Here is a 144,179-nt window from a genome sequence, read left to right as displayed (position 1 = left end):
TAATGTATTTTTTAATTAAACTTTTTATTTTGAGATAATTGTAGGTTCATACGCAGTAGTAAGAAATAATAGAGATCTCTTTATTCATTTCAACATCTTGCAAAACTGAAGTACAGTATCACAACCAGGATATTGACATTGATACAGTCAAAATACAGAACATTTCCATTATCACATGAATCCCTCCTGTTGCCCACTTAAAATCACACTCACTTCCCTCCTGCCCACACCTCCTCCTTAAACCCTGGTGACCACTAACTTGTTCTCCATATCCATACTTTTGTCATTTCAAGAATGTTATATAAATGGAATCATACAGTACGTAATCCTTTGGATCTTGGCTGTTTTCATTCAACATAACTCTGGAAATTCATCCAGATCGTTGCATGTATTGATAGCTTGTTTCTCTTCATTACTGAATAATATCCCATGGTATAAATGGACACAGTTTAACCACACACATGATGGAGGACATTTTTGTTATTTTAGTTTCTGGCTACTACAAACAAAGCTGGCATGGACATCCACAGAGAGGTTTTCATGTGAACATAGTCACATGTTCTAACTCAAAGCCAAGTAAGAAGTCTACCCTGTCTACCTTGAGCCTGGCAAGGAGGTGGATATATTACGTTGCTATAGAAGAATGAAGTTTAGGGACCAATAATTCAATCTACCACAGATGAAGTTTACCTCCAGCTCTCAGATACCAAAAATAATGGAACAAAAAAATTTCTTGAATATGCTCCTTTATAAATCTTTGTAGAGTTCCCAAGAGATATGCACCCAAGAGGAAAACAGTAGGTCATAGGGCATACACATGTTTCTCCCAACACTTGACTTCTGTCCACAATGACGGTGCCTATTAACACTACCCTAAACAATACAAGTGAGTTCCTGTTTCTTCACATTCTTGCCAACATTCAGTATTTACCCTCCTTTTTAACTTTTATTTTCTGATATGTGTAAAGTGATATTTCATTGTTTTTTTATTTGCATATCTTAGATTATAGATGAGTTCATAAAACTTCTACCACATAGACTATACCATTCTTATGTGTCATTCATATTTTTTCTCAGTTTTCTGTTTATTTTTATCACTTCTCAGTTCTTTCTATATTTGTATATTAAACCTTTGTCTGTTTAAAATGCTGGAAAGTTTTTTTTCCCTCATTATCCGTCTATTAATATTATCTGCAATGTCCTTTACTGAACAGAAATCCATAATTTTGATGTAGTTGATTTCATTACATTTTTACTTGAATTTATCTGGAATCTGCATTTATAACTGGTATATGATGAGGATCTAGCAATATTTTTCTCCATTTTAGTGAGATTTTTTACAGCATTTTGTACCAAATAGTCCATATTTTCCTCCATTAATTTGTGATGCTACATTTACTGTATGTTGAGTTCCCATACTTAAATAAATCTATTTCTGAGCTCTTTATACTCCATTGGCCAATTTGTTTATTCATGAGTCAGACAAACTATTTTATTTCTGATATCTATGTAGTATGACTTAATATCTTGTAGGATAAGAATCCTCATTTTGTTCTTTTTCAGATTGGATGTCACTGTTAACTGTATTATACATTTTAGAATGTACTTGGCAAGTTCCTGCAAAATCCAGTTGGAATTCAGCATTAAATGTATAGAGAACTATTTAGATAAGTCCTCTTGTCTATCAACATGGAATATTGCTTCATTTATTTTAATCTTTTATGTCCTTTAATAGGATTATAAAAATTTTTTATTCTAAGTTCTTATGCATTTGTTAATGGTTTGATTCATAGATATAACATAGTCTTACTTGTGGTGTCTATGTTATCTTATATTTTATTACATTTTTAGTTGATTATTGCTTATTTGAATATTACTAATTTTTGTTAGATATTTTACCTAGCAAATTTGCTAAACTCTTACCAGCATTATTTCTAATAGCTTTTTTAAAAATATATGGAATCTTTTTTTTTATTGTTATGTTAGTCACCATACAGTACTTCATTAGTTTTTGATGTAGTGTGCTATGATTCATTATTTGCGTATAACACCCAGTGCTCATTGCAATAAGGGCCCTCCTTAATAGTTTTTTTGTTGGTCCTGTTGGGTTTTCTATGAAGATCTCATATCATTTGCAAATAATAACAATTTCCTTTCAAATCTTATATCTTATACAATTTTCTTGTCTTATAGTGTTAAACATGACTTCCAAAATCATGTTACTCAGTTATGGTGATAGTAGTTATCTTGTCGTGTACTTTTTTTTTTTAAGATTTTATTTATTTATTTGACAGAGAGAGAGACAGTTGGCGAGAGAGGGAACACAAGCAGGGAGAGTGGGAGAGGAAGAAGCAGGCTCCCAGTGGAACAGGGAGCCCAATGTGGGGCTCGATCCCAGGACCCTGGGATCACGCCCTGAGCTGAAGGCAGACACTCCAATACTGAGCCACCCAGGCGCCTCTCTTGTCATGTTCTTAACCCTAATGGACATGTAGCTGAATTTTCTCTAAATGTATAAAATGTATAAAAGTTTTCAATATATATACTTTATCAAAGTAAACAAATCCCTTCCATTCCTGATTTTAAAAGATTTTTTAATTATGTGTCAATACTGAATTTAGTCAAATGCTTTTTCTGCATCTGTTGAGATAATAAAAAAATTTTCTTCTTTATTCCATATATATGTTAAATTATACTGATTGTTTCCCTAATATTAAATCATTCTGGCATTCCTGGGATAAAATAATATTAATACTGTTTCAATGCATTGTTGGATTCAACTAGCTAACATGTTACTTAGGATTTTTACATCTATCTTCATATACTAAATGGTGTGTGTGTGTGTGTGTGTGTATAGAGTATATAAATAAATATTACCACATTATGCAGTTTTGAAATTAAGGTTATTATAGTTGCATAAAATAAGTTAGGTAACTCTATTTTCTATCATGGAATAGTAAGACAGGGACTATCAGATCCTTTTTTTTTTTTTTTTTTTAATTTTACCTGTGGGATGTTTTATTTCTTTTTTTTTATTATGTTATGTTGGTCACCATATAGTACATCATTAGGTTTTGATGTAGTGTTCCATGATTCATTGTTTGCGTATAACACTCAGTGCTCCATGCAATATGTGCCCTCCTTAATACCCATCACGTGGCTAACCCATCCCCCCACCCCCTTCTCCTCTAAAACCCTAGTTTCTTTCCCAGAGTCCATAGTTTTTCGTGGTTCATCTCCCCCTCTGATTTCCCCCCCTTCATTTTTCCCTTAGGGACTATCAGATCCTTAACATTTTGGTAAAACTTATCTAAAAAATTGAGTGAGAAGATTTTGGGAGAGAAGTATGAGTTCTATTTCCATTTTCTATAATTATTAGCAACTTAATTTTCTTCTTTTTTCTTGCTCTATTTCTGTCATGTATTTTTTTTTACTTTAAATTATCAAACCTGTTATCATATAGTTCATATTTTGAAACCTTAGATCTAGAGTCATATCTTCATTTTTAATTTTTATTTTCTTTATTTGCACCTCTCTTTTACCTTAATTTTTCAGAGAAAGAGTTTTGGGTTTTGTTAATCTCTGTTTTTTGTCATCTATTTATTTCTGCCTTTATGCTTTTTATTTTCTTTCCTCTTAGAAAGGTCTCCTCTATCAGTATTTTTCAAACTTTTTGATTGAGTGTTTGGTTCATTTGGATGTTTTGTTTGTTGTTTGTTGTTTGTTGTTTTTTTATGTGGGGCTCGAACTCATGACCGTGAGATCAAGACCTGAGCTGAGATCAAAAGTCAACTACTTAATCGACTGAGCCACACAGGCACCCCAGCTCATTTGTTTTTAATAAAACTTCCCTTAAAGTACTATTTTAACTGCATTTTACATATTTCACTATGTAAATTTTCATTATTCATCACTTCTAATTATTTTTCTATTTTGTTAATATTTTGTACTTACTATAAGGATACATGCAGTTAATATTGGTTTCCAAATTTATGGACGTTTGAAAGTTACTCTTTTATTATTTTATTATTTACTTAACTCCAATATAGTCAACATAGCATTATCTTGGTTTCAAGTGTACAATATAGTGATTCAAAAATTCTGTACATTACTCAGTGTTCATCATGATGAGTGCTAAAGAAAATTTTATGCATTTATTTGTATTTCTGGTGGATATCCTTATCTTATTAAGATCCATATTCATGTTCATTCATCCACATCAATTTACTAAACTTTCAATACTTAAAAATAATTCCTTACAGAAAAGCTCCTTGACATTGGTCTTGGCAATAATTTTCTGGATATGACAGCAAAAGCACAAGTAACAAAAGCAAAAATAAACTAGTGGGGGACGCCTGGGTGGCTCAGCCATTAAGCGTCTGCCTTCGGCTCAGGTCATGATCCCAGGGTCCTGGGATTGAGTCCCGTATCAGGCTCCCTGCTCAGCGGGAAGCCAGCTTCTCCCTCTCACACTCCCCTTGCTTGTGCTCCCTCTCTCGCTGTCTCTCTCTGTCAAATAAATAAATAAAATCTTAAAAAAAAAAACCAAACTAGTGGGGCTAGGTCAAACTGGAAAGCTCTGAACAGCAAAAGAAACAAAATGAAAAGGGAACCCACAAAGTGGGAGAAAATAGCAAATTATATATCTGATAAGAGGTTAGTATCTAAAATATATAAGGAGCTCATACAACTCAACAGCAAAAACACAAATAATCTGATTGAAAGATAGGCAAAGACTGGAATAGACATTTTTCCAAAGAAGACAAACAAATGGCAACGAGTACATGAAAAGGTGCTCAACATGACTCATCATCAGGAAAATGCAAATCAGAACCACAATGAGATATCACCTCACACCTGTCAGATTGGCTGCTATCAAAAAGACAAGAAAGAACAAGTTTGGTGAGGATGCAGAGAAAAGGGAACCATTGTACCCTATTGGTGGGAATGTCAACTGCTGGAGCCACTACAGAAACAGTATGGAGTTTCCTCAAAAAGTTAAAAAGAGAACTACTATATGATTCAGCAATTTTGCTTCTGGGTATACATCTGAAGGGCACAAAATCATTATCTCAAAGAAATATCTGCACCCCCATGTTCACTGCAACATTATTTACAATAGCTAAGACATACAGGCAACCTAAGTGTCAGTCGATGGATAAACAGATAAAGAAGTTGTGGTATATATATGCAAAAGAATATTTTTCAGCCATAAAAACAAGGGAATCCTGCCATTTGCAACAACATAGATGAAAGGCATTATGCTGAGTAAAATAGATTAGAGAGAAAGATACCATATGATCTCATTTATATGTGGACTCTTGAGAAAAGAAAACCTCATAGAAACAGAAAGATTGGCAGTTGCCAGGAGGAAAGAGGTGGGGGAAATGGGTTAAGGTGATCAAAGGGTTCAAACTTCCAGTTATAAGATGAGTAAGTCCTGAGGACCTATTGTACAGCCCGGTGACCACAGTTATTTATACTGTATTGTATACTTGAAAGCTGCTAAGAGAATAAATCTTAGAAGTTCTCACCACACACACACACACACACACACACACACACACACACACAAAGACAGCAACGAATGAGGTGATAGATGTGTTAACTCACTGTACCATGATAACCATTTCACAATATATCAAATCATCACACTGTACATCATAAACTTACACAGCATTACATGTCAATTACATCTCAAAAAAGCTGAGTGGGGGAGAATATTTTCCCACAAAATGAAAAAGTATTTTATTATATTCTCCCTCTGGTTGCTGTACCCTACCTCCCATCCCTGACCAAGTTGATATAGCCTAGAATTTAATTCGGAATTACAATGATATACTTCTGTTTCTTTATGAGGAGACTTTTCTTGTTTGAGTCATAATAAACTTTCCTAAGTTATTATGACCCATACTTCATATATCACTCAAATCATCCTCCTGAATTTATTTCTCTCCTTCCTGGAGCATTTCTTCCAAGACAGTTTTAAAATATGGCTTTTATGTGTCAAAATTTTTAAGGCCATGTCATGACTAAAATGATCTTTGTCAAAAATAAAAACAAAAATAAATTAAAATTTAGAAGAAACTACCTTTGTGACGATCTTGCATTTATTTTTTTTTAAAGATTTTATTTATTTATTTGACAGAGATAGAGACAGCCAGAGAGAGAGGGAACACAAGCAGGGGGAGTGGGAGAGGAAGAAGCAGGCTCATAGCGGATAAGCCTGATGTGGGGCTCGATCCCACAACGCTGGGATCACACCCTGAGCCGAAGGCAGACGCTCAACTGCTGTGCCACCCAGGCGCCCCCGATCTTGCATTTAAAAGGTAGTTTAGCTGTATATAAAATTATAGTTTGAAAAACTTCATAATTAGATTTGAGCTTCAATCCTCATTCCCTTCCACTATCTGGATTACCTCAAGAAAATTGCTTAACTCCTATGAGCCTTGCTTTCCTCATTTGTAATGAAAGAATGTTAACATCTAATATGAAGCAGTGTCAGGGCAATTGATGATACATGCAAGTTATTGAAATGTTGTATTAACCAAGGACTTAATAAATGGTAGTTGCTCTATATTTTTTTTGAAGTGAGGAATCACCTCTTTTTTTTATTACATTCAGTTAGCCAGCATATAGTAATACATCATTAGTTTTTGATGTAGTGTTCAGTGATTCATTAGTTGCATATAACACCCAGTGCTCATCCCAACACATGCCCTCCTTAATACCCATCACTTGGCTATCTCACCCCCCTCACCCCCTCCTTTCTGTAACCCTCAGTTCGTTTCCCAAAGTCCAGAGTCTCTCATGGTTTGTCTCCCTCTCTGATTTCTTCCCATTCAGTTTTCCCTCCCTTCCCCTGTGGTCCTCCGAGCTTTTCCTTATGTTCCACATATGAGTGAAACCATGATAATTGTCTTTCTCTGCTTGACTTATTTCACTTAGCATAATCCCCTCCAGTTCCAACCTTGTCAATGCAAATGGTAGGTATTCATCCTTTCTGATGGCTGAGTAATATTCCATTGTATATATGAACTACATCTTTATCCATTCATCTATTGAAGGGTATCTTGGCTCCTTCCACAGTTTGGCTATTATGGACATTGCTGCTATAAACATTGGGGTGCAGGTGCCCCTTCTTTTCACTACATTTGTATCTTTGGGGTAGTTGCTCTTTAAAAACACTATTGTTCGGGCATCTGGGTGGCTCAGTCAGTTAAGTGTCTGCCTTCAGCTCAGGTCATGATCCCAGGGTCCTTGGATCAAACACCGCATCAGACTCCCTGCTCAGCAGGGATCCTGCTTCTCCCTCTCCCTCTGTCGCTCCCCCTGCTTGTGCTCAAACTCTCTTTCTCTCTCTCTTTGTCAAATAAATAAATAAAATCTTTTTTAACAATAAAAAATAAAAACACTATAGTTTAGGTGTGGCTGGGTAGCTCAGTCAGTTAAGCGTCTGACTCTTGGTTTACACTCAGGTCATGACCTCAGGGTCATGGGATAGAGCCCCACAATGGCCTCCCCCACCTCCAGCCCGGAGTCTGCTTGAGATTCTCTCTATCCGTCTTCCTCTGCCCCTCCCCCTGCTTGTGCATGATCTTTCTCTCTCAAATAAATAAATCTTTAAAAACACTATAGTTTGAAGTCATTTTTCTTTACCATGTTAACTATTTACTTCATTGTCTTCTTGCCTCCAGTGTTGCTATCAAGAAGTCTACTTTCAGGGGCGCCTGAGTGGCCCAGTCATTAAGCGTCTGCCTTCAGCTCAGGGCCTATTCCCAGCATTCTGGGTTCAAGTCCCACATCGGGCTCCTCCACTGGGAGCCTGCTTCTTCCTCTCCCACTCCCCCTTCTGTGTTCCCTCTCTCGCTGGCTGTCTGTCACATAAATAAATAAAATCTTTAAAAAAAATAAAAAATAAAAAATAAAAAAAAAAGTCTACTTTCAGTGTGGTATTTTTAATTTTGTGGATCATTTTCATATTAAGAAACTTTTAGAATTTTACATTTTTCTCTTTAAATTTGACATTCTTAATTTTCACACCTCTAAGTATGAGGTTTTCCTGCTTTAACCTATTTGGTACTCCATAAGCTCTTTCATACAACTATCGTTCACCTTTTTAACTCTAATAAACGCTTTGTCATTATTTCTCAATTGTTTCCTCATCTCTGTTAAATTCCTCCCCTTTCCTGTCTTTCTGGGACTCTACCATAGGTATATTAGCACTTCTTATTCATCTCCCTTTTCATAACTTTTTCTCTTATATTTTTCATTGTTGTTTCTCATTCCTGCCTGTGTCTTCTGGGAGATACTCTTAGCCTGATCTTTTAGTTTATTAATTTATTCTTTGCCTATAACTCTTGTACTACTTATCCCTCATTGAAATTCTTTATTTCCATTGTTATAATTTTTATACTCACTGTTTCTACTTGGCTCTTTATTGTAATTGCTCCTTCGTGCTTCATGCAACCAATACTGTTTCCTCTCTTTGAGGACATTTATTACATTTATTTTAAATTCTTAATCTGTTTCATTAATTCTGATTTGCCTATTATAGATAATCCAGTGAGTTTTCTATGTTTAGGCATTCTTTTCAGCTGTCTATTTTGTGCTTTCAACTACCTGCCAATTGAGGCTTATTTTACCCTATAGGAATTATCTGACTTAGCTGAAATGTGAGAAGGCCAAAGATCAGAACTCAGCTTGTGTTCTCTTCATAGGTTTATGAAGAAGGGGTGATTGCACCCCAGGCCAGGGAGCTCAATGTCTTTACTGGTCCTATGTATTTCCCTCCTTCCTGTGACCCCAGCTCTCAGAGAATATTCTACTCCTCTCACCTTGAAACTGCTCTCTTCTGAGGGTTCTTCTTTCTTAATATATCAACCTAATTTGGAGTGCAAAGGGATGGAGAAATGAGCAGGAAGGAATGCTTGAGGGGCACCAAGTCATTCTTTGTTATTTATTCTTCATTCAAGCCAGTCTCTGACATTACCCTAATGTTGCCCCACAAGCCCTGGAGATATTGGACTGGCACTACCATTTTTTTTCTGTTCTACAGTTAAATGGAAGCAAACAATAATTATCCAGGGCAATGTACCCAGAGAGAAAAGTCCACAATTCAAAAGTTCCATCCCAACTTATTACCCAATACACAATCATACACACACACACACACACACATACCAGGTCACAGCTACCTTCTTGAGTATTTCTCACAGTCGTTACTTTAGTTATTCATACACTGATTCTTCTTTATTTGGATCTCCAGGGTTAGACTGGAGGGATACAGAGCCCATGCTCATTCATCACCTTGTCAGGAACTTCTTTATTTTTCTACTGCATTAAATAGATCTTTCCCAGTCTAATAAATAAATGGGAAAACCGAATTTACTTTCATAAGTGGCCCAAAAATACATTTCTACAAGTGTAAATATGTCACATTTAATAAATGGATACATGTCCCAGTCTATTAACCATAGGGGTGTAGAAGTTGTCCAAAAGAACACAGGGCTCAACCTTCAGACAAGGGAATCAACCCATCTTTAGTGTCCAAGCTATGTTCCATGACATAAGAGGTAACCACTATAGGGGTTTTGTCTGAAAGAACATGATGTTCAACCTCTGAGCCTATATGTTATGGATGCAGACTCAGAAGTCCATCCGAACAAGCCTTGAGCAATGCCCAGTAAGCAAGTTATAACCACGAGGCCACTATATTTAAAGTCAGCTGAGAACCAAGCAATGAGTAGGTCACACAAGATATTATAAGCTCCTTATCTCTAATGCTTGAGAAAATCGATTTATTTAATAGCAGGAACAAAATTCTACTTTGCCAGCTTCCAAAAAAAGAGAAAAAAAAATTATTAAGTCATATTAAATATCAATTGCTATGCAACAAACTACTTCCAAACTTAGAAGCTTAAGGCAACAAACACTATTTTATAGTTACTGTGGGTCAGGAATTCAGTAGCAGCTTAGCTGAGTGGTATGGTTCAAGATCTCTCATGAAGTTCCAAAAAATATGTCAGTAGGGGCTGCAGTTATCTGAAAGTTTGGCTAGAGCCAGAAGCTCTATTTTACTTATATGGATATTGGCCAGAGGCCTCAGCTTTCTGCCGGCTTTTGGCAAAAGGCTTCAGTTCCTCACTACTCAGGCTGTTTGAGTGTCCTCCCAACATGGCTGCTGGCTTCCCCCAGAACAAGGATTTGAGAGGAAGCCAAATAAATACCTTTTATGGTATAAGAAAGTCATTAAGTCCAGGCCATACCCAAGATGAGGGCAATTAACTTCCACCTCTTAAAGTAAAAGACAGATTAAAGAATTTGTGGACATCTTTAAAAATGACCACAGAAAGTTTAAATAGTACAAATAAATGAAGGACCTCCCTTGATCAACATAAGGTTTAGCAAATCAAATGCCATATCAAATTTTGGAACTTTCTGTGTAAATTAATTTTTTTATAATTGAAGTATAATTAACACACAATGTTATATTAGTTTCAGGTGTACAACACATTAATTCAGCAATTCTATACATTACTCAATGCTCACCACAATAAGTGTAGTCACCATCTGTCACTATACATTATTACCATATTATCCACTATACTTCCTGTGCTGTACTTTTCATTCGGTGACTTATTTATTTTATAACTGGAAGTTTGTACCTCTTAATCCCTTTCACCTATTTTGCCCATCCCTTCCCCCATCTCCCCTCTGACAACCACCAGTTTATTTTATGTATTTGAGAGCGTTTTTGTTTGTTTGTTGTCTTTGTAAATTAACAAAGAATTTCAAGGACATAAAAGCAATATGCCATGACATAGCAAACGGATGTTATTCAATCGTTTCTCTAAGCCTTTATAATATTGAAAAATGCTGACTCTATGATGTTAAACTATTCAGGAAAATTATCCAAAACTTGGAAATAAGGCAAAAGAAGCCTGAATTACTTTTCAATATCATATTGGAACATTGTCCAACACGTCTGCCCAAAATTTATTTAATTTTCTGGGGAAATAAAATCTTTGACTCGTTATTTTCTATTCATTATAGCCCATACTCTATGAAGATACCTTTAATTTGTGGATTTCTGTCTGATAAGAGGTGATTCTCTCCAATAGAAAAAAATAACCCTAATGCTTATAGCTGTATTTCTCCAAAAGACATAACTTGCTCTGTCTCTGATTTAATAGCAAGTTTATTTCATCATGCCATTCATGAAATGACTATATAAATCTTTGTTCCTTGAGTTCTTTTTTAAATTAACCAACTTTACCTTCCAGCTGGATCCCTCATTAATGAATTAAATAAATCTTTGACACATTTTTATTTTATGTTCGCATGAGAGTCATGTTTTTAACTTTTTGATAAGTATATTCAATAATTTGTGAGTTTTCTAAACTAAAAAAGACTCATCTGCTGGAGTCTATTCTACTGTATTATCCAAGAAGTACAACCTATGAGCTCTTCCTCCCACTTCCCCCACCCAGGAGCATCTCTTCTTGAGTCCTGGAGTAAATCCCAAGGGCAATAATATGAGTATTCCTTCATTGAGTCTCTGTTTTTTATTCTTCTGATTTTATGTCTTTATTTTTGTTTCTGGCTATTATTCCTTCTGCATTTTGTCCAATTTGTGGTTTGGGTCATGTCTTCTTCTACCATGCAACCCAAGGATTATCAAATAATAAACCATTAGATCAATCTCAACTAAGTAACTAGAGATCATTCCACATATCCAGGAGTCTGGTCTGCACATGGCTGATAAGTTATTCCACACTGGTACAGACAGCAATTAGAAATCTGATTTCATTGTATGACTATTTTGTGATCTCTGTCTATATAACGGGACATACCTTTTGTCAAGTGAATGATGACAGAAAATCTAGTATGTTGACTTTTTGGATTGTTGTTTTGTCTACTTTTGAGTTCAACCCAATTCAGAAAAAACAGAGAAGGAGAAAATATCTTTAAGATTGAGACTGGTGAGTTTTTTTTGTTTCTGTTTACTATAGACCTATGTCTCCAGTTACAGAGTTGAAGCTGCAAGCTTTCTGTCTCTGTATCAAAAACTGAGAAAAGCATTTTTCTCTCATGTTTGAGCATGAAATATTTTCCTACCTCTGGAGGGTATTAATACATTAAATACAAAACCTCTTAAAGACACTCTGTTCTGTTTGGTTACATAGACCAATAAGGATTAGCAATAAACTTAAAATTTAACATATTAAATTTAATATTTCTAAAATTCATATAAAATAAACTGAACTTCTAATGCTGAGTGTGCTAGCCTTTAAAACACAAAAAATTGGGGTGTCTGCATGGCTCAGTCAGTTAAGCATCTGACTCTCGATTTTGGCTTAGGTCATGATCTCAGGGTTGCAAGACCAAGCCCCACATCGGGTTCTGTGCTGGGCGTGGAGCCTGCTTGAGATTCTCTCTCCTTCTCCCTCTGCCCCTCCCCCCCCAAAAAAACAAAACAAAACTTCTCACAGATACTGTTAGCTCAGAAGCATTTTTATATAATAATTCAAGTTCATGTAATGAAAGTGAGTATTATTAGACAAATCACAACAGATTTTCATAATTTTGCTTAAAAAGAGCTTCATGTTTTTCCCTAATTTTATCAATTTGGAATATAATAAAAAGCATACTTTTTTAAGATTTGTATTTACTTCTCACAAAGAAACTAGGAATCTGAAGTTGCTAGACATTTTATACTGATTTATAAGTTCAGATAAGTCACTTTTACTTTACACTGTTTTTTTAAATCGAGGCAAATTATATGTTCAACTAGATATAATTATAAAGCTGATAAACATTTTGTATCAACAGTAATTATGTCCTATAATGTGTCTGCTGAAACTTGTTTTTCAAGATCTTTTAACTTTAAGACAAAAAAACAAATATGAAATTGAGTTAATTAGTGGATAATTTTTGGATACCTATATAATACCTAAGTAAGCATAGTTTTATTTCTTTTTAATTTCTTTTGAGTGTAGTTCGACACACAATGCCACATTAGTTCCAGGTGTTGCATAGTTTTAATATATGTGCTTTTCTTTCTTTTTCTTGCACATTGTAGACAGCTTATGCCTCTGTGCTCTGTTAACAAATGTGTATGTTTTTGCTACTTTCAAAAGCTATAAAAAGCTGTGTGTGACTGTAGAGGATGTGTGTGCTCATGAGTTTTGTGGTACTAAAATGCTTGTGTGTCATAGACAGTTCACGATGACCTACCTCCAGATTCTCTCTGATTAACAGAAGTTAGTTACTTTGGTTAAATGCTGAGTTGTTGAAGCTATACTAGAACAATTATAGCAGAGAAGTACAAATTGTATGCAAAAATTGGGATGCACATGTGTGTGTGTGTGTATATGTGTGTGTGTGTTAAAAGATTTATTTATTTATTTATTTATTTATTTATTTATTTATTTGACAGAGAGAGAGGGGCAGGGGAAGAGGGAAAGAATCTCAAGCACACTTTGCACTGAGTGGGGAGCCTGATGTGGGTTTGATCTCACAATCCTGAGATCACGACCCTGAGATCATGACCTGAGCCAAAAGCAAGAGTCAGACCCTTAACCAACTGTGCCAACCAGGCACCCCAGTGTGTTTTTCTTCCAAAAGAAAAAAAAAAAAGAGTGGTTTTGTTTCAAAGTAAAGTGTCTTGTTGTTCCTGAATATGGAAGGGAATAATGAAAGACAAATTAAATGGATATAGAAAGTTGCAGAAGGTTACAGAAAGTAAACTGTATGTACTTCGGTTTTGAATACTTGCAAGCAATGAACCTAAAAAGAAGAAATGAAATATGTAAAAAGAAGATCAACAAATGCTTAGTTTGATGCCTTAATTCAAAATATCATGTTTTTATGAAACACCAGAGTTAGGTTTTCCATACGAAGTAATTCTCTCTCAGAGTACTTAGTTTGCTTTTAATAATAGGTAATAAAAATGTGTTCTTTAAATTTTCTGTTATCTGCCCAGCTAACAGAAATTCTCTGTCTCACCAGAATAACTTTCTGTGCTTTGTGCTGAATTAGTATACACTTAATTATTTTTTAAAGCAAATAACAGAATCAGGAAACTTAGATGACTGACAATAGAAATTATACCATTTCTGAAGAAGAGAGAAAATAAAAGACTGATAAAAAAAGGAACAGAGTCTAAAGGACTAGTGGAATTAGAGATGCAGATGGTGACCAGGTAGAAGTTAATTCTCTGGTTTAACAGCTACTCAACACTGAATGGCTCTAGATTTGCTGACCATATTCCAAAGAGGCCTATATGGGCAAATTAACATTCTTTGCTGCATCAATGTAAATGAACAAGACAAGACACAATGTGACCAAACTTTAATGTGATCAAGAATAACCTTTGGAGATGGTTTACAATCATGAGGAGGAAGTGATTTGTTAAAAAAAAAAAAAATCTAAAACCTGAAAATAAAGCAAAGGGATAACAGCTTATCTTTTCAATGTCACACAGTAGGGTCCTCTAATAGGTCTGCCCAAAGTCTATTTAATTCTCTACAAGAATGTACTTTTGCTTGACTTACTATTTACCATTGATTATAACCAGACTCTGAAGTTACACTCTAATTTATAGATTTTTATCCAGCAGAGATACAAATGATTTCTTTGATACATGTTCACTTTATATTGGAAGAAATCGTATTTTCAATTTTTTGAAATATGTGACAGGATGAAATCAGTGAAATTCAACATTTTGAAACGTCAAATGACCACACACGAAACTTTGGTTGTAGGCAGAGACTGCCGTAGAATCTTCAAAGAGTTACTTTCTGTGTTTGTTTTTAGTGGATGATTGATGTAGCCTTAGACAATTTCATGTAGTAGCTGATTTCATGAGGCAGACAAAACCTGATGTATAGGATTAAATGCTGCTTTATAAATCATTAAAAACCATCCTAAAATCAATTCAAAAATTGACCAGAAGCCACTGCACTTTGCTCCAAAGAGAAATAACATGCTGAGTAAGCAACGCAAATGCTACTCACTCTTCTCCAAACCGAAGCAACCTGCTGGGTCAGCACTGTGGCAGCTAACACTCGCGGACAGCGGCAGTAAAAGTCACAAACGGCAAAACCTACCGAATAAAAGCCAAAATATTGGAAATTTCATTTACTCTGTTGTTAGTAACTATATTAGTATAGGTTTCTAGGAAAAGTGTAATGGCAGAATGTGACACAAAAATCATACACACAAAACTGTTTTTGAAATATGCTAGAAACTGTTGTGAAATATGCTAGAAAGCTATCTCAAAAATAAGAGAAATGCCATAACTTCCCATAAGGTAAAATGATCCATTTTTTCATATCATCTGTTATTGACCAAGAGAACTAAAAACTCAGATCAATTAGAGGTTCTGACTCCAAAGGATGGCAGCATCCCTGGCAGCAGAAGCAGCAGCTGTTTCCCACAGATGAGGCTTCTGTAACCCACTCTCCCCAGTCTTCTCCTGAAGTCACTGGAATCAGTCCTCCTATGCTCCCATGAACACACGAAGGGCCTCCTGTAATGGTATTCTTGGGGCCCTGCCCTGTGATGCTATTGTACGTAATCCTCTTTTAAAGTATCCTTCTAAAAATAAAAATAAAAAAAAAAATAAAGTATCCTTCTGGTATCTCCAAAACTTAAAAAGGCTTAGTTGAGCTCAATAAATATATACAATCATTTCCTTTCCTCTCCCCTGACCACCCTACACACACACACACACACACACACACACACACACCCTGAAACAAGTAAAATTCCAGAATATGCCACGTAATAATGAGAGAAACATTGCTAATTGAAGATGAGATGCATACATGGAAAATAGTCTGACAAAGTGGAACAACAAATACTCTCAAAATCTGATATTTTTTGAAAAATTTTATGTATTTGCTTTTCTATGTAGGCCTGAGATTACTACAACCAGAAGCTTATACTGGCAATGCAATAAGAGTTATGAAGTGGGAGAGAAATAGAGGCTAATATTTCAAGGTTGATTTTTTTCTCATAAAGTCCATTGATTATGGAAGAAAAGTAAAAGACATGAGGAGAAAAATATAGTATAATTAGAGGCCATAGCTTTGAACAAGCTTGGGAAAAAATTACGGTTTTTTGTTGTGTGTATTGTCTTGGTTTTATAACACTTCTATGCTGTGAGCTTTGTGGTGCAAGGACTATTATTCCTATATCCCCAACTCCTAGCACAGTAGTACCAAGAATATAGTAAGCACTAAGGGGTGCCTGGCTGGCTTAGTTGGTGGAGTGTGTGACTCTTGATCTCGGGATTGTGAGTTAAAGCCCCACATTGGGTGTAGAGATTACTTAAAAATAAAAAATCTCTTTAAAAAAAGAACATAGTAGGTGCTCAATAAATACTTGCTATGGATATGATAAAATTACTAATTACTGAGCTATTCAAAAAATGCAATAATGATCACCATATCTACAAATCAGATTTTAGTTAAGGTTAGTTATGAAGAAGTATTCCAGGCCAGAGCTTCTCAATCTTTAATGTTCATACAAGTTACCTAGACTACTGAGTCTAGGGTGGGGATGTATTTCTAACATGTCCCTAGGTGATGCTGATGCTGCTGGTTCATGGACCACACTTTGAGAGCCACCATCCTGGGCAATCTAATGCTTCATGTCAATAAGGAGGCTCCAGAGTGGGGTGTCAATGAGCAGCAGTGTTGGGGCAGATGACTAGCAAGGGAAGAGGAAGTCTTGGGCTAAACAGGCAATGCAATAGTGAGAAAGTAGATGACCACCCAAGGAGTACTCCACTGTCTCATTCCCTTTTTTCTCTGTAAAATGAAAGCTTTTATCTCCTGTCTTAAAAAAAAAAAGTTTCAAGAATCAGAAAGCAAGTGGAAGAAGGGAACAGAAACTGTCCCCGACCCTTGAAATTCTATTATGCCCATCCGTGTGGCTTTATGAGGTGAGGTAAGAAGGCCTGTGAAGTCTTCTCTCTTTATGGCTCCTTCTCAAGGGCCTTCATTTCCTGGAGGAGAGACCATTGGCTACAACCACAGGAAGCCTATTCCCCAAGAATTCTGAAGTATAAAGAACAGTGTTCGGGCATCACTGGCCTCTCAAGCAGATTTCACCAATTAGCTACGCTTTCCCCCTCTTTCCCTCTTTCTACCCACTCTAATCCCTCCCCCTCTGTTCCAAGACTCACAAACTCTGAAGATACTAAGATGATTCACACCGTGCCCACCCTCTCCCCAGTGCCTGGTCAGCCATCCTTCTCCATCATGGCTGTCGTGTTAATGGTGGCCACAGAGTGCTCAAGGAGATTGTCCCTTTTCTGAAAATATTATTTAAAGGTCTGAGTGGCTGAATCTATTCACCTAGGTTCCTGGTTCAGAAGCTATGTAAATCTCTCATTTTAAGCTCCTGAAGTTATCTTTTGAGCTCAATTTTATACAAGCACTTTTGTGCTTAAAGAGAACAGAACTCAAAGTATGGAGAAAAAAATCTATGGTTACTTCCTATTTCTCACTCTTCACCAGAGATGTGACGTGTAATAGTTTCCTGCCTCCCCTATTAATACAGTTGCGCTGGTGCCTCCCCTGCACCAATCGAGAGGCAGGTGGGAAGATGGAGAGGAGGAAGCTGGAAGCTACTGGGACATGACTCTCAGGGCAGACGCTTCACACACTTCCAGGTGTATAGTTAAGACAAAAGACAATGTGAAAGTCACCCCTTGGAGCTGCAGGTCCTGCAGCACTGGAAGGGACTCTTGAGAGATGACCCACAGGACAGAATGTGGAAAGGGAGGGCAGCAGGGCCAAAGAAGGGAAAGGAATTCCAGCACTCAGGAATTTTTCTCCAGAAAGTTTCTTTCTAACTCTGTATGGATATATATACTGTAATAATGATGATTAAAATATATACATTGCCTCAAGAAAACATCAGTGCCATTCATTATTTCCTAGAGAACTAAAGAGGTTATCTCCCTGGCTTTGTAAAAGAAACACAAATTATTATCTCTTGTGTAAACTATTGAGCATTTACCCTAATTATCATGCTTTACAAGAAGGAGTATGCATAATGGTTACTTTATATTTTTGGGAGTCTTATTTTATTATATTATAACAATAACCTATAAATTTTATAGATGGTATATTCCCAAACCTGAAATGCCCAAGTGCAAAGGAAAAAAATTAGTAAAACTATCAGCAAGAAAAGCATGACAAGATGGATGGGCCACCTGTAACATAAAGAGAAAAACTAAGCAATGGTTGAATTTCAGCAGAAACAAGAGACCAATTGTGACTGATACATGAAATCTTACCAAAAATAAGCAATATTAAATGCATACTCAGTGTCATTTTGCTTCATCTAATTTCATCCTAGCAAAAATCCTATTAAATTGGTACAGTTATAGTCCCCATTTAATCACTAAGCCAAGTAAAGCACAGAGTATCAGGCCATACAACTGGTAAGGGCAGAAGCGGAGTTCAAGTCCAGGCAGGCTGGCCACAGAGCCCAAGCTTGTGCCACCAAGATGTGTATACGTACTCCCTATTACAAGCAACTAACATTTGTTCGTCTCTACCAATGTAATGTTTTACAATCATTATATGAAGTAGTAACACAAATCCATGGCCATGCTTGCTTCTACTTAGGCCAGTCTGAAAAAAAGACAGAACATCTAGAAGCCTAGAAAATGTGAGTCCAAAGAGAAAGAATTCCTTAAAGTTTATCCAGGATAATCCCAGGGAAGCAACACTGTGGCCAAATGGTGTGAGCAGTCAAAATAACCTGGCCATAAGAAGGAATGTTTCAGATCAAGGTCATCCGACCAACCGCTCTTCCTCTCATACCATAATTACCAACCTTCTGGTTATAATTTCATTTTTAATTTCTTTCTTCTCCTATGGCTGTGCACTCCGAAACTCTAGCTATCTTTTCCAGTTTTATTGAGATATAGTTGACATACAACACTGTATTAGTTTAAGGTATACAACATAATGATCTGAGATATGTATATATTGCAAAATGATTACCACAGTAAGTTTAGTTAATATCCATCACCTCACACAGTTGCAATAATTTCATCTGTTAGGTTTTCCTTCCCCCTATAAAGAGGGAATGGAGAAACCCTTGAAATCACTTCACAGCTTTCTCAGAGTAAATTAATAAATTAGCATTCTGATTTATACATCAGTGTTTTGTGAGTCGGGATAAATCAAGTGTGTTTGTTTGCTTTTGTGTCATTTACATGGTGACCACGCCAAAGTGCTGAGACTTTATTGGTAAAGCCACTGATCTCCTGGCCTTTCAAGATGAAATACCTATTTTGTGTCTAACTAAATGTATGTGTGCTTATTTTTTTCATGCATGTTTTTTCAGGCCCATGCAATTTTTTAAGACCAGGGGGATCTTATTTCTGGACTATGAATTGTTGCCATAAATTCTAAAGCACACAATTAAACAAAAAAAAAAAAGGAAGAAATAAAAGAGGAGGAGAAATAACCACTGGTAGTGGTATGGAATCTAAAAAAAAAAGAAAAGAAAAGAAAAGAAAAAAGAATAATGAGCTCATAGATACAGAGAATAGATTGGCAGTTGCCAGAGGCAGGGGTGGGGAGTGGGTGAAATGAAAGTGGTCGAAAGGTGAAGAACTTTCAATTATAAAATAAATAAATCATGGGATGTAATGTACAGCATAGTTAATAATACTATATTGTATATCTGAAAGTCATGAAGAGAGAAGATTTTAAAAGTTCTCATCACAAATAAAAAAGAATTTGTAATATGTGTAGTGATATATATTAACTAGACTTATCCTCGTGATCAGTTTACAATATACACAAATATCAAATCATGTTGTATACCTGAAACTAACATAATGTTATATGTCAATTATACCTCAATTAAAAAAATATGTCAGAATGAGGATGGGGGAGTGAGGGAAGATTCAGAGATTTACCTTCCTGGAAGAGTAATTTTTGTTAATGATTTCTCATTTTACTAAACAAGGCTTCTGTACAAGACATTTGTCTACTTTCACTCAACAAACTATACTTCAGTTAAGAATAAAGGAAAGAGTTGGTTTTCCTAATATACCATGCTTAAATAAGGTGATTAGTGTGATTGAGTGAGGAAATGAAATAATAAAATAAATAAATATATAAAAGCAGCCGTAGTACTATTTGGGAAGAAAGATTTTGAACAAAAATTAATCACGTTCCCAATAAAAGTTGAAGAGAAAGATAATCCAAAGTCACACAAAATCAAGGCTAAATAAAAGCCTTAGAGAAAGTCAGAGTTCTTTGGTCTCTTCCTAATTTCCAGAAAATGCTTTTACAAATGGTCAGGCAACTGAGCATCTGAGATCTAATTGTGTCACGTCTAACAAACTGGTTTGATGTTCTCCTTTTAGAAGAGCAGATGGAGTCGTCTAAAGACTAAGAGAAACCCCTGAAGAAAGATGTGACAGCCTGAGGGACAGACTTAAACTAATGTTTAAAAAATAAATGCTTTGATGAATTAGCAAGGATGCTGCAACCCAGATCTAAATGAGATTTTCACCATTCTTTAAACAAGGCCAAAGTAATTTTCTGATCTTAAAGAAGAAAAGAAGACACAAATTTAAGAAGTTAAATAAAAAACAATTGATGAGAAAGAGTTCAACCATGAATGCAACATCAAGGGAAGTCACTTTCGATGGCTTCTCTTCATTAAAAATTTCTTTAAAATTCAGGGCACTACAAATAAAAATATAGTAAAAACTATGAATCTGCTACCCAGTTTTATTATTTTGTCATACTTGCCTCAAATCACTTTTGAAATAGAGAAAACCTTACATATATGGTTGAATGTTCCTTTATTTCCCTTCCCAGCCTATTTGCCTCCCTCTCCCTCCAGAAGCAAACATTATCATGAGTTTTGATGGTTATTACATCAACTATATATGTATGTATAAAAACAGCACTGTATATATATATGGTACACATATGAAGCATATGCATTAAAATATGAATTGGAAAAACAACAAACATATATCTCATGTAACTCACTTATCTCATACATCTTTTAAAATATATTCTTAAAACTGCTTTTAATCTGAGAAATTTTAAAGAATACATTTCAGAGTTACGTGGCATGGCTAAAAACCAGTGGTCATTTCTTCTTGGAGAAAAAATAAGAATAGAAACAAAATTTAGAGCAAGGACTTTGCGATACTGAATTCTGAAAGCTATTTTATAAGTTCTGAGAAGATACTGAGAATGGAAAAGGATCAAAGGTGGAAATGTGATCAAAATGCTACCAAGAAGCTCACATTTAATAAATTTGAAATTAGAAATGAGACCAGTCCAAAATAGATTTCAAAGGTGAACCCAGGTACTAAAAAAAGATTATGGTTATTCACTGAACTCTCTGCCATGCATGATAAACTACTCTCCAGGAGTAACTTACACAGGTTTGGATAGTACATTACACTCTTCAAACCTCCAGGGTACAGGTTAGTAGGTTATTATCTGATGTACTAAATTTTTTTAGCACTTAAATTATTCTCACAACATCAGCTGTTCCCTGGGATTAAGTTATGGCCTCCATAAACCATACAGCTTTCTGATTACTTAAGAGTTCATGTGACTCCCAAAAGTGCTCAACTTATTCACAGAAGTAATTTAGGCCACCTAGGAAATCCAACTAAACAAGTGAAATTCACTCCAATGCCACTGTGTCCATATGCTTAAAGACAACAGAGTGGAAAAGGTCAATCTGATATATGCAAACCTATTAAAGATAGAATCTATTGACTGTATAGCCAATCCAAATGGCCATTATGATTGGCAAGCAAAGCCAATTAAATAAAGAATGGTTCACTTATTGGTTTTATGTGGTCAGAGCTTTAGTAAGTTATAAATGCTCCATAAGGCTGGCTCTCAGTCATACTTCCTGGGATCATTAACAGTCCCTTGGTAATTTTATCAAAGAGAGATGTATTGATCTCGGTATTCCAGCCAAATTCTAATTTACCAAATTATAGTCTACCCTCCCCAAATTCCCTCAGATTAAATGATATGTTCTGAGAGGACAGCGACCCCCTCCCTGCCACCCCCCCTCCAGCTTCTAAGATGCTTCTCCCAACCTCAACCTTCTCACAGGAAGACAAAAAAAACTCTCTCTGGCCCAACTCAATAGCACAGATGCCTTGATGGCTTCACAGAAGCCTCTTCTCCCACCATCCACAGCACAAAAAGTGTACATATTCTAATCCTTTTTTGGCAAGAGATGTGTTTTCTGTCATTCCACAGGCAGATCAACTGAACAGGACACGGACGGGCATTGATTTGCTACTGTAATTGTTCTAGAGACCATCCCAGGAGTGATAGAGAAGATGAAAGTGTGAGGAGCAAAGCTGTGAGCTTCAACTCTTGCTGGAAGAAGAGAAAATAAAAAATTAGCTTTGTTATTCCTTTTGGACATAAACGTTAACCATACTGGTTCAGAAACAGAGGTTGGAGAATACCAAACAATTCCATTATATGAGCCAACTCAGAAATATGATAATTACTTTTTCCATAAAAACATGTACGGGAGATCATCTGTAAGGGCGTGTGAATGAACATGGAGGAAAGTGGCGGGGCTGGTAGGGTAAGCGCGCGTGGTGACCAACCAGTCTGCAGGGTAACTTGGGATGAGAAAACACATGATTTTTTAAATCATCACCAATCTTACAATTCTGTCAACAGAAAACTAAATAGTGGGGTATTTGTTTGGCTTCATTTGAAAAATCCGTTAATTCAGTGAGGAAAAAAATGAATTACTATGGCTTGACATCACGCAGGCATTAATAGGCATCATGCAGGCATTAACAGGTTGACAGGGTTTTAGTTTCCATATGCATGCTTTGTATCACGTTTACATAGCTCACGCTGCCTACAAGCAAGACATTTCTTTGGTAATAAAGATTAGAGGCATTGTTATCATGGAAAATAATAAAAATGACCATAGCTCAGAAAGCATTAATGCCATCTCTATGCATTTAAACTACAGCATAGTTGGCTGTGAAACATAAATACATCTAGTTAACACATAAGCACATATTGAGCATCTAAAAAATCATCTTTTCTCTTTTTAAGCAATACTGACACTCATCAGCACCTTTGAATATAATTTCATGCAATTTAATTTTTTTATTTATAAAACTGTTTCCAGGTGTGATTATTATTCACCCATCACAAGATATATTTTTAAAAATAAAAACTGACAGCATTCACTTCCAAAATTTATGTATGCTGGTAGAATGCTCTAATTATACAACAAGGTAATTTTGTTAATGTAATTTTTGGGTATCAGTTTATACTCTCTAAAGATGTTTACAAAGTTATTAAAAAAAATTTAACTCCAAAGTGCAGGTATCTCCCATTAACACTATTCACTATTTCCTTATGGATTATAGCTATGTAACCCAGGGAAATGTCTGGTAATTCTTTCTCAAATTCCTTCTCTTAATCTGTATAACCAGAAATCCCAAGGTTAGGGAGAAATAGCATCTTCGATATAATTGTGGGCTTATTTTTACAAGAGCAAACTGTGACAGCAGAGAATGAAAGAATTACTTCAGAAAGAGGTCCTAAAAGTGAGAAAATGCAGGGAAATTCTAGACAGAATTCATCTATTTGCGATCCCAGACAACAAAAGTCCGACAAAATACCCCGGTACTAAAGAACTCCGGAAAGCGTTCCACTTGAGACAGAAACAGAGTTGCAATTATTCATCCATTCAGTATTTATTGAGTACCTACTAGATGATAGGAAAGGTGCTGGGTGATAAGCATCCAGGAATAGAAAGGATGGGTCTCTGCTTCACGCTGGTGGGGGAGATGGATGCCACAAGGGATTTGCCTGTAGTGATTAAGTCTGAATGTTCGAAAGATGAGCCTCTCCGGGGAATGATGATTATTCAGGAGAAATAGCAGTCAGGTCTCCTCTGCAGGAAGATCATCTTGTGAAAGAACAACAAAGAACAAAAGGTACTGGCCTTGGGGCTCCTCTGAGCAACAGAGTCTGCCAGCAGAGACCCTGTGGTCTCCAGCTGAAACGGTCCCCTTTACATTCTGAGCACCCACAGACAACGTGTCCTATAGGGCTTTCCCCGACAGCAGGACCTGTTGGGACCTTCTGCTTACCGCATTGTTTATTTTTCCTTTCTCCTAATTAAACCTTTTTCTAATCCTACAAGGTAATAATATTTGCAAATGAAGAACACCTGGTTATCTAACATGACGAATTTTCCAGGCTTCTGGGGAAAAAGTTGTTCAAGCCAAAGAAATCTAATACACCCCCAGAAAGTAACCCAAACCCTTCATGATATGAATACATGGGTGCAGGAGTTAAACGTATATTCAGCGCAGAGAAACCATGAAAATTGTGCCTCTGTGTGTGCGTGTGTAACCATAGAATTCTAAGCTTGGAGGGTGTGCTTTATATCTATATCATATGTTATCCAGATACCAGTTGTATATTATAAGCTGCATATGCAATACCATATGGACACCATAAAATATCACATGTGTTGTCAGGATAATTTTACATTTAGTGCACGATTAAAATGTCTTATATACCTATCTTTTCTGTGTGTACATGGATTTATCTAACAAACTGCTTTCATTATCAAATTCGGATATAAATCGAAGTTTAAAGCCTCTTCACTTAAATTTAATAAAAAGCAATATGGAAACGTGAATACAGTTTGTTTTTCTTCACTAGATTTTTCTGCCACGCAGCATTTAACACTGGTGCAGCTGTCAATACCCATTCATCTGCTATCGGGCAGCTTTTTCCTTTCACTCACTGTGACATTTTTAAAGTGGCAAAAAAAAAAGCTTAAAACAGCATATTTGTCACTTTTTTTTTCTAGTGACCTTTTAAGCACTAGGGAAAATTACTCTATATGTACTAAACCTTTTAATCATTACACACACATTTCACAATAGTGCTTTATATAGGGCTATCATTTAATTAAATTTAAGAAATTTACAGGATACGTGCTGCTGTTCATTTAATTATTCAAAAATTTAAACATAAGAAAACCTCACAGCTCTTAGCTATGGCAACCATGTAATGCAACTATAATTTATATTAGGAATCATTTTTTATAAGTGGAATTTCAGAAATAACTTGTACACCCTCAGTTTCCAGCTTTTAAGTTCAATAGCTTTTAAGACAAATAGCTATATGAAATACTTCTCTTCCGTAAATAAAAAAGATACGTGGATGGTTAGGCACCACAAGAAGTTTTTGAAAAAGAAGATGCAAGACTGAGTCTCGACCCTTTTTCAGATCAGCTACATGACCTAGAGGGAGTCACTGTGTACCTCTGACTTGCACCTACTGTCTCATCACGTGCAAAATAAGATACTCATAGCCACTTCTCTCTCTCACGGTGTGAGTACGAGAACCAAATTAGCAAATGTTTGTGAAAATGCTCTGAAATCTATACAAAATGGAAAGTAATATGACTTTTAGTTCAAAAACAAAAATTCTGTTTCCCACAAATAGTGGAGAAATTTAAAATTCTTATAACACATTAGAAAGAAATAAACTGTTTAAAACAGCCTAAAATATCAACATTAGCAATACATTACTTAAAGTTAGTGTCCTTTCTAAAAACGGAGACAAATACTACTGTACTTTCTATGGAATGATATTTAAAATTCTAGGGGTGCCTGGGTGGCTCAGTGGGTTAAGTGTCTGCCTTCAGCTCAGGTCCTGATCCCAGGGTCCCGGGATTGAGCCCTTGGTCAGGCTCCCTGCTCCGTAGGGAGTCTGCGTCTCCCTCTGCAACCCTACCTACCTCATGCACTCTTTCTCTCGCTTTCTCTCTTAAATAAATAAAATCCTTCTTAAAAATTGTAAAAGTTAATAATTCTGGATTTCCCATTTAGTCTCATTTTTGTTCTTATCACTTTCACTATAATTGACATATCATTAGAAGTGACCAGATCTTTTTCCTCCTATCCTCTCTACCCTGCAGCCTCGAATATGGAAAGTGAATGGGCCTTACACCCTAAGACAGAATAGCTACTTTACCACTTATGGGTTGGCCATCAAGAGTACTTAGCTTCTCTCTTTTTCTTTTTAAGATTTATTTATTTTTATTTTAGAGAGAGAGTGCAAGCCAGGGGAGGGGCAGGGGGAGAAGGAGGGAATCCTCAAGCAGACTCCCCACTGAGCATGGAGCCCAACATGGGGCTCAATCCCATGACCCTGATATCATGAGCTGAGCTGAAATCAAGAGTTAGATGCTTAACCCAGGAGCCCCAAGAGTACTTAGCTACTCAAAGCATCAGATTCCTCATCTCTACAAAACAGAACATTTTAAAAAAGAGAGAGAGAACATAATACCTATCATGTAAGGTTCTTTTGTGGGTCATAAATAGTGTATATTTAGGACCTGATACATAATAACCTCTCGGTCAATGGTATTCATCATTGTTGTTTGGGCAAGAAAATCTCTTACCACACATTGCTCTAACAGCAATAGAGAAGACTTACTGATTCTGCAGTTGAGCAAGAATCCTACCAGGAATCAAGACACCAAGACACAGGACTTCCCATCCTTCAGGTAGTCCTCTTGGAGCCCTCCTCATTTGGCCTTGGCATCATGGTGAAGTGGCAGCTGGGAAGGACAGCCCTCCCCTCGAAGCCAAGAGTCATTGTTGGTTTGCAAACTCACCTCGGGTGAAATTTGAAATTTGTCCCCATGCAGAGAGGACAAAGACGAAAGAAAGAGGCAGGCCACTCCAGATTGGTAGATGGCCGTTTTAATAAGCAAGGGAATCTGCATATGAGGCTTATCTTGAGCAATCACAAACTGAGAAAATCTCCACGCCTACCCTTGAGAAATCTTAGAAGTTTACATAGAGGCCTTAACTGGGTTCAGTCACACATGCCATCCAGATGGCCTTAACAACACCTTACTCTCTCAAGGCTGTGTCCAGGAAATAGCTCCTTCTGTGGGAATAGTGAGTCACACACAAATTCCAAGTACAGGAGAGGGGGTGAGAAGCCTCCAACTGTTTGTGTCTAGCTAACAGATCAACCAGTAGTCACATCCTCGCAATGAGCTCCTCCAGCAATCATGCTGTCTTTCTCCCCTCCCCACCACTCCTCCTATAGACAGATAGTGAGGGAACAGCCTCAAGTCATGCCTGGTAGTAATAGGACTGTTCTAGTAGAGATCACTAAACATTATAATAAAGATGAGTATTAGGAGCACCTGAAACCATCGTGTCAGGGAGCTTTGGAACAAGACCTTGGAATGGGTCTTAAAGGATGAAAAAAATTTGCCAGGCTGGGAGGACCGAGGAGAAAGATTCCCTGAGAAAGACAATAATAGCATGTTCAAATCTCAGAGAAATGAAACAGCACTGATGGTTTGGCTCACATCCGTGAAGCATGGAGATCAACAGGGATTGCCTGATGGTACCATTCTGGGAATTCTAAGTTTTATCCTCTCTTCAGCTAAGACCCAATGAAGTTTTTAGCAAGGAAATAACACTCCCAGATTTGTGTTGTAGAAAGATCACTTTACTGTTTGTATGGAGAATAGGTTGGAAAAGATTGCATGATGAGAGATTAATTAGTGGACTTTGGAACAGTCTCGACAAGAAATAGTGTGAGCCTGAACTAAGGCAGTACTGGTGTAAGTGGGAGAAGGGGGCAACGAAGAGATGGAATCAACAGAAATGAAAGTAAGGAGTGTAAATGAAAATAAGGAGTGAGAAGGGGAGAGGAGTTAAGGATTATTCCTAGTTTCCTGGCTAGTGCGACTAAGTGGATAGTGGACAGATTAAACATAATATCATGACCTATATTTCATAATACAGCGAAACTGTGCTAAAACACAATTACAGCAGACATAATGAAGCAATCACATGTTTGCACTTATTTATGATAAACGTTTAGATTTAAGAGACACTTTTTTCTAATATCTGACACTTTGTAATAAAGGCTGAATAACTGTATTCCTATGTACTTAAAATCACCTGAATGTGTAACAGCTACAAATGCTAGGCCGTCTTATGGGCAAAGGTATGCTTTTCAAAACTGGGAGATAACTCTTAGTAATGTTCTATCATGCTTGATAATGTTCTCAACAGAACATGGTATAATTTCCCTTACCTTTACATTGTAGTTGCATTCTTAGAAAACTCTGCATATGTTTAAATGGTACAGACTTATTTTATGTTCACAGGTAAAATGGAATTACATTCTATGGTTAGAAAATTGTAAACAGCTTTTTTCACCTACATGAATGTCTGCTGGAAACATCTGGAGTTGTACAGAATGCAGGATAATTCTTTGTGTGGACTGTTCCATGTGATACAAAATCTTGAGCATCCCTGCCTCCCCCTATGCCATAGTAACAACTAAGTCATTGGGGCACCTGTATCATTGGGACAATCAAAAATCTTCCCAAGAAATTTCCAAAACATTCTCCAGAGAATGATATCACTCTGAACCCATTAAGAACTAGTGTGCTTGGGAAATGTTCCAGAAAAACATCACAGCATCCTCTTTCTCAGCATCTGTGAGGACCATTTCAGCACAGAAATGAAAAATCAACTTCTTTAAAAGGACTTTTGATCCTGCTAATTGAGAAATCTTAGTTTTGATGCAAACCCTAACAGGCAACTGGAAAGTATGAGAAGGAAAAAGTATCATATCTATTCTTCAGTTTTTAGAAGTCTCCTTTCTGTCTCCGAGTGTTTGTGTGACTTTGGGCGATTCAGGAACCATAACAGGCCCCACTAGTGCAAAGGGAGAGTGGGCGAGACATGGAAAATGACCATATCTTTACTTTATGGTTGCCCTGCCCACTGGGTTGTTGAATCCAGGAGTGTGCTGAAGGAAGCTCACACTGGCTTTTGAGAGCCAACCTAAGTTTTCTAGAATTCTTTCAGCCAGTTGACAATATATTGAAAGCTTGAAATTGGCTATGATAGCAGCACTTAAACCACAGACACTGGCAAACACTACAAATCAGGCTTCTCCCTAATACCCAGAGCTGGTTGTTAAACACTAGCAGTACCCCACTGGTTGAAGTTTTCCTTTATCCTATTGGAAAGGGAAAGGTTGTCACAGAGGAGGCATTTTACAAAAGCCCATCATCCTCTACGTCCGGTCTGGCCTCACAGGCTGTTCATTATTACCTTAATGCTTGGTGATTAATGCTCTTGTTACTTGTGGATGCCTCAGTGCTGTTTCTCCGAAGTACCCATGCAAGGGTTTCACAGACCAGCAGCCTCTGTGCCAGCCACGGATATAGGCAACTAAAATGGCTAACCCTATAGAGACGCTTCTGGGAAATCCTAGCACTTCTACCTTTCAGTCCTCCCCTAATCCTCTTACAGCAGCTAAGTTTTACTCCAACCTTCCTCCTGGGTAAAGAAACAGACCCACTCACTTGTCACTCACTCTGAGGCCCCTGCAACACCAAGCTGGGGGAAAAGCCACAATAGCCTTGAAACTGACAAATCCCTGAGCTTCAGTTTCTGGGCGGAAAGAGTTAAGAGTTTTGTCAGCTCCGAGTCACTAGAGGCTTCAGAAGTCAGTCAAATCTGCCGACTCAACACATTTTGCTTTAAATAGGAAAGATGCCAACTGAAGTTGAATGGCAAAAGAGATTTCTAGGCAGTGGCAAAACTAAGAAGACAGGAGAAGGGAATATGTAGTAATAGCAATAGCGATGATTCCTTCTTCAAACAATCTGACAGCACTTTCGCTCTTCTGTCTCCTTCCTCACTATGTCCTCTGAGTTAAGTATTATTTTGGCCATTTCACAAGTGGCGAATTAGAATGTTCAGCTAAATAAGCCAATTCCAGAACATCTGGAGAAAACAGAACCAAAATCCCGGGCTTCTGATATCTTTCTCTCAATCATTCTGACCCTAGGTACATGTTTCCCACTTAATAACAAGAAGGTAACATAACTAAATATCACTTGAACCACATTTATGCTTAGACTTTTATGCACATGAAACTTTTTTAAACAGCTGAAAATAGTCAAACATCCATTTAGTTCAATTGAATTCTAGCATGTTTTAAAAAAATCAATATAAACTACAAATAACTCCATATGCTATCTGCTCCTTATATCTTTTTTCTTCCTTTTTTTAAAACAGTTTTATTGAGCTATAATAAGTATACGATAAACACAGTAAGTGTACAATGTGATAAGCTTCGATATATATATATAAACCCATGAAACCATTACCACATTCAAGATAATGAATATTCATCACTCCCAAAATTTCCTTGTGCCTTTTGTAATCCCTCTCACCTACCCATCCCACCTACCCCACATACACACCAGGCAACCCCTTATCTGCTTTCTGTCAAGTTTTATAAAAATGGACTCATACAATATATAGTCCATATGTGTCCTCTTTCAGCATAATCATTTTGAGATATATTCATGTTGTTGCATATGTCATAGTTCCTTCCATTTTATTACTGAGTGCATTCCATTGTATGGATATGCTACAATGTGCTTATCCATTCACCTACTGAAGGACATGCAGCTGTTTTCCAGTTTGGAGATATTACAAATGAAGCTGCTATGAGCATTCATTCAAAAGTCTTTGTATAGGGATCCCTGGGTGGCTTAGCTGGGTAAGCATCTACCTTCAGCTCAGGTCATGATCCTAGGGTTCTGGGATCAAGTCTCACACTGGGCTCCTTGCTCAACAGGGAGCCTGCTTCTCTCTCAGCCTGCTGCTCCCCATTTGTGCGTGTGCTCATGCTCGTGCTCTCTCTCTCTCTGACAAATAAATAAAATCTTTTTAAAAAGTCTTTGCATAGACATATGACTCTGTAGCCCATTTTTAATTGGGTTGTTTTCATATTATTGAGTTTTTAGAGTTATTTATATATTGTAGATACAGTCTCTTAGCAGATATTTGCTTTGCGAATATTTTCTCCCTCTCTGTGGCTTGTCTTTTCAATCTCTTAACAGCACCCTTTGGAGAGGAGAAGTTTCTAACTTACATGAGCTCTAATTTACCAATATTTTATTTTATAGACTTTTGGTGTCATATCTAAGAAATCTTTGCCTAACCTACGATCATGAAGATTTTTCTCCTTTTTCTAGACATTTTAAAGTTGAAGGTTTCACATTTAGGTCTATGATCCATTTTGAGATTTTGAGTTAATTTTTGCATATAGTGGAAGGTTTGGATTGAAGTTTATTTTGTTTTGTATATAGGTATCCAATTATTCCAGCACCATTTTTGAAAAGACTATCCTTTTTCCATTGGATTATTTCTGCACGTTTCTCAAAAATCAACTGGCCGTGTATGTGTGGGTCTATTTCTATACTCCATTCTATTTCATTGATCTATTTGTCTATCCTTACGCCATTACCATACCTTATTGATAACTGTAGCCTTATAATAAGTCTTTATATCAGGTGGTATTAGCCTTCTAGTTTTGTTCTTAATTTTCAAAATCATGTAGGTACTCTAGATCCTTTGTATTTCCATATGAATTTTAGAATCGGCTTATCAATCTCTCTCTCTCTCTCTCACACACACACACAAAGACTACTAGGATTTTAATCAGATTTGTACTGAATCTATAAATCATTTTGGAGAGAACTGACAATTATATTTCTATGTATGTGCAACACACAAAAATTAAAAATGATGGCACTTAACATCAAAAACACGAAATACTTAAAAATAGGTCTGATAAAGATGTGAAAGACCTGTTCACAGAACACTACAAAACAATGCTGAGGTAATTACAGAAGACCTAAGTAACTGAACTGAAGTGCCTTGTTCATCAATCAAATACTCAATATTGGAAGGATTTCTTCTTCCTTTTAATAATAGAAAGTCATCACTTCTTAGCTTCTCTTGGAAGGTGTGACCATTTGACTATGTTCTGCCTAAAAGAATCTAAGCAGAAGAAATATGTGTAATCTCTGGGTCATGTCTTTTTCACTTTCTGTTTTTAAAAGCCCTTAAGATGGTTCCAATGTGTGCTAACATTTGAGAAGAGCCACCCTCGGACTGCAAAGCATTCATTAGAACCTGGTTGGCTGAATATCCCCACAGAGCAGAGTTGCCCAACCTCCTGGATTATCAGCTCACCTCCATCCTCTCAGATGACAGAGAAATAAACTTCTCTTGCTTGAGACTTTTGTAATTTTTGTCTCTCTGTTATCCCAGCTTACCCTGTCCCTAACTCTATCCCTAACTATATCTCCATCTTACCTCTGTGTGATAGTATCCTGCCCTCATGTCAGGGGGGATTCTCTTTTCAGATATACTGTTTATCTCAGTGATAGTATCAGAGCATCACTTCATGCCAAGGACTGTGTTGCCAAGGACTGTTCACTGATGGGTATATCATAGCAATAGCTAGTGCCTTTCCTATATAAATTCTGACATTTTTAAAAGTTGTCTAAATAATAAAGTTACATTAATATGCTATATTCAAATAGATAGAGTTTATAAATTGTCATATATAAGTCAGTCATAAAAATTAAAGAAGGAAATGAATTTTCTGTCATTTTCCCTCTTTGTGTAATTCCTTTTCTTTTTCTCTAACTTTGAAGAGAAACTATGAGGTTTCTCTTTTCCTTCCAAAGTGTTTACTTTTTCCAATTCACTCCCATCATGTAGGTACTTCAGTTGTCAATGGCAGCAAGAACTACCCAGAAGACTCTTTAAAGGAATTAAAAAGGTATGAATAGCCCTAGTCACTAAAAGTAATAGAAGTAATGCTTTAAATAATATTCACGCTTGCTTTAAATCAAATCTTCAAGTGGAAAAAAAGAGAAAGAATTACGGTCTGGAAAAAATGTATTGTTTTAATTAGATAGTTGGATATCTATATCTATCTATATCTGTATCTATATATTATACACATATATATAAAGATGCTTCAAATACAGTGAAAGTAAAGTCCAATAACTCGCGGTGGAAATTTTTCAGTGGTTCATCATGAAGCACTTATGATGCTTGAGTGAGCCTGTCAAACATCTTGAATACTTCCTGGTGACAGGAGACTCAAGTGTTCACAGCTCATTCAATATTCTACTTATTTGTTAAGCACCTACTCTATATCAGGCAGCCTCTTCAATTTTTGAACAACTATAATTGTTTAAAAGTTGTAACTCATACTGAACTGAAAACCTCCTTGTAAACAGCTTCAACACAGCTCCACTGCAGAAGCACAGTGTGCTAAGAGCCGGGGTTATAGATACAACTGCCTTCAGGGAGCTTCCAGTGTCAGGGGGGTAGGGACAAGTGATTCCAAGAAGACTTCCTCATTCATGTGCCTGGTACCTCTGTGCTCCTTGGACTCTCTCCTCAGGCCACCATCTTTTCCTCCTCCTCCTTCTCCTCCTCCTCCTCTTCCTCTTGACGATGGAATTAATCTGACAATGAAATTAATAAAAGCCAGTGTGCAGATGTACAAAGTGCTTGGAGAACATGGAGGAAGAAGCCACTAACTCTGCTAAAGGAGTGGTGTGGTCAGAGAAGACTTCAGAGAGAACATGGTATTAGAGAGAGTTCTAAAAAAATGAGTAGGAATCAAAAGAGAAGGAACATTCCAGGTATAAGGAAGAGTATGGTACAGACATGGAAGCATAAGAGAGCATGATATATTTAGGAAAGTTCAAACAGCTCAGTATGTCCAGAATAAAAGGTTATGGGATAAAAGATAAGACTGGCACAAATCTACAAGGGACAAATGAGGAAGAGACTTGTACATCATAAGGAGTTTGGTACTTCATTCTCCAGGCACCGGGGAATTGGGAAAGAATGTTCAGTTCTGATTAGAATAATTACTGACTGAAGTATAGAGAATGACTCAGAGAAAGGGGAAAACATAAGAAAGAATAGAGAGGAGAGCTGTAAAGGGTTTATAAGTTTCTTCCTGTTTATTTCTCCTACCTCTCTCTGTTTCTTCCTCCGGAAATAGGAAATATGTCTAAACCAAGTTAGCAGAAGTAAGGATACGGATGAACCAACAGATCTGAGAGATGAGGAAGTGAGATCATTATCAGGACTCAGCAACCAAATCAATATGGGGATTGAGGGAGAGGGCTCTCATTTTGCCCCGTGGAGCATCACAAAATTCTTTCCTAATATTCTTCTTCAGTCATTTGAGAATAATCATCACATTCTTTTCCTCACCACTGAAACAAACAAATCCTCATCTCTTCAACCTAAGAACAATAAAATGCCATTCCCCAGGCCTACTATCCTCCAGGGCTTAACTAGGTAAAGACAGTGCCTTATGTAAAATTTCTTCAATTCAATAATATACTCAAAACTCAGTAAGTTGATACATTTTCTTCTCTTCAGCCTATAGGTATTTACACCAGCCAAAACATCTCCCTCACTGTTCAGTTGTCAAGAAAATATATTAATGCTTCTAAATCAAGAACAAAAATAAAATCACTCAGAAATAAAGTTTAACATTTCATATTTTTGGCACTTAAAATATTCCTCTATTTGTGCTATCCTAACATGAGCATATGACTTGCAAAGTGAAGTAGCCATAAATCAGGCTACTATAACACTCCTCCTCGCAGACATTTGTCAGGAAAAATAATTAGTATACTGGCTAAAAGAACACTAATAAAGCAGTGCATTTCATTTCATTTGGTCCTTATTCAACAATGGCAAAGAGTTCCAAAGCAAAAGACAAAGAAAATTAGAATTATCATTACCCCATACCCAACCCTACTGATGAAGCACATTTCTTGCTGCTGGCAAAACTCCTGGACCCAATCTTTATTTTTTAACCTATTGATCCTTTTCCATCAGTGGCAGACTTGTTCTGCCACAAGAGTTAGGTTTCCAAATTGGCCTTAGGGAGGCATGTGGGTTAGAAACAATATTGTCATTGGCCTAGTTTTGGCAGGATTGGTGGAAAATCAGACAACTGTTATGTTTTGGAGTTGTGGGCTAATAGTGCCCTCTGTTTTCCATTTTTGCTCCCATCAACAGAATTACCAGATGGCCAAGAAGCCACTAGAATAGAAGTAATGTTCCAATATAGTGGAAAAAGACCAATCCCATAAACACTCTAACATCTATCCAGTGGCTTGAAATAGCAATCTAAATGTTGAGAGGTGAAGAGAAAAAAAAAGAAAAAGAGAAAGAAAGAAAGAAAACATAGCAGAAACTCTAAAAAAAACTCCCTCACCAGTGTATCTTGTCTTTTTAGAGCAATAAATTCATTGCACATTCCAGCACTCTCAAAATATCTCACCCATCCTTCCAAATGTCAAACCTTATAGCTCCGTGAACCACAATCACCTGAAAGGTTTGTAAAACTCTTCCTAAACCACCACACTGGGTCCACAGTGAAGCCCAGAAATCTGAAATTTCAAAATCTCTCCAGGTGATTCTCATAGTCACACTGGAGACCACTCAGAAGAGTTCTATCTATAGAAAGAATTTTCAAGTGAGGGTGCTGAACAGGGAAAGCATCAGGTAACTTTTCAGTTTATATGCGTCCTCTGCTCCCACCCCCAGATTTCTTCTGTGACAGTATAGAGAAGGTACTGTATCCCCAAGTTGAGAACCAGTACTCTTTGGAATGACGAGTCAAGGAACTGTTTGGAGAGAAAAAAAAAATGCATCTCTGACAGTGTGGACACGTAGAACTAGTAGAATTCAATCTTAAAACCTTACTACTTCTTCACTACTCTCCTCAATTTTGGTTCATTCTATGGAGCTGATTCTTCCTCTCCTCCTGTAAGAAATTCTGAGAAGATGGAACTGGTTTTTCCAGGCATTCTTAGATAAAAAGTCATTTTGTCTGAAAAAGTCTCATTTTACAATTAAAAATCAAGTCAAAACTATAGGGTTTAAAGTTAAAATTTCCCTCCTTCCCCATTTCAACCTTCACTCCTAGTTCGGGCCTGCACATTCAACTTTTTCTGTTTCCTCTCTTGCTTCTCCCCCTCCTATACCCCACTCTGTCAGCTTCCCCTCCCCCATGAAAGACTGAAAGTGGGACTGGGGTCAGAAGAGAGAAGGAACAAGTAAGGATGCAGAGAGAAATGCCTTGCCTGACCAAAATTGATGCAATCTGACACTGGCTCACTCTGGTTGGCTGACTTACAAAACTGACTCTCACTCGTGAAGTGCAAGGAAAGTTTCCTTGGAGACCCCTGCCCTCACTGAGACTGCTTACCTGCAGAAGTAGGAGAATTCATTTGCTCGGGTTCATGACTCACAGTTTCTCCATCCAGCTCCTGAATTCCCCCATACACCTGCAGCCTTTCTCAGATGAGCTCCCCTTGCCCTCTGTACCCCAAGGTACCTGGGCAGCATTCTAAGGCAGTTCGAAGCCAGCTTTCTTTCTCACATGTGACCCACATTCAATTCACAGAAAAGACTCATGTGTCATTCCCTGTCCCACCATCAAGGCAGGAAGCTCTAGCCAGAGCATCTTACTTCTAGGTGCTTCAAGCCTGTCTCAGACACCAGTCAACTGCATCCCCCAGACAGCAGAGAACAATATCAGGATCTCCAATTTATCCCTTCGAAGCCCATTTTGCTTGACTTGGGGTACATAAGAAGTCTTTCCTTTAGTCTATCTGAATAAGGGAGGAGTTTAAGCAGCATACTAAAAACTATCTCTAAAAGCTCCTCTCATATCTGCAACCACCTCCTCTTGATCTCTCCAACTTCCTCTGTAGATTGGACGTGGATGCTCTATAAAATCAGTTCATAACTACCATTTTCTCAAAATGCATTTAAGTGATCTTGCACCCCCCCCCTTGGCATGCAGTGCTTCTATTGTCTTTAGGCCTTAGATGAAACAGGGATTTAAAGAGTCCCATTTTGCAACTGGGTGGCTAAAATCCTAGTCTAAACTGCCAGACGGAGAAGGGCAATGGATTTCCATTAGAGGATCTGAACATGCCCTGCATTCAGCTGGCTCTTTGACATTTGAAGTCTGGGCAGACTGGCAGGTCCCATTTGCCAAGGAGTAATTACTTCTGTAGTAATTAGGTCTGAAATCATGTTGCCTCTTTGAATCAAAAGCAGTTATCTGCACAAGATAACATTCAACCAATGCAGACACAGAAAAGTAAATAAACAACCAATGTTTCTTCAACCAAGCACTGCACTGAATTTCACAGCAGATAAAGATTCTGAGAGTATTATAAGACTATAATCATAAGGATACCAAAGAGATTTATTAATTAAAGCCAAAATCTGGAAACATACACTGAAGTTATTATTTATACTGTAATAGAAAAGGAACAGAGGGACAAGGGGGGGGAGAAGAAATCTTAAATGGTAAACTGAAAAGCAAAATCATAAAAAATTTAGATATACCAAGGATTCTAAAGATCAACTAGTTTAATTCTCGTTTTACACAAAATCATAACAATAGTAATAGGAAACCCTAGTGAGCATTTACCATGTCTTAAGCACTTTATATATGTTATTTCATTTAATCATAAGAAAGGCTATGGTAGATTTGATTATTGTTTTTGGGTCTTCACTCCCTCCCTCTCTCTGCTGTGGAACCTTACAATGCACTGTAGTGGGGAAAGTACATTTCTTCCCCTCCTCCCCCATTGATAACGGGCTTGGCCATATGACTTGCTTTGACTAATGTGTTATTAGCACATGTAACACAAGTAGAGGAATTATGTGTGTTTGTATGATTTGACTTGTCATCTTGCATTCTTGATAGCGTTGCTGATCCAAGGAGAATTTAAAAAACATATGGAACAAACCTAAACTCAACCTGAAGCCTAGAGCCAAAGCCAATTAATGAGCATCCTGAAACAGATATGCCCCAACAAACTTGCAGACCCATGAGCTAGGAAAATTAATGCTGTGGTAAGCCACTGAGTTCAGGGCAGATTGGTATGTGGCATTATTTTGGCAACAGCTGACGAATTTGGAGGCCTAGACAAAGAGAAAAATTTGTGCTCATCACCAGGATTGAAATACAGTTCAAAAGAGTCATATTTCCAGTTTTCCCCATTCTACCTTTTTGTCTCAATTTAGATACCTTGATTCTAACCTGTGCTCATTGCTGGAAGTTAAGGATTTTCTTTGGGAAAGAGTTCTACAAGAACTCACAGAAATTCTGATTACTAAAAGAACTAAAAATTTTGTCTCCCTCCCTTTTGGGGGGGTGGTGGGGACAGTTGCTCTGTGTGAGATGTAAAAACAACCAAACAGACATCCACAGTTTGACTCAAGCAACACATCAGCTTTAAGATGAACAAGAATAAAGCCGATCAGTAAAAGTTTTTCATTCAAAATGGACCATCAGCTCTGAGGACAAGATACATATAAATTTTTGGTATTAATTGATGGGCATTTGTTGAGTGCTTATACAATAGTAAGCTGAGGGCAAAGGTGGCAGTCAAGAGTGGGTACTTGGGGGAGCAGCTAAAAATAAAAGTATGAGAAAGAGAGATCTTCCTTTTAGAAATTTTGTCATCATTAAAAAGAAACTTTCGAGGTCCAAATTCATTGTTTCAATCCCAAAACATTCAGAACTGCATGGAGAGTCATAATTTGCTTAAAAAATAAATTTCTAATTTGCTACAAAACTAAAACATCTGCCCCCACACACACACTAGATGAAACCTACAGCGAACATCAACATAATGGTGAAAATTCTAAAGCATTAAGTTTAAAATTAGAAATAGGACAGAGAAGGCTGATACCACCACTTCTGTTCATATTATACAAGTTCTCTAAACCAGTAAAGTAAGAAAAAAAAAGAAGTCAAAAGCATGAGAACTGAAAAGGAAAAATCAACAACCATCATTATTCACAGAATGTACGATTATGTATATATAGAAAACTCAAAAGATTATATAGATAAAGCATTAGAACTATTCAGAGATTTTAACAAGGTAGCTGATTAATTAATATTAATATTAAAAAGTCAATTGCACTTTTATATACTTGGAACATTTAGAATATATAACTTTTAAAAATATCTTTTAAAAGCCAACAATTTAAAACAGTGTGTGAATAAATTTAACAAAAGCTTTGTATGGTAAACAGAAGGGAGAATGAACCACGAGAGACTATGGACTCTGGGAAACAAACTGAGGGCTTTGGCGGGGGCAGAGGTGGAATGGGATAGGCTGGTGATAGGTATTAAGGAGGGCACGTATTGCATGGTGCACTGGGTGTTATAAGCAAGTAATGAATCATGGAACTTTACATCAAAAACTAGGGATGTACTGTATGGTGACTAACATAATATAATAAAAAATATTATTATTAAAAAAATAAAGTCCCACACTCACAATGGATTAGAAGTTGAAAAAAAAATTTAAAAAAATAAAAAATAAACAGCTTTGTAAGATCACTAAGAATAAAAACATAATACTTTAATGGAAGGCACAAAATATAAATAGATATATAGAGATATACCACATTCATGGGTTATGTATGTATTGCATACAAACACATATGTATTGCAACCATGTCAATTATCACTAACAAGTTCTATATATTCAAGTTAGTTCCATTAACAGTCCAATAAGGTTTTATGAGTCATTAAAAGCTATTTTAAAATCACATGTAGATTAATGGATGAATAGAGAGATGGATTGCTTTGAGACAAATCAATATAGTAAAATGTTCATTGCAGCATCTAAGTTAGTGGGTTCAGAAGTGTTAGCTTACTATACGATTCTTTCAACTTCTTTTCATTTTTGAAACTTTTCATAATGAAATGTTGAGGAGAAATCATATGAAAGGTCAAGGTCTAGAACAGGCCAGACACTCCTGAAAAGGAAAAACCAGATGATTTACCATATAGGAAAAGTTTGAATTAAAGTTATAATAATTAAGAGAGGGTGGCATTGGTTTGAAAACAGAAAAATGAAAAAATGGAATATAATAGAATGTAGGCATTTATGAAAATTGGATTTATGGCAGATCTGACATTATAGATCTTGGGGAAAGGACAGACCACTCAATAAATGGTGCTAGGAAAATTAGCTATGCATATTAAAAATAATAAAAATATTAGAGACAAAACTTTAAAACTTGGAAAAAAAAGTAAATACATCTTCTAACTATCTTTGTAAAGGGGAAAGTTTTTTTTTAATGACAAAAAAGCATTACCCATAAAGGAAAAGATAAATGTAATATACTGTAAGATAAATTTTATTACATTTAAATTTAAAACTACCGTTCAACAAAAGACGGCATTAAGAGAGTAAAAGATTGAGGTGCCTGGCTGGCTCAGTTGGAAAAGCATGCAACTGTTGATCTCGGGGTCATGAGTTCAAGCCCTCACATAGGGTATAGAGATTACTTAAATAAATAAAAATTTTTTTTAAAAAGAGTAAAAGCTTATTCTACAATCTGGAAACAGATTACTTTTCAACTTTTCAACTCATATACTTTTCACCTCATATAACTCAGTAAAGATCTGTATCCATATTTTATAAAGAAACTTTATAAATCTTTGAGGAAAATGACAAACAACCTTATAGAAAAAAATGTACAAAAGACACAGGCATCTCACAGAAGATAAAGTACAAATAGACCATACATACATTAAAACATGTCAAATCATTAGTTATAGAGAAAATACAAATTAATACCAAATGAAATGTTTTAATTGGGCAATATGTAGGTGACTGTTTATTTTAGTGATGTTTTTAAACTGTACACATATATGGTATTTTCTATATGATGTGATTTACCATACACGTCTCTTTAAAAATACATTAAACATGTATGTCTTAAACAAAAATTTTAAGTGCAAAAGGATGTTGAAAAGCCTATAGGGAAGTAAAAATCTGAAAATCTCAATAAGGTGGAAAGAGATAAGCAAACTCCCTTAGAAATCTTAACATTTTAGTGCCCTTCGACTTTAACAGAAATAAGCCAAAACAAAGGTGGCACAGGCTTATAATGTACTTTAGTAATTTCCTAAACTTTCCATAAAGTATAATCTAGTAGCTTAAAAACCACATAGGAGTTGATGAAGCCTTATTTATTACACTCGAGATTTATGAACTGTGGTTAAATATATCTTTCTGTCCTAGGAAAGAGAGCAAAGGATGGAAACCATGATAAATATCCTTTTCTCCTTCCTTTCCTCCTTCCTTCCTCCCTCCTTTGTCCCTCCCTCCTTCCTTCTCTTCCTTCCTTTCTTTTCCTTCTCTCCCTCCTTGCATCCTTTTCGCCTCCTTCTGCATTTGTCTTCTGTTACCGAAGAAAAAATTACCAAAAAAAATAGCAGCTTAAAATGAAACAAAACAGGGGTGCTGGGTGGCTCAGTCAGTTAAGCATCTGCCTTCAGCTCAGGTCATGATCCCAGGATCCTGGGATTCAGCCCCGTGTCGGGGTCCCTGCTCAGTGGGGAGCCTGCTTCTCTCTCTCCCTCTGCCCCTCCCCCCGCTCATGCTCGCTCGCTCTCTCTCTCTCTCTCTCTCTCTCTCTCCCCCTGATAAATAAATAAAATCTTTTAAAAAAATTATTTCATAGCACCTGTGGGTCAGGAGTTTGGTCACAGATTAACTACATACTCTGCTCAGGGTCTCACCAGGCTGAAAACAAGGTGTGGCCAAGGCTGTGATCTCATCTGTGACTTAGGATCCCCTTCCAAGCTCAATCAGTTTGTTGGTCAAATTCAGTTCCTTGTGGTTGCAGGACTGAGGTCCCAGTATTCTTGCTGAGCATTGGTTGGGGGTCACTCTCATTTCCTAGAGGCTGTCCTCAGGTTCTAACTACAAGGTCCTCCTACATCAAGCAGCTTACTACTTCAGAGTCAACAGGAGAATCTCTCTCATGCTTCAGATCTCTCTTAACTTCTTTTATGGGTTCACCTGATTAGGTCAGGCCCTCCTAGGGTAACCTCTGTTTTGACTCACAGAAATTCAACTGACTAGAGACTTTAATTACAGCTGGAAACCACAAATTATTTAAGACGTCTGAAACATAGAGTGACAGGTGGCAAGTGGGAGAAAGCTAAAGATATAGAGGCTAAGTCACACAGGACTTTGTATGCCATATATGGAATGTGGCCGTTGTCCTAGCAACAGTTAGAAACCACTGAAGGAGTGAAGGTTTTTAAGAACAACAATGTTAGAATGGAAGGGTCAGATCTGCATTTTAGAAGGATGGCTCTAGGGAAGAGTAAGAAAGATAAAGAGGGCAATTTATGGGGCTTCTGGGTGGCACAGTCAGTTGGATGTCTGACTCCCGGTTTCTGCTCAGGTCAAGATCTCTGGGTCTTGAGATCAAGCCCCACCTCAGGCTCCCAGCTCAGTGAGGAGTCTGCCAAAGTTCTCTCTCCCTCTCTCCCTCCCTGCACTTGTTCTCTCTCTCTCTCTCTCCCCCTAAAATAAATACATAAATCTTTTAAAAAAAAAAAAAAAAGAGGGTAATTTACTTGAACAAGTATTTGTGAGATGAAGCAGGGAATATGTAGCAAAAAATAACTCTAGAAAGTACTCCAAAATACTATGGCATGCTCTCAGAAATTCTTTAATCTGAAAAAAATTATGTAGCATCTATTCTTTGCCCAGGAACAAAGCTTATAACCAGGAAAAAAACAACAACAACAATAACACATGACCCTCCTCCTCTAGCCCACCACAGATAGACACACGTGGCTTTTGATTAAATGGCTGAGAGAGAGCAAAAGGCAAAAGGCAAAAAATAAAATTTAGGGGAGAAGATGAGCACATTCCAATTCATACCACATCTTCATCTATTGTTGCCAGATAGGGTAAAGTTTCATTCTGTCCCTGAAGTCAATGGGATACAGGAAACATGGTCAGTTACAACCGTCATTGTATCCACGGGATAAATTGTTCAGGAGAACAAACATGCCGGACGGCGAGATTGAGCAAAACTTTTCCCAAGGAACCTCTGTTATTTTAAGTAATACACCAAGCATTGAAAGAGGTAAAAATAGAAGAGTGACCAGCGCACAGCTGGGTTTGCCAAAAAAGGTCTCCTGATGAAGGAAAGACAGACTATGTCTCTACAGAGAGAAGGGGCAAATCCTAGTAATAAATTTATCTCCATATGCGGCATTCGATTACTTCCCCTTCGATTTGCCAAAGTGCTTATTTTGTGATTGAAGCATCCCATGTGTCTAATAAATTGCTAACTTCATCTCTTGACTGATTTGTAAATCTTAGTCCTTTTCAGGGATTAACTACTTGCTAAATTCATTTATCAAAATTAAAACTAGGTTTTCAGAATGCTGCCCTCCAAATCCCAAGAAACTGTGAAAGATTAACCTTTTGCAGATCCTTCCAGGCTGAACACCAGTGGGTGACATCAATGCCAGTGATTAATAGGAGCTAAGGGCTGGGGGAGATGCTGACACACATTTCTCCCAGGTGACAGCGTGAGTCATCTCCTGATCAACCTAAGAAAACACACACCCTGATACTCTCCATACTAACGGAACATCTCCAATTCATATTAGAATATCCAAGGAATTCTGTTTTGCTGTAGTACCAGAGGCTCTTACAAGTGTATCAGTGATGCTGTAAAGCAGATACTCATTAACTCACCCTTTTTTAATCATTCTAGAAGAATCAGTAGCAGCAGCAGAATGAAATATCAAATCCAGAATGAATTAGTCATAGCTTTTCTGGGATGCCATTCTGAAAAAAGGACACAGGCCGTTTTTTATCCCGCTGACCCCTGACCCATCTGAGTTGTATACAATCTATGTATTCATCACAGAGCAGCACACGCCCCCTCTGGCTTCTTTCTCCCTTGTCTATTTACAGCCTGTGGTGCTATCTTGGGGCCTTAGAGGCATTTCATCCAAATATCCACATTCACACAAAATGTTCCAACACCTTCCCAGTACAATCCTTGACATTTTCTCTCCCCTCCCTGACAGGCGTGTGCGGTGAACCTGTTTCTTCTCGCATGTGAAATGGCAGCTGGGCTCGTTAATGGTTCCCTCAGATCCTCTCCCTCCTTAATTCCTCAAAACAAAGTCTTTGCCTCAGTTTATAACAGGTCTGATGATGCCCTAAATAAAGTGCCACCGAGGCTTTGTTTCCCATTGAAGGGTACAGGTTAGACCCAGATGGAGACATAAACCGGATTGTACGCTATCAAAGTATTCCCAGATCCCCTTAATTACACTTGATGGAATTGTTCCCTTTGTCTCCTCTAAACCAGTGGTGAATGATCTTTTCTTTTTCTCCTGGGGGCTACTAACTTACAGGATAATCATTTGGGTGGAGATCATACGGGTTATGCTAATTCCATTTGTCTTACAAGCATCTGTTAAAGCTAGTATTACTGAGCAAGCATGGTTACCATGCACTGTGTGAAGCAATTTATATGCACTATTACCACCAATCTTTACAATTCTGTGAGATACATTCAATTACCAACATCCATTTAAACATGAGGAGACTGAGGCCCTGGAAGTGTATGTAACTTGCCCAAAGTCACCCAGCTAGTGAGTGGCCAGCCCAGGAGTCAGACCCTGGCCTTCCTGGCCCCAGAGCCTGGGCCTTCTTCTTCACCCCAGGGGAACTTCGGCAGTTGGTCCTAGAACACATGGACGGATGAGTCACATGGAAGCAGAAGACAATGTTTCTGCCCCATCTCTACCTGGGGTTTTAATTCCAAGGAAAACATGTTAAAAGCTATTACAGAACTAAGAACAGTGGGGTGGTCCAGCATGGAGGATGGAATAGCTAACTCAACCTGGAAGATGGAAGAAAGCTTCTCGAGACGGGTGAGATTCAAGCTGTAAATGTGATGAAGAATATTCAAGGCAGCAGAACACGCAATGGTTTAAGGTACAGGGTTAGAGGGGGCACCTGGGCGGCTCAGTCGGTGAAGTGGCTGCCTTCGGCTCAGGCCATGATCTCAGGGTCCTGGGATCAAGCCCCACATCAGGCTCCCTGTTTAGCAGCAAGTCTATTTTTCCCTCTTCCTCTCCCTCTTGAACTTTCTCACTCTCACTCTGTCTCAAATAAATAAATAAAATATTTTTTAAATGTTTTTAAATAAATAAATAAAGTACAGTGTTAGAAAAGGACACGTACCAGGAAAGTCAAGAAGCTTGACATGACACCAATAGAGTGGGCAGTAACAGGAGATTAAAAAGGTTAATTTGGGCCTTAATTGCCATGCCAAAAAGTTTGGATATTATTTTTCCAGTAAGGGAGCCCACTGCTTTTCAGGAAAAAAAAAAATGCTGACTTTTTATTTTAAGGAATATTAGCCAAGTGGAAGTATGGATAATAGAGTACAGTAGAGAGAAACTAGAAGCAAAGGTACCTATTTGGAGACCAGGACAACAGGGAAAAAGAGATGTAGAGAAAGCCTGAGCCAGACCAGTGGCAGTACCAGTGGAAAGGAAAGGCCAGCACAAGATACACTTAAAAATTTGTCCACATTACATAAAATCATCTTTTATGCTATGTATTTACTTAATGATTTGTGTATTCTCTACCTCCCGCTGAATTATAAGTCCCATGAGAGCCAAGATTTTTGCTGATCCCTAGTGCCTAGGACACTGTCCCATAGAACCTCCAAAAGTATATTTAGAATCAATGAAGTAAATTTAAAAGACTTTAGGAATTGATTGGATTTAATAGATGAGAGTGTTAGATGACCCAAATATCTAGCTTGGAAAACTGAATGGATGGTGACAGAGATCCAGAATTCACAAAACAGAACTGTTTCGAAGTGCCTGCAGAATTCCAGATTGATGTATGTTGCAGGCCATTTAAAGTTGGGGGACTGCAGTGCAAGAGAAAAGTTGAGACTAATTTTAGAAAGTCCGGAGGCATCAGCACAGAATTAGAGATGGTGCTGAAGCTATGGAAATGGATAAAAACAGGCAGAGCCTATGGTGGGGGGGGGGGGTCAAGGAAGCCATAAGCAACCACAGATTTTGATAGGAGAAGCCAGCCAAAGAAACAAAGAAGCAACAGTAAAAAAATCAAGAGGAGAACTGGAAGAAGTGGTGTTCCTGCAAACACCAAAAGACAGAGTCCAGAAAAATAGAGCCTGGCACATTTGGGGATGCTCAGTTGTGCCCTTAGCTATAAAAAGAACATGGAAGATGGGCCACTTGCTTTTGACCATTAGAACCTCTAGACAAAATAATTTGAGTCACAGAGGTGAGGACTGAAAGCAAATTGCTGACACTCATAGAGGAGGCAGGAGTGGGGCTACCAGGAGCTCATGGACCCCGTTGTGCACATTAGAAGAAGGCATCAATCCTGGACAGAGGCAACCTTGCACCAGGATACATGGACCAGCAGGCAGGGAACCCCTCCCACATGCCCCACACCATGAATTATTTTAGGACAGTGAGACCAGAACACAAGGACCAATGGAAAAGTCAATCTAAGATAAATGAGAAAAGATCACCAGTGCGGTCCATGCAGAAAGAATATGCCTTCCAGGTTAGGAAGAACTGCAGAGGTTTGAAACAGGACAATAGATCTGATCTGTATTGATACTGGTGCCACAAATTGTGCAGGTGTGTAATTTTTTTCCATCAGTGTTCAGAAGCTCAGCAACAGAAACAAAGAAAGCAACTGGTGAGCTTCATCTTAAAATGTTTTAGAAAATTACAAAATGCTTCACTACCCATTTTAAAAATTGACATCAATCACAAAAATCTAGACTCTAGGAAACTACAGGAAAAATAACTTAGTTCCCTCAACAAATAAACTGCAAGTTGAAAAAGAGAGAAAAGGCTGGGAATGTGTATAGTAAAAAATATGAGAAAAAAAAATCAACCAATCAGAGTGTATGTACTTTATCCGACTACGGATTCCAAAAGACAAACTGAAAATCATATTTAAAATTTACATGAGAGAGGCATTGGAAATTGGAACATTAACTGGATTTTGTAATATTAAGGAATTGTTAACATTTTTGGAGTAATATTGGCACTGTTTTGTATGAGAAATACATACAGACATATTTACAGATGAACTTGTTACAGAACTGGAGCTTGCTTCAAAATAATCTGAATAACAGGGAAATGGGTGGGGATATAAGTAAAATAAGATTGACCATGAACTGATAACTTTGCAGCTGGAAAATAGGCACATAGGGATTCATTATACTATTCTGTGCCCTTTCATACAGGTTTCCATTTTTCTACAATATGTTTTGTTTAATTCTGTGACAAAGTTCTATTCAGTGAATAATGGAAAAATTGCATTACTTCAAATGATGACAGTTAAGGAAGATACAGAAAAGGGAGGACATGTAAGGCAGAAAGGGGCAGAGAAATTAAAAGGACTGAAACACAGAGAAATAAAGGCATAAATAAAAACAGAAAAAGAGGAAGCAACCAGAATAAAGGACAGACTTGTGTAATGACATTACCACCTTGTGGTCTTTTAGGATATTGCCCCCAAATATGCAAACCATGATGTTTTTTCACACCTGTAGGCATTTGTGGGTTATCGAGTCTACCCCTGCACCAGGTATAACTGAATTAAAGGCCATTCCTAAGCTTCAGTCTGGAGGTTTCTCACTTGTGACTTAAACTTTCTTGACTCTTCTAGTATTTTTAGATCATACCTCCGCTCATTGTCACAAGGTCCCTACATTTACTAAGCAATAATGTCTGAAATTTCCCTTTTTATATATTCATGGTTAGCTCCTAATTTGGTATTTCAGGATTTTATGAACAGCTAGATCCTTGTCCACTTTATCCAAACCCCTAATGGTTTGCTTAATTTAAAAAAAAAAAAAACAGTTTTACTGAGGTATAACTGATATACAAAAAACTGGGCATATTTAATATATACCATTTGATGATCTTGGAGATATGCACACACCCATAAGACCATCACCGCAATAAAGGTAATAAACATTCATCACCTCCGTTTATATCATCTTTTCATCATTTTATCTCCAGCCTGGCTAATCTAAATTTCTTTTTTTTTTTTTTTTCAGATTTTATTTATTTGACAGAGAGAGAGAGCAGAAGCAGGGGGAGCAGCAGGCAGAGGGAGAAGGAGAAGCAGGCTCCCCACTGAGCAAGAGCCTGATGCAGGACTCCATCCCAGGACTCTGGAATTATGACCTCAGCAGAAGGCAGCCACTTAACCAACTGAGCCACCGAGGCACCCCCTAATCTTAATTTCTAACTCCTCTCCGAGCTTCCTTCTCACCTTTTCCTAACCTTTCCTAATTCCACAGAAGTCATTTTTCTTGCAGTATATGACAAAGCAGCATAATGTATTCATAGAGTATGGGGCAGGGGGACCATAAGACAAAGGAAACAGTTAGGAATGTAGAACCGAAGGGATTCTAAAGCTAAAATGGCCTCACTACTCAACCGGATGGCCCACAGCAGAACACTCCACCTCTCTCACACTCAACAGCCCAAATAGCCCAAATGCTCTATCAAATGTGTTACCCTTTTTTTCTTAATTGAATGATAGTAAAGTTTACTGAGCGATCTACAAAACTCCCAAAGAGAGAGGGGACCCGAGGGGGTTGCCCCACCTCTGTTAATCAACCCTCCTCTCCTTCCACATTCTTCATGCGTGAGCACTTGCTGTCTGGCTGCGTGGACCGTTGCACTAGACTCCTAGCTGGCCTCCCTGCTTCCAGTCAGCAGCCTCTGCAGCTGACCCTCCATGCTGCCTCCTGTTACTTCTCTGAAACGCAGAGCTAACCATGGGACTCTGTTTAATACCTTCCGGCACTCCTCAACACCCACAAGGAAAGAATCCTAAATACTGACAGCCAACCTCTGCCAACCGGCATAACCCAAATTCTGCTGCTTTCTACTCTCATAACCCAATTTCTACTGCCGTTCCCCCAACTTACACACTCTGCTGCAGCCATACCAGGCTCCTTGCTGTTCCCAACAAGCCCACTTCCTTGCCTTGGCACATACTGTTATCCCTTTCCAAAAACCCATTTTTATGCCTGGCTAATGCCTAATCTTGGTTTGTCTTACCTCTGACACTGAGTTAACAGACCTAACCCTCAGAGCTGACGTCACTTCCCAAAGGTGAGGGTTCCCAAATAGCTCATTCACACTATTAGTCTTTTTCAAGATTTTTTCAAATTTATTTGACAGAGAGAGAGAGAGAGAGAGAGAGCGCACATGCCCGCACAAGCAGGGGAAGCTGCAGCGGAAGAGTGAGAGGCAGACTCCCCGCTGAACAGGGAGCCGGACGCGGCGCTGGGTCGCAGGAGCCCGGATTATGACCTGAGCTGAAGGCAGACGCTCATCCTACTGAGCCACCAGGCGCCCCCCACCCCCCACTATTACTCTTGACTCACAGTATTGTAAGAATGTGTTTCTTAGTCCCTCTAAAGCCCTGCCTTCAGTCCCCTTGAACTCAAATGTAAGGTAACCTGAAAAGCGCTATGCTTGTCCCTCCTTACCCAGGCCGGCTACGTTCCAAGACCCCCGTGGATGCCAGAAACTAAGGCTAGTACTGAACCCTATACACACTATTTTTTCCCTATGCATACATACCTGTGATAAAGCTTAACTTATAAATTAGGTGCAGTAAGAAGTTAACAACAGCTAGTAATAAAAGAGCAATTATAACAACATATTGTCATGAAAGTTATGTGAATGTGGTCTGTCTCTCTTAAAATATCTTATTGTACGGTACTCACCCTCTTCGTGTGGTGATGTGAGACGATAAAATGCCTAGGTGAGGAGATGAAGTGAGTGACGCAGCTATTATGACGTAGTGTGACGTACTATTGACCTTCCGCTGATTGGCCAGGAGGATCATGTTTCCGGCGGCTGACCGGGGTAACTGAAACCAGGGAAAGCGAAACTGCGGAGAAGGGGTGATTACTGTATTTACTTAAGCATTCCCAGAACTTAGCCCAGTGCGGCGCAAGGCATGCCTGTGCAATAAAGATGGGCTGCCTTCTACCCTACAGCTCTTTGTGGGAATCTAATCTCCAGAATATAGGGGGTGGGAAATAGAGTGGGTGGCTAAAGCTTTAATGAAGGAAAGAGGATACCGTTTGGGACTTGTTGGATTGGCTGTTTTTTTAATAATTAGCCAGCGTTGCAAGGACCTTCAAATTTCAGGTAGGAGTAAAAATTTGTTCAAGTCTTCTGGAAGTAAATACAAAAAGAAAAATCAAAAATATGCACATCGAGGAGCCTGAGTGGCTCAGTCAGTTAAGCGTCCTTCTCGGTTTGGCTCAGGTCACGATCTCAGGGTCGTGAGACTGAGCCCCGCTTCCGGCTCCAGGCTCAGCGCAGACTGCTCGAGATTCTACCCCACCCCTGCGCCTCCCCCTGCTCGTGCTTGTGCTCTTTCTCTCAAATAAATAGATAAAATATTTTTTTTAATTATGCACATCATTAGACCCAGAATTCTACTTCTAAGGATTGAAACTGATAATGTACACAAAGCTTTAGACATAAGGATGTTTGTCACAGCAGTATTAATAAAGCCTTTTTTTTTTTTAATCTAGGAACCCAAAATATCCAGAATAGGAGCTTAGCAAAGCAAATTGTGGTCTAACTATAGAATGGAATTCTAGGCAGCTATTAAAAACGATATAGTATGAAACAAAATTATTCTCCTAAAAAGCAAAAACAGATGCTGGTTATAAAACAAACGTGGTCAATTGTAGTGTGTGTGTGTGTGTATGTGTGTGTGTGTGTGTCCTTGTGTCTGTTTGCCTGTGTGCTCATTTCTATGAACTAATGCAATAGATTTACACCTATAAACAAACACATGATAACCATGCATAATGGAAGTTTGGAAAATATATATACCAAAATGAAAATAGGTTCTTAAATAATTTGTTGGCTTCTCTATTTTCTGATTTTTCTCCAATGAACAGGTATTGTCTTTATAATAATAAGGGGAAAAAAATAAAGTGGTGCGTTTTTTTAAAACAAGAGGAAGAAGAAAGGAAGGGAGGCTGAATCCCTGAGGCCATCACAAAAGCAGAACCTAGGAAACTGGCCTGAATTTAAAAGAGCATCTGAATCTCAATAGCAGGAAGGCCTATGGAATTTTACAGAAGGTTAAGCCAAGTGGTCATATGTGCTGTAGTGTCAAATACTGGGATCAATATGTACTTGAGGTCGTGTCAGTGAATGGAAATGATCTGGAGAGGAGGGAGGTACGAGGACAAGGTGATGTGTGTCAATATTAGGGGGTCAGACTAGTCACTTAACCTTTCTTTCCTTGGTTGCACCAGCCCTACCGCCCAACCCCCAACTCTGACTCCAGCCTTACTACAGGGACTTGAAGAACTAGAAACTTAACCTTTGTCCATGGAGAACGGAAAGGGTCTCCGTGGAATTAGTGCAAGAAGAGTATCTAGGCCATGGACCTGCCCAGTGTATCCTGATCAGCTTCACTAGACTTGGGCTTCCCTTTCCTAACCAGAGGTGAGGGGACAGATTGATTCTTGCCAAGTGCTTAGGAAATTTATTTAAGTTTAGATTTCACCAAAAATTTTACACTGGTTGATTTATAAAGAAAACCAATAAAGAAACTCTCTGCTCTCATTAGAATGGATACCACATATTCATTTTTAAAACACCTTTGTTCTGACAAAACAAACAAACAAACAAACAAACTAAAACCATAATAGGTGAAAGAGGAAGTTGAAGGTTATAATGGTTCATTTTATGTGTTAACTTGACTGGGCCAAGAGTTGCCCAGATAGCTGGTTAAACATTATTTCTGGGTGCTCCTGTGAGGGTGTTTCCAGAAGAGATTAGTATCTGAATTGGTAGACAGAGTAAAGCAGATGGCCCTCCCCAGTGTGGATGGGCATCATTCAATCTGTTGAGGGCCTGAACAGAACAAAAAAGGCAGAAGAAGGGAAGATGTGCTCTCTTATCTCACTGTTTGAGCTGGGCCATCAATCTTCTGCTGCCCTGGATGCTCTTGGTTCTCAGGCCTTCAGATCCAGAGTGGAGAACCTACACCATTGGCTTTTGGGCTCTCAGGCTTTGAACTATACTACCAGCTCTCCTGGTCTCCAGCTTGCAGATGGCAGATCATGGAACTTCTCAGCCTCCATAATCATGTGAGCCAATACATTATTTTATACATATTTCTTACTGGTTCTGTTTCTCCAGAGAACTCTAATACAAAGGTGAAGAAGTGGAGATGGCAAGAGTAAACTAATCTTTCAAGAACTTTGGCTATGAAGTTAAATATAGAAGTGTGCAGGTAAAGGGAAGTAGTTACTTATTGTTATTTTGTTTCTCTGTTTTAAGGTAAGAAACTTCAGTATTCTCATGTCCTTTGAGGAAGGCTATTAAAGGGGAAATACTGAACATAAAGGAGAGGACACAGAGGGAGGCACTGGTATTGAACGAGATAAAGGGCATTAAAGCATCTCTACTTCTAAAGCTGCAGAAAAGCAGATGATGAGGATACATAATACTTGGAGTTTTGAAGATGTGATGTGGTGGGACTTTTTGATTCTTTGTTAAATTGGAGGCAAGATCAACTGCTAGAGAGAGAGGGAGGTACAGGGGTGAAATAGTGGTTTTTAGGAGCATGATATATTTTTGGAAGAACCACCACAAATAATGCCTTCTTGGAAAAGACATGTCCCAGGAGGTGTTCTCTGGGAAACAGACACAGAGACCGAGTTGGGAGTACAAAGGATCACTGGAAAGTAACACCTATGAAAGAGGACTTAGGCCATCCCAGAAGCTCAGGGTTGTTCTCTTTTGTTGGTTGGACATTCAAAGGCAGCAGATCCAACTTGGTAGGTAGGAATTTGTGTTATTAAGCCCACGCATAGCCTCGATCACTGCTAATATGGCCACTTCGTGTGCCTATCATGGTAGCCCCAGGGTGGCCACTGGTAAAGCCTGGCTAATGTCAATGGCCAAGCCATTTCATCTACCTGATTGGTTAGTGCCTCTTCGATGATGGATTCTATCTGGGGCATGTTAATGTGTGATAGAAAGATCTTTATACTTTTATCCACTCCCATAAATTCATCTATGTGTCTCTGTCTCAGATGTCACTGATCTCTCAATCTTTATTCATCTCTGACCAGCTTGTCACTGCTTACTAATCCTTATATAGTGTAACTTCCTTCCACCCAAAGTAGATAGCCTACTGTACCATACAGTACTCTGTTCACTGGGAATGTTTTCTTCCACCACTATTTTTCAAGACCACCCTCAGTGGTCACCCTGAGTAGAGCAGTAATTCAGCTGCTGTCCACATCCAGCGTACATCTACATACCAAGCCAACCAGTCTATAAACCAAGTTGAGGCTCTCTCTCCTTTCTTTTGTTGGTCAGATGGGACCTCCCATATGACCATAGGTGTGAATTGAAAGAGGGACAATGGTGCAAATATGATGACATAGGGGATAGGTTATCTGCTCAATCTGCTCATATCTTTTGGTACTGCTCATATTTTGTCCCAGATGAACTATTGTCGTCAAAAACCAACCTCCGTGCTTTGGAACCAAAATATAACATGAAGACAGAGTTTGGGATAAAGAGGAACAACAGCTTTATTACTTTGCTGGGCAAAGGAGGCTGCAACAGGCTGTGGCCTTCAAAAACTGCAAGCCCTGCAGAAAGTCGTCCACTTTCTGCAAGAGCCAAACTGCAAATTAGAGATATGACAGCATCTACCATTTCTGCATCCTTTAGATCTTTAAGAGTAGGACTAATCTCCACCATCTTCCTCAGGATGCAATAATATTTTTGATTATTGTATTGGCTTGGGTAGGGGAAGTGCCAAAGGCTTCCACATGGCCTTCCCCATTATGACTGACACCACTCATAGGCCAAGGATCCAATATGGAAGGTACTCCAACTTCCATATATCTCAATTCCAAGTTTTCAATGGGTACTGGGGAAATTACCACTAAGAAGTTTTATGAGCCCAATGGATCTAATACCACCAGACTTTGACAAGGACTCCATTTAAAGTGGATTTCTATATGTCCCCACTCTAATGGGGGAACCATCATGATACTTCTGTTTCCAGTTATTACTCTATGATCAACAGACCTCAGATTTTCCAGGCAAATCCTCTTCCTCCAGTGTACAATCTCAATGTAGGTCTCTTCAAATAAGGACTGGCAAGTCATTACAGTTTTATTTAACTATGGTGTTGTACTTACCATCCCCCTGAGGATCAGGCCAATTCTTTTGTAAATGGATTTCAAATTTGAAAATTGGTCCTAATGATTGGGCAGGAGATTTTTATTAGCGAAACTGTCCTCAGGCTTCTGCTCATCCAGTTTTGCTCTTATTTACATATAGTATGCTCATCTTTTTTACCCCAGGGGATACTATTTTCTATTAAACATCTTCACCAGAGCCAATCCTTAGGTGTGTAGGACTCGAGCAAATGTTTTGTAGAGCCCAGTCTGTATTTAAATTAGATTTAAAGTGTATTACAAAAATCATGGGTCCATGTGTAGTGACTTATCAATGAAGATTTAGCATAATGGCTAGAGAAGAGGTAATCACATACTGTTTTTCTGCCCAATCAGTGCACATAAGGATTCTTTGTAGTGTCCAGAAACCATCTCTTTGTGTTTGTGATTCTTTGTGTAAAGAATCTCTTCTTTATTCTCAAATGCACCATTTCTGGCTAATTTCAGATTTTCTACTGTTAAAAAAACAAAAAGGCAGCAACACTGTTATTAATCACAATGTGATGGCTCTTCGGAGTGCTTTGAAACAATAAAATCTTGTCTGCCTGCAGTTCCTTTATACCATTTATTTAATGCTCGTTACATCATTACTTATGATCTTGCATCATCCTTTGTAGTTTCCAAGAATACTGGCTTCCACTGACTCTCTACAAGTTATTCCTGTGCTTTATTGATGGTAACTGCAAAAATGAGTCTTACCCAGAGTATGAAAAAAAAATGTGAACAATAAAGTGTGAAAGTTAAGTTTACCATTTGCAGTTTTATAGCAGAAGTGTAGAATAAAGTATCTTCCAACCATGTCTTCTCTTGAACTCTTTAGGCCATACCATTGCATTTCAAGAATATAGGCCCTTTTTATTTGACATCACTGTCTTCCACATACTACCACCAGCAGGAAGAATAGATGAAGAACCCATGGGAGTGAGGGAATGGTCTTATTTGCAAAAGGATTGTCTGTCTTTCATCTGGCATGTCTCAATTGTGATCCATGTTCATCAGAGGCAAAAGAAGACATAAGTCAGAAGGACCCTTTGTTATCACAGGGAAATAGTCTTGAAAACCCTCAAAGGAGATAGGTGCAATCACCCCAAGAGAACTTCCTGAGCCAAAGGAGGGAGTGGAGTGAACACTCTGGGTACTAGTAGGAGGAAGGATAGCAGAGTAAAGGATGCCTAAAACCATGCCAAATGCCCTTGGGTGCTGTAGGACAGAGCTGGTACTGTCAAAACATATATAGGTGAGATCAATGCATGGGCCTACATGTGGTTCAATTGCAAGAATCAGGAGTAGACCACTGGTAGGCCAGCATCCTAAGTTCATTCTGATACTACAGGAGTCAGTCACTCCAAAAGCAGCATGTCAGAACTATTTAGGTAGTAGTCTTAAATGATCTGTTGATATGCTAGAGGTGGCTGGTACTAGCTCATGAGACCCAACTGTTAACATCTCTTCCCAGCTCTGCTTTCAATGACTTCATGGTAGTAGCCTGAAATTGGTTACCGTGAGAATATTTACACCTTCAGAATCGGCAAACTTTATAGAGTTTTTTTGTGAGAGAGCTAGTTGTTAAAACTTTTATCGGCACACTGCTGTCATGATCCCATGAGAGAAATACCATGATGAGCAGGAGTGATCCATTCATCCAACTGGCGTCTATAACTGAGGACTGGCCACAGGGCTCCAGGATCACCTCAGAAGCATGAGTCCACAGGCTTGCTGGGGCATCCGATTGTTGACCCCAGATGTAGGATAGAGGGCCAAAGAGCTCTGAAAGAGGAAAAATGGTAACTGGAGCCAGTGGGACCTGGTCTAGTCTTGCAGTATCCTGCCTGGATGGCAGTCCCATCCCCAGCTGGTACAGGGCACTAGAGGAAACTTAAGGTACTCCAAAGCACAGGGCCCATGGCAGGGGCTCTGCTTGCTCACATCTAATGGTGATGATAATCTCCGTAACTTTCAACTGGTTAGGTTCCCTTGGCAGCTACCTCAGGCTTGTTGTTTGCTTTGATAATCCTGACCACCTAGTTAACCACCATCATCTGTTCTAAACACTTAGGAGCACTATCATCCTTGCTATCACTGAGACAAGTTCTGTGATAGCTTCTCCTACCACCAGCCCTGGCTACCAGAGGAAGGCCATTAACTGAACCTCTTGGTGATGCTGGTGACCCTTTTACCTGCCCATTCCTGATGGCCTTGGTGAATGGTGTGTCCTCCAAGCCTCCCTGTGAAACACAGTCCTCTATTGAGTCTTCTGGCCTCATATATCCAATTTCAGCATGTACAACTTCCCAACCCTTTAGTACCTTTTTCTAATGTCTACTATGGCAATTCAGGCATTTTAATGTCACTCATTGGGCCACTGCTTTTGCAACTTCCTGGAACCATCCTAGCAGTAAGTTTGCATCACCCCCTGGAGCCCTTACTAGGAAATTAAATTGTATATCCCAAAGAATGCCCCCCAAGTCAGTCAATTCATTGTAAGCTATCGAAGAGACGTGCTCTATTACTTGGTTTGCAATCCTCTGTTAATTGATCTCAGTTTTTCATTATCCAACTGCAGGGTGTCAATGTAATTTACTGACAACAATCCAATTCTATTATCTTCAGATTTATCATTCTTCCTGTTATTTCAAACTCCTGAATGATCACACTGACCAGTACATTTCCATCCACCAGCACACCATCCTATTTCATCACCAGTGAAAGCATTATCAATTGGTTTGCCACTTAGTACCAGGGTCTATGTACCACCTTCTAGTGAGTGAACCAGCTCCAAACTCCTATCTTTTTGCTGCTTTCTTGGACAACTCATCATCAACTATTGCAGGTTGGGTTTTCTGGAAAATAAATGCCAAGACAAGAGTTTGAAATATAAAAGGCTTATTATTGGGGAATAGCACCTGTGAAAGAAAAGAGGAAAAAGCACAATTTGTCAGGGAAAATTCCAGACCATGAGGCAGGCCTGACAGTCTCTGCTAGATCAGTGGGGAGCTCCAGGGCAAAGACTCCCCACTGGAAAAGTCCCACAAAGGGCAGATATCCTTAACTCTTTGTACCATTGGCTGGAGGCTTCCCTAAAAGGAATGTGATGTCAGTTCAAATGAGGCAGAGCCTACAGGAGCTAACAGCTGGAGACTATCAGCTAATCACATTTCATACAAAGTTTTTTCTTGAAGGGAGATCTGAGCAGCCCATTTCCAAATCTGCCATAAATATACAAATATTGGTAAGTTCAAATACTTACCCTATTAGGATAAATATATATGAACATGTTTGTAATTAAGGTTAACCATCTTAAGAGTAAAAATAGAATATATAACTTTTAACCCAGCCATAGTAAATTTTATACATACAATAGAAAGTAAGGAGTAAAGACAGAAAGTACAATAAATACATAATATGAAATACTGAGATAGAACTAAGTTTTAATATTGCACTAGAAGTAAATTTTTTTTTAAAGATTTTATTTATTTATTCGACAGAGATAGAGACAGCCAGCGAGAGAGGGAACACAGCAGGGGGAGTGGGAGAGGAAGAAGCAGGCTCCCAGCAGAGGAGCCTGATGTGGGGCTCGATCCCATAATGCCGGGATCACGCCCTGAGCTGAAGGCAGACACTTAACTGCTGTGCCACCCAGGCGCCCCTAGAAGTAAATGTTTTATCTCACCAATTAAAGAGACTCTCAGAATGAATTTAATGATAATATGTTGCCTTTAAGAGCCATTCAGAGCAAAAAGACCCAGAAAGGTTAAACAGGAACAAGGGAAAAAGATATACCAGGCAAATACAAACCAAAATAAAGCGAGGCAATCTATAGTAGCAGGTTTAATATCTGACAATATATACATGTTCTTTTGAGATAGATGATGATATATAGATTCAATAGAAATGTTATTCACTGATAAAAGGAACATTAGAACAGTCCAGAAAGCTTTCTGGCTCTTCTTGATTAAAATAAATATATGCATACTCTGACCCAGGAATTCTTCTCCTTGGATGTATCCCAGTGAAATTATTACCTGTGTCCACTAGCGATATATAATGAGGAAATTCATTATCATATCACTGTTGGTGGTGGCAGAGCTGGAAGCCACCTGAGTATCTATCACGGGGAGAAAGGATAAGTGAGATGTGTTGGATGAGCACCGTGAGGGATTATGCAGCTGAAAGACACAGTACCCTAGAGGTACATATTCATATAGCTACATAATTATCTTCGAAGTATAGTACTTGGTGGTGCGCTTCCGTGGCTCAGTCGGTTGAGCATCCAACTCTTGATTTCCATTCAGGTCGCGCACGACCTTGGGGTCATGGGATCGAGCCCCGCGTTGTGCTCCACGCTCAGTGTGGAGTCTGCTTGGGATTCTCTCTCTCCATCCCATCCCTGCTTGTGCTCACCTCTCTCTCTCTAAATAAGTAAATAAATAAATAAAATATAGTACTTGGTGAAAAAGAACAAGAATGAAATCAATAACATCAGTTGTGTGAATGAAAAACAAATGGTCACAAACCTATACACATATTGTGAAACTACATTCAAATAAAAAGGTATACAATAAAAATGGTTGTTTATGAGGAGTAGGGAAATAGGAGTAGAGGATATGGATAAAAAAGGAATGAATTAAACAATTAAAGAGCGAGCTAACTAGAAGGATTTTGTTCGGACCAACAGTGATAACACAGATTCAACAGATGAATACAATTAACTCTGAGCCCTCTGCTCTGGAAGCCAAGTGCTCTTAATGGCCCAGGCTACATTAGAGATTTTGGAACCGTAGAGGCATCAGCTAGCAGAATTGTGTCACCATGAAGGGCCAGCCCCAAGTGTAGGAGTGGATAAGACACATGGTTGGACATAGCCAAGGCTAAAGATTGGTTAGATAGTGGTGGGAGAAAAACAGAGGGGGTCAATAGTTAAGGATGCCTGGCACAGGAGGGTCTGAGGTGACACATGAGTGTCTAGTCTAGGCCACAGAAGAGGGATGTTTGGACACAAAAGGAAGAGGTCCAAGTTCTGGAGGTTTTAATGAGTTAAAAGAAAAGGTAAGGTGGAACCGAAAAAAGAAAAAAGAGAAAAGAAAGAAAGAAAGAAAGAAAGAAAGAAAGAGAAGAAAGAAAGAAAGAAAGAAAGAAAGAAAGAAAGAAAGAAAGAAAGAAAGAAAGAAAGAAAGAAAGAAAGAAAGGAAGGGAAAGAAAAAGAAAGACCTAGATAAACAGGAAAATGTAACCAAAGATTGGCATAATAAAGTTTTACATTTTTGTGGCACATTTTCAGATGTTGAATTAGGCACAGACTATGACCATACAGATAGGCTATTGATACGAAATGAAAATGAAGGACACTAAAATTTGAAGAAGCCAAAGAGCTTTCAGCTTGAGTTACTGGAAGGGATATTCACAGTACAGCTAAGTTTTCTGTGGTGACGGCAGCAATGAGAAAAAGAGGACTGTGGCTCAGATACTGAAGCCTTCATGAGTAAGGAGGTATAACCAGAAGAATGAGAAATAATAGAAGGACAAGATAAGTATGATATAACCTTGTTTCATGAACTTCACATAGTGCAAGCATTTGTTGGAGAGAAACAGCAGTGAGAACTAAGAAAATACCCACAGTGCTCTGAGCCATAGATACATGGTTTAATGAAAGAATGCACAGCCTTTGCTTTGGGAACTGTGACTAAGTGGTATCCTCAAGAGAAAGGCTATTCTCAGTTAAGGCAAGAAAAAAAGTACCCTGTAAAACAGCTAATATTTACGTACTCCCATCCCTTAAACCCCACCTCCAACGCACACACACACACACACCCCTTCCCTTACATACTTAACAACAGAAAAGTTCTAAGATAATCCATGTTCCTGCCATCTACATTAGTTGGCTCAGGATGCCATAACAAAATACCATAGACTGGGTGCCCTAAATGATAGACACTTATTTTCTCAAGTCTGGAGGCTGGAAGTCCATAATCAAGGTGCCGTTTGGTTTCCAAGAACTCTCTTCCTGGATTGTAAAGGCTGTGTGCTCATGTAGCCTTTCCTCAATACGTGTGCACTTGGAGAGGAAGGGAGCAAGCTCTCTCGTGTCTCTTAAGGACACTAATCCTATCAAATCAGGGTTACACCCTTCTGAGCTCATAATTATTTCCTTAGAAGCTCATCTCCAAATATAGCCACAGTGGGGGTTAGAACTACAACACATCAATTTTGGGGCAACACATTCAGTGCATAACAATCCAAAAACTAGGTAAAAATGGCCCCTATTCAAAAAAGAACCTACATAATATTTCACAGATCAAAGACTTGACTGAGAGTTCCAAAGCTACCTTCCTGTGGTAGCCAGTGTTCTGCCTGATACAGTGGGATTGTCAGGTTGAGTACCCTCTGACAGGAATTTAAAAGGTAGGGAATGCAACAAAGGAAAAAAAGTGATATGGCAAAGTGACAAAATTATATGAAACAGTCCCAATTTTTATGACATCTTTTCAAAGGTGTTTTGGTTATTGTAATGAGAAAACAAAGCCCATAAAAACCATGATCATTACTGGGAGTTCCTGTCACCTGAATAGCGTTCTTTCCACTACCCAACACTTACCTCTAGTTCCTGGATGTCTCCAGTGAGATACTCTGAGTTAACAAGGAAAAAGAAAAGCAGAAACTAAATTCCACTCAACCATTACAAAGTCTGGTGCTATTAGCAACCCCCCTTAGCTTTCATTTTTTATTGTAAAAGATAATTTGAGCTGATGTTGTCAACACAATATTAGCTAACATAAGAGGGAAAAAAAGTGTTCTTCTAACCAAGGAAGGAAACTCACTGGCAAATGTGGTCAAGCGGTTACATTTTCTTGTTTATTTTTCTTTTTAGAATATTTCAAAGCTGGAACTCAGAAATCTTTTTTAACAGGATTGCTTTGAGTTCTTGTTAGGGATGTCACTAAGACAGCCTTTTACAAGGCACCTACACAGCCTTCTGCTTCCATGTGAAAAAAAACTGCTAGAAGCACAATAAAATTTTAAATTCTTTCCAAGTGTTACAAAACTGGGAAAAAAGAGAACAGTTTGAGTTAGAGTCTTAAAATGTGGTGAGATTAAAATGGCAATCCTTTATCAACTAATTACTAATACATGTTTTTATAAGAGACTAAATAAATTTTCAACTATTAAGATTCACAATATAAATAGTTGAGAAAACCAACTAGAGAAATTGCAGTAGAAAGCAGGATGTTTGCTTCATGATCTTGTGTTTAATTAAAATAATGCAGTAAAAAAAAAAACAAAACCTGGTATGTCAAAGAGTAGTTTTAGGCTGATTCCTCTTTTGTGATATCCTGGGTAAGGAAAAGAGGACATAATCCAAAGCGACTGCCAAATCTTTAGAAAAGAATAAGTTGTTCCCTGCATAATGAATTATTAATGATGGCCACTTTATTTTTTTTTCTAAGATTTTATTTATTTATTTGACAGAGAGAGAGCCAGCGAGACAGGGAACACAAGCAGGGGGAGTGGGAGAGGAAGAAGCAGGCTTCTAGCAGGAGCCTGATGTGGGGCTCGATCCCAGAATGCTGGGATCATGCCCTGAGCCGAAGGCAGACACTTAACGACTGTGCCACCCAGGCGCCCCAATGATGGCCACTTTAAAATAATAAAGTCAGTGATGCTTGTGTTGGGTTTTATTGTGAATAAAAGTATTTACACAGTATTACGAGAATAACAATTACAGATTTTAATTGAACTCATGTAAAGGAAAAAAATCTTATACTGCTTGTCTCAGTTATAGACATACATTTTTAAAAAAATATACTCTGGGTGGGGCTTGAAAAGCTGCTAGCGTGCTAGGTTCTAAGAATACTATATTCGGGACACCTCTAGGAAATCAGTGACAGTTAACAAAATATCTACATACTTCTGTAAATTTTGGCTCAACTAAATAAATTAAAACCAAATCGTGCAGAAGTATATGGTAAAAAAAAAAAAAAAAAAGGATCTCTAACTTCCGAAATAGTTAAGTACAGCTTCCCCAGCGAAGTCGCTTTTCAGGCATCCTGTCAGTTCAGGAAGTTACTCCAGCCAGTCATTTCCAGGGCTTCTCTCTCTCCAAGATCAAATACAGTCTTATTTTTTGCTTGATTGGAAATATTTCCTAATAGTTTGATTCATTCATTTAACAAACCAGGTGAGGTCCCATTGTGTACCTAGCACCATGTTATAAAGAGAGCTCATGTTAAGGAACATAAAATTTACTCAGGGAGGAGGCGCCTGGGTGGCTCAGTGGGTTGGGCATCTGACTCCAGGTCCTGGGACCCAGCCCTGTTCGGCAGGGAGTCTGCTTCTCCCTCTGCCCCAGCACAAAAATGTGAAGTACATGGCACTGAATATATGGTGAAGAGGACATTTTGTTTACAGTATGAGAGCTGAAACAAGAAGGCAGAGTTCAACCGCAACTGGGAACGTGCATGTCAGACACTCCAATTTTTCATCACTCTGCCCATGTGCATGTCTGCAAATGACCATAAAAGAGCCCCAAGAACTGACTTTGGGGTTACAAATAAATTTCAGCAAATAAGCAAATTCATAAATATGGAATCCATGAATAGCGAGGATAGACTGTGTTGGTGCGTGTAACACCACACCCTGACAAGAGAATATACCTTCTTCTCAAAAATACATGCACATTCCCAAAATTGGATCACATATTAAGTCAAAACATCAATAATTTTCATCAAGTAGAAATATTACAAACGCTTGAAATAAATAAAGATATTAAGAACAAAACCCAAAATCAAAAAGATCCTTCCACCTAGAAATAAAACAACTTTCTATTAAACAACTCTTGGGTGAAAAGAAACAAATTATGCAATTCTTAAAAAATATTAATTAAAACACCACAAGTTAGAATATATAGTATTTGGTTGAAGGGAGTATTTACAGAAAATTTCAGAACATTTAACACCCACACCAATTTGAAGTATCAATTATATACCCAACTAAAAAGCTAAGATAACAAGATTCTACATTGAATGATGGAGGAATAACTCCTGTTGGACAAGGTTTCCCATAGATAATCATAAACTTAAGATATAATAGATAAAACTACCTAAAAGCACTAGAGAGCAACCAATAGCAAAAAGAAACTAGAGCAGAATTTACACTTAGATAAAAGAGAATGAGACAGAGTTTCCCATTTTACTAACATTATGCCTGAGGACAAGCCATAAGTCAGAGGTTGTGGTGTCACTAAAACTCCAAAAACCTGCCGTTTTAACTTGAAGAAAAGAGGACAGAGTTCCAAACAACCTCAACAGTTGGAAAGTATGAAAAGAAATTGCAAAAAGACCCAGAGGGAGATGGCACTAATATCTGCATACATCCACTCTGCCCAAATTTCTGACTGATCTCTGAAATATGCATGTGTGGGGCATACTCCAAGCAGCCGAGCTAAAGCTAAAAAAAAAACCCTGAAAATTTTAGCTGCCTTTTACCAAAGAGGAACCAGAGTTTGAGGCTTGGGTACAGCCAAGTCATACTGCCTACTAAAACAAAGAAAATCATTACTTCTTAGAGGATCATAATAGAATCAAGAGTCTCTACACCATATCAATCACAATGTCCAGGACACAAATCCAAACTACTAGACATACAAAGAAACAAGAAAATACAAGCCACAGTCCAAAGAAACCCAATCCACAGATAGTCCCTGAGATGACTCAGTTGTTGTAATTAGTGGACGAGGATTTTAAAGCTACTATTACACCTATGTTCTAGGATGTAAAGAGGACTCTGCCCATGATAAATAGGAAATCGCAGGAAAGAAATGGAAACTTTAAAAATAACCAAATGGAGAGTCCAGAACTCAAAATAATAATACCAAAATGAAAAAAGTCACCGGATAGGCATAATAGCAGTTTGGAAATTAGATGGGAGAAAATATCAGTGAAATATGAAAACAGACCAATAGAAATATTCCAAACCTGAAAAAAAAAAGAAAATAGATGCTGGGGAAAAATGAATAGAACATTAGTGACCTGTCAAACAGTATCAGTCTTTGGAGACTCACAGAGAAAAGAGAATGGATCAGAATATATACCTGAAGAAATGGCGGAAATTTCCCCAAAATATGATAAAAGATAAATTTACAGATTGAAAAATGTCTAAACCTGGGGCGCCTCGGTGGCGCAGTTGTTAAGCGTCTGCCTTGGGCTCAGGGTGTGATCCCTGCGTTCAGGGATCGAGCCCCACATCAGGCTCCTCTGCTAGGAGCCTGCTTCTTCCTCTCCCACTTCCCCTGCTTGTGTTCCCTCTCTCGCTGGCTGTCTCTGTCAAATAAGTAAATAAAATCTTTAAAAAAAAAAATGTCTAAACCTAAGCAGGATAATACAAAGGATGCACATTTAAATACATCATCATCAAATCGCTGAAAATCAACTAAAAAGAAAAAATCTTGAAAAGAGCCAGAAAAGGGGCACCTGGGTATCTCAGTTAACTGTGTTTGACACAGGTCATGATCCCAGGGTCCTAGGATCAAGCCTCATGTAGGCTCTCCATTCAACAAGGAACCTGCTTCTCCCTCTCCCTCTGCCTGCCACTCCCCACCCCCCACCCCCGCTTGTGCTCTCATTCTCTCTCAAATAAATAGGAAGGAAGGGGGGGAAAGGAAGGGGGAAGGGAAGGGGGAAGGGAAGGGGGAAGGGAAGGGAAGGGAAGGGAAGGGAAGGGAAGGGAAGGGAAGGGAAGGGAAGGGCAGGGCCAGAAAAAAATAACACACTACACACACAGGAAAAAATGGAGGTGAGAAGAGAGTGTTCTTAGGGAATACAAGTATTGAGGGGTAAATGAGATTTATGTGTGCAAGCTGCTCTCAAATAATAGACAAAAAGAAATAAAGAGAAAACGATAAAGAAATGGAAGTGAAATATTGAGGGAGTTTGAATAAGGATATATGGCAGTGCACTGAACTATTCTTGTGACTTTTCTGTCTTAAATGATTTCAAAATAAAGTCATAAAAACAGATGAATACAGATGCATGTGTGTTATTTTAGATATATATACATGTACGACATATATATATGTATATATATATGTATACATACACACACACATATATATGAAATTTCCTGGTACTGTCAACTGACAGAATATAGAAGCAGTAACACCCCAGTAACAATGAGCACACCTGGCACCCAGATCTTAAGTTTCTAAATCTCATTCTCTATAAAGTCAGGGCTCCTTGAAGAAATAATTGAATTGAGGGTTGGGGCAAGGAAGGTACAAGCTTAGCCTGGAAAGCCTTATGTTGCCAGAAAAGGAAGTCCTCAAGAAATGATGCGAGCATACTGAAAGGATACAGCAGCCAACTGAAAGGAGCTCTCAATCATCAAACTGGAACAAATTGAGCAACAAAATGATTGTAATGGATTACGGCCTATAGAATTAAATATCCTTGTGTTCTGATTTGGTTGAATAAATAAGTAAAGTGAAGAAATACAGAGCTTCCCTACAGTAAAATTCCAATTTCAGAATTAAAATTGAAAGAAAGTAGAAGGAAAGAGAGAAATAGAGTATCAGCAACAGTCAAACATAACTGCTGCAGGCAAAAACTGCTGATGGATGCTAAAATAGCACAAAAATCACATAGTTTCAGAGTATCTCCTCCCTACCACAAGATGCTTATTCATTAGAAGTAGAAAATGAGAGGGGCACCTGGGTGGCTCAGTCAGTTAAGCGTCTGCCTTTGGCTCAGGTCATGATCACTGGGGCCTGAGATGAGCCTCCACCACCTGGCTCCCTACTCAGCCAAGAGTCTGGTTCTCCCTTTCCCTCTCCCCCCTCTTCCCCTCCCCACCCTCGTGCTCGAGCTCGCATGTGCACGCTAATAAATAAAATCGTAAAAAAAAAAAAAAGAAAATGGGGAGAAACTTGGCAGATACCACTTTAATCAAATGACCAAGGTTACAATCACTAGTAAAACATATATTACCATTTCATACTTCATGTAATACAATGAATGAAAAGGGCACATTAATTCTATAGTGTTCTTAACAAAATATGAGTAAAGAAAAGGGAGAAACAAATACGAAATGGGAGAGGCAAGGGAGAACTCTGAAGTTGGATTAAAAACTGAAGTGTCAGTATGTACTCACCATTTCTAAAATACATTACTTACATATAAATGTGTTTCCTTGCTCTGCCAGCTAAAAGGGCCTAGGATGTGATATCCCAGAACTAATGAGCATACTTAGTTCTCAGATTTAAGTTTCTAAGTACCATTAAAAAAAAAAAAAAAGTTCCTTGGAAAAATGGCTGATTCCAAGGCTCTGGAAGGTTCCAAATTTAGTCTAGAACATCTTATTTTACTATAAAGAAAGTGCTCAAAACATGTTCTGGTACATCTGGTACAGCCAGATCTGATGGGGCTCCCCCAAGCCAAATCCAGACATTTTAACATCAATGTAAATAAGTATAGTAACGGATTATAATCCACTAAATAAAATAAAAACCTGAGAGTCTATACTTCTGTCACAGGAATGGTAAATGATATACGGATACACACACACACACACACACACACACACACACACACACACAGATGATTCCTTACAATAAATGCTGATACATGTGTATCACGTAACAGAACTGAAAAATGAGTATTTTGCAGCCATCATAATAAAGATTGGTTTAGACAAATATCAAGTGTTGCTAAAAGTCAGGGGAGGCAAATGGGATGTTTGACAACAAGCAAGATACATAATCTTAAAGTTTCTCTCCACAGATTGCTTATTTCCCCACAAGAGGAAAAATAAACATTACAAGGTGAAGACACAGAACAATACTTGGACCAAGTGATCAAAATCAACATCAGCAGTGAGTTCCTCAGATTCGATACCCTCATACAGACACATCACTTTTGTACTATTTTGGCGGGCAATACATAACCTCATTCTAATGGAAATTTATTTAGAAAACACTAGATAAACCCAAATTGGAAAACATTTTCTCTCTCTCTCTCTCTCTCTCTCTCACACACACACACACACACAAGTATTTTTGTTACGGAGAACTGATCTTCAAGATTATCTGATGGTGGAGATCATATCTTTGTATCTTCACCTCTATCACATTACCTGATAATTAAAGCTTAATAAATACTAATTGAATTGATACTCCCTGCCTAGACTAAAATGCTAAGTCCCAGAGAGTGTCTTTATTTATCTGCTTCTGGCCCTAATCACAGTGAAGATACAAAGTGTAATGGTTAGAAGAATAAAGAATTTTTAAATTAAGGAAATAGAATTTGTTTACTGAGTTACACAATATTCCACTCTCTCATCTCAACTAAGTTTCTGAAAGCAAATTTTATTCAAAACTTTTTAACACTATATAAAACTAGAGAATTAGAAATTTAAATCATCACTTCAAGTACAGTTACACACTAACTTTGAAGTCTTGTTTTCTGCCCCCCTCAAAAAAGAAAAACCACCAAAATAAGTTGAAATAACAAGATTTATGGTACACTGCAGTTAGAACCCAACTTTATTGTTACAACCAATTTTTATTTACAGAATATAAATCTCTTCAAAAAGATACATTCCTTCATTTAATCAATGGTAAAAGGCCTTATTGAACAGAAATAAAGCCTAAACATCATTTATATTCAAACAGAAATACAAACAACTTCATTAAAAGTTTATGAACATACAGCAAAAATGTATTTTTACTTAAGCAATTACATGAATGAGGCTGTTTTTAATTTTCTTCACTGGCAACCCCATTTTTATCCACAGAACAAATTTTACACTTAAATTAACAGTAGTAAAAATGTAAAAATTAAATTTTAAACATGAAAATATGCAACGAAAAACAGGAAGTATCTCCATTACCAAACAGATTAACAAGTTCTCAGACACTCAGATACTTTCTGAGGCATATCAAAACACCTACATCAAAATTTGCATTCATTTGAGAGGTATCAATACATTTTCAGTGCTGAGACTATTTGTAGCACTTACAGTATATACAAAGCAGCATTATACTACTATGGTTCACATTTGATAAACACAAATTTAAGCTTTATGCCACAATTTTCCAATTCAACATACAGCTAACGCAGTGACAATTACTTATTTTGGTTTTTTTCTTCTGAAACTTAATAAGGAAATTATCACTTGAGAACATGGAATGATGCCATGTCTTATTTCTTATGATAACAGTATATTTTAAAATTCAAATACTTCATATCACAGAAACCACCCAGCTGTAAAAAGGTTCCTCAATACAGTACAGTTAAAAAGTATCCTCTTAGCAGATTCCACCAATTTATAGTTAGTTTAGCACACATAAACAACAGGAAACTTCTTCAGATTACTGGACAATAAAGATTTCAGTGTGTCACTACCTAAACTGAAGTAGCACACCACAACCATGGCAAGTAAATCCTCTCATCTCCTCCACTGCTTTTTTGGGGTCTCAACATATCTCTGAAAATTCCTTTATTAAAGAGTTTTGAAATTTAACTAATTTAACTAATGAAACAATTCAAATCAGCCAGCTTCTTCTTACCCTTCACTTACTAGTTGAAATACAACATGTAATGTTTTTAATTTTTATAAACATCTTGTGTTTTGTTAAAATGATTAATGGTATTTATACCATTAATGGGTAAGATGTAAACAAAAATATGCCTATATTTAGGGATTAAGAATATTTTACAGAGCAATTTTTTTCATAACTAGAAAAGCTGAAAGATTCATAATGAACACAGATTTTACTTTAACCTGCTGTTTGACAACATCTATAGCATAGTAAGTGCATTAAGTACAGACGAAAAGAGAAAGCAGACTTTAAGACAGAAACCTACGAAACAGCTGAATTTGGGACGCCTGAAACACAAAAGGGTATTTTTCTATAAGCCTGTCATTTTTTCCCACTCAAAGAGTTGAAACCTTCTATTTCAAATTATGATCCAGAAATGAAAATTGTGTAAAAACTGTGTTCAGAAAAATCTAATTCATTATGTAAGATACCTTACTAATGTCAGTTTTCAAGTATTCGAGTAATGCAAACCCAAGCATTTTCTTTTATATCAACATATTTAAAGACTAAGCTTTCAAAGATAGGGGGGAAATCATTTTAAATAACTGATATGCTTTTCTGTCCAAAAACATCAAACCCAAGGCATAACACTGTAATCACACAAGTGATATGTAACTGGAAAAAAAAGGTGGTTCGACATAACTAATGTCTTTCTTTTTTTTAAGAAAATAAAAGCAAAACAGATTGCCTTAATATGTAGCTAAGTGTCCAGTCAAAGGACATTCTAAAATCTAATGAGCTAAGGAAGAGAAATCAGAGCAAATCAATTCTGAAACAAAGAGAAAGCTGCTTTACCAGGTACTTACAATTCATTTCCTTCGTGCATAATAATTACTTGCGTTTGCCTTTTGAGGAAAGTAGTGTAAGTTGCTGCCAATAACAAAACTCTCCTCCTAGCATAAAGCATTGGTAACTTTGTCTATCAACTGAAAGACTGATTAATATTAGAAGCTTAAGTCTATATCATGTTGGAATGCATCTAAAACATTTATTAAAAGCAATTTAAAGCAGAAAAATCAAACTGTTAGTATTCTCATTCTTAGTATGAAGAAATTAAAAAATGATACAGAAATCTTTGTGTAATACAAAAAAGAAAAATCTATATAATTTTTAAAGTGAAGGTTTTTAATTTTTCATTGACAGTGCTTGGGGGAACTTTTTTCCTTTAAATCTGGAAGCTTAGTAACATATTTATAAACTGAAATAAATATTTGTAGTTCAATGAAGATGAAAATAGCAGTCATTAAAAGATTACTCATGACTTATGTCTTTTCTGTTTTTTACAATCCCCTCATGAACAACTTTATATTTAGAGAAGCCAAATGAGATATGCTTAAGTTGAACCAAGAGCTAGTATCCTATCTCATATATATATATATATGTATATATATATGTATATATATATATATATATATATACATATATATATATGTATGTATGATTTAGATTCACAGAGATACGTAAAATTTCAAGGGTTTTTTTTTTTTTTTTTGTAGAAAAAGGTTAACAACCTTGAAAATAGGAAAGGATAATACTTCAGTATGCAATCATCACATTATATTTTTAATTTGCTTTAGCTTAGAATCATGACTCAAAAAAAGGAGTTCTAGCAGTGTATTAATTTACTGCTTATAGGAATCTAATCTCACAAAAAGTAATGGCCAACTAAAGAATGAAGTAAAGTCATATTAGGCACTGAGAGGCTAAATAAATAAGTACTGACATTAACAAAAACTGACAAACCCTATTTTTCCAGTTCCTCTTGTTATCCCACTGTGCAGCCAGAACTTTTGGCTATTTCCAGTCTAAAACCAAAGAGCTGAATCATTTCCTTACCAAAATAAAAGCAAAAAAACTACAAAAGAGAATGCAAAACAATACACAATCTCATATGCAAGATACAATTCACACTAGTTTACAAATTTTTATTTACACTGTTTTATATACATTCCAGGCAGACCTAGTTGAGTTTTGTGCTCATGTTGATCTCGAATGACCATGTGAACAGTATGATTTACCACCACATCTCTCTGATTTCCAGAAAATCAGGTGGTAGCATGGGGTCAAGAGGGAAAACAACAACAACAACAACAACAACAACAACAACAACAAATATTACTGGTCAGGTAAGATCACACAAGTATGTAAGGAACAAAAGGAAAAAACATGTAATTTTGCTTGTTAAAGCATCCAGGCCACTATGGTCTATTGACTAACAACTATGAGTATACATGAATGCCACTTCTCTAACAACCATTTTCATATTTACAAAATGAACTTACTATACCAGGTGAGTTATTAGGTAAGGCATTCAAGTTCCTTAGCTTAACATAAATAGGCAACAGATATCTCAGCAAGCCACAGGACAAATTTTAGAGGGCTATTTTTCCTTTAGAATCCTTTAAATGGTCAATAAAAAGGGAAGCAATTTTGAACCCTCTTATTAGTCTGCAGCATGATCCCAAAAACCTGTACAGGATGTGGGAGCATCATGACACCCAAAATCTGGCCACAGAGTGAGGAAAATACCTTAAATGTCTCATTTTGTTTCCAACTTTCACTGCATATTCCCAGGGCTGAAGTGAGAGCCTCTATTCCCCTTTACACTCAGTTCTATATCAATCTCTCTGAAACACAAGAGTATCACAGCTAACAGCTATGCACAGTCTACCAGCAAAGGCTCAGTGAATCTCTACTCAAAATAGTTGGAAGAATATGGAGTAAGGTAGAAAACTGATCTTCTCTCCTCCCATAGTTCTCCAAGATATATACTGTTGCACTTTAAGAAGTCAGAAAGAAAAAAAAAAAATCAAGGGTATTACATATTATTCATTGTCCTAAGAAAATTTTCCAACCACAGATGAAAATTCCACTAAAAGCAATTCTTCAAGCTCACTCTAACATTATGTAAAAAGCTATTGTTTAATTGGTTCCATTCCATTTAGTCAATTAGGTAAAATTCTACTGATCCTATAGTAATATGGTTTATAAAAACAGAAGTGAACACTTGTAACATTGGGGAGGTAGAAAACAAATCTTAGTCTAACACTGTTATAGACACAAGCAGATTTTTAAGATTCTATTTATGTAACTAGAATTTACCATTTAAAATGGCCTTTAAGTGTTTCTACTTACTTCATTAGCTTTAAACATCTTGAGATAATCCAAGTATTTTAAAGCACTTATCTGAGAATATAAGTCATTTGGAATAATACATCAAACTCCCCAGAAGATTTCTCAGAGGATATATTTGTAGTTGCATATTCTGAATATGCAGATTCATTAAGTCAACTTTGTACATGGGCACTTATGTGACCAAAGTGCAAAGCGTGTCAGACTAATTTTCTAAGTAAAGTTAACCATGACTGCTCGACTCCACACAGCAGCGGTCTTCACAACTTGAAGCCTACTCACCGCAAAGATCTAACTTCCTTCCATATAATAATTGCCACCCTCTCACTCCCAAACAAGATAAAAAATATACAAACAAAATCAAGAGAAACAAACAGAAGCCTCCTACCATGAATATTTCTGTTTAATTCACATTTTGTTAGATTTTAAGTGTATTAGATCAATGTCCTAAATGTTCCTTATTTCTTTTAACCGCTTTTAATTTATTTCTCTGAACCTACATATATCACGTAATCTTTTGCTATCATTCTAAAGACATGGAGCCAAACTAAAACATGAAACTAACTGTTAAGGAATGAATCTGGAAAGGTAAAAAGGAATCTATCTAAATGCTATCTTCTTGTTCCCAAGTATGACAACCATTCTATCTTTGTTTCAAAAATTAGCATTTGTTCTACTAGCTAAACAGACAAAAACACAGAATATCACAATAAGTAAAACAAAATATTTTGGTAAAAAAAAAGTGATATTATCAAATTTTAAGAACAAACTAGCAACTAAAATGACCATATTTAGTACATGAAAACATTATTTAATGCAGATTTTGGTAACATAAAATCGTATCTATTCCAGGATTATACGGTAACTATTAATATTTATACTGCCAGACTATGTATGGAAAGGAGAATTTAATTTTAAGATATATTCCCCCCCAGAAAAACTTTCCAATATTCAGTTCAAAAAGATGTGCCACTAAACATAGACAGTAAATGTAGTTTACCCTCATACACAGATATTTTTCTATGAACACCCTAAGTTATCTATACGAGTATCTGGCATTTCAAGAGTGAATGATTCATATTTCTTATAGTGTATCAAGATAAAAAGGTTACACTGAACACCTAGATTGTTTGCTAAAATTAATATTATTAAAGTAAAACTTTTTTAAAAATTTTCTCTGGAACATTTTCATTGCTTACACTCAACCAACAGATGAAACAGATGAAAGCAGTCACAGAATTATGTTAAATTTATAATAAATAGTTCACATATAACATAGATTAAATTATCAAAGAAAGGATTAAACTGACATATTTATACCTTTTTGCAGATTTAACAAACTTCTAATCCACCACATACTGATAGCAGTAGGTATACTTCTTGACATCATTCAGTCTATTTAAAAAATAGATTGGTTGTTTAGAGGCATAATTTGTAAAGCAAGATAACCAAATTAAACAACAGAATTTTAACAAATATTGGCTTTTCAAAATTTCTTAAGAAAAGATACACAAGCATTGTTCAGCTACTTGAGAGTAATCAAATCTCTTCTTTTACTCAGGCACTTTTAATGCAGTAACTTCAGGCTTCATTTTAAAGTATTGGTTAAAACGAACAATTGCATACCTAGTGAGAAATGAATAACAACAGAATTAATAAAAAATGAAAAACTTAATCCTTCCTTCATTTCCCACTCACCCTTCTAAGCTGATTCTTTTTTTAAGCTTTAGGATTTTCAAAGGACATATTTTTAGTTTATTGCACCACCTACTGGACACTTTTCTAATATAGTATTTAACAGATTATACCAGATTTCCTTACAGACCAATTATTTAAATGTATGCAGCCCTTATAACATTTGACTGAAAATAATAACTACAGTGTACACTATGAGTTTTACATGTACATCAAAAAAAAAAAAAAAGTAGAGACAAATGTAATACATACAGTACAATTAAACTTACCCAAGGAAATCAAAATCAATAGTGGAGTATTTGGCTTGAATCAAAGCCCACAATCCCCAAAAGAAATGAGAAGCCTAAAAAGGAAAGAAAAATCAGGAATAATGATAATACATTTCTCTATAAAACAATTATCAAATAATTAATGTTTCCCTTTTTCATCAACTCCATGCAGAATACTGTCTTGATGCTTTTTTGATATAAAATATCTAAAACACAGGTAATACTGAAGTGTACAGTTACCTGGATGGCTACAGATCACTTCTGTCCATACCAAAAGAGGTTAGAATATATTATAACTGCTTAAAACACAGAGCCCAATTCCTATAACTGCTTTGTGGAGAAAGAGTTCAGCATAAACACTGATAGATGTTGGTTATAATGGCTAACAGGCTTTCCTACAAACTACATAACTATCAAAAGACTTTGTTTTTTGACAAAAAATTAAAAAGGTAAATCTAAATCTCAAAAACAAAAAAATATATTTAAAGATGAAAAATGTTGTAGACATGACAAACATCTGACAACGATTTTTATTGGCCCAGCAATCCTGCATAACCAACCAGGACATATAGTAACATGATTTTACTTATGTCAGAGAAAAATGGTCCTGACTTCAAGAGAAAAACAGATGAATGTGTAGGAGCTGTAAAATAACTACTTGTGTGTGTGCTTTACAAACCATTTCCAGTTAAACGTGAAAATATTTTAAAATTCTGATAATAACTAATAAAACTTCACTTCCCACGAAGTAGTCTATTCTAACTAGAAATATTACAACTAGAAAAAAGTCTTAAAGATAAGGGTTTTATTTCAGCTAAATTTCCTATAGTAGCAACAAAAGGTATCTTAGAAAAAAATTACTCCACAGCTGTGATCTTGGTTTTAAAACAACCAAACAACCCAATTTAGTAGGTAAAACAACACAGTGTATGAGAAAGGATTCTTAATTTGAATTGAGAACTGTGGGGGTTCAAAAGTCCAGGTTCTGTCACTAACTCCTTCTGCAACCTTCAGTAAGTCACAAATTTTTAATGTCTGAATCATCACTTAAAAGATGAGACACTATTAGCCATTCTGTATTTCACACAGGACTGTTTTAAAGATTAATGGAAATTATACATATATAAAATATATAAAAATATATAAAATATAAAATTTTTACCCTCTAAAGATCTCTTTAAAGTATGCTGCTATACAAATACCTATTTGCACTTTGTTTTTAACTTCCTCAAAAAATCACTATCAGGATACATAACTTCCCATCAAATACACATATAGAAAAGAACAAATCATGTACGTGCAAAAGAATGAAACTTGACCACTATCTCACACCATACACAAAAATAAACTCCAAATGGATGAAAGACCTCGATGTGAGACAGGAATCCATCAAAATTCTAGAGGAGAACATAGGCAGCAACCTCTACGACATCGGCCAAAGCAACCTTTTTCATGATACATCCCCAAAGGCAAGAAAAACAAAAGATAAAATGAATTTATGGGACTTCATCAAGATTAAAAGTTTCTGCACAGCCAAGGAAACGATCAGAAAAACTAAGAGGTAGCCCACGGAATGGGAGAATATATTTACAAATGACACTACAGATAAAGGACTGGTATCCAAGATCTACAAAGAACTTCTCAAACTCAATACACGAGAAACAAATAAACAAATCAAAAAATGGGCAGAAGATATGAACAGACACTTTTCCAATGAAGACATACAAATGGCTAACAGACACATGAAAAAATGTTCAAAATCATTAGCCATCAAGGAAATTCAAATCAAAACCACACTGAGATACCACCTTACGCCAGTTAGAATGGCAAAAATAGACAAGGCAAGAAACAACAAGTGCTGGAGAGGATGTGGAGAAAGGGGATCCCTCCTACATTGTTGGTGGGAATGCAAGTTGGTACAGCCACTCTGGAAAACAGTGTGGAGGTCCCTTAAAAAGTTAAAAATTGAGCTACCCTATGATCCAGCCATTGCACTACTGGGTGTTTACCCCAAAGATACAGACGTAGTAAAGAGAAGGGCCATATGCACCCCAATGTTCATAGCAGCAATGTCCACAATAGCTAAATCGTGGAAGGAGCCGAGATGCCCTTCAACAGATGACTGGATTAAGAAGTTGTGGTCCATATATACAATGGAATATTACTCAGCTATCAGAAAGAACGAGTTCTCAACATTTGCTGCAACATGGACGGCACTGGAGGAGATAATGCTAAGTGAAATAAGTCAAGCAGAGAAAGATAACTATCATATGATTTCTCTCATCTATGGAACATAAGAACTAGGATGATCAGTAGCGGAAGAAAGGGACAAAGAAAGGGGGGGTAATCAGAAGGGGGAATGAAACATGAGAGACTATGGACTATGAGAAACAAACTGAGGACTTCAGAGGGGAGGGGGGTTGGGGAATGGGATAGACTGGTGATGGGTAGTAAGGAGGGCACGTATTGCATGGTGCACTGGGTGTTATACGCAACTAATGAATCATCGAGCCTTACATCGGAAACCGGGGATGTACTGTATGGTGACTAACATAATATAATAAAAAATCATTAAAAAGCAAAAAAAAAAAAAAAAAAAAAGGACAAATCATGTAGTAAAGAGTAAACAGCTAAAGTACATGCACATGAAGCCTAATGGTTAACTTAAGGAAAAAAAAAAAAAGCTGAGCTCTGGAGTCAAATTGCAAAAATTACTAGCTGTATGGCTTTGAGCAACTTAACCCATCTGTACCTTTGTTTCCCCATCTGTAAAATACAGATAATAAGAATTACATATTTGGTCTTCATTCACTGTTCCTGGCTCATAGTTCCCCAAATCCTTAGAATTTCATAAGCATTAAGAGCAATGAGAACATCTTTTTATGATATTTGATCTTGTATCCTAAGTTTCTGAAACAGTTCCAGAGCAGTAAAAGTGAAAAGTTATCTTATTCGTAACAAGCCCCTTTCAACCACACCTGAGTTTATATTAATGAGGTAAGACTTCTGGAAACCCCCTCTAGAGGAAGACTGGTTGCCAGGGGAACCAACCATGTGATTAGAGGGATGGATCTTCCAGCCCCACCATCTCACCACCTCCAGGGAGGGGAGAAGTGAGTGAGACTGAGTTCAGTTTTCAATGGCAGATGTTTTAATCAATCTTGCCTATGTAATGAAGTCTCCATATAACCCAAAAGGAAGGGGTTCAGGGAGCTTCCAGGCCCAGTGAACCAGAACACATCCATAAGATGAACGGTGGTTACACCCTAAGCTCTTGGAGAACAGAAGCTCCTGTGCTCAGAACCCTTCTGAACATCGCCCTATATACCTCTTCATCTGACTCTTCTTCTGTATCCTTTATGATAAACTGATAAACATAAATAAATGCTTCTCTGAGTTCCATGAACCACTCTAGCAAATTAACTGAACCCACGGAGGAAGTTTTGGAAACCTCCGATTTATAGCCAGTGGGTAAGAAGGACAAGAACAACTGTGATTTGAGATTGACATCTACAAAGGAGGATAGTTGGGTGCAGTCTTGTGAGACTGAACCCTTAATCTGTGGGATATGACATTTGTCTACAGAATTGCAGGACACACAGTCAAAGCTGAGAACTGGAGAACTACTTGGTGGTGTGGAAAAAACACATTGGAGCCTAGTCTCTACATCTGATATTTAACAGCCAATAAAATGCTAATTAATATCATTCTATAAAATAAGAACGATAAAAACAATAAAAATTTTCAAAAATGGTATTCCTTCTACCTGAGGAAGTCTCAGGTATTGAGAAGTGAATTATGAGATGAGATGCGCCTTCCTTCTTTTTAAAATATTAAGCAGTAGTTCTCAACCATGGGAGATTCCTGAGGCCTAAAACTATTTTTTATATTATTATTAATGTGTTACTTACCTTTTTGACTCTCTTAACATATGCACTGATGGTTTAAAAGCAATGGTGGGTGAAGCTACTGGTACCTTACAATATGTCAAGGCAGTGGCACCAAACATTCATACACGTACACATCATCACTACACACAGTAAGAGGCCAGTCTTACTAAAAATGTCCTTTATGAAGCCACTGAAACTATTAATTTGACTGTATTTCTACCCAAAGAAGGAAGACTCTTTCAAGGAAAAAACATTTATGACTGAGTTGTGAGCTGAACTTGCACATCTTTGATGGAATATCATTTATACTTGAAAGAATAACTGATATTCGAACTAGTTATTAGACTTGGGCATTTGGCAGATATTTCTCAGATTAAAAAAAGAGGACTTGTCATTTCAATGAAACAAATTAACAGTAGTTGTTGCCAATGAAACTCTTCAAGTATTCAACCTAAAATTAGAACTTTGGAAAATCTGTATTTGACTCTGTGAGTTTAACAGCTTCTCCATACAGTACTTAAAACTTTTTCTGATGATACTGATTGTGATATCAACGGATATGATGTTTTTATATCATATAAGGAGATGTATCAACATTTGTTAAGATCTCTACAACTCAAATCAGTATTTTCCAAATAACACTTACTGTTAAAATTAAAAAATCATGCACGGCAAAAAAAAAGCCATTCAAAGTGCAAGGTAAACCAATGGATTATAATATACTGGAGTACAGAAAGTTAACTGATGTTTTCAGACCGTACATTACAACTAACCTCTAAGAAATGATCATTTGCTAAGTTCTGGTGAAGTATCAAGGAGAATATCCACAATTATCTGAAAAGGCAAAATATTCATCTCTTCCAACAACATGTGTGTGAAACAGAACTTCATATACTTTAACCAAACCAATATACTGCAACAGATGAAATGCAAGAGTAGATATAAGAATCTAGCTTTTATTAAGCCAGACATTACAGAGATTTGCCAAAGTTTAAATAATGCCATTCTTTTAATTATTTTTTGTTTGGGAAAATAGTTATTTTTCATTGAAAATGCTGTTTATGTTAACAAGTTTTTTTTTCTTAAATATTTATTTATTCTGGGGGGGGGACGAGCAGGAAGGGTAAAGGGAGAGGGAGAGAGAATCTCAAGTAGACTCCACGCTGAGTGCAGAGCCCAATGCAGAGCTCAATCCCACAACCCTAAGATCACCACCTGAGCCGAAACCAACAGTCAAAGGCTTAACAGACTGTGCCACCCAGGCACCCCTACAAGTTTTTTATTTTAAAAATATTTACTTAATATTTTGAATGTATGATAAATCTTGATAATTAACATAAATAAACAAAAGCTCATAGAGGTCTTTAAAAAAATCTTGAAGAGTAAAGGGGAATCCTGAGACCAAAAAGTTTGAGATCCACTAGTCTAAATCACCTAGGCATATTTTAAATGATATAAAAATCATCTGTGGATGCTATTGTAATCTCTTCCTATTAGGCTGGTTCTGTAAGTAGAAAAGACTGAAAGTGGGAAATTCTACACCTAAAAATAACACCAGCTCTTCCCACCATCACAAGCAGCATTCATTCATATAAATAAATGATTCTACACTAGAGAAGGATTATACATAAAACTTCACAAAAATCTCATTTTGGAAGGTAACACCTTTTATAGGATGAAAAGTGAAAATTTTATATGTAACATTAGACTCTTAAATGGATGAAAAGGAAATTCCCCAAAATGGCAAAGAGAATATTTAAGTCCAAATAAAATCACACAAATATTTTATGTGATTTACCTATTTCTTTCAGATTTGGAAATTATAGATATGTAAGTCTATCAAAGGGCATTTTAATTTCTAGGCTACTCTGTTGCAAAGAAAAAAAATCAAGGCTTTATATGATGAACAAATAACTAAAATGTATCCTTTCTGAAAAACCTCTAAAAACTCTAAGATTTCACTTAGAAAAAATCCAAATAAGAGTTCACTTAGAAATAATCACTTGAAAACAACGTGTCTAAAAACTCTTAACAGCTGGGGCGCCTGGGTGGCATAGTCGTTAAAGCATCTGCCTTCGGCTCAGGGTGTGATCCCAGCGTTCTGGGATCGAGCCCCACATCAGGCTCCTCCTCTGGAAGCCTGCTTCTTCCTCTCCCATTCTCCTGCTTGTGTTCCCTCTCTCACTGGCTGTCTCTATCTCTGTGAAATAAATGAATAAAATCTTTAAAAAAAAAAAAAAAAAAAACTCTTAACAGCTTTAAAAACCTGTATGTATATTTTATTTGATTTTATAGTGCAAATACCTACTTTTGTTTACCATCTTAATATTAGTTACAGTAAACAGTCACTAACACGTTAAGTCTTTTAATATTTACAAGTCTGCTCACGCCCTCAGCCATAAACATTTAACCAGCCATTTTCCAGGACACCTGGATGGATCAGGCAGTTGGGCATCCCACTTGGGTCAGGTCATGATCTCAGAGTCATGGGGTGGAGCCCCAAGTTGCTCCCTGCTCAGTGGGGAGTCTGCTTCTCCGTCTCCCAATGACCCTCCCCCCGCTCTTGCCCTCACTCGCGCTCTCTCTCAAATGAATAAAAAAAAATCTAAAAAAAAAGTCATGGAATTAGATCACCCAATGAAAGTATATAAAGTGAAAGGAGAGGGGAAAGCCCAAATTCAGGACACTAGGGAACACCAGTATTGTAAGAGGATTGGGAGAAGAGGAAGAAAAGGAAGAGTCAGGGAAGACAACTGAGTAGGAAAATACACATGAGAACCAAGGAAGAATGGTTATCACAAAAGGTAATGAAAGAAAATTCTAAAAATCAATGGTAAATACTGTCAAATGATATGGGCAGAGCAAGTAAGATAAAGACAAAGTTAAAAAAAAAAAAAAGACAAGGTTTAAACTGGACTTAGTAATTATGTCATTATTGGTAACCCTGACATGAACTTTTTTTTTTAAATAGGGGAGAAGACAAGACTGCAGTGCTCTGAGGAGTGCATGAAAGTGATAAAAAAAGATTGAGGGTTTGCTTTTATTTCCCCCTACTTCTCAATTATTTACTCATTCAAATACTTGAGACTGTGACAGACATTTACCAAACGATTGTGGGATGAAATTAAGAGTTGGTAAGAGAATCACGTAAACTGGCTAACTAAAACAAACAAACAAACAAACAAACCTGCAAAAACAATCCTGAAGAACAAAGGCAGATACATCAAATCTCAGGAGGATTAATAATCTCAGTAAGAGGGGCTGGTGATGCCAAATGTGAGCATTCATCTAAATTCTGCTATATTCTTTCTATTCTGAAGATAGCAAAAGAGGCCCTGATGCAAGAGTAACCTACCTCAAAAGAGAGAGAATTCCACCACAATTTAAATAAGAAGAGGAATTCAAACCAAACTTGGCTTTATAACTAGTTCTCAATGGTTTCTTAATGAGGAAAAACTGGAAACTGATATGACAATCTCAGAGCATAAACTTACTGGGTAATGATTATATGAAAACTATAGGTTATATAAACTGAAGACATGCTAAATGAGCAGAATTATTAAAAAGGTACTGAAGTTTTATACCTCACAACCATCCTCTAATTCTTTTTCTGTAAGACCTTCTACAGAACATGTGACATTCCATGAATATGTCTGCTGTACATTTCAAATATTCTTTTTTTAAAAGTCAGGTTAAATAATGTGTTTTTATTCAGGCTAAGTACGTTTCCCTCTAATTCTAATTTGCTAAGAATTTTAAATAGGGATGGGTGTTGAATGTTACCCAAAAAGAAGTATTTTGTACATATCATTTGCCCTTCCAAGTTGTAAGTACTTTGAAGGAATGCACTGTTTTATTCTTCTTTTAAGCCTCCAATCTACATGACCCAAAGTAATAATTACTAGATATCTGATTAATGGATATTTATAAACAACTTGATAATCAAACCAGAAGTAATTATTGTTCAATACCATGTATATATAATACAACCACAGTATCCAAAGGTGTTAAATTTTTATCATCAAAAGTTTACAAGGGAATCCAAGTTAGCTCTCTAATAGTAAACAGTGGTTCTATTTGACTAAGAATTTGTAAGTATGTGGGCTTTCTATGGAAATTAATAAACTCAATGCATTAGGAATAATTTATGTTAATGAGTGCATAAAAATATAAATTATAGCAATAATCATATTCCTCATATTAATATAGAAATTTGCTAAAAAGAAGTATTAAGGTGATTGTAAAGTTCATTAAGTGGCCTTGTGAGAAAGGAAGCCCTACATTCCCTACTTTAAGGTCATGCTTAAACAGAATATATAGAAACAGCAGGCATTCTAGGACCAGCTGGAGAGCATGACATTAATTTAGTGAACAATTCTACTGAAAAGATACCAGAACAGAAGATGAGTCAAGTTTCAGCACACCCTCTTACTTGAGATGTATTCTGAATGGTTCTGGGGAAATGCTGCTCTTAAGACACCCATAGCCATCAACAGGGTCTATTCGTAAAGACATCACAGCAAATATTCCCCATGGAAACTGTACCAAATTGTATTAAAACTAAAAATAAGTAGCTAAAATAACTTCAACCTAGTATTCAATTTAATTGTGTAACACCTTAGTTGAAAGCTCATTCTAATTCATCACATCATTGTCAAATGGTAATTTAAATGAACTATTTTTTAAAAAATAAATGCGTTTAGGGCGCCTGGGTGGCACAGCGGTTAAGCGTCTGCCTTCGGCTCAGGGCGTGATCCCGGCGTTATGGGATCGAGCCCCACAGCAGGCTCCTCCGCTATGAGCCTGCTTCTTCTTCTCCCACTCCCCCTGCTTGTGTTCCCTTTCTCGCTGTCTGTCTGTCTCTATCTCTGTCGAATAAATAAATAAAATGTTTAAAAAAAAATGAGTACAGAGAAGTGGGTCTGGAAATAACTGCTTATCAAAGAAGATCAAGACAAAATACTGGTTAAGTTATGAAAACATAATTCTACTGGTTCTCCCAATCTACTTTTAACATCTTAAGATGTGATGATTAAATGTACTGTGGAAAACCTCATTTCCCATATATTTGTTTTTGATTATATGGGTTTTTTTGTAACATAAATAAAGAGAACAGATATAACATGAAGAACTGCTTCACAATTAACCCTAACTCTAACCAGAATCTATTCATTAAATAATTACTGGGCACTTACCATGTGAGTAGGCAAGTTATTCTAGAGGTTAGGGATATATAAATGAATGAAACAAAATCTCTGTCCTCAAAAGCATTACAACAGAGGAACTGTAAACAATAGTGTTTTGTCCTTATTTTGAACCAAACATGCACGAAACTCAAAATGGGAAACTGTTTTTATAAGATGATGAAAATTTAAAAGCTTTTTAAAATTATATTAAGAATCCTAACAAAAAAAAAAGAATCTTCCATTGTTTATATTTAAACTTACCAATGCAAATTGATTGACCTGAATGAAGAGTATTTCCACCTCCTTTTCAGTAACTTCAGTCCCATAGCCCTTATATTCTTTGTAGGCTTCAAGGTAAGAACGCAGCCACTGGCCCTGCAGTTGCCTGTCTGGATAGAGACTATAGTCTACATCACTCACACCTGAAATGCAAAAAAAGTACACTATAGATTTTAAAAACACATTATCTTCTATATACTTAATAATCTCTAAAGAAATCCTAAAATAACTAGATGTTTACAGCATTTATTAAAATAATAAACCAAAAAATCATAATGTATTCCAACTTGAATTCTAAAGCACAATACGTTTCATCATCATAATCAATTCTCATTGCTTCAATTTCTCTTCCAAGTGTGAAGCTTCAACCACCCACAGAAGCCCCAAATCTTCCCTTTAATAAGCACTTCAGGACATTCTTATGCACACTAAGATTTAGAGCATTTTCTAGAACCGCAGGTCTAAAAACATTTTTGACCATTATTCAAGGGATAAGAAATATATTTTCTATTGAAACTTGACACACTCACCTAGTATTAAGTTCCACAAAACAATATGTACCCTAACTATACCTTCCAACTCTGATATTTTCTACTTTTCTTTTCCATTCCTTGCTTTAAAATAATTACCCTACAAATTTGGTTTTAAGATGTGCACTTGAAAAACGCTAACCTAAAAAATAAAGTTCATACTATTTTGCCTAGCACTCAATGTTCTTCCTACGATGATCCAACCTTTACTTCTCTGGTCTTATAACCCAAACCCCTAAATTCTCCTTCATGAGTTTTATATCCTATAAGCAGGTACACTCACCTTGACATTTTCTTCCTCTTTTCTGCAGTGTTTTCCTTTCTGTTCTATCTGCACATCTCAAATTCTACCTAACTTGCAAGTTTTAGGTCAACTTTTTTCTTCAGAAAATCATTACGAGGATGACTGGAGCTTCCGCTTTCATATCCACAGCAATGACTACCCGTTATACTAAGAATGATATGGTGATATCTCATTATATGCCCAGCTGTTTTCCCTCCCTAGAGATACGTGAAAATATGTAAAGCACATGTGTGGGTATATAGCATGTATATGAAAAGTCTGGTGTAGGGAAGTAACTGAAAACATGTAAATTAAAACCCCCTCCAACTTTTTCCCAGTCTGATAACCTAAAGTATAGGAAAATACAGAAATGCATGAATGTATACAAGTATAAATTCAGCAATGAAAAGTTCCTACTAAGTATAAACCATCCAGGGGAATTTCCTAATCTTTAGTTTTAGAACATTTCGTGTTTCTAAATAGTCACAAAATGTATTTTAAACTAATTCCTTTTAACATAAACCTAAAACTTTTATACTTGACAGTGATAAAAGATTAATTTTCAGGGGTAAAATGGAAAGTTTTTCAATTATTCATAGCCAAAGACAAAAAAAAAAAACAACTATTGAGCTTCCTATTCCTAAAGCTCAAGTATACAATGGGAATAACAAAAGCTCTTAAATGATTTAAAAAAATTTTTAAATCTTAGGTCTCTGTATTTTACTGTGATCTTGGTAAGTTACTTTCTCCATTTGTAAACTGGGAATAACCTAACTAACAGGATTGTTGTGGAAGAAAAAATGAGATGAGATTTATGAAGCACCTTGTACTAAGGTCAGGTCTTACTCTAAGCCACAAGTATTATTTCTTTTCTTATTTTCCTTAAGGAATTAAAGAAAGGGTCATCTCTTCTTCCTCCAGTAATAAAGAAAAACAAAGAATGAGGTCAGAAAAGGGTTATAAAATGTTGTTCCTACTCCCAGGTGAACTTCTCTAAAGAAAAACTACAAACCAAAAAACAATTCTAAAAGTATCATTCCAATATGTTGCTACATTAGTTAAGCCCTCGATTTTACCTGCAAATTCATTGAAATGATTTCCGATATCATATGCCAGGTAGTTGTATCCAGAATATTCATAATCAATGAACTGTACATCACCTATGTGAGACACAAAAACAAAGACATAAGAAATCATATATAAGATCAGAAAATCCCTATGCTATTTGTAATTAAATAGCTTCCAAAATTTTGTCTCATTTTATGTGCTTGGTTACATGCACTTCTGAGACAATACAGGGTAAGGCTGTGAATTTTATGGCAATGAGCTTTACAAAATTCAAATTACATATTGTCAACAGCTTTTTTGTGAACATTAATGTCCACTATATTAAAGAAAAGTCAAACAATCATTCTCCAAATTCAAACAAAAGCAAAATATCTATTTCACCACAAGGGGGCATCAGTTACTTAAAAATTCAAGTTTAATTAGAAATGAATAGTTAATCTTTGGAACTTGTTAATAACCTGTACAATTTTAACAAAGTATGATACTCCAAAAGTAAACTGACAAGCTACTTGACATATACAAATCAAATATAAACTTTAAGAGACTTGAATTCTGTGAACCCTGCAGTTATGCTATCATACTTGATCAACTTAAAATATGCCTAATTTAAGAAATTAGTTGCTATAAACTCATATTTTCCTGCATTGCCAAGTACATAAGATTTCCAGTAGCATACCTGAGCAGCATTAAGGTGGTTGTTTAATCTTTTAAAAAGAACAAAGGTAGAGTTGTTTACTGTAAACTTTTTTTTTAATTTGAGAAATTTTTACATAAGCTAGATTCCTATTCTAAGTTAATGCTAAATATATATGCATATTTCATTACATTTCTCCAAAGACAATCCTGTTCCACCTGCCCAAGGGACATACTCCTGGCTCAGGAACATTCATTTTTGAGTACTAAGTATTATAGAGGGTTTGTCTCAACAAAGATATAGGTCTTTTTAAAAGAGAGATAAGAGAAAAAGTTTGAAAAACAGAGAGAGAAAGTTAGAGACGTTAAAAAAATAAAAATAAAAATGGGTCACTGTCAACACCAGGCATCACAAAGTCAAAGGCCTACGGGGCCATACAGTTAAAATGGATACACGAACAGAGATGGCTATAAAGAACAGTTTCTAAGCAGCTTATATTGAGAAAATGCATAGCAAATGCCTAGTTACACTGTATTTTTAAACATCAAACTGAAGTAACAAAACAAACTCCTGGTCTACACACACTGGCATTTCCTAAATAAAAGAGTTTTTGTACTATAATATCTTGATACAGATATATATGTTTAATTTAGGGGTATATGTTGATCATATCCAAACTCAGAAAAAGAAAATTGTATGACACAAAAATATCATGGCAAATGGAATATTTCACATAAAAGCAAAAAAAAAAATTTAATGTAACTACATTTAATATATAAATTCTAACTTTGTATAAATAGTCAAGTCTAGAGTAAATTAAGTGAGCATCTCCAGAGTACCAAAACCCAGTTATCAAAATCTACATGCATACTGACAAATATAAGGTTTAAAATGTTGGTGACTACAATAAATTACTGCAATTGAACCACCACAAATACTAGTGTTGAACTCAAAAAACTATCCCACAGAAAGTCTTAAAGTTAACCAAATCACTTTACTAAATTGCAGAATGGGAAGTGAGGACATGTTTTAGAGTTTGTTCTAGGTACCACTGGGAATTAAGAGGGTGAAGACCACCATCATGATAAAATACTCTGCAGCCATGAAAAAAAAATCTTCATTTTCAAAAATTATTTGATAACCAGGAGAATTACAAATGTTATATGAAAAAAAGATACAAAATAGTAAACACAGTGATCCAAATTATTAAAAGATTATGCCTGAAGAGAGAAAAAAGAACATATAATGCATGGGGAAAGGGATGAATGGAAATTAACCAAAACGGTATGTTTCGATTGGTTTCGTTACAGGTGATAGACAAGTGACCTTTTTTCCTTGAATTTTAAATTCTTTACAATAAGCAATACTTTTAGGAGAAAAAAAACGACAGTTTGAAAAGATTAAGATGAATTCTCTAAACAAAACTGTCAATAGATAAGAGACTTACTAGTAAACACAGTGATTTGGGATATACCTATCCAGCCGGCCTTATGAAATCAGGATTCAATAAGATTCAACAGGTTGCACAACTGAGCCAACCACACAGTTTTAATACACAGTTTTTTAAATTGCAGCTGTTGACTGCTTTAACTCTTTAAACACCAATTCTTGTAGAGCTCATATTAACTGTTACATGCCAATAAAAATACACAGCCCAGTCCTGAAGCTTACTTTTGCCACATAAACAAAAGCTTCAATTTCAATTTTCAAATTATATTTAGAATTTGGCAAATACAGTTAAAATGGCAGGTAAAAATGCCTGCTTGTAAATACAATTTAAATAAAGCATAGATCATTTTAACAAAAGTTAAAATCTGTTTCAGTATGAAAATTTTAGCAATGACTTTTTGTAGTAGCATTAATTCATTAAAACTAGCCTTTATTTTTAAATGCAATGTTGAGTTTATAAATAATGAAATTTAAAAAATAAGAAAATGAAGCTAACAAGATACAGATGAGGCTGTTACCAGGCTCCGTGCATGTGAACAAGTGATGCGATAAACCTCCAGTCAGTGCGTTTAAGAAGCACGGGGTGCGCCGCCACATGGCAGCAACAATGGCATACCTAATCTGTAGCAGATGAAGAAAATTTGGCAAACTCACATTTTACAAGACACAAAGCTTAAAAGGAAAAATTTTTTTTTAAAAAAATCTGCATTAACTATTCTTTTTTCAAACTACTGCAAACAAAGTGGAACTCAACCTTAAATTTAATCTTCTGCAACAAAATAAAATTAAAGAGGCCTATTTCACTTATTTTGGGTGCCAGAAAAATCAAATTACTGGAAAATGCTTTCCTACTAACAGAAAATACACTCAACTTTTTTCTTGTACAAATGTAACTTCTGATTTCCAAAATTTCCGATTGTTTAGAGGAACATCCACATCACTATTAATAATTAATAGCTCATATGGCACAACTATCTTGTTAAGACATGAATTTTTAATTGAGGTTTCAAGGGTGGGAAAAAAATGAGACTACTCCCTAAAATTTTTTACAAAATTTTGTATGTATGTTCATTTTCTGAGGGCATTCTCAATTTTCCAGATTCTCAAGGGATCCCTGACCTCTAAAAAAGTAAAGAAGCACTGCTTTAAGGGCTAAGACTATATTATTATTTATCTTCATATAATTAGCACACTGACGCACATAACGGGTAAATCGTAAGATTAATGAATAAAATCATAACCCAGATTTTTCAAGAGCTACATTTTTCTTTTCATTACTTTATTTCCTGTGTATCTTCACAGAAATGAAAGCCACACATTACTGAGTAACTGTCCAAATCTCAGTGTAGCTGAAAATAGTCGGCCAATTTTTAAAGTACTTTAAAACCCCCAAAATTAGTTTATTACTATAAATTTTACATGCTATATTTGTTTGGATTCCCTTATTTTGTTGTTAAGGAAAAAGGGATAAAAATAAAAAGCAAAATAACAAATATGAGAATTTGAAAACCTTTTCGACTCACTCTACTTGCTCTGCAATGTTAGGTAAGGCAGAAAGAGAACAAAAGAAAAATAACCACAATTACACTACTGTTAGCAAATGCTTTTTCTCTAATACAGAAAAAGGAATATTCTGCTGAGATACTTTCCCTTCATTCCTACTCTGGCGTCCAGTAGTACCTGTGTATCCCTTCACCCGAGCACCCATCACTCTGAATGTGAGTATCTGTTTCATGATCTGACTCCTCCACTACATGGAATATGGCTTCCTGGAAGGACAATAGGTCCCTTTCATCTTTCATCATGCAATACACAGAGTAAGCTCTAGCACACAGTAAGTATTAAAATGCTTATAAATGGAGGTTTTTGCATAGAATGCTGAGACACAATGATAACACACACATTTAAATGGGTGGTGGGGAAGAAGGAATAAGCATGAAACACTAAGAACAAAGTATGGCATTTTTGACATTCTTATCCACATATATGCTTGAACATACAGTGGGAATGAACGTACGAGTAAAGAAAGAACAGTAAACTAGTAACTATTTTAGGCAGCTCTTCCTTAATAGTTCAGGTTTTTACAGCCCATTTAAGGCTTTTAATAACCCGATTTAAGGATATTTTATTTGATGCTAAATAGTAATCCAGAATACAAGTTAAAACAAGGTTAAGACTATCCTTCATAAAAACTCTACCTTGGAAAATACAGGTTACCAAATACAAAAATAAAGTTGCATTTACTTAAATTTTAAAACAAAACCAACAACAAAAAAACCTGTCATTAAAATATCAATGCAACAACCAAACCACAATATCTTTCATGAATAATAACTAGAGTGGGTAAGATATAGAGCCAATCACATAACTGAGAATGGTGCCTCACACATTTTCTATTTACAATGTGTAAACTCTAAAGAAAAATCTGGTTTACATTATAATTCCCAGAAAAAGCTTCCTTTTTCTTCCACTCATGTGTATTTCTTTAAATAGCTGTAAATCAGCATCTTGTAGTTCACTGACAGGGAAAATAATCAATGACTGACATTACTGAAATTTAAAGTTCTATATTAGATCTTTATATGAGCTTTTAATGAAGAAATGGGGAGAGGGAGAGAAATGAGACAGCTACCAATAAACATTCAGACAGAGCACCAAGACATGAGAAAACATACTCAAAAGCTTTAGCAATTACTTCTAACATGGCAGCAGTTAAAGGGTTAGTTGAAATTATAATATTAGAATTGAAGTCAGTCTATAAGCAACATTACAATCTGTTCTACTTAAATTTTTTTAAATTAATGGTTAATTTAAAAGATGACTGACAGTTCTGGAAGCAAGAACACTGCTTCTGGTTCTCTTATTATGTATAAATTCTATCATCATATCATTAAGTATTCTTTCCTTACCTTTGTAAGATGTCATTTCACTGAAGGCAAAGAATGGGTCGCTGTTTACCAACCACCTAATTCCTGGCACTAACTTTTCAAAAATCTTGACAGCTACCATCACCTTCAGAAAGGAAGCTCACTCTTCTCCCATATTCCTGTGTCCTGTCAACTGACATGGTGAGAACAGGTAGAGGCAGTATTTCTTCCTGTGATGCCTACCATCTCCTGTAACATTCACAGGTGCAGAAGCCTATAAACTACAGGTGCTCACAGTCTTTGTGTATGTGTGTGTGTATAATATGTACTTATATATTCATACACACATACATATATACATTTTTAAACTTTACTCACTCAAGTTATAGTTAAGATACAATCTGTAAGCTGCACTTAAAGACAAACTGAATTGTCATCTCATACCTATGAGCCATAATTCCCCTAGTTATAAGACATAAAGAACCACTGGCTTATAGTAACTATTTTCACTTTTTCAGAATCAAGTACATTTTGTAAAATGCATCCTATAAACATAATAAAGGGGTTGGCAAACTATGTATGCTCAGGCCAAATCTAGCCCACTGTGTGGTTTTATAAATAGTGTGGAACACAGTCACACGAATTTATTAATGCATTATCTATGGCTGTTTTGTGTTACGACAGAGTTGAACAGCTGCAACAGAGACTATCACAAAACCTAAAATATGCACTATCTACACCTTAAAGAAAAAGTTTGCCAACCCTTTTTATAACAGCAGCAGCTGTGAGCTGCTAAGTACCTACTCCAATGCTATATACTTTATACACATAATCTAAAATTTTGTCAGCAACCATCTGAAGTAGATATTACCTCTAAGCTAGAAATAGAGCAAATTAAAAGTTCTAGATTATCAAAAAGTATAAGCACTGTACAGAAACCTGTTAAACATGCAGATTCCTAAGCCCATCCATAGAAATTCCTATTAAGTTAGTCTTAGATGGGACCCAGAAACCTGCATTTTTTCCAAGTACCCTGGGTGATTCTGGTACAGAAAGTTAAGGATCAAATATAAACACTTAATAAAGAGACAAAATGCAGGTGCCTGGCTGGCTCAATTAGTGGAGCATGCGACTCTAGATCTTGAAGTTGTAAGTTCAAGCCTCATGTCAGGTGTAAGAGATTACTTAATGATAAAATCTTTAAAAAAAAAAGAATAATTTGTCTAGTATCACATACTTCTATATGTGACTGAGCAGGGATGTGAACCTAAGTGTGCCTGTCCAACAGATACATTCTTTCCAACTTCTCTTAGTTGTAACTAAGCTCTACTAATACATCTGCTTTTAAGAGTTACTTAAAAATGTTTAATCTGGTGACAATACACAAAATCTCAGTTATTATGGCTAAAAATTACATGTGGAGACTACAAGTTGATCCAGTATAAATTCATGAAGTTTAACTAAAATCTGCACTTCTGAGAAATGAAGGGTCTGAAACATACTACAGAGAGATTTTAAGCTTGATGACATTAAAGCCAATCCATTGGCTGTCACTGTATTAAATTTACATATTTGTAACTCAAGTGGGTACAAAATAGTGAAGTCCTGAACTCAAATCACATGAATGACTGAACAAGTGATAACAAATTAAACACACCTATGAATATAATATGCGGCTTATCACTTAGTCTATGTAGAAATTATTTTAATCTCAAAAGACTTCACCCTTGGCTTTTAGATACTGTGCCAAGTTAACAAGTTAAGATAAAGAACTTTTGCAGTCCCTATATCTAATTTTAATTATCCTCCTTGAGATTGCAGCTGTATGTACTAATGCTATAGTCTTTTTGTTCATTAAATTTACTAAATTTATAGAGTTTACAATTTTTTAAGGACAAGGAATGGTATCTTCCCCTTATAACTAAAGGCAAATATGTCATACAGTTACTTCAAAACCATTAGCTCCTAATTTGAAACAGTTAGATAATAATACACAGAACAAGCTCTTGCCACACTCTCGTGAGTTTTAGATTGTACCTGAACATTCCAACCGTATTTTCTTAATGCTATGTATCAACTAATCACACAGCAATTGATTTTTTTTTTTAATGGATGCCATAAAGTCCAAACTTGCCTTCCTAAAAGACACTATAAAACCACTGGTAAGGAAAAATAACAGAACATATCCATAACTAACACACAAATATAACCACAAAGACAGAAGAAACAAATGGTACACAATAGACTTATTGAAGAAAGGAAAACTCTAAAAAAATATATCAAAATAGTTACATTTGTTGAACTGTGAAATTCATTCTTCTGTGTAGGGAAGAAAAATTAAGCACAAAAATATGATTTAGGTAACTCTTGGTAAAATATGCAAATGACAATCTTGAAATCTTAGAGTCAAACTGAAACAGAAAGATTTTGTTTGAAAATATGAGAACTTTTCATATCACTAATCAACAGTTTAGATAGGCAACTGATTAAAAGTAAAAATGCATTTTTTTAATACCTTAAGACAAAGTAATCTGATTTTTTTGGTCCCTTATATTTTAGTTTTATAAACAAGTTTACTCTGTGAAATGAATATGCAAAAGAAACTTAAAAAATAAAAATATGAGAAGTTAAAATATATTCCAAAGGAAATAACAGATTCTCTTTGATTAACTTGCAGTTAAAAATAAAGCTGAGTGTCCACTTCAAACGTAAGATGAAGTCTCTCTCACTTGAAATTCCATTATATAAAATGTGTTATTTGGTCCTGCACTGAACTTAAAAGCTAATACATCGCTTTAATGTATAACTAATACTTTTGTCTCACAAATGGCATTGAGATTTGGTTACTAGTATATACTGTAGCATATACGTAACAACTACATATAATAAATGGACAATAAATAATAAAAGACACTGTCAAGTACTCCATTGTTTAGGGTATACCTTTAGTTTTTTTTTTAAAAATGTTTCTACACAAAGACTTCACAGCATTCAAAATAAAGATGTCAGCTCAATGTATTTTTAAAAAATGGAATCTCTAATCCACACTAAAATATAAAATATAAAAGGTACTCAAACATGTTTTTAAGAATATATGCTTCAGTCTACCATCCTTGACAGTGCTCTTTGGTTGATTTTCTTCAAGTTAAAGTCAGTTACAAATATTAACAACCTTTGCATTAGAAGAGTCTCAACTTAAGATCTACTAAGAACGGTCATAATAATAATTTCATAGAATTATGACCATTTAATCAGAATTGTTTTGCTTTAGTATCTTCACAAAAGCACAATTTTGATTGAAAATAATCTTCCAACTATAATGACTATTCTCAAAACTGGTTTCCTTTAAAATGCAAGTTTCACAGTTTCAGATTTTTTTAATTAATACTAATCCTTCAACCAAAATTATATTTTCAAATTTCAATTTAGCATTGAAGGGGCATCTATGTTTTAGCAACCAAACCTCAAACCACTTTATCCAATAATATAATACAACCAGTGGCTCTTAAATATGGAAACAGAGAATTTGAATACAGCAAGATATGAACAATCACAGAAAACATTTCACCAAACGGTATCACTATCAATACCTCAAAAAAATGCTAAAACTATTTACCAAAGCTTCTTGATTACTACTTTAATAGATATAAATTTCAGCAAGTACAAATAACATTTCTTCCATATGTGGCTCTCTCCTTAGCATCAAAATATCTAACAAATCAGAATCCACAGGTAACAGAAAACCTGGAGGCAAATTTGTTTCTAATACTGTTGTCCTTCCCAATACTGAAAAAATTCTCTATTTATTAAGAGCAGTGTAATGTCAGTTGGTTTTTCAATAACCCCCATTACAAGCAGGTACATTTTCAAACCATGAATTACCAAACAGGTTTCACAGTTAAATTTAAAAACGAAGTCATTTTATCATTTTTCATTTAAAACTCTTAACAAGAAACACAAACTTTCTAAGAAACATCTTTTATACAAATATATAGAATATATATTCCTAATTTAGCACAGTTACCATGACTTTATAACCTAAAAGAAGATTTTTAAAGACTTCATGAATGTTTTTAATCCTTACATCTGAATTAAATTTACTGATACAAAGATCAAAGGACCATTAAGAACATCAAAGAAATCAACTTTACTTACTGCTAAGGTCAGATACCTACCTTGTTTCTCATTGTAGATTATATTCTTACACAATAGGTCATTATGGCAAAGCACAACAGGTGAGCCCAGGTTGGAAAGAATCTCCTTCATCCAAGTCATTTCTTCCTGAAGAATCTGAGAGCTTGGGATATCACTTAAGAACCTTTTAGTTTAAAAAAGGAGGGGGGGAGTATATATTGCTTATATTAATGACTTCTTTCAAGTTTAAAGACTAAAATCTATTTTTAGTAAATTCTTTCCATTCAATTGCATAGACTCCTGAATTAAGACAAGCCAATTATTACAAAAGTTGGAATAAAGGAAAATCTTTACTTAATGAACTTAATATGAATAAAATGAAACTAAGCAAGTTAAAATGCAGGGCAGAAAAGTAAAAAATCTATTATTACAAAATTGGAGGAGGAAAGTAATATGTATACTTAATAGCTAACATTTACTAAGCACTATTCTAAATGTTTTACATTTATCTCCAAGGCACAAGGAGTTTAATAAAAAGAGGTTTAAGTATATTATTTAAAGTTATGAAGACAGTTTATTAAAGAACTAAAACATCTATTTCAAGCTTTGAAGGGTGAATGCAATACAAATCAGCTAAATTTACTTATCAAAGTCAACAGACATGATTTACTATTGATAAACCTAATTTATCTATGACAATCATATCACAGAATATGCCATTATCTATTATAGAAACTGTCTCAGTAGTAAGACTGGGAGTATGGTAGTAAGAGTGGCAAAAGGGACTGGAGATCATGGCTTTTTAACTCTATACGCTTCTGTACTTATTACACTATACTTATATTCATTTGATAAAAATAAAATGAAACAAAATAGAGTGCTACCACTCATTCCTCAATAGCACCATCTGGCTTACAAAATTGCTGTTAGTTTATGCTTTCTCTTCCCTTCACACTTTAAGCCAAGTTTTCTTCATTCTTTCTGAACAGTCTCTCAAATTGCAGCTTTACTTTTCCACTTAAAGATTCTCTATCAATGAAATTAACTTTATTGAATTTGCCTATTCGGATGGTTGCTGCCTGTATTTTTCCCCTACTGTATTCTTCTCTACACATAGCTACCAAAAGTAATCCTTTTACACTCTTTTCAAGATGGTGTAATGGTTCAAGAATCTATTTAAAAGGTACAGATTGAACAGAAATAATAGAACTGAAAGGATTGAACATGATAATTACAATCATGTACAAACAAAAAGGAACAATATAAAACAGATTTTTAATATTTTAATTGTTTTTAATGTTTTAGTTGTATATTATCTATTAGGGCAGGGTGCTCTTTGCACACTGTTCTACATACTTTGTATATACTAACTCAATTAACCCTCATAAAAACTCTAAAAGGTAAATATACTACTCTTTGTTGTTTCCATTTTACTTTTGCCCAAGGTTACACAGTAGGACTGTTAACTGGCAGAATTAAGGCTTCATCCTAGGCAGTCTGGCTCCAGAGTCTTGTACTCTTAACCTACACAATATTATTACTGCCTCTGAACTCTGCATTACCTTAAAAAGTCGAGAAAATCACACATTCACTACTGCCATCTACTTCATTATTTTTAAATTTTTCAATAAAAGTTATTTCAAAAGAGGATTTTGTGTTTTTATGCTGTCACTTCTTGAGTATCTAGCACATTGGACACATTTACAGTGTTTGCCTATCCCAGTTAAAAGGGTATACTATCCGTATTAAATTCAAAGTTTGACAAACTACCTGCAAATAAAAACACATACACTGCTGAGTGAACCAAACTAGTCTGTGAAATAACTCAACAGAACAATGCAGCTATTTTTCCCTAATGAATTATAAAAAGTAAAAAGAAACAAGAAAAACTCTATAGGTCCTGCCTATCTCTACTGTTCTTAAAATGAAAAATGCCTGAATACAAAAGTTAGAAGTATGTTTTAGATATAAAGGAGAAAACAGAATTCCTAATTTTTGAACTAGTAGTAATCACACTATAAAAACATGTTCATATAATTCAGATTCTAAATGCTAATTTACAATTTTTTAACCCTCACTTGGAACCTGGGGAGTCAGTTTTACAAAAGGCTGAGTAAGACTCCTGTAATTGAATTTTCAACCTCATTATGTAGGACTTGAATAGTCTGAGTGAACTAAGACAATTCAAACTGTTTCACACTCTGATATTACTGCACTGTCCCAATGCAAATCTCTAGGCCTATTTAAAACAGCTTTGAACAAAAAGAATTCTTTTAAAAAGGGCTCCATGGCCAACTCATTCTGCGCAAAAAGTACCACTCATAGCAATCATTATATTATATTATTATGTTTACTTATGTTATATGTTTACTTCTAAATAAATGTTCTATATTTGTTTCTTGGCTGGTCACCTCCACCCATTCCCCACCCCCACCGCAGGCTTTTGTAAGGTATTTTTTTTGTTCCGTTTTGTTTTTGAGTTGGCTGGGGGAAAGAGTTACATTAATGTAGCGCCACCTGAGAGCCAAATGAATCAGTGCTAATTTAATCAAATGCAAAGACAGCAACCAAACCAGATTATATACACAAAAATCTTGTAAGCTATCTCTGAAACTTTATATAGATAGCAAAACAAGGTAAAACAATTTCAAATGTAAAAGTAAATTTACCTTTTATTAAGGTCTTCATCTGCAAATCCTGTGGGAATGAGAGAGAAATATTTTCCCATCTTTAGCCATAGATTAGATTTGGGAATCCAGCCATTGTGTGCATGGATAGCATGGATTTTAGCAAGCTGACGTGCTATGAGCCTGTTTTGAAACAAAATAGCATAAAAAAAGTTAAGCATCATAGGGTTCATGTCTACTCATGAGTAAACTAAAATAACCTAGTGTGCATTCATTTTATAACATGATTTCATCTTTAAGAGCCAATTCGTCAAGCCAACTCTCACAAGGAGAGGCAAACAAATGTTTCAACCATCAGTAGGAAGAAAGACCTACAATTAACTCTGAATAAATATTGTATCCAAAAGAGGTTGAGTATCTGGAAGTAGGTGGTCTATTCTGATTACATAAACAATGGTTAGGACCAATACACAATTATAAATGATTTCAAGGCCAATATTAGACATTAATCAGAGATACATTTTGAATTTTGAGCCTCGGCAGTCACTGAGGTTAAAGGACAGAAGGGGACTAAAGTAAAAAGGTAACTGGGCAGATAAATGGGTTACAGAGGTTAATTTCTATAACTGTGTTAAAGACAAATTTCCTGCACATTAAGATTTTATGATGTGAGAATCAATCTTCTTGATTCAACAATAATTTGAAACTGTGTATACTTGTATCATGCTATCTTTGTATCTGTAGAATCAAGAACAGCAAATGCTAATGTAAGAATAAGCACACAAAACAGATATAAGTTACCAAACAGCCTGTATAGACTAATAGGTGGGAAAATGACTTAATAGTAATCTAAAACTATAATTAAAACTGGCTAATTTTGAAGATGCTCATAATTTAATGTTCTTTAAAAAAAAAAAAAGATTTTATTTATTGAGAATGAGAAGGAGAGATGATGAGCAGGGGGGAAGGGCAGAGGGAGAAGCAGACTCCCCACTGAGCAGGAAGCCTGACACAGGGCTAGATCCCAGGACTCTGGGATCATGATCTGGGCTGAAGGCAGACACTTAACCTACTGAGCCACCCAGGTACCCTAATGTAACGCTCTTTAAGTATAGTTCTAAAACCTACAAAATAGCGCCACCTAGGATTGTCTGAGGCCCCACCTCAGATCTACTGAGTCACAATCTTTGGGGGTGGGCCCCAGCACTATGCATTTTAAACAAGATCTCCAGGTGTTATCAATCCACTGTAAAGTTTGAGAAATACTGATATAATGATCTGATTCTGCAGCTTGGCTCTATACTGAAATCAAACTGGAGGGGCGCTTGGGTGGCTCAGCCATTAATCGTCTGCCTTCAGCTCAGGTCATGATTGAACCCTGGGATTGAGCCCCACATTGGGCTTCCTGCTCGGCGGGAAGCCTGCTTCTTCCTCTCACAACTCCCCTTGCTTATGTTCCCTCTCTCGTTGTCTCTCTCTGTCAAATAAATAAATAAAATCTTTTAAAAAAAATGAAATCAAACTGGGAACTTAAAAAAACAGACACATAAGTATTACCCCTAGAAATTCTGATTTAATTGGTCTGGAGTACAGCCAAGGAATCAGGATATTTAAAAGCTTCCTGGGGTGCCTGGGTGGCTCACTTGGTTAAGCGTCCAACTCCTGATTTTGGCTCAGGTGATCATCTCAGGGTCATGAGATCAAGCCCACAGCAGCTCCATGATGGGAATGGAGCCTGCTTAAGATTCTCTGTCTCCTCCTTCCTCGGCCCCTCCCTCCACCCCCTCTAAAAAAAAATGTTTAAAAGTTTCTCAAATGATTTAATATGCAAAAATATTTGAAAATTGCTCAGTTAAGACATATGGAGACTCTACCATTGCAGTATTGTGATTAAGCACACATGTTTATATTACAGTGAATACTATCTACCTAGTTTCTAGTAACAGAAGAGTTCTGATTTTCCTTTGGAGAAACCTCCATCCCCTTTACTTTTACTTCATGTGGTTCATACAGTGCTGACCTCAATATTAACTCTCTATCCCATCCGCAGCACTAATCTTAGGAGTTAAGACAACACAGACTTGGCCCAGAGCATTCCATCCTTCTATATTTGTTCCACAATGATTAGTTCTGAGTATATTACCCAAACTAAGCCAAAAGGATTTGATCTCAAGACTTTCACTGATGCGAGTGACTTTGGTTGAAGCTATCAGTAAAAGAACGCCCTGCTCCCTACCCTCCTCCCACCATGGCTAAACTGATTAGATAAGCCTGCAACTGCTGAAAATTATAATTGCCATCTTTTTTTTTTTTTAAGGTTTTACTTTCAAGTAATCTCTAAATCCAACATGGGGCCTGAACCCACAACCCTGAGAGCAAGAGTCTCACATTCCACTGACCAAGCCAGCCAGGCATCCCTATAATTGCCACTCCTAAGGAAAAACTGTCAGAATATAAAGCTAACAGAATAAAACTGAAGAGTAATGCTCCCTTAATGACAGACTACATTAGAGTCCCTTGATCCACCCATGTTTAAACTCCATATTCTCAGTTGTATGTACCAATAAATTCCTCCTTCTTTAAGTCAGTTTGAATTTTCCAATTATCAGAGACCTAATACATTACCAAAATATTAAAATCTGCAATCTTTTTAGGAATATGTGCCTTCAGATTTCTCAAACTAGCAAACAGTGCTTTACATAAATTATTGTTTGACCTTCCACAGGACCATATATTCACATCTACAAGAATATACACACAAAAATCTAGTTTTAGCCAATCTCTTATGTATACATAGAAAGCTGGGCCCAAATGAATACATGGTACTTTAACATCAAGAACCTTGATGAGGGGGTGCCTGGGTGGCTCAGTTGTTAAGTGTCTGCCTTCGACTCAGGTTGTGATCCCAGTGTTCTGCTCAGCGGGAAGCCTGCTTCTCCCTCTCCCACTCCCCCCCGCTTGTGTTCCCTCTCTCACTGCCTCTCTCTGTCAAATAAATTTTAAAAATCTAAAAAAAAAAAAAGAATCTCGATGAGGGGCACCTGGGTGGCTCAGTCAGTTAAGCATCTGCCTTCGGCTCAGGTCATGATCTCAGGGTCCTGGGATTGACCCCAAAGCCGGCTCCCTGCTCAGCGGGAAGCCTTATTCTCCCTCTGCCTCTTCCTGCCTCTCTGCCTATTTGTGTTCTGTCAAATAAATAAATAAAATATTGAGAAAAAAAAAAAAAGAAAAGAAACTTGAAAAAGTAGTCAGAGGATAACAAAACCAGAACAAAGGAGTGTATATGTACGTGTGTGTGTGTATATATACATATACATACATATATATATATATATATGTATGTATATGTTTTACAGATAAAAGTGTGTATGTGTGACACATATATTTTAAGCTGGTAAGAACTGGTTTTAAAACTTTGAAAAGGAAAGCTGGGACAGGAAAGAAAGGTGAAATCCATGCTACATAAAACTGAAGGGGCAACCTATGTCAACCAAACATTACATTCTAGAAATGTACACTGAACAAATGAGACGTGATTCAGGAGAAGGGTCACATGGTAGAACAAGTATTTAACATCAACAAACTTTATTTGCTGTGATTTTTTTTAAATAAGTGAATAATAAGGTCATTTTTTACAGTTTAACCCCAGAGTTTGTACGAGACCCTGATCTGTAAAATACAAAATGTAATCTCAGAAGCTGTCCAATTATAAATTATTCAGCTTATAACTGTGACCGAACTGACAATTCTATGGTGAATAGATGAATAAAAAATGAAGAAAATAATGAATAAAAAATAAAATAAAAAGGAGCTCTTACAGTTTAATGGCATCTGTTAAACATGAAGAGCTACTAGAAAAGAAAGCACATATTAATTTTGAGTACCTTCAATTTTCTGGCAGAAAGGAGGGTAACTGGGGCCAAACCAGGATTTGAAGGATTACATGATGCAAAAGTCAAGCCCTTTCCACTATAGAATATCCCCACCCACTGCACTGCATTAGTTGCATTTTCATTCTAAAACTTTGCCTTGTTATTTTCAGTCTGAATTTAACAAGCAAATCATCTGATTTCTGAGTCTCAAGCTCCTTATAAGAAAAACAAAACTACTGGCCTATTATATAACCTTGATATTCTCCTTCAAATCTAACATGGTATGAATACCAGAAAAAATTACACAAAAACTTAATCAACTTAAAGATTTACGTTTAATAATGACAACATGAACTTCACATTCATATTCATATACAAAGATCCTATAGACTTACTTCCCATTTCACACCAATTTCCTACTAGTTACAATAAACAGTAAATGCACATAAACTATGAAGTTACAAAAGTAAAGTTTACCAACGATAGTGATTTTTATCAAAAATTTATCAAATATATGGGACACCTGGCTGGCTCAGTGGGTTGAGCATGTGACTCTTGATCTCAGGGCTGTGAGCTGGAGCCCCATGGTTGGTACAGAGATTACTTTTAAAAAATACAATCTTTAGGGGCTCCTGGGTGGCTCATTCAGTTAAGCATCTGACTTGATTTCAGCTCAGGTCATGATCTCAGGGTCCTGGGATCCAGCCCCCAAAACGGCTACACGTTCCATGGAAAGTCCGCTTCAGACTTCTTCCCTCTGCACTCCCTCTCTCTCTCTCCCATAAATAAATCTTTAAAAAACTTATCTAAAATAAATTTCTCCTTTAAACAAACTTCTGAAATTACAGATGAAATAATGAGAATTACTTTAACATGAAAATTTTTAAAAGTCTGCCTAAGCTAATATATACCTACTCAAATGTAAAACAAACTAAAACATTAATGATCATACTATTTCAAAAGTAATATTTACAAAAAAAAATCTCTGTAAAGAGACACCTGGGTGGCTCAGTCAGTTAAGTGTCTGCCTTGGGCTCAGATCATGATCTGAGTCCTGGGAGCAAGTCCCACACCAGGTTCCTTGCTCAGTGGGGAGCCTAGTTCTCCCTCTGCCTGCCACTCACCCTGCTTGTGTGTGCACGTGCGCTCTCTCTAATAAATAAAGTCTTTTTTAAAAATCCGCAACAAAACTTAAGAGCTAATGATTAATATCTTTTAAAGTAAATTGTGAATATATTTGCCCTATCTATAGGTACACTGAAAATTAGATTATATAAAGAACAAAATCAATATTAAATGATAGTATCATATCTATATGACAGGTAAAAGTGTATTCAGTGTTATTTAAAATCCTTTGTAGCATTTTCCCATAGAATTCAAAATGGAATAGCAGCAAATTCTAACAGCAATAGTTGAGACTGTTTTATCAACCCTACTGATAAATACTACCATTAAGTTAACCTGTAAGGGGCAAAGACTTTTCTTTTACCTCTTGTAACACTCAGTACTTGGAGGAGATACTTTAACAGATAAATACTTGATGAATGAGAGTCATTATCTTGGCAAAAGACCCAGAGTACATTTAGAAATTTACCGTAAGACCAAGGGATCTTCCCTCTATTAGATTTTAATATACCTGACAATAAATCCATCTTGAATTTTTTTAATCTCATATAGTAAGAATTTTAACAAAATTAATACCTTGCTATACAAAAACAAAGTGACTATCCATTTGAAATACTACCTGTTCTTTGACAAGAAAGACACATTTTGTATAAGCTTCCTCTTAAAGTCTAGAATTCAAGCCAACTTCTATGACTCTTAGAACTAGTGGTCTATCTTTTCTTAGCAAAATTAAGAAGGAAAGGAAGAAAATCTATGTATAATACAAATATTTTCATGGAAATAACAAGTATAGTTCAACCATAAGCACAGCAGCTACATACTTGAAAACTAGGCCTTGCTAAGAGTTTTACAAAATTAAGTCCTAATTATGAGTTCCATACTCATCTAAAATTTTTGATAAACTGGGCATCAACAAAACAGGCAATTTGTGAAGAATGGCTTTAAGAAAAATAGTTTTTACTAATAAATGAATTCAACAAAGTTGCAGAATACAAAAGTAACATGTAAAAATCAGTTGCAGTTCTACATTAACAATGAACAATCCCAAAAGGAGATTAAGAGAACAATTTCATTTATGATAGCATCAAAAAGAATAAAATATTTAGGAACAAACTGAACCAAGAAGGGTGAAAGACCTGTATACTCCAAACTACGAAACACAGCCAAAAAAAATTAAACACACAAATAAATGGAAAGACATCCCATGTTCATGGACTGGGAAACTTAATATTGTTAAGATGTCAATATTACCCGAAGTGATTCAATGCAATTCCTACCAAAATCCCAGTAGTGTTTTTTGCATACATAGAAAAACCCATCCTAAAATTCAAATGTAGTTTTAAGAAACTCCCAGATGGCTAGAACAATTTTTAAAAAAGAATAAAGCTGGAGGTCTCACATCCTGACTTCAAAACTTATTACAAAGCTATAGTTATTAAAACAGTGTGGTACTGGCACAATGACATAAATACAGATCAATGGAACAAACAGCCCAGAAATAAACCCTCAAGTTTATGGTCAAATGATTTTCAATAAGGGTACAATGACCATCCAACAGGCAAAGGACAATCTTTTTCAACACCTGGTGTTGGGAAAATTGGATATCCACCTGTCTTATATCATATATAAAAATTAACTCACAATGAATCAAAAATCTAAATGTAAGAGCTAAAGCTATAGAACTCCTGGGGCACTTCAATGGCTCAGTCAGTTAAGCATTTGCCTTCGGCTCAGGTCATGATCCCAGGGTCTTGAGATCTAGCCCTGCATCCAGCTCCCTGCTCAGCAGGAGTCTGCTTCTTTCTCTACCGCGCTCATGCTCTCTCTCTGTCTCTCACTCACTCTCTCAAATAAATAAATCTTTAAAAAAATAAATAAAGCTTATAGTATAAAACTCTTAGAAGAAAAGGAAGAAAGCTTCATGACACTGGATTTGGCCAGTGTTGATATGATATCAACAGGACAGGCAACAAAAGTAAAAATAATTAAATTGTATTAAAATTTAAAACTGCATCAAAAGACAAAATCACTGGAGTGAAAAGGCAGCCTACAGAATGAGAAAAAAATCTGCAAATCATATATGTGATAAGGGTTAATATCCAGAATATATAAAATACTATAGCTTGACAACCAAAAATAAACAATCCAATTAAAAAATGGGTAAATAGGGGCACCTGGATGGCTCAGTCTGAGACTCTTGATCTCAGGGTTGTGAGTCTGAGCCCCATGCTGGGTGTAGAGATTACTTAAGAATAAAATCTTTAAAAAAAAAAAAAAAAAAGAAGAAAATGGGTAAATTAACATTTCCCCCAAGAAGCCAACAAGCATTAAGATGGCCAACAAGCATAAGAAAAAATGCTAAATATGACTAATCACTAGGCAAATGAAAATAAAAACCTCAGTGATGTAACATTTCATAGCCATCAGGAGGACTACTATCAAAAAAGCAAAATAATAAGTGTTGGCAAGGATACGGAGAAACAGCAGCCTTGTGCACTACTGGTAGGAATGTAAAATGGTGAAGTTGATATGGAAAACAGTATGGTGGTTCCTCAAAAAATTAAAAATAGAATTATCATATGATCCAACAATTCCACTTCTGGTTATATATCCAAAAAGACTGAAAGCAGGGTCTTGAACAAACATTTGTACACCTGTGTTCATAACGACCTTGTTCACAATAGCCAAAAAGGTGGAAGCAACCCAAATGTCCATCCATGGATGAATGGATAAGCAAAATACAGTATACAGATATAAAATGGAGTATTTTAAAAAGGAAGGAAATTCTGGCACATGCTACAACATGGATGAAGCTTGAAGACACCATGCTAAGTGAAATAAGCCAATCACAAAAAGACAAAAAGTGTGATTCCACTTTCATGAAATACCTACAGCAGTCAAATTCATACAGACAGAAAGTAGAATAATGGCTGCCAAGGCTGGAGGTAGGGGAGAATTAGAAAAGTTGCAGTCGATGCATATAAAATTTTAGTTTTGGGGGCGCCTGGGTGAAGGTGAAGCATCTGCCTTCAGCTCAGGTCATGGTCTCCAGGTCCTGGGATGGAGCCCCATGTCAGGCTGTCAGCTCAGCAGGGAGTCAGCTTCTCCCTTTACCTCTCCCTGCTGCCTGGGCTCTCTCTGGCTCGCTCTCTAACGAATAAATAAAATCTTTTTTAAAAAAAAATTTTTAGTTTTGTAGGATGAAAATAATTGTGGAGACAGGTTGCACAACAATGTGAATGTACTTAATAGTACTTAATGGTATACTTTAAAAATGATTAAGATAGTAAATTGTTATATGTATTTTACAGGTAAAAAGAAACTTTTAGTTTGCTACCCAGCACCTCCACCAAAAAAAAAATTTAATTAATTAGTTATAAAAAGAATATAGTTCTTAATAAGAATATAGTTCTTAATAAGTTCTGCTCTTGACTACAGCAGTTAAATAAATCAAATAGTTATTTAAAAATATAGTTCTTAACAAGACTTGATTATAGCAATTGTTTTCTATTGGTAAATTTTATATACAAGTGAAAAAAACTATTAAAAAATCTCTTCATTAATGTAATTCTGCACTACTTAATAAACCATGAATCTTAATTTGTATATGTAAGAAGGTAATAAAAAATTACTTAAGGATTTCTGATTTTCACTATCATCGATTGGTCCTTCTTCTACCTCAATAAATAAAGCTTCATCCAAAGGCAAGGGAAACAATGGCAAAACTGAACTACTGGGACTTCATCAAGATAAAAAGCTTTTGCACAGCAAAGGAAACAGTCAACAAAACCAAGACAACAGACAAAATGGGAGAAGATATTTGCAAATGTCTTATCAGATAAAGGGCTAGTATCTAAAACCTATAAAGAACTTATCAAACTCAACACTCAAAGAACAAATAATCCAATCAAGAAATGCGCAGAAGGCATGAACAGACATTTCTCCAAAGAAGACCTACAAATGGCCAATAAGACACATGAAAAAATGTTCAACATCACTTGCCATCAGGGAAACACAAACCAAAACCACAATGAGATACCACCTCACACCAGTCAGAATGGCTAAAATTAACCACCCAGGAAACGACAGATGTTGGGGAGGATGAGAACAAAGGGGAACCCTCTTACACTGCTGGTGGGAAGGCAAACTGGTGCAGCCACTCTGGAAAACAGTATGGAGGTTCTTCAAAAAGGTAAAAATAGAGCTAATCTACATCCCAGCAATTGTACTACTGGGTATTTGTCCCAAAGATACAAATGTAGTGATCCAAAGGGGTACCTGCACCCCAATGTTTATAGCAGCAATGTCCACAATAGCCAAACTATGAAAAGAACCCAGATGTCCATCGACAGATGAATGGATAAAGAAGATGTAGTGTTTGTATGTGTGTATATATATACATATACGTGTGTGTGTGTGTGTATATATATATATATACATATACACATAATGGGATATTACTCAGCCATTAAAAAAATTGAAATCTTGCCATTTGCAACAACGTGGATGGACCTGGAGGGTATTATGCTAAGTGAAATAAGTCAATCAGAGAAAGACAATTATCGTATGATCTCACTCATATGTGAATTTAAAAAACAAAATACAGGAGCAAAGGGAAGAGAGGAAAAAATAAAACAAGACAAAATCAGAGAGGGAGACAAACCATAAGAGACTCTTAATCATAGAAAACAAACTGAAGGTTATTGGGGGAAGGGAGTGAGGCGATGGGGTCACTGTGTGATGGGCATTAAGGAGGGCATGTGATGTAATGAGCACTGGGCATTATATAAGACTGATGAATCACTGGCCTTTACCTCTGAAAACAATAATACCTTATATGTTAATTAACTGAATTTAAATTTAAGAAAAAAATGCCCCCCCCAAAATAATAAGTAAGGCTTCACTGTATTAACATCAAGTAAATGCTACTTTAAAATCCCATCCTCAGTAAAGCAAAATATTTGAAAATTTCAAGGCTTCAGAAAATTTTCTTAAATATCCACTAATACTAATTGCCCCCACTCTTGGAAGCTTTTAAAAAATTAAGAGCGGGGGGCGCCTGGGTAGCGCAGTCGTTAAGCGTCTGCCTTCAGCTCAGGGCGTGATCCCAGGATCCTGGGATCAAGCGCCATGCTGGACTCCCTGCTCCCTCCAACCTTCCTTGTGCATGCTTTCACTCTCTCTCTCAAATAAATAAAATCTTTTTAAAAAAATTTTTAAGAGCATTATAACAATAACAGGAATATTTTTAACTGAAAAATAATCCCTAATCCTACCACTCCAATAGTTTATTTCATTTTTACATACTCCGTTTGGATTTTCACATAAGCCAATTATGGTGCGACTATAGCCAAAGTTCAGCTATTAAGCTGATTTTTTCCCACTTAACCCTGCATCAGCCATTCTGCATATTTTAGACTATTCAACATTATCATTTCAATAGTAACATAATATTTGTGCCTTGGTTATATCTGAATATAAGAGTTGTCATGACAAAAACACGTAACTTTCTTTTATGAATTATTATACATTGCCCTATTAATTTCCAAAAGAACATTGCCAGTATTACAACTCACAACGTACCAGTTCCACTACAATACATTCCAGCACTGGAAGTCGTCATTTTCTACTTATGCTTTTTGATGAATGTGCAATAATTAATTTTAAACTGTATTTCCTCCCATTATGTCTGTTGCTGGGTGGTTTTTAATTAAACTGCAGGAAGGATTCCTAGCAGTTTCAGAGAAATACCTGATGAGAATATTCTTAAACACCTGTGAATTTTTAAAAATTTTTTTAATATCTCTGTAATACTTGATTGCAAGAGAAAAGTTCAAACAAAACAAATCATGATAAATTTCCATAAGTTGAATTACTACGCTAAGCATTAACCTGGTACAACTCATCTTTATCTATCATACCATTTCCTCACAGCCTCTTCCATATGCTCCGCCTCTTCCTTTAAAGTCCAGTTCAAACGTGATCTCAGTGAAACACCGCCTAATTTCGGAAGTATACCACAGTAAACGATCTATACTTTTTTTGAAAACCTTTTCTGTTCTTCTGTGTATACTACTTAGCTTACTTTTCTCCAAGATTATTGTCTGCCACACACTGCAAGTTACTAGGAAGGAGAGAAGGGACTGTCTGAATTCTCTTTCCCTAGACTAAACATAAATATGTATCAGATTTTTTAATATTCAAAGCAGATACTCTGTAACCATAATACAGGCAAGTAGCCATGTCTGAATGAACCATAGCAGAGAGCACGGTGGACTTTATCTAATGCTCAAATAAACATGTACTGCTGGCTGCATATCAGTTTACCTCGTAAAATGGCTCAAAATGTGATACCTAACTAATCCAAAATTAGTAATAAGCCCTATTAATTGATAAATCAAAGACCCTTTTTAACATAAATATAGAAATTCATTTTTCAAAGGAGAAAAGTTAAATATATTCACTGCCCTAAAAATCCTGTTTCACTATTCTATCCCTCCTCCCACACTAACCCTTAGGAACCACATATCTTTTTATTGTCTCCACAGTTTTCAGAAACTCCTCTAGTTAATTCAGTGCAAACATGTTCATGACATGGTATCAAATACCAAAGCGACCTTTGGCAAAATTTCAGTGTTCTTGATCAAAAACTATAATTATTTGGCACCTGGGTGGCTCAGTCAGTTAAGCATCCACTCTTGATTTCAGCTCAGGTTATGAACTCAGGGTTGTGAGATAGAGCCCTGTGTGGGGCTCCACACTAAGAGACAAGCTGGCTTGAAATTCTCTTTCCCCCTCTCCCTCTCCCACTGTCCCTTCCCCATCTCACACTCTCTTGCTCCTCTCTAAAATAAATAAATCTTTATAAAAAAAAAAAAAAAAAAAGAATGTCAAAGAAGACTGTAATTCTTCTCTTTCTACTTAAGATTACTTAAGATCGTGGGGCGCCTGGGTGGCTCGTCTGCCTTTGGCTCAAGTCATGATCCCAGGGTCCTGGGATCGAGTCCCACATCAGACTTCCTGCTCGGCGGGAGGCCTGCTTCTCCCTCTCCCACTCCCCCTGCTTGTGTTCCCTCTCTCGCTGTCTCTCTCTCTGTCAAATAAATAAATAAAATCTTAAAAAAGAAAAAAAAGATTACTTAAGACGAATTATGCAAAGCTTTCCTTTTAAAACAAATTTTATAGTAAGCTTAACAATTATTTAATTATATAGAATGATCACAAATCAATAAATGGGGAAAAGTCTACATTTATTTTCAATTCTACAAATTTTCATAATATGTTATTTTTTTTAATGTGATGTAAAAAAGGCCTTACTATTTTTCCTTATATTTAACGATCTCTTCTCAGTGAGTAAGTAAAAAGATTAAGTTACTCATTAGTATCTTTTGGGATATACTTTTACTAGCCATGTGACCTTAGGCAAATTACTTAAAATCTTTGCACCTTATGTTTCTCATCTATTAAAATGGGATCTTAATATTATCTATTCCTGGGATTATTGTGAGTTGAATTTACTAATACACATAAGGTGTTCTGGGGCGCCTGGCTGACTCAGTCGGTTGAGCATGCAACTCTTGATATTGGGGACATGAGTTTGAGTCCCACATGGGGATAGCTTACTTAATAACAAAATATATTAAAAAACATACATAGAGATGCCTGGGTGGCTCTGTTGGTTGAGTGTCTGACTCTTGGTTTTGGCTCAGGTTACAATTTCAGGGTTGTGAGATGGAGCCCGCTTCAGGCTCCGTGCTCAGTGGGGAGCCTACTTGGAATTCTCTCTTTCCCTCTCCTTCTGGCCCTCCCCTTCCAATCTCTCTCTAAAATAAATAAATCTTTAAAAAAAAATACACACACAAAGGTGTTTAGAAGAGTGTCCAGCTCATATTAAGTGCTATATCAGTATTAGCCACCATCATCACTATATCATTTCTCTAATAAGAATTGTAGCATCCCCATTACTACCTTTTTTTAGTATCATTTCTAAAAATAAAATCTTGACTTTTTAAAATTTTTTTTATAAAAGCATGCAATTCTTTTTTCTTTTTTTTTTTTTTTAAGATTTTATTTATTTGAGAGAGAGAGAGCAAGAGAAAGCACAAGCCAGGGGGAGAGGCAGAGGGAAAGGAAGAAGCAGGCTCCCCACTGAGCAGAGTGTCCAATGCCAGGCTTGATTCCAGGACCCGAGATCATGACCTGAGCTGGAGGCAGCTGTTTAACCAACTGAGCCACCCAGGCACCCCGACTTCTTTTTTAAAGATTTATTTATTTGAGAGAGAGAGAGAGAGCAAGCCCGCGAGCTGAGGCAGGAAGGAGGGAGAAAGTCTTCAGGCAGATTCCCTACTGAGTGCAGAGCCCAATGCAGGGCTTGATCCCATGACCCATGAGATCATGGCCTGAGCTGAAACCAAGAGTCAGACGTTTAACCAACTGAGCCACCCAGACACCCCTAAAATCTTGACTTTTTAATATAAAATGGTCTCTTAGAGGAAGTTAAAAACCAAAATAAGGGACTAATCATGGGTAGTAATTACCTAAAATCACTTAGTTGAGAAAGATTCTGAAATCTCATCTATGCTCAGAAGTAAAGAGCTCCAAGACTGGTTAGTTTTGTCTGTCACAAACAAGGGGGGTTTAGTGGTAGCAATAATTACTTGCTACACTGTATCTACATGCTGCTTGCATACACCTTAAGGAATACTACATAATATGTTATAATATGTCAAATAAATAAATCTTTAAAAAAATATATTGTAATTATTTGAGAGAGCGAGAGAGCACATGAGCAAGAGGCAGAGAGAGAGGGAACAGCAGACTTCCCTGCTGAGCAAGGAGCCCCACATGGGGCTCGATCCCAGGACCTTAGCAGAAGGCAGACGCTTAACTGACTGAGCCACCCACGTGTCCCTATAAATCCTCAATCTTGTTCTCAGTGTTTGAGATACACCTATATAACAGAATTAAAAGTGATTAGATGCATAAAGTAGGCCAAAGGAAAAGCTGGATCTAGATTGAGATACAAAAAGTGTATTCCATAAGGTTGTTAGAGAAGGGCCATATGAGCTTCCTAGTAACTAAATAAAACAGGGAGAAAAATACTAGTTTTAAGAGTCAGTGTCCAAAAGATTTAAGAAGAAAGTTGCTTAAGGGTAATACCACTTTACTGGTGTAGCAGTCTTTAACTGCCTTTGTAAAACCCATACTTCTATGCGTTTGATGTTGATTTTCCTAAACTGTCTTTAACCGAATTTAAGCTTTCCGTTTAACTATTAGCAGTGGTTACTCTTTGCTGGTCAGAAGTTCATATTCACATTTCTCCCTTCTATTTACTCTATAGTCTCATGATGGAAACTGGATACCTGGGGCAGTTTTTTTCTCTTTGAGTGATTGTGGAAAGTTATAGAATCTATACCCATGTAAAGTTCTATATATGGCATTATGTCTCTCACCAAGGATACACAGTGGAACCAGACTGCTTCAGATTTATGAGCTGTGTGAATTTGGGCATAGTACTTAAACATTTTGTGCCTCAGTTTTCTTATCTAAAAAATGAGATAATAATAGTACCTACTTCTAGCATTGTTGTAAGGATTAAAGTTGTTAGTATATGTAAAAGTTTAGAACAATGCCTGGTATATGTTAAATACTATGTAAATGTTAGCTTTTATAATTACTGTAATTTTTTTTCCCTCAAACTTTTCATATTCTATCTGACTTAGGCAGATCTTCTAATAACTTGGACATTCATCAAAGTATTAAAGTACTTAGGCAAATTCTAGATATTACTAATCTGTTGACTTTATTATGCTTTTATTACTTAAAGATTTTATTCATTTGAGCAAGAGAGTGAGCGAGAGAGAGAGAGAGAGAGAGAGAGAGTGCACGGGCACACGCATGGGGAGAGGGAGAAGCAGACTCCCCACTGAGCAGGCAGTCTCATGTGGGGCTCAATCCCAGGACCCTGGGATCATGACCTGAGCCGAAGGCAGACGCTTACCCCACTGAGCCACCCAGGTGTCCTTTATTGTGCTTTTGTTTTTTTGGTTTTTTTTTTAAAGATTTTTATTTATTTATTTGACATAGAGACAGCCAGCGAGAGAGGGAACACAAGCAGGGGGAGTGGGAGAGGAAGACGCAGGCTCCTAGTGGAGGAGCCTGATGTGGGGCTCGATCCCAGAACGCCAGGATCACGCCCTGAGCCGAAGGCAGACGCTTAACCACTGCACTACCCAGGCGCCCCTACAAATTTTTTTTTTTAAAGATTAAGGATTTATAAATAAATCTGATACACACACAAGCACACACACCTAAAGACCACCAAAAAATGTGACACAAAAGAAAAAACATATTATCTATTAATCGGGGTCCTTCAATACATTCTAAATAGTACACTCACATAAGGGAAGATCTGTTTAAAAACTGGGGTATGAGTAGATAGATTTCTACGCCAAAGTATTTTTAAATATTATTTAAAATAGGTAAATACTGGTCCATTCCATTTTTATCAGTGTTGTTAATGAAGCAACTCTTAAAATATGGTCCAGACTCTCTAATAAACAAATAAAATTAAAAAAAAAAAAAAGAAAGAAAAGAGAAGGGTGGCCTGGGTCCTCGGTGGCTCAGTCCATTAAGTGACTGCCTTCGGCTCAGGTTATGATCCCGAAGTCTTGAGATAGACCCCTGCATCAGGATCCCTGCTCATGGGGAGACTGCTTCTCTCTCCCTATCTTTCTGCCCCTCCCCCTACTCATGCTCACTCTCGCTCACACTAGAGCGTGCTCTGTCTCTCTCTCTCTGTCAAATAAATAAATAAAATTTTAAAAATATATATGATCCAGAATCCTAGAGACTCAAACCCTTTCAGGTTTATGAAGTTAAAATTACCTTTATTAAGATATTGTTTACCTTTTTCACTCTAATTCTCTCATGAGTACATGGTGTAGTTTTCAAGAAGCTACATGAAGTGGTATGGTAACATTATCACCCTGACAGCTAACAATGTGTGCTTGATATTCTTGTATTCAAAATAAGTTGTTTTAATTTCTAACATGGTAAACATTGATAGATATAACTCACAAAAACTCTTTAGGTCCTCAATAACTTTTAAGAGTTGTAAAGGGGTCTTGAGAACAAAATAAGAACTTCTGGTTTAAACTATGAATGAATCTGCAGTTTTCAAATCAAGCTGATTTGCTAGTTTTTAAGAGCAGAAAAAGAACCGCAAAAGACAGTACTTTTGGAAAAATGATCTAGCCTATGCAAGATATTATTCTTACAGAAAACATATTGTTTAAAAAGTAACATAATACACTGAGTTAAATAAAAAGTTTAAAAAGTAACAGTGTTAACAGAAGTAAAAGAATCTTAGTAAGCAAAAACTCTGAAAATACGAGCAACTGAATTGCAGAAGTTAGTGATAAGAAATGTGTAATGCTTTAATCCAAGCACTACTTTAAAAAATTAAGGGGACCACTTCATGCCAGTCAGAATGGCTAAAATTAACAAGTCAGGAAACAACAAATTTTGGCAAGGATGCGGAGAAAGGGGAAACTCTTACACTGCTGGTGGGAATGCACACGGGTGCTGCCACTCTGGAAAACGGTATGGAGGTTCTTCAAAAAGGTAAAAATAGAGCTACCCTATGAGCCAGCAATTGCACTAATGGGTATTTAACCCAAAGATACAAATGTAGTGATCCGAAAGGGTACCTGCACCCCAACGTTTATAGCAGCAATGTCCACAATAACCAAACTATGGAAAGAACCCAGATGTCCATCAACAGATTAATGGATATATATATACAATGGAATATTACTCAGCCATCAAAAAAATCTTGCCATTTGCAACGACGTGGATAGAACTTGAGGGTATTATGCTAAGCAAAATATGTCTATCGGAGAAAGACAATCACCATATCATCTCACTCACATGTGGAATTTAAGAAACAAAACAGAGAAACAGGGGAAGGGAGGGAAAAATAAAACAAGACAAAATTAGAGACAGAGACAAACCATAAGAGACATCTTACCTACAGGAAACAAACAGGATTGCTAGAAGGGAGGGGGTAGGGGATGCGGTAACTGGGTAAGGGGCATTAAGGAGGGCATGTGATGTAATGAGCACTGAGTGTTACATACAACCGATGAATCACTGAACTCTACCTCTGAAACTAATAATATACTATATGTTAATTAATTTAATTTAAATTTTAAAAAATAAATAAAATAAAGTAAAATAAATAAATAAAAAATTAAGGGGAAGCCTTGACACTCTGTAGCAGGCTAATCCAAAACCACATCTCACTGTCCTTTTTTTCTTTTGCAAAGAGTCAATGATGAGACGGCAGACAGAAAGGATTTTTTTCTTCAGCAAAAACAAAACAGAACCCTAACTAAAGAAAGTTTCTAAGGTAACCAAACAGTTGCTCAAAGAAAGAAAAGGCAGTTTTAAAAAATAATTACCTTAGCACACTTAATACTCTTATTTTTCAAAAAGAAAAATTATTTAGAAAAAGAAATGTACCTGAAAATGGCAGGGTTGCAGACGTGCTTTGGATCCAATGCTTCTCCCTGTATAAATTCATAGCACAGTCCATTATTGAAGGTACAGTAGAGTTGTGGTGCACAGCCATGAGCCTGCAACACTCGGAAACTCTTCACTTCCTCATCTCGATCAACTAGCAACTCAGTCTTATTGCCATAAATTCGCACCAGGACTACATCCTCCATTGTATTACTCACGTAACAGCCAATAAGTTTATTTGTGATTCCATCTGTGAAAAGCTGCCAAAAAAAAAAAAAAGAAAGAAAAAATGGGGGGAAAAAGCAATTACATATGTTTAATGAATGAAATAGTAAATAGCTTAAAATAATTAAACACTAATTAAAAGAAAATATCTAATTTTTAACAAACTTTTAAATATACTTTTGCCGAACATGTCTATAATTTTAACTCTAGATTTAAACAAAAGGAATGCTATAATTCCTATAATATTGTCTTTCTTGATCCAAAAGTGTTAACTATTCAATTTCCAGTACTTCCATACAATGTTTTGATACCTATTATATCTCAAAGTATGCTTGTACTGCAATCATTGCAAACGTGTATGTATATACACAATACACAATCTCTCCTATGTCTAATAAATTGGAAAGCCTCTGAAGATAGACAATGCCCTCCTCCAGAATGGCATATAACATATACAAGGTCTTTAATAATGTTCACAAGTATAATGTACAAATATAAATCCACCATAAGTTACACATTATGGTAAATCTCCAACTTATAAAAATTAATTTTAAATGTTAATTTTAAAGGTTCCTTAACACAACATGCATTAGAAATTGTTTTAAGCATTCAGGTTATAATTCAAACTTGAATGCTATGGCTAAAAAAAGCACAACCTTAATTAGAGGAAGTGAGACGTTAAGTAGAGATTTCTACAGTATTTTCTAAAAGGGACTTTTGGAACTTTTCAAGAGCTTAAGTCAAGAATTTCAAGTTCTTTTTCATATCTGAGCACAAATGGTACATTTAAAAATGAACAGATGATTAACAGTATTAATTCAAATCCACTCAAAAATTTCAACTTTCATTTTCCTCTGATACTAAAATTAATTTTTCTATTTGCTCAATTATAATTCAAAGCTTCTGGAAGCTCTTAGGTGGACTGAAGGGACAAGAGGTAAAAGTGTAAGCAAGAGATAAGGACACTTTTTTCCAAGAAAACTGGCAAAAACCAAAAGGAAAAAAGTCTAAAGGGTAAGTCTTAAATGTACACATATTTACTTAATGCCTGAGAAAGAATATAAATGTTTCTATTTCAAGATTATTGTAATGATAAATGACATCTGAAAAGGCTTTACATCTTCAGATGAAAATTTACAAGGTATTTCCTAAGATAATATACAGCTATTAGTTTTTATATAATTTTTTTTTATTATATACAAGACTTGACTATTATCCTTACTCACCTAATTTAGCAGGTAAATTGTATAAGCCAATGTAAAGAGACTTATTTTAAATATCTACTTTTTCAGGTATGCAGAGACATACAGGTATTGCTTCCCACCTAGATTTCACAGACACTGTATACAGAATTGAAAAGAAGCATATGCATTTAAACTAAATGTGAATCATTTTATTAAAAACTGTGTTGAAAAGCATGTTGTTTATTACAAAGCTGTATCAATTTACACAAGTTATTTTGTAACTTCTTCATATGTCATGTACAGATAAAATAATTCAATTTACTATAACGAAGACTGAGAAACTAACCCTAACGTTCTCTATCATACAACAATCACATACTTATTTCCAATGAAATGACAGTCACAATAAATCCTTTACAGTAAAAAAAAAAATACATTAATAATATAACTTCGCATCTATAAAAATATTTTATGTATAAATAAGGATAAAAACATTTGCAAAGATATTCAACAGAAGATTAGGCAGGTTAAATCTTGTTTTTTGTTTTATTGCTTCTGTAATTTAAACTTTTTTCTTTTGGCTTATGTATGTTTTCTCACTTTCTTTTTCCTGCAATGAATCATAGTTTACATGTGAAAAATTAAATTACTGAGAAAGAAAAAAGAAGCCCAACAGCTAGGAACTGACCTGGCACACACAGTAAGGCCTTGTGGTTCTGTTGAACATAATCAATTTCACAGAACGCCAACATCAGATGAGGCCACTCTGACCACAATGCATCAAGACAAAAACAAAGCCACTCTGTTGTAATCATGTCTGAACGTAAACAAAATTATAAAATTTTTCCAGCCATAAAAATAACTAAATATCCCCCTATCTGGGTTAATATGAATGACTGCAGTTCCTTTTCGAGTCACAGCTTTGGCCCTGGTTCATTCCTCCAGTCTTCTAGGTAAGATTAAGATATCCGGTCATAGACTTGGCCCACTTTCCTCCTGACAGCACCCAATCCAGAGGAAAGCCTGCTTCCTTGAACACCCTCCTCCCAAATCAGCAAACCCAAATTTGGTATTAAGTCCTTTCTAACACCTACTTACTGAGATCCTCCCTACCGTTCTGAATGGTATATGTTCTCTCTTAAAACTAACTAGTTCAGCCATTGGTGTGTTTCTGATGGTCTGTCACTGGCTTTAAAGATGTATGGATAACGGTTTTTGCCCTTGGATGGTTCCCACCTCATATATGTACCTACAAGAAATTCAATGTGCTGAACCTTCTGAAATGTACAATAAAATATACTGGATATATACTAGATAAATATACTGTACTAGATATATACTAGAAATATAAAATTGGGAGCCCTGAGTCGGACTCCCTGTTCAGCGGAGCGTCTGCTTCTCCCGTTGTCTTCCCCCACCTCCACCTGCTCGTGCACTCGCACCTCTCTCTCTCTCTCTCAAATAAAATCTTAGGGGTGAAAAAAAAGAAATGTAAAATTTCATCTCAATGGAGGTGGGACAAAACTAATACAAATTTCATGGTGCTCCTTTTCTCAGGGATTATCCTGCACTGTTAAGTATTTCGGATAGTACCAGCTCAGAGGATGTGCTACAAAGCAAGACTTCTTGAGTCTGAATTCTAGCTGTGTATCTATAAGCTGAGTAATCTTACGCAAGTCCCTTAACCTCTACGTGCTCCATTCTACATATCTACATCTACATATATTAACATACTAGAATCTATTTCATAGCACTGTGAGAATTAATGAGTTAATATACATAGAAGCATTTAGAACAGTGACTGGCATGCACTAAGATCTTAATATGTATGTAGAGAACTACATTTTTTACATTTTAACAAAAGACAGCAAAATAATTCACAATAAAAGAGCGAATTACGATAAAACCTGTTATAGATTTATAGATTAGCCCTAGACTCTAAGCTACACTGGTCCCACATAACAAACCTTAAAAGCAAGACCCAAAAGACTCAAACTATTCCCAAATAACTATAAAAAGTATTCAGTACCTAAGAAGGTAAAAATTCACAATGTCTGACATCCAATTAAAGATTACCAGGTATGTAAAAAAGGCTGAAAAATACAACCGATAATGAGGGGGGGAATCAATTAATTGAAACCAACCAGAATGGGCACAGATGTTAGCATCAGCACACACAAATATGTTTTGTATTCTATAACAAAAAGTTATGCAAAAACGCTGACTATAAAAAGACCCAAGTTGGGTGCCTGGATGGCTCAGTCGGTTAAGCATCTGCCTTCAGCTCAGGTCATGATCCCTGGGTCCTGTGAAAGAGTCCTGCATCAGAATCCTTGCTCAGCAGGGAGTCTGCTTTTCCCTCTGCCCCTCCCCCTGCTCATGCTCTCTCTCTCTCAAATCAATAAATATAATCTTAAAAAAAAAAAAAAAAGACCCAAGTCAAGCTTCTCAAGATGTCAAAGGAGAAAAATACACTAGATGGATTTAACAGTAAGTTAGATATTGCCCCCCCAAAAAGCAAACTTGAAGACAGAGCAACAGAAACTATCCAAAACAAAACACCAAGGGGAAAAAAAAGAATTAGCTAAACAAGAGAGCAAGTAAACATGAGTGAGTAAGCAGAGTATCCATGAACAGAGAGAATTTGTACCCCCAAAAAAAGGAAAACAGAAAAAAAAATTTTTAATGACCAAAATTCACCCAAATTTGATGAAGAACTATGAACTCAAAGATCCAGGAAGCTCAATAAGCCTGAACCCAAGCAATATAAAGAAAACAATACCAACACATCTCATAATAAAATTGTTTAAAACCAAAGATTAATCATCTAATGGTAACAGTACCCATTCATTTTATGTTCCATCCACTCAGGCAAATATCAGAGAGCCATCCTTGACCCCTCCCTCTCCATCCCCCACATAAAAAGTTCTCTTCCTAGATAATTCTTAGAAGTTCTGTTTCTTGGGGTGCCTGGATGGCTCAGTCAGTTAAGCATCTGCCTTCGCCTCAGGTCATGATCCCAGGGTTGGGCTCTCCACTCAGTGTGGAGTCTGCTTCTCCCTCTGCCCTTACCCCACTGCTTGCGCACATACTCTCGCTCCCTCTCTTGCTTGCTCTGCTCTCTCTCAAATAAATAAGATCTTTTTAAAAAAAATAAATTAATAAAATACAAATATGAACATGATAAATAAGGAATCTTCAAATGACTCCACACTGCTCAGAGGATAAAGTTCAAGCTCCGCAGGGCACAAAAGTTCCTTGATGCCTCCCTCAAGTTATCTAGCACTCTACCTGACAAATTCACCCTTCTTTTTCTTCACTTCACTAACTTCTAACTTCTAAAATTCCAACATGAGGCACACCTGGGTGGTTCAGTCGGTTAAGCGTCTGCCTTCAGCTCAAACTTCTAAAATTCCAACATGAGGCACACCTGGGTGGTTCAGTCGGTTAAGCGTCTGCCTTCAGCTCAAGTCATGATCTCAAGGTTCTGGGATTAAGTCCCGCATTGGGCTCCCTGCTCGGTGGGGAGGCTGATCCTCCCTCTCCCCGCTCACCCCCCCCCCAGCCACTCATGCTCTCTCTTGCTCTCTCTCAAACAAATAAAATCTTTAAAAAATAATAATAAAATAAAACAAAATTCCAACACAAAAGGGGCACCTGACTAGCACAGTTAGTTGAGCATACGACTCTGATTTTGGCTCAGGTCATAATCTCGGGTGGTGGGGTCAAGCCCTGTGTCCGGCTCTGAGCTCAGCACAGAGTCTGCTTGTCCCTCTCCCTCTGCTCCTCCCCCTACCCGTGCTCTCTCTCTCTCTCTAATAAATAAATAAATAATCTTTAAGAAAAAATCCAACACAGGAGCTCTCTCTTCTAGGAGAGAGTACCTAAACTCAGGTAAGGCATAAATACTTCTCAGTGCTTAAATAGTACCTTATACATAGCATTTACTAAAATGGACTTTACTTAATTATATTAATTAATTGCTTAATTATATTTGCTGCTCCATGTTACACTGTAAGCTCCTCTGAGATTTGGGAACATGTTGAAAGAAGGAAAAAAGCAACAGTTAAAAACAGGAATATAAAACAAATAGGTCAAACAAAAAGAAAAAAACAGATTTTTTTGAGAGAAAAACTCAACTCTGTAAGTAGTTACACTAAATGTGAAACAACTAAATCCAATTAAAACAGTAAGTGTGAAAAATATATATTTATATATGCGGCTTTTACAAGAGACATGCAAAAGAAAGTTGATGTAGTTATACCATATTAAACAAAATAGATCTTAGCAATATGTTCTGGAAGATAAGGGGACATTTTATAATAATGAAAGAATGGATCAACCAAGAAGATATAACAATTCTAGATTGTATGCATCCAATAACACGGCTTCATATTTAGTGAAACTGACAAACTAAGTTCATAACTGTTTGAATCTTGAGCACATTTCTCAAGAGATGATTTTTTAAAAACAGGAAAAAGTCATTACATATACAAGCGATCTGAACAACAAAATTAAAAATCCAACTTACTTGACATACACAGAACTGTATCCAACAATAATACACATGCTTTCCAAGCCTACATGAAATATTACCAAAATTGACTAAAGGCTTGATTATGAACAAGCCTCAATAATCATCAAAGATTAAAATCATTCAGAGTATTTTCTCAAACTACAAGAGAATATGTGCTAGACATCAATAACACAAACTGCACATTAACTTAGACACCCCAAATAAAAATGATTAATATAGTAAATTTTATGCTGTTTTTCACCACAGTAAGAAAAAAGATTAAAATTCTCCCACTCATCTGAAATGAAGTCCTAATGGACATAAGTAATCTACGGGATAAAGAAAAAAAAGATAATTAGAAAACATTCTGAACTGAATGATAATAAAGACATTTCAAAACTTGTGGGCACTTGCAGGGTCACATAAATGAAAATATTTTAAAAAGGCAGAAAATTAGTGATCTAAGCTTCCAGCTCAAGAAACTAGAAAAATAACAGCCAATTAATCTTAAAAAAAAATTAGGAAGAAAATAAAACGGCAATCAAAACAGAAAAATTCAACAATCAAAAATTATTCTTTTTTAAGATAATGTTGATTACTTCCAACCAAAATTATCAAGGAAAAAAAAAAAAAAGGAACACAAGCTATCAGTAAGATACCACAACATGCCAAGGACATTACAAGAAAATTATAAAGACCACTCTGTCTCATGAACATAGTTGCAAAAATCCTAATCAAAATATTAGTAACAGGGGCACCAGGCTGGCTCAGTGAGAAGGGCATGAGACTCTTGATTTCAGGGTCGTGACTTCGAGCCCCATGCAGGGTGCAGAGATTATTTAAGTAAATAAAAACTTAAAAATATACTAACACAATATAAAAAAAGAATACACCAGAACCAAACAGGGCCTACTCTATGAAAGCAAAGGTTTTTAACATTCAAATTTTTTTTAAAAATCAATGTTCTTCAGCTCAATGACAGAAAAGTGGAGGAAAATCATGCAATTGTCATGAGGTGCAAAAAAAAGCACATGATAAAATTCAGTACTCATGTATGATGAAAACATCTGCAAACTAAGAATAAAATGAAAACTTCCTTGGAACCCCTAGCTGGCTCAGTCCATACAGGATGCGACCCTTGATCTCGGGGTTGTGAGTTTGAGGTCCACTTAAAAATACACACATATGTAAGTTTAAAAGAGGAAACTTCCTTAATCTGACAGAGTATCCAAAGAAAACCTACACAAAACATCATACCTCATAATAAACTATTGAAAGTGTTCTCCCTGAGACTGGGAACGAGATAAGGGTGCCCACTATCACCCTGCATTTCAACATTGTGCTGGACGTCCTGGCCAGTGCAATAAGGCAAAGAAGAAAAGAAAAGAAAAGAAAAGAAAAGAACAGAAATAGGAAAGGGAAAAACAAAACTGTCATTATTTGCAGATACAGAAAATGCAAAATGAATACATATTAAACATTATTATTAATGTTTGAAAAATTCAATATAGAACAATCAACTGAATTTCTGTATACCAACAATCCATTATTTTTTAAGATTTTACTTATTTATTTGACAGAGAGAGAGAGAGAGAGAGAACACAAGTAGAGGGAGAAGCAGAGGGAGAGAGAGAAACAGGCTCTCTGCTGAGCAGGGAGCCCGATGCGGGGCTCATCCCAGGACCCTGGGACCATGACCTGAGCCTAGGGCAAACACTTAACCGACTAAGCCATCCAGTGAATTTATAATTCACAAATTTTCTTTTGTGAAAATTGAAAAGCTAAATCTGCAATTTATATGGCAATTTAAAAAGTCAAGAACAGTCAAGGCAATTTTAAAGAACAAAGTCAGAATCCTGTACCAAGGACTACAGTAACTATATCACATACCAACACCCATAACAGTTCATCAAGTTCTACACTTGACGATATGTGCTTTTTATTGTCACTTACCAACAACAAATAGATTTTTATTAGAAAGAGTTAATGTAATACTCAGATCAGGAAGAATGCACATTCATGGAAATATTCTCATTACCTTCAACTCAGTAATCTTAGAGAAAATTCCCCAAAGCCTTATGGTTTTTAACACTGAAAAGAAATATAGAGGTCCTTTGGCACTTTCTCTAATTTCTGCCTTAGTATTTTTTTTTTTTTGAAGATTTTATTTATTTATTTTTGTGAGAGAGAGGGAGAATGCATGTGTGCATGGGGAGGAGAGGCAGAGGGAGAAGCAGACTCCCCACTGACTGGGGAGCCTGATGTGGGACTCAATCCCAGAACCCTGGGATCATGACCTAAGCTGAAGGCAGACATTTAACCAACTGAGACACCCAGGCACCTTCTACCTTAGTATTTTAAAGAGGAGATACAGATGTAAATATAGATATACACATGGTCCCCAACTTATGACGGTCTGACTTAAAATTTTCCAAATTTACAATGGTGTAAAAGCGATACACATTCAGTAGAAACCATATTTTGAATATGAATTTAGGGCCGGCAATACACAGTATGATCCTCTCTCATGATAACAGGCAGCAGCTGCAGCTTTCAATCAACCACAAGATCATGAGAATAAACAACCAATACTTAACAACCATTCTGTACCCATACAACCATTCTGTTTTTCGCTTACAGAACAGTATTCAACAAATTACATAAAATATTCAACACTTTATTATAAAATAGGTTTTGTGTTAGATGATTTTGCCCAACTGTAGGCAAATATCAGTGTTCTGGGCACATTTAAGGTAGGCTAGGCTAAGCTAATGATGTGCAGTAGGTTACACATGTAAAATGCATTTCTGATTTAGGACTTTTTTTACTTACAATGGGTATTAGGATGTAACTACATTGTAAGTCAAAGGATACATACATATATATATGAAATGAAATGAAATTTTTTAGTCTATTACATATAGCATTCTCAACACAGATATCACCAACAAGGAACAAAAAAAATCTTAGGTTTTACAATGGTTTGTGGATCACCAAAACTCAAATCCTATTCTTCAGTATATAATTTGAGCCACTAAATGAGACAACTTTTACGTTAAGTAGAAATCAACAAAATTTTTAATTAAACTTTCTATTTAGAGAGTAATTATTAAAAGGGTTGAGAAACAATGGCCTAGAACACAGACGTATTCAATAAATGTTTTCTTATGCATACACGGATTGTAAAATACCTTGGAAACGATCAATTCGTAGAATAAGAACACTTTGGCCTAGATAAGTTCCCTTACTTACAATGGCAGAACAGGTTAAAAAGCCTGTATCACAACTCTTAATCTGTTTCAAGGATATCAAGACCCACCCTCAAGTTCACTAGCATGATCCTAGACTCACTGTAATACTGCTAAAGCATTATTTGGGGAAAAAAATAAAGAAGGGGTTAGAGAATGATAAATCCCTGATGCCAGGTGTTTGCCGAATCACCCATAGTATTAAACAGCAGGCATGTCGCCATCTGTTACAGGAGGTAAAAGTAAATGAAACCTAGCAATGACAGCTCTAACCCCAGGAGTTTAGTCACTGAATCCACAATAAAATGCAAAATGAGAAATTGGCTAAATGCACAGCTTCCTGGCTATTGTTAGCATAGCACCTAGAACAGAAAGCTAAAGACACTTTTAGGGTGGATTGTGACATTACACAGACCCAGATTCCAACCAGTCCAATGCAACATCAAGCTGCTAATTTCAAAATCAACACAAAAGAGAAAAATCATGCTGAACAGTAGATTTACAGCTGCTTACCAAAATGATTCAGATGGCAAGGAGACAAAATCAGGAAACTACTGAAACCAGGGGAGAAAGCGTAAAAGTTGTCTCATTTAGTGGCTCAAGCTAGCTCCCTAAAAAACCTTTATTAATATGGCCCATAGAATGGTTAAATTAGGGGCTCCTGGGTGGCTCAGTCGTTAAGCGTCTGCCTTTGGCTCAGGGCGTGATCCCAGCGTTCTGGGATCAAGCCCCACATCAGGCTCCTCCCCTGGGAGCCTGCTTCTTCCTCTCCCACTCCCCCTGCTTGTGTTCCCACACTCGCTGGCTGTCTCTCTCTGTCAAATAAATAAATAAAATCTTAAAAAAAAAAAAAAAAAGAATGGTTAAATTAGAAGAGGTCTATGGTTTGAAGACCATGGCATGTTTGCATTAATGCAGGACCCATAGAGCTCACTAGTGACAGTCCCTAATGGCAGTGACTAACTGCCAAACAAGAGTGCTAGCCTGGTACAATGAATGAAAGTAGCTAGAAAAGTTTGTTTATCCTGAGAAGGGGAACTGTCCTGTCCTTTGCATGCAAAGCAGAATAGTCCAGATGTGATATGCTATACATGCAGGGCACACTAGACTTGCTTTAGAGTGACCAAGATATTCAACCACTTAACATGTCCCACCCCCAGGTCACAGTGAATACTGTGTGATAAAGATTACTCCTACTACATGGGTCCCCCATGTAACTTTACTGTTACCAACACAAGAAACTATTCAGGATATTGGATCAGATTTGCTGTCTCAAAAGATAAGGGAGAGGGCAAATCTACTTGCCCCAAAAGAATGGAAGTTTTTAGTGGTTATTGAAAAAGCAGACAAATAAAGCAGATACTGATGAGGCTGAAGCTAAAGTTTTTAATTTAACATTATCAGAGACTGAGTGGACTGACAGGAGTTGCTACTAGTTTCCCAGCATTGAAGGGCGCCTAACTAATCCACTCTACTCTAGTTTGGGAGACCTTAAAAAACCAGAACACAAAGAGAATACAAAGATGATGTTAAGAGTATGCCACCAATCTGGGAATTAATCAAGATGAAAAGTGACTGTGAAGGTAGGACTTTGTACTGGCTACTTCCGTAGCCTGGGACCCAAGACCAATGCACATATGTGTGTAAAATGGCCTAGAGTTGGAAAGAAGAAACCTTTTTGAGAGTCCTTGATATGGTAGCCCAATGCATTGAATCTAACACCTATGTGAGAGACTCTAAAAGGAGCAACAATGGGGATGCTACTGTCGATGGGAAAGTTTGGATGCAAATTAGAGTGTTGGAACAGATATTATATGAGGTGGTTTTGTCTCCTTTGCCAGAATGTATTACTGAATAGATTATGTTTTATGGGAAACTTATTTACTATTATAAAACAGAAGACACATAAATTCACCCTTCAATCTGGACTAATTGACTGTATCAGTTGGGAACATACAGAATTGCCCAAACCTGCCACAGATGCTATTCCCCGCAATATAGACTACCTGGTGGGGAAAAAGAGTTTATAGCTTTAATGACACCTCAGAAGCTAAAGTGGTTATCAATAAGCTTGAAGGTCATTTTGAGACCCCCAAAACATAATCCAATACCTTCTTTCAGTATGAGGCACTGTACTGCAACTACAAACCCTAAGATGGTAAAAATATTAAACTCTACTTAGCCACTATGAAATTTCTTTAGTCCTAAGGATGATTTAAGATACCAAGGAGGGAACCTGTTTTGACATGTAGTTATGGTGTAGTTACTGAATTTAAATGAATAAACTCTCTAGGGCCAATAAAATAGTAAAGACAAGCTTCATTAAGATAATGCTTACTAAACAAACTAAAAACCCTAGAAAGGTGGAAATTAATACATTTCAGTTAACTGTTTTGTGGAAGGAACCACTGGATTCCATCATCTTCCAAAATAACAAAATTAAAAGGAATGTAATAAACAACACCATTTTCACCTCTCCCACTGGCAACAAATTTTAAATTTGGTATCAGGGATTGGACAAGGTATAAGGAAAAATGTACTCTCCAACACCATGTTGAGGAGTATAAATGAACACGACTTTCATGACAATTTAGCATTAGTAAAGTGAGAAACAGCATGATAGTTTTATGTGTCAGCTTGGATTGGCTATAATACCCAGTTACTCAATCAAACACTAATTTAGAAGCAGCTGTGAAAGTATTTTGTAGATGCACTTAACATCTACAATCAGTTAACATGGATGGGCCTCATCCAATCACTTTAAGGAATGTAAAAGTAAAACAAGTCCCTGAAAAAAATTCTGCGTTAAGACTATAGCATCGGGGGGCGCCTGGGAAGCGCAGTGGTTAAGCATCTGCCTTCAGCTCAGGGCGTGATCCCGGCATTCCGGGATTGAGTCCCACATTGGGCTCCTCCGCTGGGAGTCTGCTTCTTCCTCTCCCACTCCCCTGCTGTGTTCCCTCTCTCTCTTGGCTATCTGTCACATAAATAAATAAAATCTTTAAAAAAAAAAAAAAGACTATAGCATCAGGGCACCTACGTGGTTCAGTCAATTAGGCACCTGACTCTTGGTTTCGGCTCAGGTCACAGTCTCAAGGGTGGTGGGGTTGAGCCCGCATCACGCTCCGCACTGGGGCTCCATGCTCAGCAGATAGTCTGCTTAAAATTCTCTCCCTTTGCTCCTCCCCTGACTTGCGCACGCGCACACACACACACGGGCTCTCTTTCTCTCTCAAATAAATAAATCTTAAAAAAAAAAAAAAAAAAAAAAGACTACAGCATCAACTCCTGGCTAAGTTTCTAGCCTATAATCCTGCCCTGCAATTCAGACTTAACGGCCTCTACAATTGGTATGAGCCAATTCTTTGAAATAACGCCCAGACACCATATATATGAAGTTCTGTTTCTCTGAATGACCCTAACTGGCACACAGTTTTTAATCATTTAATTCCACTAATAAGGTTCCGGGGCGCCTGGAAGGTTCAGTCAGAGGAGCATGTGACTCTATTTTTTTTTAAAGATTTTATTTATTTATTTGACAGAGAGAGAGCCAGCAAGAGAGGGAACACAAGCAGGGGGAGTGGGAGAGGAAGAAGCAGGCTTCCCAGAGGAGCAGGGAGCCTGATGCGGGGGATCACGCCCTGAGCCGAAGGCACAGGCTTAACAACTGAGCCACCCAGGCACCCCAGCATGTGACTCTTGATCTCAGGATTGTGAGTTCAAGCCCCACGTCGGGTGCAGAGATTAAATAAATAAATGAACTTAAAAAAAAAAATTTACTCTGAGGACATATTTATAAAAGTTATCCAAAAATATGTATATATAAAAGCAGCTCATGCAATACTGTTTTTAATATGCAAAAAATAAAAACAATTCAATGTTGTTTAAAAAAATATGGGCAGGGGCACCTGGGTGGCTCAGTCAGTTGGTTGAGCCTCCAACTCTCGGTTTCCACTCAGGTCATGATCTCAGGGTCGTAAGAGCAAGCCCCGTATCAGGCTCCATGCCCAGCAGTGAGTCTGCTTGAGATTCTCCCTCTCCCACTGTCTCTCCCCTTACTGTGCAAGCATGCATGCAGTGTGCATGCACATGCTCTCTCTCTAAAATAAATAAATCTTTAAAATAAAATATGGGCAGGGGCACCTGGGTGGCTCAGTTGGTTAAGCAGTTAAGTGTCTGACTTCAGCTCAGATCATGATCTCAGGGGTCCTGGGATGGAGCCCCACGTGGGTCTCCCTGTTCAGCAGGGAGTCTGCTTCTCCCTCTCCTTCTCCCTCTGCCTCTGCCTCTCCTCCCCACTCATGCTCTCTAATAATTAAATAAAATCTTTAAAAAAAAACATGGGACATACTACATATACTGACACAGGAGAGTGTCTGAGATATATTATTTTAAAATGCAACATACAGAATAACTTTGTTGTGTATACAAAAGGAATACAATTATATTTACTGATATTAACATATGTAGATATGTTCCCTAATAAATCCATAATCTGCTAGTTTTTTAGAAGTTCGAAAACTGCTCATAAAATTACAGTGGGGAGAATGAATGACTTGGAAGTCGAGGGAGTTAAACTTTTTACTTTTCATCTTATAGCCTTGTATATGTTTTAAATGTTTTATTAAGAGCATATATTATTTATTTTTTTAAACAAAATCAACAGGTTTAGATAAGATATGAACCTTTCTAATTTTCTACTTTATACTCCAGAATTTTTTAAACTTCATTTTAGTAATTAACTCACATGATGTTTAACATGACCAAATACTAGGTTTTTAAACATCACACATTATAGTCAATAACACACTAACATGGGAAAGTGAAAGAAAGGCAGCATGAAAAAAAAGGTACAAAATTGTACATATGGTATGATCATAACTATGTAAATTATGTATGGAGGAAGCAGAAGATAATTAAAAAATAGTTGATTTTTTAAATAAAATATGGATAGGACATGGTTTTTCTTCCTATTCAAAGTTTCAATATTGTGATATATCTTTTTAGTAAAACTAAATTATTTCATGTTCATGTCCCTTGTAAAGGGAAATTCATACACTTAATATATTATTAATATATTAATATATTATTTTCTCAATACTGACTTGCAAAAAAATGACTAATTCAAAACAGTCTGTTAAAAAAAATAAATAAATGCTATTTTGACTACCACTAGAGGGAGGGAGAGATTACGACCAGGAAGGAAAATGGGAGACATTCTGGGTTGCTTATATCTTCTTTCCCAGGATTTGGGTTCCACACTGTTATACAAAAAAATTTATGTTTCAGGCGTTTTCCTGTATGTTTGTTGTATCTCACGATTTTTAAAAGGGTGATAAAAATGTATTTATTTATGGCCCATCTGTTATATCAAAGAGCAAAATAACTCCTGAGATGACAAAATCATGAGAAATAACCTGATTCCTTAAATATATGTCTTCCATTACTTCCCCATCTTTGTCACCCACAGAAAAGAAAAAAGAAAAAAAAACCCACTTAAGCTTCCCTTTTCCCTCACCTGCACGCAATTAACTCATGCATATTTACTTTCTGAAATGTCAAATCTGTCCTTTATTTTCATCTCCAAGGCCACTGAGCTAATTTGGGTCACAGCATTTCTTGTCTGGACTAACAGTCTCTCCTACGTTAAGTCTTTCTCAAACATTTTTTAATGTGATACTCAGACAAAAATATACATTTATCATCTAATTCAGTACATACTTTCATATGAAACTAAAACAAGCTTCACCAAACAGTCCTTACCCTATTATTTGCAAGACTCTGACCTATCCTATTACATCCTATTTTAACTCATCTTTTTAAACTGTAGTGGGTTTCAATCCACTATACTGATTTAACATCCTATTAGTGTGGGGTAACCACCAGTTTCAAAAACGATGTCCTAAGCGATCACTTATTCCCCAATTCAAAACATCTCGTTCAACTACTGCTGCCTTCAATACGGTCTGCCACTGCTCTAAAAAATACACAAAACTCACCTGCTTAAAAACATAAATTGGCTTCCTATTAAGTACTAGATAATAAAATACCACCTCCTTAATGAAGCACAAAACCTGCACTTCTAACAACTGGCTTTCTCAAAAATCAGTCCCACTTCTTTTCTTGTTCACACTCCATTCTGCCCAAAATACTCATAGCCTAGCTGTGTGTTTTTTTCCCTCATAGTCTAGCATCATGAAAGTAGTTTTCATTGCCCAGAAATGCTTCCTCACTCCATCTGACCGTATCTTTCCTTCAAAGTTCAGTTCAGGTATCCCCTCCTCTATGAAGCAAGCCTCCCTCCCCTCCTACATTTTCCCATGCCTACCTTCTGCTATAGTTGGTTGTACAAAAGAATGCTGCTTAAATTAAATTAGCATCATGCCTGCTGCAAAAAATATATATCAGGGGGCACCTGATATATATATATGCAGGTGGCTCAGTCGTTTAAGTATCAGGCTCTTGATTCTGGTTTAGGTCATGGACTCAGGGTGTGACATCGAGCCCTGCATCAGGCTCCTTGCTCATCCCAGAGTCTGCTTCTCTCTCTCTCCCCCACACACACCCCTCCCTCTGCCCCTCCTCACTCGCATGCTCTCCCTCTCTAAAATAAATAAATCTTTTAAAATATATATATGTGTCAGAATTACTGAATTTTAGGAGATCACAATCGTTTCAGATCAATTATTCCATTTACAAATGGGGAGGAGTGCTGCTGAGGGAGACAGGAGGGGGAGAGTTGGAAGCATGTAGTACTAAAATATATTATGCATAACTTTATTTCACTTCTCGGGATATTTTACTATTAGTATTAAAGTAGTAAAAATGGGTGCTGGTAGTAAAATTACTATTAGCAGTAAAGCTGTATTAGAGTAGTAAAATTCTATTATTTTCTGCTAGTCTACTATTTTCCAAGGTAGATACTAATCCCATTTCAAAGAGATTTAAAACTTGCCAAAGGTTACAAACAGCTGGTATCAGGATTCAAAAACCATCGCCTTTCCACCACATTACGCTGAGGCCCCAAAGAGAGGTCAAGTTGTTTGTTTAGTCCAAGTCACACAGCCATTAATACCTGAAAATGAACTAGCAAGTGAGGCTTCTGACTTTTTAGTCACATCTTAATAAAAGACATGGAAGCTTATCACATCTCTGGGGAGCCTAGCTAGCTCATTTGGTAGAGCATCAACTCTTACTGTCCAGGTCACGAGTTCAAGCTCCACGCTGGGCGTAGACATTACTTAAAAATATATATCTCTATATACAGATATATACACACATCTTTGATAGGAGCCTATCAAACATCATACATCTCCCTTAGCTATATTCAACAGTCCTTATTCTTATAACAATACTTTATTATTATAAAACACTGAAATCAAAAGAGGAGGAATAAGAAATGGAAAACTGGACCTAACTGCTGATATAAAAAGTTATACTGAATAAGAACTATGACCCCTTAAATATATCTACAGGATTCAAGATTCCTACATCATATCCTTCTGGCACACTTAATACATTACTTAAATCTACCTAAGACTTTTCAGAGACTTCTATCACTTAAAGTAAGGAACAAACTTTTTTTTTAAAGATTTATTTATTTATTTATTTGAGAGACTGTATGGCACAAACCTGGGGGCCAGGGGCGGGGGGCGAGCAGAGGGAGAGGGAGAAAGAGAATCTCAAGCTGACTCTAAGCAGAGTGGAGCCTGGAGCCAGAGATCACGACCCAAGCTGAAATCAAGAGTCAGACACTCAACCTAGTGAGCCACCCAGGCACCCCCAAACTCATCTTTTTAAAAACAGAAAAAAGGGGGGAAAAAAACACCTGAAACTAAGGTAACATTATGTGTCAACTATACTTTAAAAAGGGGGGGGTTATTAAGTTAGAACACTGAAGGAGACAGAGTTTAATAGAACTGTATATATTTTGGTTTTGATTCTTCATTTAAATATTATTAAAGGGGCGCCTGGGTGGCTCAGTTGGTTGAACCTCTGCCTTTGGCTCTGGTCATAATCTCAGGGTCCTGGGATCAAGCTCCACATCGGGCTCCCTGCTCCTCGGAGAGCCTGCTTATCCCTCTCCCCCTGCCTGTGTGTGTGCACACACAGGCTCTCTCTCTTTCTCTATCAAATAAATGAATAAAATCTTGTTTTAAAAAATAAATAAATAATCAAATATTAAATATCAAATACCAATAATAAAATACCAATGATTATAGGTTTTTTAATAGGATATTTTAGTGACTATCCCCAACATAGCTAAGAGAAGGAAGGGAATATGAAAACTGCTATGTAGCTATACAACCAAACAGAAATACTGGTTTCCAAGATAGTGTACGTATGTTTAAAAAATAAAGGAATATCAAAACTATCCATCCAAAAACATGAAAAAACTTGTAGCACAGCAGAAAAAAAAGTACGCTTTTTAAATGTTCTTCTGTAGTCTTTGCACATGAATATGAATGTTCACTCCAAAAACACTATATTGTGATTGTTTTATCTTCCCTATTAGACTGGAAATTTCAATAAAATATTATGAAATAAAAAGCACTGTGACTGGTACAGTTGTTTCTGATCTACTCTGCCTACTCTAATACGGTACAATCCAAAAAGCTCACCACCCCTTTTATATTTTTTCAATCTTGTGTGAATAGGAAAACCAAAAAATTAACTTGCTAAAATCCCGTCTAAAAAGAGATATAGCATCCCATGTGTCTTTAAGTTTTGAGCAAAGACTGGGCCCTGTATCATTTTGACTGCATCAAAGTCTTTTTTGCTTGCTTCTGGATTTTCCAGTATGTTCTGAATAGTTTAGTTCAGGCGTAACTGCCAGGTAAAATATTACTAGACTAAGCTTCTAAGGTATGTTTAAAGCATATTTTAATTACACAAAAATTAAAAAAAAAAAATTCTTTGAAAAAAATGGGCTATATACCCGTATTAATCCACTGAATATATACTTCCCCTTCTGAAATGTTAAGTATGATTGTTACCTTTATACTTCAAAGGAAATAAAAGCAAATCTCAAAAGAAATATTCCCACTGAGATTTACTAAAGAAATCCTGAAGCATCATAAAGAAGAGTCTGGAATGACAGAATATGGGAGTCAGATTTTCTCAAGTTGAGAAACCACCAATGAATGACCAATTCAGAGTACTAGTTGTCTCAGCTTCTGGATCAAAAGCATTGTTTGCACAGGGAAGGCTTATATTTCTAACTAATAAACATCCTTAGAGCAAAAAAAAAAAAAAAGTATTTACCTTCACTGACAAATAAGTATATTAGAAGTTTCGATTAGGAGTCCAAAGGCCTTAAAGCCAAAAGTTGCTACATAGATAAAAGGTAAGATTCAATCCCAAATACTTTCTGACAATCAAAAAATTTGATGTTACCATATTTTGTCCTTCTTTTACCTATACCCTGGCTTTATTTCACTGAGTTTCACCTTAAAAAAAAAAAAAAAGTATCTACCTAATACAGTTGTTTGTAAGATTAAATGATAAAATATATGCATGACTTTACTCACAACCTGGCACACTGGTACTTCAGGGTAGCTATTTTTACTGTTCTACAGACAAATACATCATCAGTGGAACAACAGTCTTCAAAGCTTCAAATTATAAAGTCTCTACTTAAAAAGGAGCATAGTCTGTCGGCACCAAAGTTTCCCAGGAAGCAGCACTGCCTTTAATTAGTATGTTTAGTTTATAATTGACTGCCAGAATATAAATCATTTTAATAAATATAAAGCTCTTCTTCAGGAAGAGTTAATGAATAATAAACTAAAGAAGTTCAGAGTTTCAATTTGGAAGTTTCAATTTTGGAAGTTTCAAATAATTTAACTTTCTTAATTAAAGGAAATAGAGCATACCAGTTTTTTTAAATTACACATGAAAATCATTCTAGATTCACTATGTCCTGCTTAGTTAGCTAACGCTCTCTTAAAATTTCAAAATTTTCGTCTAACAATTTTTTCCCAAAATCATATGGGTCCTTTTAATATGCTCAAAACTCTTCTAGGCAACAAGAACTGAAACTAACACTTCTGAAAGACCAAGTGTCAGGAACTGTTCTGGGCCCTAGAGCGCTATTCATGTTTTATTCATCTTTGTATAGGTGACTATTTTAGCAAAGAATCTGAGATACTGTTAATAACACTGCTGAATAAACTAGTCAACAAAATAAAGCAGATGATTTGGCTGCTTCTTACATTATTGCTCAGATTTGAAACAAACCCCAAATATCTCAGCCTTCAGAATTATTGACTTTATTTTGTGTATGCAAGGAAAATGGAGGTTCATTGTCGTATATCCTGAAACTCTAAAAGTCAAAATATTCAAAATAAATGCCATACATACTATGTGATAACTTATTAGAAACAAGTTATTAGAAAAGACCTAAATCTCTAAGCATTTTTTTCTCCCAATTCTTCTCTATGAATACAATGGCACACTGATCGATCTAACATCAGATATGGTTAATTTTACTAATACGACTAAAAAAATTCAGAAATATCGATTCAAATAAAATATGTGTGGTGCTACCTAAGAAACCAATCGAGTAATGCATGACTATGGTTATTACTTTGAAATCGAGTACTCTCGCCAATCCGAGGATTTGAGAAAATAAAACGCAGGGTGAGACATCAATGGGAGTAAACCGCCAGGGAGGGGGAGGGGCGGGAAGGGAAAGGAAAAGATCAGAAGGATTAATTACTGCATTATCTGTGGAAGGAGAGAAGGTAACTACGGACGACTGAAGAGGACCCCTTGCAAGGAGAATGGAAAAGGTTCCTTTCGCAGTTAAAAGGGACTGGGGAGTAGGAGGAGGGGCAACTATCAACAGGAATTTTCCCGGTGTGAATGGGTGCGTCACTTACGTAGCTGCTTCCAGAAAGAAAATTTGCCCTACGGACAACCTCAATAAGCAATTGTGAAGGAAGGGGGAGTGACCTTCGTAGGTTTGATGGGAGGAAACACACGGTCACTTCCCAAAGGATTGAGGAAGAAGACGTTCCCGTTGGTTCTCCCCCATCAGGGGGAAACTGAAGGGATTGTGAAAACCCCCCAGGGCCGAGTCTGGGTTGTAAGAGACCCCGTGCTGAAATGTGGGCGTTACCTGCAGGGTCACCTCCTGAGGGTCCCAGTGCGGACGCAGGTGTTGCAGGAGGCTAAGGGCCCCCTCCCTGCAGCGTTGCTCCTCCTGATCCTGAACCGTGACGTCCAACTTGGGCACCTCCGGGGAGCCGTGCGGAACGTGGATGTAATTGGCCATGGCCCAGGCGACGGCAGAGACTACCACCACGACGACGGCGACGGCGACCACGAGAACGGCGGGCGCCGACAGGCTGGTGGATTCTTCCGTCCCGGGGCGCCCTCGCAGGAGGGCTAGGGGCGCTCAAACTGACGGGCGAGCGGTAGGAGAACGGGTGGACGCAGCACTCTCGCCGACCCAGGTCTGGACAGCAGCTGAACTGAGAAGAGGATGTTCACGGGAAAAATTCCGCTCGTCTGCGCTCCACCGCCAGCGACCGCAGAGCATGCCGGGACTGGCCTGACGCTGGCGTCATGCGCAGGGCGGAGTCTCCGTCTGCGTCAGAGGCTGAAGACCACTTTCTAACCTCGAGCACAATGGGCTGGCTTCCGTGAGCTCGCTTTTTCGGTCATAAAACCCTCAGCCCGGCTTGCTACTAGTCTGAAAACGCAGGCTCCTCCTCAGGTTTGAGCCTGAGCTCTGACAAGACGGGAAAGGCTGTGAAGCTTTAGCTTAGCTGAGCAGGACCGTTTGGTGGCTGGGTTTGAGTTATGGCTGAGTTTTTCTGGGAAGTGAGGGGCATACTCTGAAATAACCCCCGGAAAAGTCTCTGAATTTGGCCTGAATATGGGCAAGGGGGGTTAACTGGATCGCCCCAATCGTGGAGCTGCGCTGTACTGGCGACCGCATAGTTGGGTGGGCGGCTATATTCCCATCAACTGTATACTGAGATCATGGTATTTGGGGCAAACGAGATATTTGTGTAAAGACAACGACAGCACTTCAAGATTTATTTTTAAGGCCAAATGTTTGACCATACTGAGAATTATTCAGAGCCAGGAAAAACAGGTTGTAGTCTAGAATGAAGATGAAGGGGAAGGAAAGAAAAATAGTTTTGAGACTCAGCACTACAGTGGCTCCATGCCTGTTTCAGGGTACTCCTGCATGGACCTTAAAATAGTTACCATAAACCTTTAGTTTCTAAGTTTTATAGGGACCTCCTAATTTTCTTTGTGATTTAGGTAAATGGTCTGAGATGTGACTTACTAATCTGTCTTCCCTGAAATACTTAGGACATGGTGAATATGTTTATTAGTGGTAAATTAAATCACTAACTGGATTCAGCTTAATTAGCATTCAAATGCTTAATTACCTCCTTAATATGAGTTTACATTCTGATTGTTCAGAATGAACCTACTTAGTTTTGTAAATCACAAAATAAATAGCTCACTATCAATAAGGGTAAACTCATAAACTAAAAGGAAGAGGGGCGCCTGGGTGGCACAGCCAGCGAGAGAGGGAACACAAGCAGGGGGAGTGGGAGAGGAAGAAGCAGGCTCATAGCAGAGGAGCCTGATGTGGGGCTCGATCCCACAACGCCGGGATCACGCCCTGAGCCAAAGGCAGATGCTTAACCGCTGTGCCACCCAGGCGCCCCTAAGTGTCCAACTCTTGATTTTGACTAAGGTCATGAACTAAGGGTGGTGAGTTGGAGACCCCCAGGGAATCTGCTTGAAATTCTCCCCCTTCTTCCCACAACATGTGTGTGCTTTCTCTCTCTCTCTCTCTCTCTCTCTGAAATAAATATATAAGTTTTGGGGCACCTGGGTGTCTCGGTTGGTTAAGTGTCTGCCTTCGGCTTAGGTTATAATCTCAGGGTCCTAGAATCCAGCCCCAAGTTGGGCTCCCTACTCAGCAGGGAGTCAGTTTCTCCCTCTACCTCTGCCCCTCTCTCTGCTCATGTTCTCTCTCTCACTCTCTCTCTGTCTCTTTCTCTCAAATGAAATCTTTAAAAACATAAAATTTAATAAATTGTTTTAAAAAGAAGAAAAAAACATAGTGCTATAATACGGCAAGGGACTTGAATCAACATTTTCTAGACTTTGGCTTTTTTTTTTTAAATCACATACTATAAAAAACATTATACATTCCTACCAATTTGGAGGGAAATAATATACTAATACTTTCACATTTCAGATAGTATCTCTTGTATTTTTGTACAATTTGTATATATTTTATAGTAAACAAACAGTTGACGTTTCAAGAATTTTAAAAATATATATTGAATTGTAAAGTAATTTAATAGCAAATTATTAAAAAATTATTTTGAGGGGCACCTGGCTGGCTGAGTCAGTAGAACATGCAACTCTTGATCTTGGGGTTGTGAATTTGACCTCCTTCTAGGGTATGGAGATTACTTAAAAATTAAATCTTAAAAAAAAATATTCTGAGAACTGCACAAGTCTGTAATTTTAAGGAAGTATCCATTAACAGGAAAAAAAAATTAGGTACCTAAGAATAAAACTAATTAAAGATGTGTAAGGCCTTAATGGACGAAATTATATTAACGGGCAAATCTTTTCATAAACAAGAAAAGATACTTACAAAAATCTCAGTTTTCACTGAACTAATCAATAACTATAAAGTATTTATAATTAAAATCTCAACAGGGTTTTTCACAAAATGTGTTAAAATGACATTAAAATTCATACCAAAACTTAAGGTCCAAGAAAAACTGCTATAATTTTTTGTGGTAGAGGGAGGGTTGCAGAATAAGTTGGAAGAACCCCCTCCTACTAAGATTTATTATAAAACAATTTAGTAATGGGCAAATAGATCAGTAGTACCTAATAAAGTTTCCAGAAAAAGACCTACACATATATAAGAACTTTGAATATGACAAAAGTGGCATTAAAAATTAGGAAAGGATGGGCTGGCTAGTCAATAAATATTACTGGAACAATTGCCATTCATATGGGGAAAAACTGATCCCTCCAGATTATGTATAAAAATTAATTCTGGAAGATTAAAAACCTTAATGTTATAAGCAAAATTTTGTATAAGAGGGGTGCCTGTGTGGCTCAGTCGGTTTGGTGTCCGACCCTTGATTTAGGTTCAGGTCATGATTTTGGGGGTGTGGGATTGAGCCCTGTGTCAGGCTTCACACTCAGTGGGGAGTCTGCTGCTCTCCTTCTCCCTCTCCCTCTGCCCCAGCCCCAGCTCATGCAAACTCAAGAGCATGCATTCTCTCTCTCTCTCTCTAAAATAAGTAAATACATTAATCTTTATGCAGATCCCAAGAAGTTATTTTTGTGCATGTTGACAAACTGATTGTAAAGTTTATATGGAGAGGAAAAGGACCCAGATTAGCTGATGAAATGCTGAAGAACAAAGTCAGAAGACAGACACTACCCAACTTCAAGACTTACTATAAAGCTACAGTGATCAAGACAGTGAAATATCAGCAAAGAATAGACAAATCAATGGAACACAATGGACAGTGCAGAAATATATTCACATAAATATAGTTAACTGATCTTTGAAAAAGCGGCGTAAGGCAATTCTTAGAGAAAGGATAATTTTTTCAATAAATGGTGCTGGGAGGACTTGATGTCCACATACAAGAAAAGAGGAATCTAGACATAGACTTTATATCTTTCCCAAAATTAACTCAAAATGGATTATAGACATAAATGTAAAATAAAACTGAAAAATTCTTAAGACAAAACATAGGAGAAAATCTAAGTGACTTGGGTTTAGCAATGACTTTTTAGATACAACATCAAAAGCATAATCTATGAAGGAAAAATTGTGGAGTTGGACTTCATTAAAATTAAAAACTTCTGCTCTGTGAAAAACAGTTGAAAAAAATGAAAAGCCAAACCACATGACTGGGAGAAAATATTTGCAAAACACTTATCTGATAAAAGACTTGTGTCCAAAATATACAAAGAACTCTTAGCAATAGGGAAAAAAACAATTTCAAAATGGGCAAAGGAGGGGGCACCTGGGTGGCTCAGTCGGTTAAGCGTCAGACTCTCAATTTCGTCTCAGGTCTTGGTCTAATGGTTGTGAGATTGAGCCCCGTGTTGAGCCTGCTTAAGATTCTCTCCCTCTGCCCCACTCCCCAAGAGTTCTCTCTCCCTCCCTCTTTCTCTCTCTCTCTCAAATAAATAAATCTTAAAAAAAAAAAAAAAAAAAAAAGCCTGAGCTGAAATCAAGAATCAGAAGCTTAATTGACTGAGCCACCCAGGCACCACAGGACTGGTAAGTTTTTTATCATATAATTGCCTATGTAATATGATCAAAAAAGAACTATTATTCAGAATATCACTAATAAGAAAGCCAAACCATGCAGTAGAAAAATGGGCAAAGAATATCAATTCTCAGAAGATGAAATCCAAACAGCCAATAAGCTTACGAAAATAAAGTAACGCAAATTAAAACAATAATGAAATACCATTTTATATCCATTAGATTAGAAAAAAATTGAATTCCTATAATGCCAATTTTACATTATTATTTTCTTTCCAATCATACATTATTGATGGGAAGGTAAATTTATTTGGAAAAAAAAACTTTGGTGAGCAATATTGCAATATTTAATAAAGTTGAAGATGGATATTCTTTACCACCCACAAATTTCAATTCCAGATATATACAAAAGTTGCACACATATACATGAGAAAGTGTGCAAGAATGTATACTGCAGTATTGTTCAAAATAGCTAAAATTGTCAACAGTCTAGCTATCCTTCATTAGGGAAATGATTGGATGAAGACAGACAGACAGGTAAAGAATATCCTACAACAAAATAAAGATGGCAGGTGGAATATATGCATGTATTTATGCATACATTTAGGAGATAACAGTGGCGCCAGAGGTCAGAAATCAAGCAGTAGCTCTGCGAATCCAACAGCACCTCTGGTTAGTTTGCAAAGAGTTGGCTTCTCTGTCTTTTCTTTCGCCACCTGTTTTTATCTCTATTTTGCTTCTAATTATCTGTTTTGGCTTCCTTGTGATTTCTGCCTATTGTTTTTTCTCCATGTAAGTCCCTATCATTCAGATCTTACCCAAAAATTGTTCCCAGGGAGGACTTCCCATTGCTTCCTTTATCACAACAAGCTCTTTTTTTTTTCTTAAGATTTTATTTATTTATTTGAGAGAGAGAGTGCGCACGCGTGCACGTGTGTGAACGAGTGGAGGGAGGGGCAGAGGGAGAGGGAGAAGCAGACTCCCTGCTGAGCAAGGCTGGATCCCAGGACCCTGAGATCATGACCTGAGCTGAAGTCAGACACTTGAACAATTGAGTCACCCAGGGCCCCCCAAGCTGTTTTATTTTTTAGGTATCACTTTTCACCATGTAAGTTATCTTGAAATCAACATATTTATTTTTTAGAATCTATCTTTTCTACTACAATGCTACCTCCAGGAGAGCAAAGCCACAGTCTATCTTGTCTATTGCCACACTGCTTGGAATAGTGCCTAGAACATAAAAGGTACTCAATAAGTAAATGCTTAAGCCCACCTAGTTAGCTCCTGAAATTCTGCCAGTCTCACATAAGAATAGCCCTCAGTCAAGTGTTGTATTTTCTCATCCCCATAGAGTACTCTGATTATGTTGAGCTGTTCTACCTGATTACTTCCTAGACCACAGGCCAGCCCATAAATTATCTCTGGCTTTGGAACAAATTGTTCGCTGCAGGGTATCATTAAATCTGCCCAGCACTTTGCAACAGGTCTAGAGTATAGAAGATAGTTATGAAAATATAACATTGATGTAAAATGTCAGACATGTTTTAATCCCCTTCCTATACTTAGCATGACATTGGGGTCTCCAGTACCTAACTATCTCCCTCTCATTCTTTAGAGCTTAACCGTCCCGCAATCATGTTCATGGAGCTGAAGGGGAGCAGAATTTACCATCTCAAAATATGTCACTTTGGCATGAGGATTATTTTGAGCTAAAGGCAATCAAAACCCAGCAGATTCAGGAAAAGCTCTTTACCTCCCCCTCAACTGCCTAAATTTACATTGGAAAGGGGGCCTGTACTGGAAAAAGATCTATTCCAGAGGTACCTTTTTCGGTAAGAAACTTATCTGCGTAGCAGGGTAAGCTTTGTTTTCTAAACACCTCCTCTGACTTCCTATGAATGGTCTTCCCCCGCTTCATATTCCCAAACCACGACTCCTTTTCTTAGTTCAGGATGTTGCATGAGCCTCAATTACCTGGCCGTCCTTTGAGTCTCCCTATCTTTATAGGGCTCCCATATACATAATTGTTTGATTTTCTTCTGTTAATCTGATTTATGTCAATTTAATTTAGACCAGCCAAAGAACCATAGAATGGGTAAAGGGAAAATTTTTCTATCCCTATAAAGCCTATCTGGATTTTCCTAGTCCAAATTTACTTCTCCCTTTTATACATCTTTTAGAACACCTAACAAATTCTGCCATATGCCACCCACACTGTAGACGTAAGTCATAAAGATTGTGCTACACATAAAAGACTAGTAAAACGTTTATAACTTGTTACATAATGAGCATTTTGTATGAGGGAATGAAAGGATCATTGAATATAATTCCAGAGGCTCTGGTCATAAATTTTTTAATTACAGTGCAGTTAACTTTAGTTACCAGAGTAATATCATAAAGAATTTGCAGAAGAAAATATTCTGTGAAACAAGATTATGTGGTCACATCTAATAGCTTGATCAGACACCAAATTGAAAACATGTTTAAAATGAATCACTCTTGGGGCTCCTGGGTGGCTCAGTCGGTTAAGCGGCTTGATTTCGACTTGGTCATGATCTCAGGGTCGTGGGATCAAGCCCCACATCGGGCTTTCACTCAGTGCAGTCTGCTTGAGATTCTCTCTTTCCCTCTCTCTCTGACCCTTCCATCCCCTCCCTCTGAAATAAGTAAGTAAAAATCTTAAAAAAAAAAAAAAATGAATTGCTCTTAGTACCTAACAGAGAATCAGAGTTATTTAATGTCATTGTAAAGTGAACTGAAAATTCAGGAATCCAAAACATCTGTGATACCTGACATTAAAGGATGTGTGTAGGGGGGCGTGGCTGACTCAGTCAGAAGAGCATATGACTTTTGATCTCGGGGTTGTGAGTTTAAATTCCCTCTCGGGTATAGAGATTACTTAAATTAATAAATAAATAGGGGCCCCTGAGTGACTCAGTTAAGCGTCTGCCTTCGGCTCAGTTCATGATCTCAGGGTCCTGGGATCAAGTCCCATATCTGGCTCCCTGCTCAGCGGGGAGTCTGCTTCTCCCTCTCCCTCTGCCTGCTGCTCCCCCTGCTTGTACTCTCTCTCTTTCTGCATCAAATAAATAAATAAAATCTGTTTAAAAAATTAAACTTTTTTTAAAAATGTGAAAGACATGAATACTCTGTTCTTCTATTCCCCCACCAAAATGAAAAAGGAAGAGCTTCTAAATGCTTAGATTTTCAGAGATGCTACATAAAAATGAGGTTGCACCTGTTCTGCACTTCACAACTTTAAGACAGCCTAAGGGGTCTGGCCATGTATAAAACTACAACAGCCACGTTAAACATCTGAGAAAGGCTGTGCTACTTATATGCATGCTTAGTTATAAGAGCTAATAAATATTTAACTCTATAAAACATGTCTATTGGTGCTTGTTCTAGCTTTCCTCTCTTTCATAGTCCTAGAATCAGATTATTACTCCATTATTTCACACAATAGATGAAGTCCTTGAGAGCAAGAATTCTATCATTTTCCTCTTTACATCATCTTCCATGGTCTCAAGGCAGCATCTTTCATATTGTAAATTACAATTATGGATTTAATTGAACAGAGAAATTTTCATTTTAATTTTAACCATCTAGGGATGACTAAGTGGCTCAGTTGGTTGGGCGTCTGCCTTTGGCTCAAGTCATGATTCCAGGGTCCTGGTATCGAGTCCCACATCGGACTCCTTGTTCAGCGGGGATCCTGCTTCTTCCTCTGCCTGTTGTTCCATTGTTTGTGCTCTCTCTTTCTGACAAATAAATAAATAAAATCTTAAAAAATTTTTTTAACCATCTCAAATATACAAGGGGAAAAACTTTAAAAAATCTGTATAGGAGTGAGGCACTTCACTGGCTCAGCTGGTAGAGCATGTGACTCTTGATCTTGGGGTTGTGAGTTCGAGCCCCACATTGGGCAGAGAGATTACTTAAAAAAAATAAAATAGGGGCACCTGGGTGGCTCAGTTGGTTGAATGTCTGCCTTTGGCTCAAGTCATGATCTCAGGGTCCTGGGATGGAGCACCCTGTGGGGCTCCCTGCTCAGTGGGGAGTTTGCTTCTCCCTCTCCCTCTGTCCCTTCCCCCCACCCGTGCTATCTCTCTCTCTCTCTCTCACTCGCTCTCAAAATAAATAAAATCTTTTAAAAATGAAATAAAAGACTATTTGTTTAAAAAAAATCTTTATAGGAGTAATGGAAGGGGATGTACCTTACCAAATGTTTTATTTATTTATTTATTTATTTATTTATTTATTTGAGAGAGAGAGGGCGCAAGCAGGGGGAGTGGCAAGCAGAAGGAAGGGAGAAGCAGGCTCCCCACTGAGCAGGGAGCCCAATGCAGGCCAATCCCAGGACCCTGAGATCATGACCCGAGCCGAAGGCAGATGCCCAACCAACTGAGCCACCCAGGAGCTCCAAATAAATAAAATCTTCTAAATTTTTTTAAAAATTAGATGGTTCTTTTATTATTAAATAATGGAAAGTAAAAGACTTTCTTAACCCAGGGGTATTTTTCCAATGTTTTGATATTAGTTCAGTAAATGAGTTTCAAAACGCAGAACTGAGTAATGGCTTTGGGGTCTGCCTATCCCAAGGATGTTTTTTTCTTCTTTCCTAGGGATAGATTTAACAGAGCTTACAGGAGAATATTCTGGGGGAACAGTAAGGAGAATATCAAGGACCTACTTTCACCGGCCCTTTGTAATCCATTAGGTCTGCTCATGTTACTCTCCTTTTCTTCCCATTGTATATTTTAAAGCTGCCCTGAGTAACATGACCTGGAAAGAGAGCACAATAGCAAGGAAGGAGGAGTGACATAGTGCCTGTTGGCTTGATGATAATGTCTGCAAGCCACTGAAACCCAAAGCAGATGCAGAGAGATTGGCCATTGTTTTGGAGGATTTATGGATATGAAAATTCTGAAGACTGCTGCTGAGGAGTTAAATGAAATACCAGTGTTTTTTTGTTTGTTTGTTTTGTTCTGTTTTTTAAATGAAGATGGGCAGAATGAGCTCTATTAATTGTAAACTGTCAAGATAACCAGGATACCTAGGTAACCACTAGATAAGAGCTGATCAGGCAATTCATTAATATAACAATCCAGAAGACTTTTAAGTATAGCAAGGCTAAATCCTGATGGCTTAAAAAGGACAAAGGCTACTCAACTAATTAATTAACTTTTATGATGGTGTCAGGCCATTAGTGACAACGAGGAAACATTGGATCTCATGTATTTGGACTTTGGTAAAATGTGATTCTTTCTTCTTGTCAACATATTAGGACCATAAGGTCTAGAATCCGGTATTAGGCAGTAGAGAGAATTATACAGTAGAGAGAAAATTGACTGAATATCTTATCCAAATGGTTTACAGTACCACAGTTGCCGAAATGTGCCAAAATGGGG

General features: G+C 36.7%; 1 protein-coding gene across 1 annotated transcript; it reads right to left on the bottom strand.

Annotated features, from left to right (window-relative positions):
- Nucleotides 1-67,649: 67,649 nt before the first annotated feature.
- ETNK1 (ethanolamine kinase 1) lies at nt 67,650-135,037 on the bottom strand. The gene is made up of 8 exons (XM_026502277.4): nt 134,599-135,037; nt 114,304-114,563; nt 96,824-96,964; nt 94,196-94,338; nt 85,079-85,162; nt 83,172-83,332; nt 73,835-73,908; nt 67,650-73,496 (listed from the first exon to the last, which is right to left on the bottom strand). The coding sequence occupies exons 1-8, from the start codon at nt 134,752-134,754 to the stop codon at nt 73,424-73,426; spliced, it is 1,092 nt and encodes a 363-aa protein (XP_026358062.1). The 5' UTR covers nt 134,755-135,037; the 3' UTR covers nt 67,650-73,423.
- Between the last annotated feature and the right edge of the window lie 9,142 nt (nt 135,038-144,179).

This window comes from Ursus arctos, unplaced genomic scaffold (assembly GCF_023065955.2).
Source record: "Ursus arctos isolate Adak ecotype North America unplaced genomic scaffold, UrsArc2.0 scaffold_26, whole genome shotgun sequence".
Taxonomy (NCBI): Eukaryota; Metazoa; Chordata; class Mammalia; order Carnivora; family Ursidae; genus Ursus; species Ursus arctos.
Note: the sequence above shows the minus strand (reverse complement) of the source record. Positions and strands in the feature narration are given on the sequence as shown.

Bases quoted from the DNA above. Each gene is read 5' to 3' on its own strand.
- ETNK1 (XM_026502277.4), bottom strand. From the start codon at position 134,754: ATGGCCAATTACATCCACGTTCCGCACGGCTCCCCGGAGGTGCCCAAG. The intron at 85,163-94,195 runs GTAGGTATCTGA...TGTCTCACATAG, and splicing joins AATCTACAATGAGAAACAAG to GTGATGTACAGTTCATTGAT. The intron at 73,497-73,834 runs GTAAGTTTAATT...ATTTCTCACTAG, and splicing joins ATTGATTTTGATTTCCTTGG to GTATGCAATTGTTCGTTTTA.